This window comes from Peromyscus leucopus, chromosome 4 (assembly GCF_004664715.2).
Source record: "Peromyscus leucopus breed LL Stock chromosome 4, UCI_PerLeu_2.1, whole genome shotgun sequence".
Classification (NCBI taxonomy): Eukaryota; Metazoa; Chordata; class Mammalia; order Rodentia; family Cricetidae; genus Peromyscus; species Peromyscus leucopus.
Window position 1 is genome coordinate 26,452,069 of NC_051066.1, and position 144,179 is coordinate 26,596,247.

Below are 144,179 nucleotides of genomic sequence, written 5' to 3' on the forward strand. Positions count from 1 at the left end.
CCCCCCCACACACTACATAAGTAAATAAATAAATCTATAATTTGAAAAAATAATGGACAAATGTTTCCCATATTTGAAGAGGAATATTAATCTCTAGGAAACTCAATAAACCCAAAGTATGATGAACATATATTAATGTCAAGACAATAGCAACAGAACTGTGTAAAGCAACAAAGGAAAATGGATTCTCCTATATGATTTAAAAGGCAAAAGCATAAAACAATAAACATGGAACTCCATTAAGGGGCCTTTATATATGAAATATGATTCTTATGATTAATAATAGTACTAAAATGAGGGAGGAAAAAATAAAGATATAACAAAGTGTTTGTCCACTTTTAAAGTTAAGGTGCTATAATAAGGAACATTGTTAATTTTTTATGTTTACTTATTTTGTGTGTGTGAAAGTCAGAGGACAGCTTGCAGGAATCAGTTCTCTTTCCATCATGTGGGTCCTGAGGAAGCAACTATGGTGGTCAGGCTTGGCAGCCAGCGTTTTTACTGTTGAGTCACCTTGCCAACCCCAGAAGCACATTGCTTTAAGCAAATATGTTAGCTGCGATCTCCACTGCAACCAGTTAAATAAAATTGAAAATAACATCATACAAGAAACAATAAGGGAATTCAGATGCTATATTGGAAATAGCAAATAAAAAAGGAACTAGTAATTGATGAAAAAAGCACGACATACAGACAATGAATAGCAAAATGGCAGATATAAATCCTACCTTATCAGTTGGCATAACATGTATGTGGATTAATCACTTGAGTCAAAAGTCTGAGATTGGTAAGTGGATTAAAAAAAAAAAAAACATGATGCACTTATACAGTCTGTTAAATACACTTTATAGAGTCCCGGCTGCAGCCTGCAGAGACATTCAGGCCAGGCGGCAGAGACAAGCAGACGCAGGTAGGCCTGCGGCGGGGGCCCGTGGAGGTAGACGGGCCCAGCGGCGGCAGCCGACAGGGATATTCAGATCCGGCGGCAGCCGGCAGAGACATTCAGGCCCAGCGGTGGCCCACAGAGGTAGACAGGCCCGGCAGCGGAGACAAGCAGACGCAGGTAGGCCTGTGGCGGCCTGTGGAGGTAGTCGGGCCCAGCAGCGGCCCGCTGAGGTAAACGGGCCCGGCGGCAAAGGCCGACAGGGACATTCAGTCCCGGCTGCAGCCTGCAGAGACATTCAGGCCAGGTGGCGGCCCCCAGAGGCAGACAGACCCAGCGGCAGTTGACAGGGACATACAGGCCCGGCAGCGGACTGCAGAGGTAAACAGGCCCAGGGACGGAGACAAGCAGACGCAGCTTGGAACAGGGACGCCCCTAACTCCAACATCTGGGGAAGAAGCTATCTCGGTGGGTCAGAACCAGAACGAATCTGAACACTCCGTCTGAGGACAACCCAGGGCCCAGCTGCTGATCCTGTGAAACCCAACAACTTGGAGGTGTTGGTGAGACTACCCAGCTCAGCTGAAACCCTTCTGGGAGAGGATTCAGATGCCTACAGTTTAAAGTCTGAAGAAACAAGATCAGCTGAGGAGTTGACAAATGAACAAAACGTGACCTGGGAACACAGAAGAAGGCACTACCCAGACACCAAACCAGATCACCAGAATCATAAGTATATAATTCACCGATCGAAATCAACTGCCCCTGAAGAAATAGCCCAATAGCACCAATTTAACCAAGAACCACTACTAAACCAAGACAAAAAATTAGAGCAAGAGAGGCACTCTCAGACACAGACACCACCTGCACCTCACAGAGGAAGAGATGAGTAGACGCCAGTGCAAAAATACAGGCAACAGCATAAAGACCTATATGGCAACATCAGAACCTAGTGATTCTATACCTGCAAGACCTAAACATACCATGACAGAAGAAACAGAAGAAATCAACCCTAAAATGACATTAAGAAGATGATAGAGACCCTTAAAGAAGAAATAAAACATTCCCTCAATGAGGAAATAAAAACTTTCCTTAAAGAAGAATTGAAAAACTACCTTAAAGAGGAAATAAAAACTTCCCTTAAAGAGGAAATAAAAAACTCCCTTAAAGAGGAAATAAAAACTTCCCTTAAAGAGGAAATGAAAAACTCCATTAAAGAGGAAATAAAAAACTCCCTTAAAGAAATGGAAGAAAAAACGAACAAAAAATGGGAAGAAATCAAATCAAGCCAAGAAAAAGCAATTAAACAGATGAAAGAAACATTCCAAGATCTGAAAAATGAATTTGAGACAATAAAGAAAACACATGCTGAGGGATTGCTGGAAATAGAAATCCTGACAAAACGAACAGGAACTACAGAAACAAGCATAACCAACCGATTGCAAGAGATGGAACAGAGAATCTCTGACGCTGAAGACACGATAGAGAAAATAGATTCGTCAGTCAAAGAAAACAATAAAGACAAAAAAGTCCTAACACAAAACGTCCAGGAAATTTGGGACACCATGAAAAGACCAAACCTAAGAATAATAGGGATAGAAGAAGGAGAAGAATACCAACTCAAAGGCACAGAAAATATATTCAACAAAATCATAGAAGAAAACTTTCCTAACCTAAAGAAAGAAATACCTATGAAGATACAAGAAGCTTACAGAACACCGAATAGGCTGGATCCAAAAAAAAAAGTCCTCTCGCCACATAATAATCAAAACACTAAACACACAGAATAAAGAAAAAATATTAAGAGCTGCAAAGGAAAAGGACCAAGTAACATATAAAGGCAAACCGATCAGAATAACACCAGACTACTCAATAGAGACTATGAAAGCTAGAAGATCATGGACAAACCTCATGCAGACACTAAGAGACCACGGATGCCAACCCAGACTATTATACCCAGCAAAACTCTCAATCACCATAGGCGGAGTAAACAAAATATTCCAGGATAAAACCAGATTTAATCAATACCTGTCCACAAACCCAGCCCTACAGAAAGCACTAGAAGGGAAAATTCAACCCAAAGAAGCTAAACACATCCATGAAAAATCAAGCAATAGATAATCCTACACCAACATACACCACAGAAGGACAACACAACACAACCAAAAAAATAACAGGAATTAACAATCACTGGTCATTAATATCCATCAATATCAATGGTCTCAACTCACCTATAAAAAGACACAGGCTAACAGAATGGATAAGAAAACAGGACCCATCCATATGCTGCATACAAGAAACACACCTTAACTCCAAAGACAGACACTACCTCCGAGTAAAGGGCTGGGAAAAGGTTTTCCAAGCAAATGGACCTAAGAAACAAGCTGGTGTAGCTATCCTAATATCTAATAAAATAGACTTCAAACTAAAATCAATCAAAAGAGACCAGGATGGACATTACATATTCATCACGGGAAAAATCCACCAAGATGAAGTCTCGATTCTAAACATTTATGCTCCAAATACAAAAGCACCCACATTCATAAAAGAAACACTACTAAAGTTTAAAACGCACATCAAACCCCACACATTAGTAGTGGGAGATTTTAACACACCACTCTCACCAAAAGATAGATCTACCAGACTGAAACTTAACAAAGAAATAAAGGACCTAACAGATGTTATGACTCAAATGGACCTAATAGATATCTACAGAATATTCCATCCTAACACAAAAGAATATACCTTCTTCTCAGCACCCCTTGGAACCTTCTCAAAAATTGACCACATGCTTGGACACAAAACAAATCTCAACAGATACAAAAAAATTTGAATAACCTCCTGTATCTTATCAGACCACCATGCCTTAAAGTTAGAACTCAATAACAACAAAAATTATAGAAAACCCACAAACTCATGGAAACTGAATAATGCCCACCTGAAACATCAATGGGTCAAGGAAGAAATAAAAACAGAAATTAAAGAGTTCCTAGAATTCAATGAAAATGAAAGTACAACATACCCAAACTTATGGGACACTATGAAAGCAGTGCTAAGAGGAAAATTCATAGCTCTAAATGCACACATAAAGAAGATGGAGCAATCCCATACCAATGAATTAACAGCACAACTGAAAGCTCTAGAACAAAAAGAAACAAACTCACCCAGGAGAAATAGACGCCAGGAAATAATCAAATTGAGGGCTGAAATCAACAAAATAGAAAACAAGAGAACAATACAAAAAATCAATGAAACAAAGAGTTGGTTCTTTGAAAAAATCAACAAGATAGACAAACCACTAGCCAAATTAACCAAAAGGTAAAGAGAGAGCACCCAAATTCACAAAATCAGAAATGAAAAGGGAGACATAACAACCGACAATGAGGAAATCCAGAGAATCATCAGATCATACTTCAAAAACCTGTACTCCACAAAAATGGAAAACCAGGAAGAAATGGACAATTTTCTGTATAAATACCAAATACCAAAATTAAATCAAGACCAGATAAACCATTTAAATAGAACAATAACCCCTAAAGAAATAGAAACAGTCATCAAAAGTCTCCCAACTAAAAAAAGCCCAGGACCAGATGGTTTCAGTGCAGAATTCTACCAGACTTTCAAAGAAGAACTAATACCAATCCTCTTCAAAGTGTTCCACACAATAGAAACAGAAGGAACACTACCAAACTCTTTTTATGAGGCTACAATTACCCTGATACCCAAACCACACAAAGATGCAACAAAGAAAGAGAACTACAGACCAATCTCCCTCATGAACATTGATGCAAAAATACTCAACAAAATATTGGCAAACCGAATCCAAGAATACATCAAAACAATCATCCATCACGACCAAGTAGGATTCATCCCAGGGATGCAAGGATGGTTCAACATACGGAAATCAGTCAATGTAATACACCATATAAACAAACTGAAAGAAAAAAACCACATGATCATCTCCCTAGATGCTGAAAAAGCCTTTGACAAAATCCAACACCCCTTCATGATAAAGGTCTTAGAAAGAATAAGAATACAAGGAACATTTCTAAACATAATAAAAGCAATTTATAGCAAGCCAACAGCAAACATCAAATTAAATGGAGAGAAACTCAAAGCGATACCACTAAATTCAGGAACAAGACAAGGCTGTCCACTCTCCCCATATTTATTCAATATAGTACTAGAAGTTCTAGCTAGAGCAATAAGACAACAAAAGGAGATCAAAGGGATACAAATTGGCAAGGAAGAAGTCAAACTTTCACTATTTGCAGATGATATGATAGTATACATAAGTGACCCCAAAAACTCTACCAGGGAACTTCTACAGCTGATAAACTCCTTCAGTAAAGTGGCAGGATACAAGATCAACTCAAAAAAATCAGTAGCCCTCCTATACACAAATGATAAAAGGGCTGAGAAAGAAGTCAGAGAAACATCACCCTTTACAATAGCCACAAATAATATAAAATACCTTGGGATAACACTAACTAAACAAGTGAAAGACCTTTTTGATAAGAACTTTAAATCCCTAAAGAAAGAAATTGAAGAAGATATCAGAAAATGGAAGGATCTCCCATGCTCATGGGTAGGTAGGATTAACATAGTAAAAATGACAATCTTACCAAAAGCAATCTACAGATTCAATGCAATCCCCATCAAAATCCCAACACAATTCTTCACAGACTTGGAAAGAAAAATACTCAACTTTATATGGAAAAACAAAAGACTCAGGATAGCTAAAAGAATCCTATACGATAAAGCAACCCTTGGAGGCATCACCATCCCGGACCTCAAACTCTACTATAGAGCTATAGTAATAAAAACAGCTTGGTACTGGTATAAAAACCGACATACGGACCAATGGAATCGAATTGAAGACCCTGACATTAATCCATGCACATATGAACACCTGGTTTTTGACAAAGGAGCCAAAACTATACAATGGAACAAAGAAAGTATCTTCAACAAATGGTGCTGGCATAACTGGATGTCAATATGTAAAAGATTACAAATAGATCCATATCTGTCACCATGCACAAAACTCAAGTCCAAGTGGATCAAAGACCTAAACATAAATCCAGTTACACTAAACTTAATAGAAAAGAAAATAGGAAGCACTCTTGAACGCATTGGCACTGGAGACCATTTCCTAAATAAAACACCGACAGCACAGACCCTGAGCACAACCATTAATAAATGGGACCTCTCAAAACTGAGAAGCTTTTGCAGGGCAAAAGACACAGTCAATAAGACAAAAAGACAGCAAACAGATTGGGAAAAGATCTTCACCAACCCCACATCTGACAGAGGATTGATCTCCACAATATATAAAGAACTCAAGAAACTAGACATCAAAGCACTGAACAGTCCAATTAAAAAATGGGGTAAAGAGCTAAACAGAGAATTCACAAAACAAGAACTACAAATGGCTGAAAGACATTTAAAGAAATGCTCAACATCCTTAATCATCAGAGAAATGCAAATCAAAACGACTCTGAGATACCACCTTACACCTGTTAGAATGGCTAAGATCAAAAACACCAATGACAACCAATGTTGGAGAGGATGTGGAGCAAAGGGAACACTCCTCCACTGTTGGTGGGAATGTAAACTTGTACAACCACTGTGGAAATCAGTATGGCGGTTTCTCAGAAAATTAGGAATCGAACTACCTCAAGACCCGGCCATACCACTCTTGGGCATATACCCAAGGAATACTCAATCATACCACAAGAGCACTTGCTCAGCTATGTTCATAGCAGCACTATTTGTAATAGCCAGAACCTGGAAACAACCTAGATGCCCATCAACGGAAGAATGGATGAAAAAAATGTGGTACATATACACAATGGAGTACTACTCAGCAGAGAAAAACAATGAAAGCATGAAATTTGCAGGCAAATGGATGGAACTAGAAAAAATCATCCTGAGTGAGGTAACCCAAACCCAGAAAGACAGTTATGGTATGTACTCACTCATTGGTGGATTCTAGATATAAAATGAACAATCAGACCACAACCCATAGATCCATAAAGGCTATATATATATTGAAAAAAAATAGCCAAATGAATGGAAACACATGAACTATGAACCAAAGGCTGAGGGGCTCCCAGCTGGATCAGGCCCTCTGAATAGGTGAGACAGTTGATTGGCTTGATCAGTTTGGGAGGCATCTAGGCAGTGGGACCAAGTCCTGTGCTCATTGCATGAATTGGCTGTTTGAAACCAGGAACTTATGCAGGGACACTTGGCTTAGTCTGGGAGGAAGGGACTGGACCTCCCTGGACTGAGTCTACCAAGTTGATCACAGTCCTCGGGGGAGGACTTGTCCTGGAGGAGGTGGGAATGGAGGGTGGGCTGGGGGTATGGGGAGGGCGTGGGAGGGGGGAGAATAGGGGAACCCATGGCTGATATGTAGAACTGAATGGTATTGTAAAATAAAAAATATATATCACAAAAAAAAGAAAAAAAAAAGAATAAGTTCAAAAAAAATACACTTTATATTCAAAGAAAAAAAAGAGGCTGAAAGCAAAGGATAGGAAAATTTCCTTGGATGATATAGTCAACACCATCTGGTAAGTAAAAGAGATGAAGACTGGCTATACTAATACCAGATGAAATAGAACTGAAGTCAAAATGGCAACTAGAGACAGAAGAAAAAAGACATTTTACAGCAGTAAATGTGTGAATCTTTTGGGAAGTCCTAGACCTATAAACATATATGCACATAGGAGCAGAGCTAAGGCTGCATAGAGTAAAAGACAACAGAATTGAAGAAACAGACCACTAAAAAATAATGGTTAGGACCATCCATCCATCCATCCATCCACCCATCCATCCATCCACCCATCCATCATGTTAAGTAGTGGACAGAACAAAGATGGGGAAGATTAACAAGAAAATAGAAAGCTAGAACAGCACAGATTAACTAAATCAAGCAGACTTCTATAGAACTCTCTACCTAAAGGCACAGAATTCATGTTCTCCCTACATGTGCGCAGAACAGCACTATGTATTAGGTCTGGTTATGGCTTCACATTATTACTACATGTTATTACTTTCAACCTCTGAAGAGTCTTTATATTTAACGTGCATCTCTCCTAAGCAACAATGGTTGGATATTGTTTTTCTTGCTGACTCTGACCACTGTTTTCATTTAATCTGAGAATTAACCCAGTTAATGTTAACATGGCTGTATTTATGTGCAAATTTGCTTTTTATGTTTCCTAGTTTAAGACCTGCTCTTTGTCTGTCTCTACCTTTCCATTTGAGTAATCAAGTATTTTGATTTGTCACAACTAGTGGACATATATTTGTTGGTTATATATTTTAATTACCATATTGATTATCCTAAAATAATAGATATCAATATCATGCTCTGCTTATTGCAGTCTACCTCAAGTCACTGTATTTGTCTCTCTTGGATAATACCAGGACTTCACAACACTTGAACTACTTCTACTTACTCTTAGGGACTGAATTGAATCCCTTTATCCCCAGATTCAAACACTAGTGCTCAAACTTCCAATGTGATGGGGTTTGAAGGCAAGTCCTTGAGTAGTGGCTAGGTTTAGATACAAGGAAGAAGTGCCAAGATAAGATCAGAGACTTTATAAGAGACTAGAGCTGCCGGGCAGTGGTGGCGCACGCCTTTAATCCCAGCACTAGGGAGGCAGAGGCAGGTGGATCTCTGAGTTCGAGGCCAGCCTGGGCTACAAAGTGAATTCCAGGAAAGGCGCAAAGCTACACAGAGAAACCCTGTCTCGAAAACCCAAGAGAGAGAGAGAGAGAGAGAGAGAGAGAGAGAGAGAGAGAGAGAGAGGCTAGAGCTGTCCCATTTGTTGTCCCTGGTGTGAGGAAAAGTGAAAATTGACCATTTGCAAGCCAGTAAATAGATCAACATTAGGAACAGACTTTTCCAGCATCTTTGTCCATAGGCTCGTCAACACCTAGAACTGTGAGAATGGTGATTCAGTTTTCTTTTTAAAGTAATTTAGTATATGTTGCTTTGCTATAGAAGTCTAAACCACAATATCATTCTCTTTTTACTTTAGAAAATATTGTCTTCATATATGTTGATTCTATATCTGTTGTGAGTGTGTTTATGTGTGTGCAGATGAACCTGTGTGTGGGGTGTGTGTATACATGCATGTATATGGAGGCCAGAGATTGATCCCAGTTGTTCTTCAGGAGCCATCCAGTTTGTTTTTTTTTTCTTTATAATTAAATTTTCACTTGACATATTTTGATCATATTTGTTCCTCTCCCTCAAATCCTCCCAGATCCTTCCCACCTCCTTACTCAATTTCCCTCTCTTTCTCTCTCTCTCTCTCTCTCTCTCTCTCTCTCTCTCTCTCTCTCTCTCTCTCTCTCTGTGTCTCTCTGTCTCTCTCTGTCTCTCTCTCTCTTTCTATTGTGCGATAGTGGCACAAATGTTATAAGAGTAACCAGTTACTTTTTGATTGCGTTTAAAGCTTACTGCATAAGATGGAACACACACACTGCTAAAATAGTCAAGAACGAGAGATTAGATAGGCCATGGGCCCTATTGCATTTATTTGTTTGTTTGTTTGTTTGTTTGAGACAGAGCCTCTCACTAGAGATCTCTAATAAGGCTAGGCCAGTCAGCCAGGGAGCCCCAGGGGTCAATATGTCTCTGTCTGCCTCACTCTGGGATTATAAACATGTGCTACTGTATCCAGCTTCTTACAAGTTTCAGGGGTCAAACTCAGGTCCTCAGGTTTGTATGGCAAGCATTGCTCACTGAGCTATTCCCCCTGTCCTTACGAATCCACTTGTAAACTCCACAATATTGCTGCTATTGCTGATGCTTGGTTTTATTCATGTATGTAGCATTCCTGTGTTATTAATCTTATCCTTTAATTCCTCATTTAATCTAAATAAATAAATAAATAAAAATAAAAAATAAATAAATGAACAAAAGCTCCCTTAGATTCTAGTGTAAGTTCTCTCTGCTTTTATTTTTCTGAAAACATTATTGTTCCTTTCTGATGGATATCTTCATGAGCATGGAATTCTTCCCTGGAACTGTGTTCTCTTAGAACTTAAGATATTCCATTGTCTTCTAAATTCTACAATTTCTGCTGGAAAAAAATGACATTAAGTCTTATTTTTATTCCTTTGAAAGTAATGTGTATATTTTCTTTAATTACTTTCAGTAGTCTTACTATTGCTTTAAATATATTTAAAATAGTAATCTAGATGTAGTTTCATTAAATGTATGAACATGTGCTTCATAAAGCTTTTTAACTTTTCTTTTCATCAGTCTTGTGAACTTAGTAACCAATAGCTTTGCAAGCGTTGCTTTTGTTCAATTCATGCTCTCCCATCATTTTGGACTCTAATTAGTTTAAACCTTGGTTTAATCTTCTCTTTTACCCTTTATTATCCTCCCTTCTATATTTCCATCCTTTTTGTTCTTGATGCTGGAATTTGAATACTTTCTGCCGTTCCCTCTTTCTCTTAATTCATTATAATTTTCTCTGCTGTGCCCAACTTATTAGAAACCCATTTTTAAAATTCATTTTACTTCTTGTAATTTTAGGCTCTAGCATTTACATTTGTCCTATTTTTAAATGCCCAGCAATTGTTTAATTGAATTCTGGATGCTATGAAAAATCGCAAAGATTGCATGAAGTTCCCTTTCTCCCAAGAGGCTTTAGCTTGCTCCAGAAGTTATATATTGTATGGTATTGGTGAAACTGCTAAGGCCACTCCATGTAGTTAAAAGGGAGGTTTATTTTGTGGGGTAACTTACAAGTGAAGGGATTTGTAGTTTACAGAGTCTGGGAAAAGTGTAGCGTAGTCCGCCAGTGTTCTCTGGAGAACTCTGCTCGGTCTAGCTCCAGCGTCCAGGGTCCAGGAACCAAGAGAGCCCACGTATCCTGACATCGGATCTTCAGCGTCCTCTCTCAGCCCGGCCTTGTAGACTTGACCATTACCGAAGCCTTAATGGGGGTTGGAACTTCCAGGTCAAAGCTGGAATGGCTACCCTCTACAGTATGGACTTGTCATAGTCTTCCAATAAGAACTGGATTTCAGATTTCTATTGAATGCTCAACTTCCAGTTTGTCCTAAATCTTCAATCTTAACCTTTACTTTTTAAGAATAGCCTTCTTGGATTTTCCTCTGAAGGTCTAAGGTATTTATTTGGGCTCTCCCTCCATGGTGGTTTCCAAATTCTCATTTCTTTTCATGAATTCTTCAAAATCTCAGCTCAGTTCTTTATCAAATTATTTCCTTGCTCTGGTCCAAATCACATTGGCAGTGGCCAACTCCAACATCTATCTCCCTAACCTAGTGAAATATCCATAAGTCTACAATGTTTCTGCTCTTTCTCTCTGTTGCCTAGGTCAAGAACTTGCAAATGCCAAGGCAAAAAAAAGTGTAGGTAATTATGGACTTCAATTGTTGTATTAAAAGTACAGTGTTAACTAAGGAAAATTGGGAGTGGGAGAGGTGGTCTTCCTCGGGAAAAGTTCACCACATGGTTGTCCAGTGCCTAACAGTAAGCCCTAAAAAGGATACACACAAGTAATATTATATGAACCAAACAGTTCATATGTAGGAATATAGATGTTTGTAGATATACATATATGTATACAATGCAATGATAGGTTTTTTTCCTTAAATAAAAAAGAGGCCATGAATTTGAAAGAGAGTTGGGGGAGGTAGTTGGGAGGGTCTGGAGGGAGGAAAAGGAAAGGATAAATGTTGTAATTATACTATAAATGCAAGAGAGAGAGAGAGAGAGAGAGAGAGAGAGAGAGAGAGAGAGAGAGAGAGAGAGAGAGCAAGCAAACAAAGCAAACAAGCAGGCTGAGCAAACTATGAGGAACAATCCAGAAAAAAGAAGTACAGTGTCAAAACCGAGTAAAGAGAGGTGTGTGCTTGGGTCCACTTGAAATAAGACTGATAAAGCCAAGAAACCGAATTTTCAAGTATTAAGTAATATTTACACAAATCTTCTTGCATTGTTAGTCTAGATAACAAATGGGAAATAGATTTCTAAATGATCTAGGTATGTGGGTTCTTTAGTAAATGTGCCATTCCATGGTCCTAAATCTAAATTCGCCATTGAAAATGCAGATCAGCCTAGTGAGCTTATAAGTAGGGCAGCTCATATTACTTTGTAACATATTTCATACTACTTTTCAATTTATAAGGGCTTATTTCTAAATAACCCCCTCCCCGTCTTCCCTTTGTTACATTGGTCTTCTAGATGGGACATACTCCATTAAGAGCCTTGTTCCTGTTCTGGGGGCAATTAATATGCTTGCTACTTGGCAAACAGCATGGCTCACTGGACAAAGCCATGAGTCAGTAGTTTAGAGTAGTTGTCAAATCCGTTTCTGTTACTGATTCAGTTAAGGCCCATGGGCAAGGCACTTAACCTTTGAATTAGTCCACCTGAACAATGAGATAAAATCATCATTTCTTTGCAAGAATCTCTAATAATACATTTTTTCATACAAATAAAGGTACTGTAATATATTTTACTAGTTAAAGTGATGGTAACCACTTGTACAGTTCAGTTTCCCCTAAAACCTTAGTGCTGCTGCTCTTATAATCCTTCTGATTTAAGTTAAAATGAAGCACAATGAAGTGGAGTAAGTGGTTCTTTTTTTAATTTGCATGCTTAAACAGGTGTGGTTAAGTCTGAGAAAACAAAACAAAAAAATTTAAAGAAGAAAGCTAAATAATCCTTCTTTCTGCCCACAGGCTTTTTATAACTATAAAATGTGTTATCATTGCCGCCTGGCTGCATAGGTCAATTTTACACAAAATAATAACAATTAATCACATCTTTTTTATTCTTTTTCTTTAGAAATAGTTTAAATAATTATAACTATAATTTTTATTCCAGCACAGCTTTAAAAAATGTTCTCTCCATGTTATAAAAGGAGAAAATATTCAGATAAATTCTTTGTCTTCATGTGAACTGAAAAGAAGATTAAAATTCTTTATCTATAGAAAATTTAAAATAACTTATATTTAAGAAAGTGGCAGTGAAAAGAAGCCTTAAAAAGAATGGATTTAAATATTTAATAAGTAGGCCTTAACTTATCAAATAAATCAGTCTAATTTAAAATAGAGGATGGGGTCTAGGGAGAAAGCTGGGGAGGTAAATCAGTACTCTTCTTGCAGAATTCCATTCCCAGCACCATGTCAGGAGGCTCACAACCCCTTTAACTCCAGCAGCAGGCTTCTGAACTCCAAATTCCCCTTTGCTCACATGCACATACCCACCTACAGACATGAACACACAAATAATTAAAAAGTAACAGAAATCTTTGAAATAAAGGACAATAAATGAGAATATGTCTACTTATAACTGTTTATTATTAGATTTTTTTGACACTCAACATTTTTTCTTTTCTGTAAAACTATAGTGGATGAGTGGAGATAAACACATGATCTTTGGCCACAACTGACTACTATGGTGATATTTTATTTGTACTGAAATGAAATTTTAATTTTATGTTAATAAATAAAGTTGCCATGGGGTCAGAGCTATTAGAGCCATAGCAAGAGCGTGATGGTTAGAAGAGCTAGGTAGATTTCTGTGTGTTCAGGGATACAGCCAGTATTGGAGACATATGCCTTTAAGACCTGGAGGGCAGTACTTACAGGCAGTGATGAGGCAGTCATGTGGTTGGGTTTAGAACCAATGAGAAGGCAGAACAGAAAGACTATTTAAACACAGACAAACAGGAAGTAGCTCTCTCTCTCTCTCTCTCTCTCTCTCTCTCTCTCTCTCTCTCTCTCGGAAGTTAGGAGCACTGCAGGAGGTAAGAATTTATCTCTGAGCTCTGACCTCTCGGCTTTCTCTTTTACATTGGCTCTGTGTTTCTTATTTGATTGGTTACATCTACAGACTACTTTTTTTCCCAACCTCCAGACTATTTTTCAGCTTTCAATTATTCTTAATTCACTTTAAACAGAAGACCTTGCTGTATATTTCAGCCATGAGGCGAGTTTAGCATTGATTACCATCATTCTGTAGCATCTAGTTCTGTAGACTCTCATGCTTTTGCTTACCCTTCCTTTTTTCAATTCTGTCCTCCTTTATGAAGAGAGAGGTGGGGAGGAGGAGGAGGAAGGTGGTAATGAGGACAAGGGTGACCACAGAATGGACCAATCAGATCTCACATTCTGAAGCTCCTCCTTTGTTGCTGTAACACAGAATTTGCTTTATACTTTTTCTCTCTTCTTCCTTCTCAGTATTTCTTCCTATCGCACCATCCTATCAATTTACACATATAGCGTGTCATCTGAAAGTAAAAACAAAATAAAATCCTTTTATTGGGTGTGGGAGAATGGTTCTGTTATGCAACCCTGGCTCAACTCTCACTTATGGTCTTCCTGTTTCAAGTGCTGAGATTGTAGGTGTGCACTACCCCTACTTGGCAGCACTAAAATTCTCTTTGATTGCGCATTTTCCCTAGCCACTGCCTTAACTACTGAATTTATGTAGCCAAATGGTTTTAAAGATTTGTCATTTACAATGCTTTAAATTTTCCCGTACCATCAATGCTTCATACCCTTTAGTTAGGCTTCTCTTAAAATTAGTCAAAGACACTCCTGCCTTATAAAATGCCACCTTCCATGTCTCTCAGGTATTTGTTCTTCAATTTAGTGGATGTTTCTGTAGGATTAAAAACTGTTTGCATCTTAATTTTAAACTTTTTTTTATTTAAATTTAAATTTTATATAGGTAGTTGCTTTGCTTGCATATATGTGCACCACTTGCATGTTTGGTGCCTACAGAGGCCAGAAGAGGGCATTGAATCCAGTGGAACTGGAGTTACAGATGTTTGTGAACCATCATGTGTAGCATGAATCTTAAAAGGTCTTATTAAGAAAAACAAACCCGGAGCCAGGTATTGGGGTGAACCGCTGAAAGATCAGAGGAACAGAACAAGTCACATCCAACCTCACCTTGCCAATTCCTCAGCTGATGTTTCCTCAAACTGAAAGCCTCTGAGTCCTCATCTGAATGGATCTCAGCTGAACTGCTGCTAAAAGCTAAAAGCTTAAAAAGGCTCTAGGTTTTTTTTTGTTTTTGTTTTGTTTTGTTTTTCGAGACAGGGTTTCTCTGTGTAGCTTTGCGCCTTTCCTGGAGCTCACTTGGTAGCCCAGGCTAGCCTTGAACTCATAGAGATCTGCCTGGCTCTGCCTCCCGAGTGCTGGGATTAAAGGCGTGTGCCACCACCGCCCGGCCAAGGCTCTAGTTCTTGATCCTCACGCCTTATATACTTTTCTACTTCCTGCCATCACTTCCTGTGATTAAAGGCGTGTGTCACCATGCCTGGCTGTTTCCAATGTGGCTTTGAACTCACAGAGATCCAGGTGGATCTCTGCTTCTGGAATGCTAGTATTAAAGGCGTGTACTACTACTGCCTAAACCTATGTTTAATATAGTGGCTGTTCTGTTCTCTGACCCCCAGATAAGTTTACTGGGGTGCACAATATATCAAGCAAAACCATGTGAGTGATGGAATCTGAATACAGATCCTCTGCCAGTGCTCTTAACCATTGAACCATCTCTCTAGAACCCATCTTCCTTTTTATAAAAGATATTTTTCATGTATTCTTTGAAACTCTGTGTGTGTGTGTGTGTGTGTGTGTGTGTGTGTGTGTGTGTGTGTGTGATCTCTATCTTACTCCTCCCCTCCATCTCCCTCCCAGCTTCACGTCTTCTTTTTTTAAACTACTGAGTCCAGTTAGTGCTGCCAGTTTGTGCAGAAGGGAATGGTCATCCATTGAAAAAGGGGCAACCAATCTGGGGACACACCCCTGAAGAAAACTGACTCTCCCTTCTCTAGCAGCTTCATGAACCCTCTCCTATCTGTGCGGAAGTTTGATTGTGTGTGTGTGTGTGTGTGTGTGTGTGTGTGTGTGTGTGTGTTGTGTGTGTGTGTGTGTGTGTGTGTGTGTGTGTGTGTGTGTGTGTGTAGGTCATGTGCAGGTGACACCAACCATTGTGACCATGTGTACATCAGCCCCATCCTTTCTGGAAAACACTAAAACACTGTTTGGCTGTAGTCCGCCCTAACCCCTTTCTCTCACAATCTTTTCCTCCCCTCTTCTGATTGATTCCTGAGTTGTTGGGGTAGGGGTGTGATATAAAAGTCTCATTTGTGTTTGAGCACTCCAGGGTAACTTATTCTTTGGACTTTGACCAGCCGAGTCTCTGTATTGACTGCCATTCATTGCAAAAAGAAAAGAAAAGAAAAGAAGAGAGAGAGAGAGAGAGAGAGAGAGAGAGAGAGAGAGAGAGAGAGAGAGAGCTTCTCTGATGAGGATTAAGAGCCTCATGATGTATGGGTATGAGCAATTTGATAGTGTGTCCATTTGGCAAAATAAGCATAGCTTCTTCCTTAGGACCTATGCAGCCACAGGTTCTTGGCCCTCTTTACTGTACCGGATTTAACTTCTGACCTGTCTTAGAGCTGGGGATGGTAGAAATTTGGTGATACTTCATGCCTGTAATATTAGCACAGGAGAAGCAGGACACGGGGACCAAAGAGAGTTAAACACTGTCCATAAAGGAAGAGAGAAAGCACATGAAAAAGAATGAAGGCAGGAAATAAAGAAAGGAGACAAAGGGCGGCTGGAGAAGGAAAGGAGAGAGGGTCAGAGGGAAGTAGTGAGGGAAGGAAGGAAACGATATGTACATGGCACCCCGAAAAGCCCAAAACTATGGATCATAAATATAAAAGGGGAAACTCATTGCAAAAGAATAGAAAACAGTTTTAACACAATTATAGCATAAAATACCCCAGAATTAAGAAAAGAGATGATGCCATATATACCTTTAATCCCAGCACTTAGGAGGCAGAGGCAGCTAGATCTTTGTGAGTTCAAGTCCATTTTGGTCTACAGAGCAAGTCCCAGGACAGCCAGGGCTATTATATAAAAAGACCATGTTCCTCCCTGCCACCAAAAAAGAAAAAGAAAGAAAAGAAACAAAATGTGATGTCAATTCAGAGCATAAAAGAGATCTCAAATAAACAGAACAGACTAGAGAAGAACTTTCCCTTTTCAGCGTTGTAATTACAATACTAACTTTATAGAACAAAGAAAGTATATTCAAAACAGGAAAAGAGATACACCAAGTCACATACAAAGGCAGACCCATCAGAAGGACAGGAAATTAGCCAACTGAAATTCTGAAAGCCAGAAGGTCTTGGAATAATGTATTTCAATTTCTGAAGTCAACTGGCAATGAAGACTACATACCCAGAAAAATTTATATGTCATAATTGATGAAAAAATAAAAAAATCCATTATATAAAATATTTATGGAATCTCTGACACCCACCCCACCTCCCCACCCCCACCCCCACAAGCAGCTCTACAGAAGATACTTGAAGGAATCCTTAGACTGTAGAAAAAGCCCATCCATGTGGCTGCAAGAAAGAATAGAACACACCATAATAATAGTGAAAGGGAGAGAGAGAGAGAGAGAGAGAGAGAGAGAGAGAGAGAGAGAGAGAGAAAGAAAGAAAGAGTGCTCATTAGTTAAGAGCATTTGCTGCTCTTGTGCAGTAATAAAATAAGCATGGTACCAGGCACAAAAAACAGACATGTAGATCAATGGGATAAAACAGAGACCCAGATACAAGGCCATGTAACTACAACCATCGGATTTTTGACAAAGATGCCAAAATACACACTGAAGGGAAGATAGTATCTTAAAAAAAAAATGATCTGAGAAAAGTGGATATCTACATGTAGAAGAATGAAAATAGATCTTTATCTCTCGACCTGCACAAAACTCAACTCCAAATGGACCAAGAATCTGAAACTCGGTAACTACTAGAGGAAAAAATGTAGGGAGAACACTTCAAGATATAGAAATAGGTAAGGACTCTCTAAATAGGACTTCAGTCACGCAGAAAATAAGACTAATAATTGACAGATGGGATCCCATGGAATTACAGACTTCTGTACAGCAAGGGAAACTGCCAATCAAATGAAGAAACAGCCTACAGAATGAAAGAAAGTCTTTGTCAGCTGTACATCTGAGGATGGATCAATCTCTAGGATATATATTAAAAAAAATCCCCAAAACCAAAAAACCCAAACCAAAAGACCAAGAAACGAAATATCAAGAAAACAAAAACTGAATTAAAAAACTGGCTACAGGTCTGAATAGAACGTTCTCAAAGGAAGAAATACTAATGGCTAATAAACACTTAAAAATTCATCCAATATCATTAGCCATTAAAAAATTTAAATAAGAACTACTTTGAGATTCCATCTCTCACCAGTCAGAATGGCTATCATCAAGAAAATAAATAACAAATACTGTTGAGGATGTGCAGAAAAGAGAACCCTTACCTGCTGTTGATGAGAATAAATTAGTATAGCCACTATGTAAGTCAGTGTGGGGGTTTCTACAAAAGCTAATATAAAATTACCATATACCCCAGCTATACTACTCCTGGGCATATACCCAAAGGAGTCAATCCATATCCAGCTACAGAGATTCTCGTTCAATCTTGTTCACTGCTGTTCTATTCACAATAGCTAAATCATCCTAGATGTCCATCAACAGATGAATGGACAATGAAAATCTGGTACATACACAAGTGTTCTAGTTTCACTTTTTTTGCTGTGACAAAATACTCTGACAAAAATCAACTTAGAGGAGGAGATGTTTACTCTGCTTACAATTCCAGGTTAAGTTCATTGATGGAAGTTAAGGTGAGAATGTAAAGCAGATTATATCACACCCACAGTCAAGAGCAGACAGAAACAAATGCGTACATGCTTCTTGTTTGTGTTCCACTTGATTCCTCCATTCTTATACAGTTCAGGACTCCCTAGGGAATGGTACCACCTACAGTGATCTGCATCTTCCTACATCAGTGAATTTAAGAAAAGTGCCCCTGTCCCCAGACATGTCTACAGGCCAGCCCAATACAGACAATCCCTTACTGAAACTCTTTTCCCAGATGATGCTAGGTTAAGTTGACAATTTAAGTCAATCATCAGAACAATTGCATTGTATTGTGCTCTAAAAATGAAATTATAAAATTTATAGGAAAATGGATGAAACTGGAAACTATTACAGTAAGTGAGGGAACTAAGACCTAAAAAGACAAATGCTGTATATATTCTTTCTTTCATGTGGATCCTAGCCTCCGAATCTTAATTTGTACATTTAATTTGACTGTCTGTGTCTATAGTAATCAGGAAACCAGACATTTCCCACGGTTGGAGGAGAGGAAGAGGCCTTATATGAAGAGGGGACAGTAGAATGCATGTGATATAAAAATGTGGGCTAAAGGCTTAGGTAAGGATGGGAGTGGACAATGGGGAGATAGTTGGGGAGGAGGTAGATTAATAAAAATTCAGAATATTTGTAAAATTTTTATAGAAACCATATTTTGTAAGCTAATTAAAAATATATAACTTTTAGCTGGGTGGTGGTGGCCTACACCTTTAATCCCAGCACTTGGGAAGCAGAGGCAGGTGGATCTCTGAGTTCGAGACCAGCCTGGTTTACAGAGTGAGTTCCAGGACAGCCATGGCTACACAGAGAAACCCTACACAGAGAAACTGTCTCAAGAAACCATATATATGGTAAATATAATATATATGGTTTATATATCATATATATATATAGTATATATATATATATATATATATATATATATATATATATATAATTTGGGGTGGGTGGGTGCAGTGAACGTTATTTTTGGTGTTTAAGAAAGTAGAGTTCCCCAAGTCCCTCAACTTCTTCTGGGGATCTGGGATGGAAACTTCTGGGAATCTGGGATGATGTTCGGTGCTGGGGGCTGAGTTGGGACAGGAACCACTCAGCAGCCAAGGGCCTCTCTCTTTCTCTCATTTTTTTCCCCCTGGGGTGGATGGTCCAGGACTTCTTACTTCTTGGAGTAAGGCTGTGCGGTCCACCACCCTGCTGTTGCTGTAGCCTTATTTGTTGTCACATCAGGAAATGAGCTTTACAAAGTTGTCTTTACATTTACATGTCATTGTCATTACAAAGCAACGCCAGCCCCCAGCATCAAAGGTGGAAGAGTTGCCCTTGACCATCTGCTCCTCAGTGTAGTCCAGGATGCACTTTAGTGGGCCTTCTCATTCCCGCTTCACCACCTTCTTGATGTCATCATACTTGACAGCTTTCTCCAGGCAGCATGCCAGATTCATGATGGACACATTGGGAATAGGCACATGGAACGCCACGCCAGGGAGCTTCCTGTTCAGCTCTGGGATGACCTTGCCCACAGCCTTGGCAGCACCAACGGATACAGGAATGATGTTCTGGGCAGCCCTACAGCCATCACACCACAGCTTCTCCAAGGAGCCATCTACAGTCTTTTGGGTGACAGTGATGGCATGAACTGTGGTCATGAGTCCCTTCCACAGTCCCAAAGTTATCATGGATGACCTTGGCTGGGGGGCTAAGCAGTTGGTGGTGCAAGAAGCATTGCTGTCAATCTTGAGTGAATTGTCATAGCTCTCGTGGTTCACACCCATCACAAACATTGGAGCATCAATGGAAGGGTCAGATATGATGATTTTTTTTTTTTTTTACTCCATCCTTCAAGTGGGCCCCAGCCATCTCCAAGGTGGTGAAGACACCAGTAGACTCCATAATGTACTTGGCACCAGCATGACCTGTTAGATGTTGGCACGATCTCACTCCTGGAAGATGGAGATGGCTTTCCTATTGCTAACAAGGTTCCAGTCCTCAGCCTTGACTGTGCTGTTGCACTTGCAGTGGGTAGACTCAAATTGGAACATGCAGACAATGTATTTGAGGTCAATGAAGGCAACAATATCTACTTTGCTAGAGTGGCAGTTACCAGTGGCTGCTGAAGACAGGCTTGGGAACAAAGTGCCTAATATGGCCAAATCTATTCATTCTGCTTTCACCATTGTGTCTCGGGGATGAGGCTGGCACTGTACAAGAAGATGCAGCTCTCTTTGGAACCAGGAGATGCAGAAAGCCATTTTTTTTTTTAAAGAAGTTTGAATATCACTACCCTGTGGGGATGGACAATGCTTTCCCCAGAAGACATGGGTCATTAAATGAAAATCTCAGTGCCAGCTATGGGATATTTCCTTACATGTTATTGGTCAGGAAGGCCCTAGAGCCCCCACCCCAAAAACCATAGGCTATTGTTGTTGCTCTTACTAGATGGAAAGACCCTATTGTTGAAGACACAACAGTTTGGTTAAGGGACATAGAGGAATCAAGCTGGAGTTGATCTGAAAATCAGCCCCCAGCTAGTTTTCCCGGTGCCAGAAGCTGCTATGCAGGCTGCTGGGGGCAAAAAGTCATCAATGATGGTACCTAACAGTTTACCCTGAATGCTGTGTTACTGACCTCCTAGGCAAGATGTATAATGCAATAGTGGCATAAATATTATGGGGATGACCAGACACTTTCTGAATGCATCTGAGGTTTGTTCCACAAGAATGAATTAATGCAGTGATTCTCCACCTGTGGGTTGCAACCCCACTGGGGGTCGAATGACCCTTTCACAGGGGTTGCCTAAGATCATTGGAAAACAGATATTTACATTATAATTCCTAACAGTAGCAAAATTACAGTTATGAAGTGGCAACAAAAATAATGTTACAGTTGGAGTCACCAAGACATGAGTCAATGCATTAGGAAAGTTAAGAACCACTGAATTTAGGCCTCATACTGCAAACTAGTCAAAAGCCCATGGTTGGGGAGGACACAGGGTGTAGTGGGACAGCCTACTCCTGTTGTTTTGTTAAACAGACATGTTGTCAATCTGCCTTCTACATATTTCTTCATACCCATATATTAGTGCTGCTCTCAACCTTGGCCAGGAAAGTTTCCCTTTGCAGTTGGCAGCAGTCAATGCAGAGACTTATAATTAGTCAAAGTGCTAAAGAGTAAGCGACTGCTAGGGGCTCAGCCCTAAATAGGACATCTGTATCAACCCCCACAACGCTCAAGGAACGCCATGGAACAGGGAACAGGAGAAATGGACCAGCCGGATGATGGAGTGCTGGGAAACACTATCTTCTGGACATGCCATGGAAGTGACAGCGGCTACAGTGACCCTGGAAAGACCAAGCCAGCAATAATTCCAACCTGGATGGGGGAGGGACTCATGAGGCCTTAGCTGAGGAGCCATTGACAATTGAAGGCTTCTGGAAAGGGGCCATTTTTTCTTCAGGGATGTGGTTACTGGTAGCTTGCTCATGGCTATGTAGGCAACACTAATAGGACTCAGTAGGCTATATTTAAAAAAAAAAGATATGAATGTAGAAGAGTCATGTATTAAGGGGCCCTAGGAGAAGTGGGAGGGGAGTGTTAGGGGTGGGTGTGATCAAAACACATTGTATTTGTAGAATTTGTCAAAAATAAAAAAAAAACATTTAAAAAATAAAATACAGAGAAAAGAAGGGCAGACTTAATAGTTTCAGCTACCTCTGTCTTCAGTCTCAGTTTTGGAATTGTAGTAGGAATCAAAACCACTATCTTTTTAAGTCATTATTTCTGGATTTTTTTTTTTCTTTTAAAGCACATTTTGGGCTCAGGATGGAGTGCAACTGCTTGCTAAGTATGCATGAGGTTCTGGGTTGGATCCCCAGGACCACATAAACACAGCCTGGGAGTGTACTTCCGTAATTCCAGCCATTACAAAATGGAGGCAAGAGGATCAAAAGTACAGGGTCATTTTAGGCTGTCTAGGGAGTTCAAAGTTACCCTGAGCTACACAAGACCCTATCTCATACCTCCCCAAAGCACATTTAAGAACAGAATGCATAGCTGTTGTTACTGGATGCCAGTAATTTCCCCCATGGGTTTACTTTAACTCTTTGTTAGGAAGGAATGTGCTAGTTATGAATTTGTCTTGAAGTTCTTATTACTGTAGAAAACAATTTTGTGTTCACTCATATAGCAAATTAGGGGGCAAGATAAGGAATGTTTTCAACTACTACTTGTTATTTCACTTGTGCTGGTTTTAGCAGTCAAGACACATTAAAGCGATAAGACAACAGTAGAGCCTGATCCATCAAATCCCTGAAAGAATTGAGGGCAGTTGGTTCTAAGCAAGCACACTCTTCCATTTCAGAACTGCCAGTGGCAACTCTTAATTTTTGGCCAGCTCAAAATGTGTGCAGAACCACATGAGATTACTGAGGCATCTTGAAGACCAATTTAGGATTTTGTTGCATAATACCATCAGATTCTGAGCAGGGCTTGAGAACTGGAAATCTTGGAGAGAGTTTAAAGAGCCACAATGATTATTAACCCTGACAAGTTGTAGAAATAGGCAGATAATTATAGGATGTACTTAATAGACAGAAATATAGAGTAGTTTATAGGAAGAGAAAAAGAAAACATAAATGCAAGTGAGAAGGCTTGAGTTTGTGGAAAAAATGTGGGATTCAGTGCACACTAAAACATTAATACTTATCCTACAGGTGCTTCTTTTTTAACAGAAAATCTCCAAACACTGTATAATACACAAAGGTTATTTATTGTACTAAAAAAAAAGGTGAACGCCTAGGTATTTACCTATTTATCAAGGAAGCATTCCTGTCAGATTCTTTAGGTGCTGGGATAAAGTGGGGAAAAGGACAAGATCTCCCCCTTTATTTTACTAAATTGTGGTAAATGACAGACCTACTGACGCTCCTAGTCATTCTTTGGATGCTATAGCTAACTTCTAATATTCCCAAATAGCCGAGCTTCTGGAGGTGGGGGGGGGGAGGTGTCACAATTTAACATTATGGATTTGTTTCGGTTATTAACTGGGCACCCGGTAAACACGGCTTACGGGGTAAAAAATAGGTCTCAGAAGAGGCTAAGAATTGATAATACCCACTTCTCTGACCGTCTAATATATTGATCGTAATCTGTAGTTTTCACTTCAAGCCTATTAAGATTTTCAAAGCAATTAGGAGCAGATCTGTTTGCAACACAATGCTTTGTGTACACAAGGTATGGTGGGAAGGATTCGAAACGTACATCGTGCTTACTGGCGAGGGTGTCCTGACCTGGCGGACAGCCCTTCCTGCTTTTCTCTTTTAGCCCAAAGACAAACGCTGGGAGGCCTGGGCGGCCGGGGCGCGGCCGGTTCGCTAGCACCTAGCTCGCTCGGGCAGCAGCGGGTGCGGCTCCCGCCCACTCGGAGCAGCTCGGCGCGGCCTCGGCGTCCCCCAGAGGAAAGGCTGGGCGCCGCAGTCGGCCTCGGCATCGCCCATCCCGCTCGGGCGCCACGGTTCTCGCGCCCGGGCGGGCACAGCGCTGAGCACGCCGGGCACCTCGGTGCCTCGGTCGGGACCTGCAGGGCCCGCCTTCCCAGCAGCAGCTCGGTCCCGGGTCCCGCAGGCCTCGCAAGAGCGCGTTCCAGCTCGGGCTCCGGCTCCGGCCCCGCCCCTCCGGCTCGCCCCGCCTCCCGGGCAATCTCCTCGCGCTCGCCGCCCGGCACGCGCGCTGCGCCCTGCCGCCGCTCCCGCCGCCACCGCCGCCGAGCGTTTCTCCGCCGCGCCGCGCCTGGCTTCCAGCTTCGGGCCGGAACCGGAAGTGTAGGGGGCGGGGCCGGCGGAGGCCAGGAGACCGAAAAACGCGGCCGAGCCGGGAGCCGGGAGCCGGAGCCACAGCCTGGACCAGAACTTGGCCGCCTCCTGCGCCGCCGTCTCCCGCCGCCGCCGTCTCCCACCGCCGCCTCGCGCCGCCACCGCCGCAAGCTCGGCGACCGTGGTCCGCGGACTTTGGGTGTCCGGGTTGAAGGTCGGTCCGGACGTCGGAGCAGCTCGGCTCCCGGACCGTCCGGGCGGCTGCGGGCGCCGCCGCCGCCTCGTCGCCTCAGCCAGGCGTTTTGTTCGCAGAGACGCGAGAGGCGAGCGGAGCTGACAGTGATTTTGACAGTGATTTCAACCCGCTTTTGTTGTTGTTGGCTTTTCGTTGTTTGGTTTTGTGTTGTGCGTGTGTGTGGCGGTTTTTTCCCCCGTGGTACATTTTTTTTTTTTAAATTGTTGTGCTTTTTTTTTTTTTTTTTCCAATCCCCGTGAACGTTTTTTGATCCGATCCCCCCCCACCCCCCGCCTCGGGGCTTCCGAATATGTTTTATGACGGTTGATTTTACACCAGGAGGTTTGTCTCTGAGGAAGACCCAGGGAACTGGATATCTAGCGAGAACTTCCTACGGCTTCCCCGGCGCCTCGGGAAAATGGGAGCTGCTGCAAAGTTGGCGTTCGCCGTCTTTCTTATCTCCTGCTCTTCAGGTAGGTGGAGGAGCCGGCGCGGCAGGGCTGTGGCCGGCTGCCGTCGGCTGGGCAGCTCCGGGCGGCCGAGGCTTTCCCGCGCCCGACCCCGCAGCCCTGACAATCTGGAAACCTCCATGAATTCCTCTTGTTTTGGGTTGGTTTGGCGAACTGATAGATTGAGTGCTGTGTTGTTGTGGAAGTGAGAAAGTCATGGTTTGTGGCCATAACACTCGATGACAGCACTGGTTGGGTTGCTGTTAAGCCGCAAATACCACAAGTGAAAATTTATGTAAAGGTTGAGACCCAAAAGGAGTATTCCGAAATGTCATTTAGCCTAAGCTGTTCCAAAACAAGGACCGGTTTTGGTCGTCATCTAATTAGTGGCTCCACCGGTGAATATCGAGACATAGATCAAGTGAGTTGGTGTTTAATTTTGCCTCTGAGAAACAATGCATTCTATCAGCAATTTAATCTAGGTCTCCTCTCACGTCTTCTCCAACTTCATTGTCCAGTAGTGTTAAAAATAGTTTTAGTTGTTGGAGTATTAACCATAACCCAGTGCAGAAGAGGTATGCTGCTGTGTGTTGGTGGTGTATGCTGGCTTTCACCCACCATTTGTGTGCTCTTTTCAGGCGGAGATTCTGCTTACCTACCTATTACTTATTTTAAACGCTTTGTACCGACGCATTGTTTTCAGTTTAGAACAGGGCATGTGAAATTGTGCTCACTGTTAAATATGCTGTTCTTGTGAGATATGTTTTAGCTCAAGGTTAGGAGAATACTCTGGCCATTTTATATCTGAAAATTTGATTATGTGAGGACGTTGTATGGTTGCAACCAGTGGTTGGAAGAAGCTAGGCTTTTGTACTTGGAATTCTGGAAATGCATACATCTAGCTGAAAAGGTGTGCAGATGCAGTTAACCGGAGAGTTAGTTCCAGGGATGAAACAGTTTAAAAGTCACAATGAATGCATTCATTATAAATATTCTGTGTCTATTTACTAGGTTGTGGTAAAGAATAGGGGTGGGGGGGATAAATTGACAGGTTTCGTGGCTGTGTCGTTACCTCGTATGTCATAGGGAAATTAGAAGGTGGTAGTCTTTCTTTGTGTACCTCTCTGATGTATGTGTTGTGTGTGTCCGTCTTTCCTACCCCACCCCCCTTTTATTAGAATCTTTTGTAATGTATAGAATTTTGCTGAATGGTACATTTCCTTGTGGTTAATAAATGGATAAAGTCTAGTCTTATGTCTGTAGTGGTATTGATCAGTTCCGGGTGGGCTGAATGTGTTGTGAAATGGCGATCATTGCCAGAGATTAACCAGAAGAATCATGTCTGTTTAAATGGAAGAAGGAACATGCTTAAGACAGGCGGACAGTTCTTTTTGTGCTCGGTTTGGAGAGCAAGCTAAACAATGGTGTCGGAAATGGATGAGGGCTTCGATAATGTTCAACATCTTGCTTTTGTGAAATGACTTAAGCCTATAGTTTTTCTCTCTCATAGTACTCCGTTTCCCCCCCTGACCCTATATGTCTGGCTGGTGAACTCCTGTTCAGATCTCATTTTTTTTCTGATCTGCTCTTGAGGAGGAGGGGCATCATGGCCACTGATCAAGAGATTGTAGACATTATTCTTTCCCAAACCCACCTGAGTCTCATTAATTGACGAAGGAGGTTGTTCTTGAGCAGCCCCAAGGTATCACTCATGGAAAAGCAGGCTGACACTACAGATCTTACAGCTTCCTTTGCCTGGCTTGGGAGTAAAAAGAATTGAGCAGTAGTTCCGTTTACGATTATTTTTACTGGGCTTGCAGGTTAATAGCAAAAATTTTGAAATAGAGTAGTTTTGTTGTTACAGAACATATAGGTAATCCACTGAAATAATTTGAAAAACTATACTCCATATTGATACATGAATGGTTTTTTTTTTTTTTTGCTTAAAATGTCTGATATTTCTTTAAAAAAGAACTTTGTCAAATGCACTCTGAAAAAGTGTGTGTGTGTTTGTATGTGTTGTGTGTAGTTTTCTAATTGATTTTTCTGTGTAATGTGTAATCTGGCACTGGAAGCAGAGGGTGGCTATTTTTATTAGAATTAAGTAATTTACTAAATTACCAGTTTGTTTCTGGGTATCTGACTTAAAAAAAAATCAAATGGGAACAGTAGTAGGGAACATGTTTATTCTAGGTGTTCAGGAAAGACAGATACTCGCTGTTTTTTTAGTGTTTTGTGGTCTGGTTTTTTCAGCTTCCATCCCATGGTATGTGCTATGGAGACTGATTATGCAGACTATTCCTGTAGGATATGGCCAAGTGTATAATTTCCTCCTTGCTCTCATTCCAGGAGAAACATTTCAAGTTTTGCCCTCATCCTGGAATGCCTTCAGATTCCCTATGATTTTTTAATTTTTTTATTCCTCTTTATCCTTCTTCAGAGTCTGTTTCAAAACACAAATCTGTTTCTTACTTTTTGAAACATCATGGTTAATTTGCGTCTTTTCTTACAATTTGTTAAAATGTGAAGATGAATTTAACAATGCTCAGTATTGAGATTTATCCCCCCCAGGTTGCTAACGTTCCTGTGGTATTTTAGTGGCTCTGAACTTGAGGATTCTTTCGGGTTGTGTGTGAACTGGGAACAGTATGCTCAGCATACTCATGAAAGAAGAGCAGAAATACAGTATTGATAGCTAGGTATCACTGTGTTGGCTAGCAAGTGATAGGTAGTAAATACTTTTTTTTTTTTTAAGGAAAGATTTATTTTTACTAGTCTTAATTATGTATAGATGTGTGTCTGCATGTGGGTATGTGCACTTGAATGCATGGAGGTCAGAGGTGTCCCTCTGGAATTAGCTATGAGTTGTCTATGTGGGTGCTGGGAACTGAATTCTGGTCCTCGAGAAGAGTAGCAAGTATTAAGTGCCAAATCATCACTTAAGCCCCAGTGCTTTGTTTCTTAAAGATAGAAATCTCTTAAATGTATGTGATCAAATCCAAATATGATATGCCAAAACATACAGACCAGTTGAAAAACCAAAACAAATTCTCCTTCCCCCATTCCAATTTGAAATTTTTTCTGTTTATGATCTGAGTTAGTCGTTCTCATACTGGAGTGATTTTTGTTTTTTCTCAGGAGACATGTGGAGAAATTTTTGTTGAAACTGGGGAGGGGATGCTACTGGCACCTAGTGGGTGGGGGACAGGGATGCTGCACAGGACAGCTACCACAACAAAGAATTATCGAGCTCAAAATGTCAGCAGTGCTCAGATTGAGAAACCTTTTTTTTTTTTTTTTTTTTTAAATTCTTAAGCTTTAAAAGCATTACTATGGGGTGCTGGAGAGGTGGCCCAGTGGTTAAGAGCACTGGTTGCTCTTCCAGAGGACCTGGGTTCAATTACAAGCAATCACATGGTGAAATGGGATCTGATGCCCTCTTCTGTCGTGCAGACCTACAGAAGACAGAGCACTTATATACATAAATAAATACATCTTTTAAAAAGGCACTGATATTTTAGGGAAAGCTGTGGGCTCTCTCCCATCGAAGTCAGTTATCTAAGTTTTACTAGTGCAGGATGTTGGTGATCTCCAGGTGACTCTGTTGTAGTTTTCATTATCTTTTAAATTTAGAATATGATTGAATTAGGAAAATAAGTTCTAGTTGTATGCATTATTTTATCCAAATATACTTCATTTACAGTGTTTGCTGAACATTGTGAATAAACTCTCCTGTGACCCATTCTGACTGTTCATGAAGACTGATGTTCATGGACATGATGAATAATTGGTCACGGTGTCAAGTTGAGCCATATTTGTTTTTGATCTGGTATTCTCTTTCATAATACTCACCTCTTAGGATATTTCCTTTTATCCTTATTGAAATCCTGGAGCTGCATGGCTGTTGGCTTTGTGTGCTAAACTTGGTGCTTGAAAGTTTTGTAACATGTAGATAGAATAAATGCATTCCCTAAATAATTCCAAGATGTGAGTTCATTTTTAAAGAAAGGGTATTTCTTGTTTACCTAACTTCAACATTTTAAAAACGATTTCTTGATTGTATAATTTTCTTGAGAATAATTAGCTGGCTTTGGTTATGACTACTCATTTAGGTCATACCAAGTAATATTCTGTGATCCCTTAAAGACCTTTGTCCTTTTTAAGGTTAAATCTTGATTGTAATTAATAAATACTTACCTGGTTTTGAACTCTGGTTTAAAAAAGTTAATCTAGCCAGGCAAGATGAGAATAACAGCGAAACTCTTAAAATATGTAGCACTACACCATTCAGAAGAGAATCTAGAATGTTTGAGACTAGATACTCTTTTGTAAAAAAATATTTTATTATTTTTAATTATATGTTGATATGTGTGTCTACATGTGGGTATGTGTACATGAGTTGGAGTTACAGACAAGCCTCTGGCCGGCTGTGGGTGCTAGGAACGAAACCCTGGTCCTCTGGAGGAGCAGCCAGTGTATTAACTACTGAGCCATCTCTCCAGCTCCTTCATACTCTTTCCCCACTGTGTTTTCATTTGCTGCAGTTTGGATTATCGCACATACACAGTGTACCTCCCTGGTACAAACCAAATGGTTTGAAGTTCAGATTTCTCTTATTTCTTTTTCATGTTCAAGATTTTCCTTAACTCTTCGCTGCCTTTGAAATACCTCTTACTGTTACTTATTCATTGTCTGTTTAAGCCAAAATTTGACCAGACCTGTGAGCGGATTTATTGCCACTGATGGGCCCACATTAGACTTCCTCTGCGGTAGATTTAATTCTGTTAGGTTATAACAGTCATGTCTAGACAGAGCATTGATTTAAAATTGACTATTGAAGATGAAAGTTCCAGGAATAGAGTATAGAGGAAGAAGGCAAGAAAACTGTTGTAGATAGCAGTTGACACTCTTTTTTTTTTTTTTTTTTTTTTTACCAGATTCCTTAGTCTCTTTCATGTATATCCATGCATCTAGTAGTCAGGCTTTGTTTAGTAAAGGGACTTGAAAGAATTATGCTGTTCTCTGAGGTTGAAAATTTTGAACTCTTAGAATGGTGGGCCTAGGGAAAAATTTGAGAGATTTTTATGCTTAGTGAACAAAAATGTGGTCATGATGGTTAGATTTGGTTCTGGTGTCAGAGCACGCAAGCTCATCCGTCAGGCTTTCCTACCTAAACTGTAACAACTTGTCAGCTAAGACTAGCTAGTTATCTGGGTTTTTTTTCCTCCAAGCTACTACTTACCCGCTCCCCTCATTAAAAATGAAATTTGAGGCTGGATATGGTGGTACATGCCTGTAGTCCTAGCACAGGGTAGGCAGAAGGAGCAAGGAGATCTTAGCAAGTTCCTAGCTGGCTTGGCTTACATACTGAAAACCTGCCTTAAAAATGAGTAAATAATAAACAAATAAAATGTCATTCTTGCTTAAGATCTTTCACTGACTTAATCACCTTAGTACAGTGACATAGAGGGTCCTTCACCATTTGGTTCTTGCCTGCTTTTTCTAACCTCTTGGCATAGTGGTTAAAACTATGCATTCCATACTTAGATTTCCTCAGTTTAAATAGGCTTCACATCTTCACCTTTGACCTCATTTTTTTGTGCCCTGTTTTTCTTACCTACAAAATGGGGATATAAATGATGCCCACTTTAGAAAATGGTTTGATAATGAAGCGGCACATAAGCACTAGTAGATTTTGTTGTTTGTTTTGAGACAGGTTTCGCTGTGCATCTGTGACTGGCCTGGAGAACTCTGTGTAGACCACAGAGTGGTCTGGCCTTGAACTCATAGAGGTCCTTCCTTTGCCACCAGGCCTGGCAAGCTCTCCTCCATTGTTGCTGCTCTTTCTTCTCAGGAGTTCTGGGCTTCAGTCATCCAAACTTAGAACGCAGTTACCCTTCATTGTGTGCCGTGAGTGTCTGTAAGTGTTGTTTCTTCTTCCTAGTATCTTCAAGACTGAGAAGTGTTATCCTTAGAAATATTTCCTCTGCCACCTAACCGCAGTTGAGGTCGTAGTGTTTTGTTCAACACTTTCTAAGTGACCTTAGTTTCAGGAACTGCTGCAGATGTTCACTTGCCAATTCCATCTTTAAACTAATAGAAAGGTTTACCTTGCTTTTTCATCTTTTAGGAGTTTCCCTTTAACCACAAACCCTATGTATTGACCCTGGCACACAGTAGGTACTCCGAAAATGTTTATTTAGTGATTGAAATGGAACTTCTTTGCATATTTGGTGTATACATTTCCTTTTATGTTATTAAGAAGTGAACTCAGGCCAGGCGGCGGCGGCGGCGGCGGCGGCGGCGGCGGCGGCGGCGGCGGCGGCGGCGGTGGCGGTGGTGGTGGTGGTGGTGGTGCACGCCTTTAATCCCAGCACTCAGGAGGCAGAGGCAGGCGGATCTCTTTGAGTTCAAGGACAGCCTGGTCTACAGAGTGAGTTCCAGGAAAGGCGCACCACCACCACCACCACCACCACCACCACCACCCAGCATTTTTTTTTCTTTTTTCTTTTTTTTTTTTTGGTTGAATTACCTGCTCTTACTGTGTATAGGAAGGATACTTTTATTTATTTTTATATTCTGTTTCATTTAAAAATGATAAGCATTAGGGCTGGAGGATGTCTTAGCAGTTAAGGACACTGGCTGATCTTCCAGAGGACCTAGATTCAATTCCCAGTATCCACATGGTGGCTCATAGTCCTACAGGATCTGATGCACTCTTCTGGCCTCTGTGGGCAACAGGTACACAGACTTACATGCAGACCAAACACCCATACACAAAACAAATAAATTACATCTAAAAAATGTTGAGTATGATCCATTGAGTCAGTGACCAACTAAGAAGCTGTAGTTGTCAAAACACTGATCTAGTTCAGCAATTCCCTCATTCCCTGTGTCTGTGCTGTCTGAATGAGATGGACAAATGTACCAGAAACCCATGTGCAGGAGAATATGGCCGTAAAATTAACCTCTAATAGGGATTGTGTGCCAGCCTGTGGGTTAGAGAGTAGACTGTCCCAGGGGAGAGCTTAGACCTGGCTTTCTGAGCTCTTCTTTCCTGGGGTCCAGTTGTTTAAATTATAGTTCAATTCTCTTTTAGCACCTTCCCTAATTTGGGGGATTTCATCGTTTTTTTTTTTTTTTTTTTTTTTTTTTTTTTTTTTTTTTTACTCAGGAAATACTCCTAGCAGAAAATGCCCCCAATACTGGGAATACAAGGTCTTCAGAGGAAATTTAAAAGGATATTTATAGAATGTGAAGGAAAAGCCACAGAGCATTAGAAACACAGGTGATACTTGAGCATGAACTTGAGAATGGCTGGAAGATACGATGGGATGGAGGAATTCTGACCTAATCTGAGGAAAGGACTGGTATGCTGAAAAATGCTTATAACTTGCTTAGAGAGATACACTCTTAGCTGAGGGCATAGATCCAGATGGAAGAATAGAAACTGAGGTTAGGTTGGGCTTGATGATAGAAATCCTTGTATGTGGTGTACAGGACAGAAAAACAATGTGAAGATTAAGTTAGGTGATAGGATTACTAATTACAAGTGGTAAAGAACTAACAAGTCAGAAGGAAATAGAAACGTATTATATGGCTAAATAAGTGTCTTAGATGGCTGTGGATTTAGATGGTAAATATGAATGAAGTTACACATGTAAATTTAGACAAATAAAAGGGTACTAAAACCCATAATAAAACGTAATGATATTTTACAAGGGGAGACACTGATGGATCTATCTCCATATGTTATCTAGTAATGATTCTGAGCATTAATGGCTCCAAATGCTTGTGCTTAAATAATAGTTACCTTCTAATAGCTACAGTCTTAACTCTTATTGATGATCTAGATTATGTTCTTAATTTATGTGAGGCATTTCCTTACAGTAATACTGTTCTACACAAGTAGACTGAGGTGTGTACTGGAGTTTGTATGTGCTCTTCATTCCTGAAGCCTTCCTGTTCTACAGGCCATTCTTCTGGATGAGATAGAAACAGTTTGTCTCGAATTGTGTAGACTATTTCTGGGTATAACTTTATTTTCCAGTGTTGCTGAAACAAGTGCATACAAAGCAGGAAGACAGTCACTGGAAGGACTGACTGCACATGTGGGGACAGATTGTTTTAGAACATGTCAACTCTTTATACATTGTAATAAAATATGCCTCATCCGAAGCCTGGAGCTTTAAAAAATTGTAAGCCTTCAATGTTAGTTAGGATTACTGATTTTCAAATTTTCATTTCGTAGAAATGATACTAATCTCCCCCCCCCCAAAAAAAAAAAAACCAAAAACAAAAACCAAAGCAAAATAAACCACTTGCCTGGCAGTGGTGCACATCTTTGATTCCAGCATTCGGAGGCAGAGGCAGGAGGATCTCTATGACTTTGAGGCCAGCCTGGTTAACAGAATGAGTTCCAGGATAGCCAAGGCTATACAGAGAAACCCTCTCTCAAAAAGCAAAAAACAAACAAAAAATACTACAGGTGTAGTAGTTCACTAATGTAATTCCAGAACTTGTGAGTCTGAGACAGGAGGATTGCCATGATTTCAAGGCCAGTGTAGGCTACATAGTGAGTTGGGCTAGCCTGAGTTTCAGAGTGAGACCTGCCCTGACTCCATCATACTATTATTAGGAAAAAAAGTTTTTTGCTCACATCTTTATGAGTATAGGTGGTACATCAAACTTGTAATCGAATACATTTCAAGATGGCTGGGAATGGGTGAGTGATTAGAGCTTGGCAAATTTCTGAAACTCTGAGATTACATTTTAAAATTTATAAACCAAGTTGTATTAAATGAAATACACTATATAATGTAGTAGCTGCTCCAGAATAACATTAACATATGTTAGTAATCTCTGAGTCTAATTCAGAAGGACATAGTGTTTAAGACATTTAAAATACAGGTTCAGTTCTTGGGAGATGTTTTAAAATTTTTAGTCAAATTACTGAGCAATTATAGCAAAATAATATTCTAACAATGATACAGCCAAAGAAAGTGTAAGTATAGAGTGCCAGAGAGTTGCTAGGATTCCCTAGAACCTTCAGTTACAGCACTTTTTTGTTTTTGTTTTTTTAAACCAGGGTTTCCTGTTCTAAACAGTTCTCTTGTTCTAACATAGTCTGAGGCGAGATTGCAGTGAGTTTGAGGTCAGCCTGTGCTACATAGTAGCAGACCAACTTGAGCTGCACAGCCAAACCCTGTCTCAGAAAAACACAAATACAAACATCGAGGTAAATCTTATCTGATGGAATTTAAAACATTTTTCTTGGACAACTACATTCAAATATTAGGTATTCTTCAAGCTTTTTATGCAAAAGTAAACTTAGAAGGCTTAAGTCTGTGTTTAGGTACCAGCTACTTAAGTTTTAAAAGCATAATTGATCGATATATTTTATTTTTCTTTTAGACAAAAGTGTCATATAGCCTAAACTGTCCTCAAACTTACCGTGCATCTGAGAATGGCCTTGAACTCCTGATCCTTTTGATTCTATCTCCACAGTGCTAGGATTGTTCTACCAATTGATTTGTATATGTGTGTGCATGCATGAGAGTGTGTAGTGAATTCGCATGAGTGTGGGTGTGCACACTAGTGCATGTTCATGTAGAGGCCAGAGCAGGTCTTCGGGTTTCTTCCTGTGTTGCTGTCTTCTTTCTTGTCTTGAGATGGGTTTGTCTCTCAGTGAACCAGATGCTCAGGTGTGCACTGTTTTCTTTCACTGAGACTGGCTGGCCAGAGAGCTCTCAGGATCTGTTTGTCCTCCCCCAGCCCCCAGTGTTGGGGTTGTAGACACTTGCAGTCATGCCTGGACAAGTGCTGGGGATCAGACCCAGGCCCTGGGTTTGTAGAGCAAGCACTGGTACCCCCTGAGCTGTCTCTTCTGCCCTCCAGTTGTTTGAATTTTAAAAATAAGTATTTTGAAGGCTGGGATGTAGCTCAGTTGGTAAAATGCTTACCCACGAAGCATAGAGCCCTGGGTTCAATTCCCTAGTGCCACAAAAGAGTCATGGTACAGGCTTATAATCTCAGCACTGCAGATGGAGGTAGGAGGATCAGAAGGTCAAGGTCAATACTTGGCGTAGTAATGAGTTTGAGGCTAGCCTAATTAAGCTACGGGAGACTATCAAAACACCAGCTTTATTTATTTATTTATTTATTTATTTATTTATTTATTTATTTATTTATCAAAACACCAGTATTATTTATTTATTTATTTGTTTGTTTATTTATTTATTGTTAGCATAGGAATTCTCCATGTAACTCTGGCTATTCTAGAACTGGCTCCGTAGATCCACCTGCCTCTGCCTCCTGAGTGTCAGAATTAAAGGTGTGTACCATCACCACCCTGTAAACATCAGTATTTTAAACATAGGACTTATTTGCTACTCAGACTCCTTTTCTATTGACTATTTTTTGACCTTTAACAATATCAAGACCTCATTTTACTTATTCCTAAATTAAAGTGGATAATCCTGATAACTTGTTCATTTAACAGATAAACGTGGATACATGGTCAATTCAATGCTAAGTGGTTAGGTGCTGTAGTGAACAATGCAGACATGATGATGTCCTGTGGAGCTCCTGTGGTAAAGATACAGTGAAATGAATTAAATAATTATATATTACTGCATGTGCTATCAGAAATGAAGAGGTGCCGAGAGCCTAACACTTCATTTGCCTCTTGTCACACATTACAGTCTCTAATTATTTACTCTGTCCCTCCCCCCTCTCCTGTTTATTATTTGTACATTCCACTACTGGAGTGACAGCTCAGTATGGGAGGAGTTTTCCATTCCTTCATCACAGTACCACAGGAAATAGCACAGTTCCTGATACAAAGTGGAAATTCAGATTATTGAAATTATTGGATGCCTGAAGAAATTCAGGGAAGGAACTGATGAAGAAAGAGGTGGGGTAAGATCAGACAGGTTTCTCACAGGAGCAGGAGTTAGAATAAAATGAAGAGGACATTGGGAAGTAAAGAGGTCTAAGGGTCACTGATTTGGTTTAGATGTTAACATTTTTCCTACCTGTCTGAAAAATATGATGAAGTGCATAGGAGCAAGGAGGGAGAGCAGTAAGCAGTGTAAGCTGGAGAGTGTCCAAAGCCCCTCTGGCTTTGCACAGTATCTGGTTGTATTATAAATAAAGCTTGTCTCTAACTACCAGTACTTTTAACATCCCCGAAAACCAAACCACTCAACCAGGCTTCCCACAGAAGAGATGACCAAACCTAGGTTAGGTCATTGACACTCCTGTCCTTCGATTTTGTCTATATGCTATTTTATATTCTTATTTTTCTCTTCATACGCCCGCCCTCCCTTTTCAATTTGCTACCTCCTTACTGTGCCAAGCATATGGTATACTGTTTTTTTTTTTTTTTTTTTTTTTTTTTTTTTTTTTTTTTTTTTTTTTTTTTTTTTTGGTTTTTCGAGACAGGGTTTCTCTGTGTAGCTTTGCGCCTTTCCTGGAGCTCACTTGGTAGCCCAGGCTGGCCTCGAACTCACAGAGATCCGCCTGCCTCTGCCTCCCGAGTGCTGGGATTAAAGGCGTGCGCCACCACCGCCCAGCGGTATACTGTTTTATTGGTACGATTGAGGATTCAGAAGTAAGAATTCAAGTGCATTTTGTATCTTAATTCTTATAAATTTATCTTCTTAGAATTTATGTACTTAAAGAGTTATCTTTTCAGGTTATGAAGATCTTATTTAAAGGGTGAAAGAATAAATTGTACTTTAGGCTGATAGTTTTATTCAGGGCTACAGCCTCTAACTAGGTAGTGAGCTTAGTATTTTAGTTAGAGACATTTCTAGCCTGGACTGTTGGATGGAGGCAGGTTTGTTTGGTGCAAGGAGACCAACTCTTTCTATGGCAGAGGTCAGCATCATCATCCTTGACTGGGCAAAACTATGCTCCACAGTAGTGAAGAGTGATGAAACCAGAAGAAGCATGGCATTTTACCAGGTTTAAAAGTAAAGTGACAGCTGCCCTGACCATCCTTTTATTCTACATAATGATTACATAACAAATCTGTTGTTGGTTTTTCGTCTTTTAGGGGGCCCGCCACTCACCTCCCAAGTAAATCACACACGGTGGTTTATTCTTACTTATAAATGCCTGGCCTTAGCTTTGTTTGCTTCTAGCCACCTTTTCGTATCTTAAAATTATCCTGTCTACCTTTTGCTTCTGGGCTTTCCCTGTTCTCTTTCTTCTGTAATCTTACTCTTTCTCCGTGGCTTGCTGTGTAGCTGGGTGGCTGGCTCCTGGAGTCCTCCTCCTTCTCTGGCTGCTACTACTCTCCTCTCCCAGATTCTCCTTCTGTATATTGTCTCTGCCTGCCAGCCCCACCATCCTTTCTTCTGCCTTGCTATTGGCCGTTCAGTTCTTTATTAGATCATCAGGTGTTTTATATAGGCAAAGTATCACAGCTTCACAGGGTTAAACAAATGCAACATAAACAAAAGTAATATTCCCCAACACAAATCTTATTTGGTAATAAGCTTTTTTATTTTCTTTTATTTCTTAAAATTATATAAACCTGGCTTTGGGTATTGAATTGGGAATTATTTGCTACTTTTAATTATTAGCCAAGAGAGCTAGAAATAATAGAGGCAATTAAAATAGGAGACTTGGAGTACTGCAAGCGTCTGACAAATGGTCAAGTGGCTCCCTCCATCAGGATGGTACGACTCTGAACACCTCTGCTAGCCACAGTTTGGAAGGCTGAAGTGAAGCATAGATTAGAATTAGAGTGTAGACCAACTTCATTTCTAATCTCGGAGATAGTGCCTATCTCTTATCTACAGGCTTTCTTACTGTAGCCCAAGAATATCCACACATAAAAACTGTAGTTCTGTTTAGACTGATGACATATAGTTATCAGCCTTGACTTAAGTGATATTCTTATAGTTAACAGACTTGTATCAATGTCATGAAAGGAACTCAGATCGTTACACTAGAGAACAGAAGTTGACAACCCTTTCTTTACATTTACAGAATCTTTTATCATTGAAACATGTAAGAGCTAGTTAAGATAAATAAAAACCAATAATGTTTGCATAAGTGTTGTTTGGTAACTGTAAGAACTTCCTTTATCTTGAACTTTAGTAATTTCAAGCTAATGGTGAACTTCCCTTATCTTGAAATTTAGTAAAAGTAATTAATTATGCAGTCCTCTGATTAGTATTTTTTAAAAAAGCAAACATTTGGCAGAGAGAAAACATAGATATTGGGACTTCTCTCTACAATGATTTATAGTATGCTGTGAACTTTGAGATTTTTCTGTAACCTCAGTCCTTCCCCAGGGAAATAGAATTTGTAGTGGCCAACTCACAAGATTAATTGAGCATCTAAGACTACACACAGAAACTCATATTCACACGTAAAAGTGTACATGAAATGTAAAATTTTGAATTGGATCACCAAATATTTGTAAATAATACAGTATTGTTTTTCAAGGTATACAGAGAAATGTAAAGATTTAACTATGACAGAACTTCTAATTCAGAATTTTGTGATTTTTAATGAGTGGACAGTTGTCTGTAAGCTACCAATGAATAAAGATGTTAATTCTGTAAGCAACTTAGTATCAACTATGAAAGGAATGCTTACTTCTTGCAGTGACCCCGTCCACCCTCATCTTTTGCCATATTGTCTCTCTGATGGTTCCTACCAATTGCTTTCTATATCTCAATTTCCCCTCCCTTATCTCTCAAAATCTGTAAGAGGACCTTTATTCACTCACTGTACAGTTCCCAGTGTCTGACATATGGGGGCTTAATATTGGTGACGGAATGGGCACTGCTTTCACGTGTTTAGGACAGGGTCTGTAATGTGGGTTTTTATTTTTATTTTTTTAACAAAGGGCCAGATAGTCAATATTTTACAGCAGTCTCGTAGAGTTATTAAGCTCTACCTATTTTAAAACAGAAGTAGCCTTTAAAACAGAAGAATATTGTAAAAAAAAATTACACAAATAAACCACTGTGAATGTGTTCTAATAAGACTTAGTGTATGCTGAAACTTCAATTTCATATAATTTTCATGTGTCACAACATGTTGTTTTGATTTTTGAAACCATCTCAAGATGTAAAATTATTATTCAGAGACTGAATGAAACTGGGGTCACAAACTGGATCTGCTCTGTAGATTACCAGTTTCTTGGACACCTGTTGGTGGCCCATCTCCTTCAATTAGAAATACATTATTACTAAACAAAACTTTCTTTTGAACCTAGGACACATTTTTCTTTACTTTTCCCTGCCAGTTATTCTATTTTAAGTGTGGAAATGTTTGCTTGCATGTATGTCTTTTCACCACATGCATGGTTTGGTGCCTACAGAAGCCAGAACAGAGACCAGAGGAGGGTGTTGGATCCCCTAGAACTGGAGTTAACAGTGGATTGTGAGCTGCCATGTGCATGCTGAGCATCAAACCCACATCTGGAAGAGCAGCCAGTGCTTTTAACCACTGAGCCAGCCCTGAACTTACAAAATCATTGTCAACGTAGGTTGGCTCCCACCCCAGACCAAGCCACACTCCTATTTTACCTATTTTGTATTCTACAGTACTGTAAAACTTTACCCTTTAGAGTCTGAGAGAAGGACTTAGGATTTCTTCTTAGACCAGAAGAAATAGTATCCCTATTATCATCACAATTTCTGACTTTCTTGCTCTTTCTTCTGACCCCCAGACTTTGCATCTTCAAACCTGTTCTAGATTCTCCTGTATGGTCTGTGGTAAAGTTTTAAAAGAGCTCTGTGCATATGGCTAGGGAGAAGAGAATGGGAGAAGAAAGTTGGGGAGAGAAAAGAATGCAAGGTAGTTTTCTTTTCAAACTACAGGGCATAGCTTATTGGTGCATCTTGAAATCCATGTAGCACGGCCACATTAATATAAAGAAAGAAAATGGACAATGACCAGGAGTCACTCAATGAAGGATGTTCTGTGAAATTTCAGTTGTATTTGTGTATTAGGTTACAATGACAAGTGTATTGTCCTTGTCAGGAAGTTTAAGAGCTTGTGTTGCGAGGGTTTAGGATACTGATCTTGACATTTTTTCCCCTTCCTTTTCTGGTTAATCTGTGTGAAAGCCAAATGAACTATAAACAGGAATCCTGCTTGCTTTTCACAGTATGCAGCTTGTATGAGCTTCTTCATGAGACGAAAGCAGGATGATGTGGACAGCAAGCTTCACAATTGAGGACCAAAGAGATGCCTACCTCATCTAGGTTGTAGAAAGAAGTTTTATATATATATATATATATATATATATATATATATATATATATATATATGGCTTTTGTGTTTTAGGGGACAAAACCCATCCCAGTTGGTGGCAGCTCACCAGATTCCTGGGGTGCAGAATTAGCTTCAGTAATAGACCAACTGGTAAGGTGGTAAGAAATGAAACTCTCCAAGAGTAACATGTGAGAGAGGAGAGATTACACCTTCATTTTTTTTCTTCCCTCTACATTTTTCTCTTTATTTCATATCTTGGTTGGACGCTTAACTCATGCTAGAAAAAGCAGGGAGTTGAGGAAGAAAGCTGGTGAGGAGTCATGATTGTATTTGGCTGAAAAGTGAATTAGGAAGGAAACCAAATTAGAAGGGCCACCTGGCCATTCTGCTGTTCTCAGGTGGCAATTGACAAGTGGGTGCAGGCAGAGCAGGGCACCGACTGATTAAAGTGCTTAGAGGAAAAGTCCTCTTCGCTTTTGGTACCTTTGATGTGCTGATTGGATAGTTCTTTTTGAAAGTTGCATGAAGGAAGCAACACTGAGTTAGTTTAGAATAAAGTTGCCCATTTTAAGCTCTTAAAAATCACAGTAAGTACCTTTGAGACATTTTTTGCCTGTTATATGTTAAAGTAGCAAATACAGTGAAAATTAACCGATTCTGGTCGCTAACTTGATTTGGAATTGCCGTGAGAAGAAAAAGATTGATGGACAAGGTGTTTTCATTCACTAGAAAAGTAACAGAACTATAGCAGACACACGCATACTTAGGTAGAGTGGCAAGATGATGGAGCCTCTGCTTTCTAGGCTTTCACAACGGAGTTACCAGTCATCTGGGATGAGTCTCAGCTAGTAGTTCCCAGCTTTAATTTTGTATCTTTTAGTCCCACCACTTGTCTTTTAGCCTCCTCTCATAATGTGCTTACCTTTCCATGTATAATTGCTTGTTACTTTTATGTGTTTGTATTCATGCTTACCCTAGGTTCTTGAAGGCTCATTCACTTTAAAATAAGTGCTTAGTGCTTACTGACAACAGGAGGGCAGACGGCCTGGTTCTCATCTAGGACATGGAGATGATGGTTCTACCCACTGTATATATTGTTGCTATAATGAGCTTCGAATGATTTCTTAGATGTAGCATTGTAAGTAACTCAATAAATATTAATGGCTGATGCTGCTTGTTGTTACTAAGCAATGTCTAAACTGTTTATTGAATACACACAAGCCAAAATTGAAAATTTGAGGGCATTCTAGTATATTTATTGAGTACTTTGGCAGTTGGCCATCTTGTTTTGTTCAGAACACAATATTTGTGTTTGTTTTTTAAAATTAGTAATATTACTTTGACTCTGCTTTAATTCTATAACATTATTTGATCTTTAGAGAAAAGTGTTCACATTTTCAAGTATGTTATTTACTAGTAGTATTCACATAAAAACTGAGAGCTTTTTAGAAAATGATGGAATGGAATACTTTTTCATTCAGAAGTATATTTCCAAGTGAGAATGTATCAAAACTTTCTTTTGCAGATGAGATAAAGGGAGTGGATCTGTTAGGAGAGTAACTGAAATTTCCAAAAGTGAGTTGTATTTTAATTTTCAGGATTTGAGTACCAGTATTTGTAGGAAAATACCTTTTATCTATTTAAGTTTTTTGAATGATTTTATTTGCCTGTTTGAGTTTATTTGAGGTAAATTTTATATCTTTGTTTAATCCAGGCTTGAGATCATGTAACTTGTCTGAAATCACTAGTGTCTGAGACTCAAACTAAAGCCCTGACTCAAATTCAGAGTTCTGTATAAGGAGTACCTACGGGAATTTAGCCCACCCCCACTGTGTCCAGACTTAGTGGGGGAAAAATTGGCAATAATTGATGCAGTGGTGCTTTGTGCCACACTTTGAAGATGGTTAGGACCTGAGGAGCCAAAAATAGAAACAGAGCAAGAAGCAGCACCAAAGTGCATTCTAATTTTAGGGCAAATGTTGTTCTGCTATTGTTTGGCAAGATGGTAGCCACAAACCCATAGGTGTTAGTTGTTGCTAGAAGGAATTATGTGTAAAATCTGCCCTTGATTGCTGAAATACTTTTCTCAGTCATTTTTGTTTTTTGATAAGGAATGTTTAGAATTGTTTTTCTAATAGGTCAGTCTTATGCACATGTGCCAGATTTATTTTATTCCATTTCCTTAGTCAAAATTAGAACTTTCCAGTTATGTCACAGCTCAGCCACATTGTTAGGTTCAAAATAATAATATTGCTGATAATTTTAAACTGTCATCATTAACAACCAGCATTTGAAGTATGCTGTGGGCTAAGATTTTTAAGTTTGGGTGCTAAATGCATGAATCATCCACCATAGATATTATTCCCATTTCATAGATAAGGAAACTGAGACTCAGTGACCTACTTACGGCTCTTAGACTGAATGAGCAGGAAAGCTGGGATATTTAGGCTAAAGGACTTAAATCAGCTTTATTGAATCAAATATTCTAAAATATATATTAAAATTAAAATAAGAGTTACTGGTTCTTGAACATTGTTGCTTCCTACCAACCTCTTGTGCCAAGGTTTCTTCTTCCTGCTTCCTATCCTAAGAGCGGCTGCTGTTGCTGGCACCCCTTGAAACCTATGATGTAGTCAGAAATGCTGTTACCAGACTGAGGTGTTGATGGTCTGTTATCGTTCCTGTGACTGATAGCAGAGCTTCCTCCACTTTTGGGATGGAAGTACAGCTGTGTAAAGACTGAGAAAAAGCTGTTCTTTTCGGTTCTATGGTAAGTCAGGATTAGGACCAGGTCAGCATTTGTTTGCTCTGGTTACCACTGAAGTAATTAGTGAGTTGAGCATTGGACATGAGTACATCTTCTTAGAGTGGTGGACTTGATTTAGAGAAGTGCATTGGATTTTCGTGTGGAGGAAAAATAAGTTTGTGTTATTTTTGCCTCCTATCTGGAAAGTCATTTAATAGTTATGGTCACTAATTGCTTTCTTGGTACTGGTTACCTATGCTGGTTCTGTTATTAGCATTTGGTTTTCCCCTCATTTATATTAAAGTATATTGATAAAAAGATGTAACATGCTCTGCACAAATTCAAGGACCTTAAACTGTTAAAATATAAATTAAGCTTAAAGAAAGTAAAATAAAATAAAGAGCATCGGAGGGAAATCCTTTTGTTCCCCTATATTTTTATAGAAGTGTGTAAAAGCTGACATGTGAGTATTAGAGACAAATAATAAATCTTTGGTTAATTTTATTTGCATTTAGATGACTGAGTTTATAGAAAAGCTAATCTCTGTACTTCCATTTAGCTATAATTGACAGTAGTCAATAATTAAGAGGTACCTACTATGTACCCCTTATTTTTGCCAGGTTCTATACAGCCTATCAAAGTTAAAGAATACAGTCACTGGAATTTTAAATCTTACATTATGAACTTGAAAGTGTAGGATATAAACATTAGATACATTGATTACTAAAATTAATGATTTATGGCATCAAATAACGTATTTTGTTGTATAGTGTGTGTGTGTGTTTCTGTATGTCTTAGTTACTTTCCTATTGCTGAGATAAAACAGCATGACCAAGGCAACTTATAGAAGGAACATTTAATCGGAGCCTACAGTCCAGAGGAAAATGAGCCCATCACCATTATGGCCAGGCACATGACAGCTGGCAGCAAGTGCTCTGAGCCACTGAACCATCTTTTTTTTTTTTGGTTTTTCGAGACAGAGTTTCTCTGTGTAGCTTTGGTGCCTGTCCTGGAACTCACTTTGTAGACCAGGCTGGCCTTGAACTCAACAGAGATCCGCCTGCCTCTGTCTCCCAAGTGCTGGGATTAAAGGCATGCGCCACCACTGCCTGGTGCCACTGAACCATCTTACCTGCCCTCAATTTTCATTTATTTATTTACTTACTTATCTATATATTTAGTGCTTTGGTTACCTTTTAGTAAGACTTTCACTAGGTAAGAGTTGTATTTCAGATTCTCCTTGGTTTAGTCTTTTTAAGTTCTTTGCCATGTTTCTTCTGGAATTTATTGTTGCTAAATAAAAGCCCCTTAAGGATAAGAATTGTGGGCCTTATGTGTGTCATTGCATTCCTTGTGTTCAGGGCTCAATGAATATTTGTTGAATAAATTAATAGGAAAGAGTCTTTATCCTCTCTATGCTGTTTGTTCTTTTTTATCCTATTGTTAACTTGAAACAGTTCCCATGAAGATTAATGATATTTAGTTGGTTAATGATTCCTGATCTAAAGAGTGCTTTTCTGTGATTGGTTTTCACTTGACTTTTCTTGAGTTTGATGCTGTTGTCTGTATTCCTTCAGATTTTGTTCTGCTGTTCCCTTGGTGCCTTCCCTTCTTCTAGCTCTTGTCAGTTGCCATGCTATCATTCGTTCTCCCCATCTTTCTTGTGTTGTAGTCATTTTTTCCAGAGATCACTAGTTATACATTTTTTATTCTACTTGTCCTCTAAAATAATGTCACCTCTCATCTTTAGTTTTAATTTTAACTAAATGTGGAGGTTCAGAGTTACATATCTGACTTTGATCTTCCTTCTTAAGTTCCAGACTTATTTTTTAGTCATCTTGTAAGCCTTAAGTATATCAGGTCTGGTACTGTGAAAATAAATAAGGCACGGTCTTTTCCCTACAGGATTCACAGCCTCACTTGAGGAGAATGATTAGTAAACTAGCAGTTACAAAGCACATCATATCTCTGTGAGTGGTGTAAAAGATGGCCTCATTTCATTTGGAGGACATTGTTTTGTGCTTTCCATCAGTAATGCTTGAAGAGATTCCAAAGGATGACTAGAAATTCATCAAATGAATAAGGTGCTAGGAGTAGAGTCAGTGCTCCCTGGTGGTGAGAAAGTCAGTGTACCGAGTTCTCCAAGTCCTGGGAGCCTTAGGCAGGCAGGGAGTGAGAATTACAGGTCAGTGTCATGCCAGCAAAGTGGTGTCAAGCATTGAATCCAGAAGGAGAGTGATGACTCTGAAGACAGGAGCGTCAACAACATTTTCAATACTACTTACTTATTCAAAGCAGTGTGTATAAGGGAATGATATAGACTAAGGTTCAGAAGATGATGTGTACTAAATTTGCCCTTTTCTGATACCTGCTGCATATTACAGTTGCAGTAGTGATCACAATAGATAAAAGTATAGCTTTTCCAAGATTTTCGGCTTCATGCATATCATGGCATATATTGTGAATACACACGAATCAATTGGAGCTCCTGTTAAAACTGTTGAGTTTGATTTGGTATGTCTGGAGCATTGCTCTGTGTTCAGGGATAGTACTTGGAGCAGAAAGGAATTTAAGAAGTTAAGAGTACACAAAAGAAAGTTTATAAGAATACATGATTGCTACATATTTTAGGAAACTAGCTCAAGAAACCTATATTATATCATGAGCATATATTAGGCAGTGATTGGAGCATGAGTCTTTGAAGAGATTGAGTAGGGGTCAAATTACAAAAGGCTTGACTTGTTAGTGAGTGAATCTTTTGCTGAAGGTTGAGGAGGGACCCTTATGAATAACAGTGTTGCAGTTAGAATAATGAGATCCATTCTTATTGTGTTTGTCTAGTTGGCAGCCTGATTGGAATGCCAAATAAATAATAGGTGGAAGTCCAAGCTGAAGAGAAGTACTTTAGTGTCCAGCCATTAGATGTATTATATGAAATAAACTAAGCCAAATGAATGAAAAACCAACCACAGGCCAAAATCAGCAGAATACCAACATTAGCAAGGCATGGAGGAAGAGGAAGAGCTTGTGTAGAAGACCAAGATGGGTCCAGTAATAAAGAAAAGAATCATTTCATAAGAAATCTAGATAGAGAGGTTATTCAACAATTTGACATCAAGTAAGACAGAATCGCAGAAAAATCACTGCTACTTTGTCAATTTTTTTGGAACTTTAGATGATTTTTAGCTTTGCACATTGTTGATGGCTTCAGCAGGAGATGCTTCTATGGAATAATGAAGACAAATACTACATTCATTGTAAGAGATGATTAAAATGTAAGGATGGATTCAGCTGTGGTCTATCACTTTTCAAGATAGAAAAGAAAGCTAAATTAGAAATGTTTTCCTGGGGCAGGAGAGATGGCTCAGTGAAGAGCACTGACTGTTCTTTCGGAGGACCCAGGTTCAATTCCCAGCACCCACATGGCAGCTCACACACCTGTCTGTAGCTCTAGTTCCAGGGGGCTTCAGACACCTTCACACAGACATACACACAGGCAAAAACACCAATGCACATAAAATAAAAATAAATTAAAAAAAAAAGTTTGCTTGAGGGATGCAAGGTAAAATTAAAGTGGAGCCAGAGACTGCCATCTCAGTGTTCTTTAACTCTCCCAAATCTAAGCAATAACTAAATACTGTGGATTTGACCTTCCACTCTGATCTATACCTGTGTTTATATTCCCATCGTCAGTGTTCCAGCCTCACGTTCCTTTTCTGACCTTATTAGAACTTTTCCTTCTGTATTCAGCATAAGGTGCGCGGGGGGTGAGTGGGGTGGGGGTGGGGGGTTGGGGGGGTGTGGAGAAAGGAAATTTGGGAAAAAGGAAGAAAGCCTGTCTTCCATTTTTCTTAGGAGAAATTGTAGAGCTTATAAAACGAGGGGATCTATAAATGGACAAATCTGATTCTGACAACATTCAACTTTTTTTTGATAATTTTTGAGGTTATAATTACATGATTTCTCTCTTTCCTGTCTTCCCTCCAAATCTTCTCATATACCTAAAGCTCTTTATTGACTTCCTGTCACCAACAAATGATGCTGGTCAAGCTTTCTCATTCGACCAACTGTTGTTATTTCCCCCCAGTGACCATTCTTTCTGACTTCATTTCCTGTCAGTTACTTCTTCCTGTTTTGGTCCTTTAATACTGCAAAAACCTAATTGCGTTTCTTCTGCAATGCACTTGATATTTACCTCCATGTTCTGTCCTTTTTTGTTTCTTTAGTTCCCTTCTCCCTCAGCTCTTCCTTAGCAAGTTGTTAAGGGCTCTTTTCTATGTTGCAGTACATTTTACTCATCCATTATTCTGTGTCATTGATGTTTTTCTGTTTCTCTCTTCACATGACATATAAATCTATAGGAATTATTACTGATTTATCTCTGTACCTTTGGTACCTGGTTTAATGCCATTGGAGTTTGTGTTTGGTTCATGTTCATTGTATTTTGGAAAAAATAAAACAAAACATGGAGGTTGTAGCATTTGACTGGACCTGGGAAGAGTCATTAGATTTCTCCATAGAACATTCTATGCAAAACAGGCAGTATATATAAGAGCTTCTAGATAGTATGTGTGATAGTATAAACATTGTGCTGAATACTCCTTTTGGATAGGTGAGTAGAGCTTACAATGGGAAGATAGGGTTGGAGATGTAAAAATTAGATGGACTCTTTAGTGGGATGCTTAAAGATTTTTTTCTTACTGTTGAAATGGGCATCCATCCCTTGTGGATCATTACTCTGGGATGTAGCACTTACTTTTGAATTTTTGAGGAAAGGTTTGGTAATTTTGGGACGTATACAAGATGTAGATAATCCTGTCCTTTTGTGAAACACTTGAATATTTTCTAGTTTTGCTTTTATTTTTCTTAGTTTCCTTTCTAAAGATTATAAGATTTTTTTTGACTTCATAAGTACTTTCTGTCATTGTCTTTTCTGTCCTTAAAATAAAACGTTTCTAGGGTTTTTCTGAGATACAATTATTTGATTTGGTGTTTTTATGTTCTTTTCCTTTAATATTTGAACACACTAATATTCATATAGTTTTATCCCCCTTAGATAAATTTGTAAACTTGCTCCCCCTTTGGTTGACAATTGGATGTCCACAGTTGCTTGAGGAAATGTTTACATTTTCATGTTTTGTTAGTCCTGTGTCCCCCTCAGGATATCTGTACAAAGTGCTAAAGTTGATTTTGCATCATCACGAAGGAAGGTAACTATTCACCCTTGCCTTTGTGTAGTTTCCTAAGGCAGAATCCAATTTATGATTTGGTAAGGCCCTTCCAGTTATATGTGGTGTATTAAAGTGCAATGTTTTGAATTTGTGGGAGGAAATGCGGGGATTGAATGTATTTGGGGAGCTATGAAACAAGATTAGGGGAACGCAGGGAATGGTGTATGAAATTAAGAGCCATCCAAAAGAGATATATACTGCTGCTTGTGTTACTGTAAAGAAACCAGAAAGCCTGAGTCTGCTGTTGTCTAGTTGTAGAGAGAATCCTGTATATAAATCAACAGGAAATGTTACAATATAGTTTACATTTCAATGATGAATTGCATGAGAAGGCAGCTGAATACTAGCTGAATAAGTAGGACATCCAGGACAATGAAAAGTCAAGAGGCAAGGTAGCTTGGAAAGCTTTATAAAGAAAATAGGATATCAGTGAACCTTGAAAAATGAGTAAAAATTTAGATAGATGCGAAAGTGGTTGTGGACTTTTGAGGATATAGACAATAAGAATAGAATGCTTGTGGTATAATGATTAGACCTGCCATGGGAGATAATGATAAAGAGGGTAAATCATTGACATGTTTCTTTTGTAGGACCTCAGATGCCAGAATAATGGTCTTTGGGATATGTAAGATGATTAGTGGGTGGTACAGGAGAGGAAAGGATGTGGAGAGGTATATGGAGTTGGAAATGTGAAGGAATATGAGATAGGTGTGTAAAGTGTGCAGAGAAGGATTTGAGAGACTGAGATATTTTGACTAAAACCAACAGAATTATTAGAGAACTGTCTGTACTGTAAGAAGGCCTTCAACATTAGAACTGCCTTTTGATTCACATTCTCATGTAGTGTAGTATCAAGTTAACTGCTGGCTTATTTCTTCCTTCCTTTGATATTCTTCTTGGTCATCTTTCTTTGTTCTTTGTTTAATGAAAATGTTACTTTTAATATAACTGCGTATTTGCACCTCCTTGAATAAAGCATACCTTACCTGAAGTAGTTTAGCATACATTTCTCATTTCTTCTTATTAGAGCATTTGTGTCTTGAGACAATGTTGTTGCGTAATTCTTTGGACTGTCTAGTTCCTTTGTGGGTTCCCCAGACTGAAGTTGGCACTAAATATTGAATATTTATGCATTGTTCCTTACAAGTTCAAGCTGCAGGAGTTAGTGTACAGGGACTCTGAATCCATGAGTGTTTGTTTATTCACATAAGATCTAAGCCTATGTGCCTCTGCGTTCATATGCTAGATTTAATTATAAATGTATTTTCATAACAGATATGGTATTATTTTGAAGGAAAAAATTATTTTGCCTAACAGATAAATTTGATCAATTTGATCATGTACTAATCATTTCCTCCTCTAAATAACTGAAAACATAGTGTGACATGTGTATTCCACTACATCAAAAGCTGGCCTAATATGTGCCCCACTTACTAGTTTTGCATCTATCAAAAATAAGTTATAAAGTATCTTTTCTAAATTAAAAATAGTATTAAAGACAAATTAAAAGTCCAGACATGCCTCAATGTAAAAAGCTTCCATGCATTAATGAAAAAGTTTTCATTGAATGTTGTACATGTTGTGTAGTTAATTTAAAGCCCTGATATGATACACTGTACCAGACTTCATCTTTTCAGAGTACTTTGCATTTCTTTTTCTGTCTGATAGCAACAGACTGAAATCTTTTTCTTCAGATATTTTGGTTTATCACTGCCATTTCTACAAACCCAGACAAATTGTCATCAGTTCATTTCTTGGCTCATACAATTAAAGACATATTGATTTTAACTCTTCTCTGAAAAGAATGCTGCTAGATGTTTGAGTTGACTGCCGTGGTCCCCAGGTCATCCAGTTGAGCTGGGCCTAGGGCAGATGTTCAGTGTATTGTTTCTAAAATTATAATGATTTTTCCTTTAATCTTCTAATTCTTAGCATAAGTGTAGCACACATAGTGATGTACATTCTGCTTATCTGTCACTCCTATGGTTTTCCTTTTCCTTTGTTAACTTAGAGGTAACTATTATCTCACCTGGGGGCCCATTTTTAAGTACACGAAAAGGGAAGCAGTAACAAAGGTCAGTAGAGTACTTTCAAGAACGGGATCAGACTGCTTGTGGAGTAGGTGGAGGAGTTCATGTGCCTTTGAGTAGTGTATTTACCACCTAATTGGTTACTCTACTTTGGAGATGTTTCCAGTAGCTTCATTTATTTCCCGAAGTATTCCTTCAAAAGTTCACACTTAATTACTGTGCTGAAACAATGGTTTTGAATTTTTATTATCAGGTGATATGATGATAGGCGCTTTACTTCGGCACACCATCAGAGCTGTTTTGCTGTACGCAACTTAATTATGTTTGTAGGAGAAGAGCTCACTTTTCTATAAGTGAGATTCTAATTCTCTATAGAATAATTAGTATGATTTCCTGAAATAAATAACTGAGCATGTATGATCCATGTTTTGAGATGATTGGGCAGATAGACTGGGGAGGGTTTAAAGAAGGAAGGGCCTTCCCCCCTCCCCCCTTTTCTTCAAAACAAAATTTCTCTGCTTAACAGTCCTGGCTGTCCTAGAACTCACTTTGTAGACCAGGCTGGCCTTGAACTCAGAGATCCATCTGCCACTGCCTCCCAAGTGCTAGGATTAAAGGCTTGCACCACCAGTGCCAGGCTAAAAAAGGTTCTTATATTGTATCTGTTATAATGAGGGCATTAGGGCAATCAGACTTAGAATTTGTGAGTCTTTAGAGTCGGGATTATACAAGCAATGCAATGCAAGCTGCAATGTGAGCCACACAATGACATTTTATCTTCTGGTAGGTGTATTTTAAAAAGCTTTAAAAAGTAAAACTAATTTTAACTGTGTACCTTACTCAGCACAGTATAGACAAAATATCATTTTAGCTATGATCAATATGAAAATTATTTGTGAGTCTCTGTACTGTCTTTGAAATCAAGACTATGCTTTATATTTCAATCTACACTAGTCACATTTCTAAAGTTTAGTAACTAGATAAGGCTAGCCATACTACTGGGCAACTCAAGTGTAAGCATTTAGCAAAACTGTGGTGATGACAGAAAGTTGGTGAAGGTGTAAGAGGAACAAATGTGAATCTTTACAGGTCTGTTAATGGTATTCTTTGGGAGAGAGTATGTGAATCATTTATTTTTATTTTTTTCTTCTGCAGGGGGGATCAGCTACTCCTGTGAAAACAAGCTTTGATAGATTATGGCCAAATGATCCATAAATTAAGAGCAGCAGGGGTTTGGAAGTGAGAAACAGAAAGGGCAGAGCAAATACTCCGCAGTACCCCACAAGAAGACCAAAGCAGTTGGTTGTCATTTTAAGGAAATCATCTTTCACAACCCAAGACATTTTAGCCTAGGCTGTGTGTTGTTACATATGGAGGAGAGAGGTAGTTATTATAGTGACAGCCAAGACAAACCACTAAGATCAGATAAAATTGGTTGAAGAAGCATAATGTGGGTGGTAGGGAGGAAGGGAGGAGGATTTACTTTAATATAGGAGAGAGGAGGAGTCTGAGGTAAATGATTGATTTTTATGAAGTAAAAACTGAACAAAGTTCTTTGTGACCTAAGAACAGATGAAAGATCATGCAGAATACTGTATTAAAATTTATTGCTTAGGCAGTGAATTAGAGGCCCTAATGATAGGCACAATGGCCTTTGTATAACTGTGGTAAAAAGTTCAGCTCTCTGCCGTAGTCCTGTACTGATCACTTAACTTTGTATTCCTTTGCAAGTTACAACCACTGAAGCCTTAGGCTTTTTCACCTATAAAACTTGCAGAAATAATAGCTTCTTCACATAATTATATGGATTAAATAAAAAAAGAACATGTAGTGATGTTTACTAGTGTGAACATTTCTGGTTAATTCTTAGTTTCTGATATGGGGTGGGGAGTATGTTTCCTTGGAGTTTGTGTTCATACTACTGAGCTGTTATCTCCTTTAAAGCATTTTCAGAGTTTAACTCAGTGAAACCTCTTAAGTTGTGCTTGGTGAAAACTTCTTTACACATACTCTATCATGTGAAAAAAGAACTTCCTAAATTTCATTTATTGGAGTTGATAATGAAAAGGAGAACAGAGGTCTGGGATTGAGTCTCAGCTACTCCCTAAGATGATGCCATCTCTCTGTCTCAGTTGGGATTGTCTTTCAAACTATTATTCGAGGAACTTCCAGCATCAGAATCATCGTGGGTACTGGTTAAAAAAAATGTAGATTCTTAAGCTCCATCATAGACCTACCGAATCAGTTGATCATGATAGAGCAAAGGAAGTTTTTCTTTTACACTCAAGAATAGCTGTTAGACAGAGTGCCCATTTGGACACAGCTAGTAGACAGGATGATTATAGGATTTGATTTAATTCAAGTGTGCATCTACTCAGAAGTACTATAGGAATACTATCCCTTTCCTTATACTCTGTACAATTGTGAAGATCAAATGAGATGTTTCTTGGTTTGTAAAAATTGGATTTAGGAAACTGATATTTAAATTTTAGACACTGGTAATCTAAATGGCAGTAATTCTTGTCTATAATGATTTCTGTAGTAGATAAGTCTTGTTGGATTATAGTTTTCATCAAGTAGCTTCTGATGCCAGATTTTCTATCTACAAAATGATAAGCTTGCTTTTATCCCTCTTGACCCCATTAATTTTTAATCCTTTATTAGCATAGGAGCTAAGTGGGATTCTAGACATTCAAATCAAAGGAATATGATTGTCCTCTATACCCATGAGTTTCACGTCTCTGTGTTCAACCAACTCTGGACTGAAAAAAGACTTTATTTTTGTATATGTATACACTTTTTTTGATGTTTAAGCAACCCATTATATGACTGTTTGCATATATATTACATTATATTTACATTTATATTTTATTTACATCATATTTAATATAAGTAATCTAGAGACAAATTATAGTTGACAGGAGATATGTGTTGGTTATGTACAAATACTATATTATTTTACGTTTTTATAAGATACCTTAACATCTGTGGATTTAGAGATTTTTCACAGGAGTGTTCTGGAAGCATTCCCCCAGAGATACTGAGGATAACTGCATACAGTTTTAAAAGGAGGACTGTTATTTGTTTTAATTTTTAAATTTAGAGGTTTACAGCTTGTCAGTATGTCAATTACTCTTGTTTAGATAGTTTACTTATGGATTATCTACAATCTACTTTTGATTACCTTTTTTTTTTTTATTACTTAACTGCTTAAGCTCTCAACATATGAAAGTCTCAACTCAGAATAAGAGCCACCCTTCAATGAGTGCTCCTTCTGGGTGTGAAATATTTCCCATTTTCTTCCATTTCAGTGAGCAGGCTCTTCTTGAGCATTTATATTCTTGCTTGAAAAATATTCTTAATTGATTTCTGTGCATAGTAGTAGAATCTCCTTTTTTTTCCCTCTGCATATAAAAAGCTGCTTATTAAAATGCAGGGTTCCAGGTGGCCAACTCGCATTTAGAGAATTTGAGCTAGTGAATCTGGAGTAGGCTCAGAAATCAGCAGTTTGGTAGTTTTGGTAGAACCTGTTTTTTGAGAAATACTGACTGCTACTGTTTCCTCCAGGGACAAAGGTTATAGGCACTAGGTGTGATAAAACTCAACAGTGGTGTTGAATATCTTATTGTGTGTGTGTGTGTGTGTGTGTGTGTGCGTGTGTGCGCGCGCGCACACACACACGCGCATGTGCATGCATGCATGCATGCACATACGCGTGTGTTGGGAACTTAAGATGTTGGCTGTGAGATAGTGTCTTCTATATATGACAAGGAGTTGTACCCATGAATTATTAACAATATGGTCACCTAAACAAGACCTAAAATATGACACCACCACCAGTTGACATCCCAACATGAATGGGGGAGATGTCATAAGGCTCCATCTCTAGATGAAGAGATGCAGACAGTTAGTGGCTGCTAATCATTCTTCTCTAGGGACTCTACCTCCATAGGTTATTCAATCCCAAGTCCTCATACCTAATTATATATACATTTTAAGCAACACTAAATGGATTCAGCAGTTTGTGTGTGTGTGTGTGTGTGTGTGTGTGTGTGTGCATTTGTAACAATAATAAATATGTCTTGAGAGGGAGCAGATATGGGAGGAATTGAGGGGGAAGGTGTGGGGTGAATAATGATGGAAATAATGACCCCTTGGAGAAGGATTTCCCGCCCGCCCGCCCCCCCCCAGCCTCCCTTTTAATGGTAGTTTGAGGGTCCAGGAAATGTATGATATATTCATCAGAGAAAACGGTTAAGGTTATATAGTGAAATAAATGGAGAAGCAGAAACAGAATAGACAAGTGATATCTGGCGTTTGTGCTGAGTGAAACTGTTGTGTTTTGTGTGCTTGTCATTGTTCTTCCCGAGGAACCCTTCATCAATGTTCATGTTCATCTCTAGGCTTGCCTTTATTCCTATGGACAGTCCCTGTTTTTTGTCTTTTTTTCCTGTTTCTCATTAAACAGTCTACTGCTCCTTACTTCTGTTCCTTAGTTTATTGGTCCTGCCTTCCCCTTTTACTATACTATATAATTTGAAAATGAATTAAGTAGCTTATAAAAGAAATTTAAAATACTTAAGTACCAAAGTTAGCAAAAAACATTAATATTTGATTTTGATATTACCCCTTCTATTTGTATTAGTGCTCTTGCCTTATTTCTTAGATATTTATCCTAAAGCCTCTTCTGAGATGTTAGGTACATACTGTCATTTGTTTATTCATTTTAGAGATGCAAACATTAGAGATTGAGCTTTATACTCTGGGGCACCTAGGGGCATAGTTCTCATCAGTCTGTGTCCTTGTTCTCTGACTTAGTGAGGCTGGCAATACTTAGAGATAACAAATTCTTGGTGGGTCCAAACTTGTATTTCAGTTGTTCCCTCTTTTTATTTTGTCTTTAAAAGACAGATTTGGAGCTAGAAATGTGGCTTAGTGAGTGAAATGCTTGCCTTGCAAGCATGAAGACAGACCTGTGTTTGGATCTCCAGGAGCCACAGCACATAAAGAGCTGGGTGGTGGTGACACAAATCTGTAATCCCAGCACTGATAAAACAGACAAGAGATCCTTGGAGCTCTCAGTGTGGCCAGACTACTTAGCTGAATCTTTGAGCTCCAGGTTCAGTGAGAGATCCTGTCTCAAGACATAAAGTGGAAAATAATTGAGGGAAGACACCTGATAGGGACCTCAGACTTTCACACATGTGTGTAGACATTTACACTCATACATATGTGCATACATATACCATGCATTCACAAAGTGCAAACTGAGTGAACTAATGAGTGAATAAATACATTAAAAGGAGAACTGTTCTTCATTGGGAGTTGATGCAGATGGCTGTTTAAGTGGTAAGTGGGAAGAGGGTGTGTGAATTCCACTAGGAATTGGTTTTCAGATTTAGTAGAAAGCCAGGGGTTAGGATTGTTGCCCCCTGACTCACCCAGCAGCCAGCTGCTTAACTGAGAATGACTGATGGCTGCAGTTGTTTCTATGTCCTTTCAACTTCATTTTGTCTCCACGCCTTTTCTTCCTGGCTCCTCCCTTTCCTTCAGTGTGCAGGTCCACCAGTGAGCAGGAAAGAAGCTGGTGCTAGTAAAGCTTCTGTCCCTGATCCCAGGGTTCTGTGCTCAGGGCTAGGTCGGAACCAATTGAGCCTTACTGAGACTCTGGCATTCTCAGTCATTTTTAACTTGTAAAGGAAGCATCTTATCATTGGACCTTCTTCCAGTATTACTAACTCAGAAGTTTATCTCATGTTTGAATGTTTCATAAGTTCTGTAATTATTGATTCTAGTTCCTTGAGTCTTTGTTTCACTAACTGCAAAGGTTTGTATGGGAGACTGTAGGATGGTATTTAAGATATGCTAGCAAAGTCCCAGTGTTTTTTTTTTTTTTTAATTAAGAAATTTTTTTATTCATTCCACACACCAACCACAGATCCCTCCCTCATCCTTCCTTCCTCTCCTCATGAGCCTTCCCTCCACATCCCACCTTCAACCCCCTCCTCTGAACAGGTATGGCCTCCCATGGGGAGTCGTCAAAGCCCAGTACATTCAGCTGAGACAGGTCCAAGCCCCTCCCCCTGCATCAAGGCTGTGCAAGGTGGTCTCACCATAGGCAATGGGCTCCAAAAAGCCAGTTCATGTACCAGGTATAGATCGTATTCCCACTGTCAGGGACCCCTCAAACAGACCAAGCTACTCTACAACTGTCTCGCCCGTGCAAGGGGCCCAGTCCAGTCCCATGCAGGCTCCACAGCTGTCGGTCCAAAGTTCATGAGTTCCTACTAGCTTGGTTCGGTTGTATCTGTAAGTTTCACCATCATGGTCTTGATACCCTTTGCTTAGAGAATCCCTTTTTCCTCTCATCAGCTGGACTTCCAGAGCTTAGCCTGTTGCTTGGCTGTGGCTGTCTGCATCTGTTTCTATCATTTACTGGATGAAGACTCTATGATCAGAGAGCATTCACCAACCTGATTACTGGGGTAAGCCAGCTCAGGCACCCCCTCCACCAATGCTAGTAGTCTAAGCTGGTGTCATCCCTGTGGATTCCTGTGTGTGTGTGTGTTTATAAGACATTTTATTTAAAACACAGGAAATGTTTTTATTTAGACAGCACCTGTATTAATATTGGAAAGGTACAGAAAAGATTAGCCTGGCCCCCAAGAAGCAGTGGCAGTCATGCAGATTTGTGAGGAATCTAAACAAGGAGGTATTATTTTATTAATCTCGCTTTATCAGATTTAAAAGTGAGTACTTTATCTACTTTTCCTCAGTTCTGTGACTCTGCATTACCATGCTTCTGGATTTAGAATGCTCTGATCCTGTCAGCTTAGTAAACATGTTTTTTTCTGGCTTCTACTTTATATAGATGAGAACTTATTAGAAAGTAGTTTGTTCACCTAGACAGTACAGCTTATCAGTTATTGATTACAATTAAAGTAAACTTGACATTTCATATGTAAATTCAGGACATTTTGTGAACTGGTAATATTCAACTTTGTCTTGAACTGGGTTTTTTTGTTTTGTTTTGTTTGATTTTTTTTTTTTTTTTTTTTTTTTTGTTTTTGTGCTGAAAAATATTTGAACCTGGGTAAGGACAGATACTTATTTTTCTTTCATAGTTATGGAGTCTGGTATGTCCAAGATCAGGTAGCATCTAGTGTGGTTCTTCCTACTACATGTTTATGTGGCACAGAGCAAGAGGAAGAGAGCATGCTCTCAAGGGCCCCTGTTTATGATAGTGGAAATCTGTGGCCTACACAACTCAAATTTGGCCCCACCTCCCAGTACCTTCCAACAGAACTTTTGGAAGGGACACACTCAAGCCATGGCCTGCAAACCTTTCCAGGCTTTTTTTTTTTTTTTTTTTTTTTTTTTTAAGCTTCTCATTCAAATAGCATTAAGGATAAGGAGAGTGGGAAGCGTGCATGCATCATGGCTCAAGAGAACTGATGTTTAAAGAAAGTTTGCTTGTCTGGTGTGAACTGATGCAGACCAGTCAGATGATGAAAGGTCTTCTCAGATTTGTTAGAGATCAGAGATCTTGATTGCAAGATCTACAATGGTGGGAAGCTACTGAATAGCTCAGAGTCAGAGGAGTGACTTCATTTTGTTTGCCTTAGTATAGCTTTGTTTGGTTTCTAGATGAAGAGTTGATTGATTGGGTGAAGTGGAAGCTGAAGAAGGGTGTATATATCTTACATTCTAAGAATAGACAAGAGGTTCAGATTCACGTAACACTTCCTTAATAACAACAACAACAAGAAACTTGCTTTCATTCTTCTAATTACATTGCTTATGACTTAAATTACAAGTGACCTGATTTTATTCTTTTTGAGGGAGAAGAGAGCTTCAGTTACAAATTCTTACTTGACAGCCTTAGGTAATATGTTTTATTGACTGAGTACTAGGATGAACAGGTGGTTTTATGGTGAGTAGGAGTGAGTATTTAGTGTCTCTATGGAGGCTTACTTTCTGTGGTATCTTTGTTCCTGTAATACTAACAGGGAGTCATTGTGGCTACTGGCTCAGCGTACAGTAATGACAAGTCACTGTGTTATATGTGCTAGGATGGGAAATGTCCCTTACCTTTTACATTGCTTAGTGCTTTTCTGAGTAGTGTTGAAGATAAAATCCTACTTTTCTGCACACATCCTACATGACATTTTTTAAGAACAATGTATTAATAAAGATGCATGCAGGCTTTTTGATTTCCTGCTCATTATTCCTGCTTTTTTAGTCACCTTCCATGAAAAAGTAGACTTCAGTGGATCTTCAGAAGAATCAAATAGTTTTGAGTTACTTATTTGTTTATGTTAGTGTGTATGTGTGCCTGTGTGTGGAGGCCAGAGGTTGACATTGGATGTCTACCTCAATTGTTCTCCAACTTAATTTTGAGACAGGGTCTCTCACTGAACCCGGGAACTTGCTGATTGTCTAGACTGGCTGGCCAGTGAATCCTCGCAATCGGCTCCTTAGGCTTGTGTGACAAATACTGTGGACTGAGTCATCTCTCCAATTTTGCTTTGTGAGTTTAATTCTGCTTTCTGTGCCCTGTTTTGAAAACTAAGCTTCCCATTATTTCTTTCCTCCCAGGTTTGAGGTTGTTTTGAAATTACTTTCTTTTTCAGTATTTCTGTTTAATGCCAAATATCAAAGTGCCTGGCACATACTAATCAATTCTGTATTCAGGTTGATGACAGACAGTGCTTTGTGTGAAAGATACAGTGTCCTTTAAAATTTCGAGTAGTGTGCCCTCAAAATAGATTTATTTGGATGTTTTTTTGGCAATGATGGAAAGCCTAAATGTGGAGGTAAAACACTGAAAAACTTAATACCAACTTGAGACATGTTTGTGAACAACTGGATGGAAGTCATTCCTTAAATGTGAAAAGATGAAAGCTAAATAATGATGCTTTCAAAATTTCCCTGATGATTGTATATCAATAATTTTAAAAATCGTTTTCTTTGAAGTCTTCTTGGAGAAATCATTATAATGGATTTCTTAATATTAAGTAGCTTAGAATTTGAACTCAGGTCAGTTAGCATCTCCTATCTTGGTTATTTTTTTTTTTTTTTTTTTTTTTTGGTTTTTCGAGACAGGGTTTCTCTGTGTAGCTTTGCGCCTTTCCTGGAACTCACTTGGTAGCCCAGGCTGGCCTCGAACTCACGGAGATCCGCCTGCCTCTGCCTCCCGAGTGCTGGGATTAAAGGCGTGCGCCACCACCGCCCGGCCGGTTATTTTTTTAAATTAGTGTATATTATACAAATAAGTAGGCTCTGTTACAAAATCTTTGCATATGGTGCTTTACTAGTCTTTAACATCCCTTTCGTCCTTTTAGCACCTTTTCTTGAGCAGACCTGTGTAGAGTAGTCTGGAGAAAAGGTTTAATGATGAGCTCCTGTACAAGTTTTGACAATACAAAACCCATACTTCTTTGTATTATCTCTTTTTATACTTAAGTGAATTAAGAAATAAGCAAGTTGTAAAGATGTCTGACAAAAGGCTATCTGTTTCAAGCTCTACAACTTTGTGTTATAACACTTTAAGAGAATTAGTACATTTTCAAATCTTGGACTTTGTCAAAGACAAATTATTTGGTGTTGTCTGTGTGGGAAGAAACAGTCATTTATCTATAATGGAATATATTTAAGTTGCCCTGCTTTGTGTTTATCATGTGTTATCCACATTGGACCCAACTGGCCTTTCTTCTGCCTCAGCCAACTGGAGATCTTGGTTTTACTTTTGGTAATGTCAGGAATTTATATAAAGAACTATTAAATAATTTGCAATTAGATATGGACTTCTAAGTGCTTATGTTCTTCATAATGTGCATGTTTGTGTATAGCATCTAGTGCCACAGCATACAGTGTTTATATGTTAAACATATTCTGTATTGTTTTAAGTTTAATATATATACACATTACTTTCAAGATCTTGTAATATTTTGTTAAAATGATAGTAAGTGCTAAGTATGGAAACTATACACACGGCAAACAAAACAAACAAAAACACAAAAAGTTCTGGGAAGCATGCCAGAAAATGTTTGTGTTTTCCTTTAGAAGTGATTTTTTGGTGGTGGAAAGGTGCTTAGTTAAAAAAAGAAAACAAAACAATGAGAAGAGCCTTCAAATGTTGCATTACAGTGTGCAGGGATAATATTTGAGAAGTGATCTCCTCATATATCTAAATATCTATCAGAAGTCTTTGGGGATAAAAATTTTGGGCATTGGTTGGTCCTCTAAAGAAGTTGCAAATAAGCATGCATAAAAATTAATCAGACCCAAAGGCTATACATCTCACTGAACTTCTATCTATTGAGAACAGCCTTTAAAACAGTGAATTAAAAAGAGCTGTGAGCAGCCAAGTATGGAAAATGATTCTTGATGTGCATTAGCATAGAAAACAGGATACTAAAAGATCTATAATATATTTATAGTTATATGAAAGCAAGTCTGGGAAAGAAGCTTCCTAATTGGACATAAGGCCGGCTCAACTGGAGGGAAATCATGCCTGGTAATAGACACATAAACATAAACTAGGCCAGTGAAGTCCTGATCCTAGAGGAGAGTCTATAACCTCTACTTTGATCAAGTGCCAAAGAGAGCCCGGAACAAAAATGTAAACAAAACCTTTAGATTCCTTCCCCTCACCTCTTCCTTTGTCCTTACCCTTCTCAACTTTCTCTTTTCCTCCCCCCCCTTTGCCTGGTTCTGTCCCTCTGTTCCTCCACAACACCCCTCTTCTCCCCACTTTCCCATCTCATCCTTCTTTCAAATAAAGTCTCACTATGAAACCCATGCGTGCCTTGAAGTTTGAGATCCCCCAGCCTCAGCCTCTTTAGTACTGGGGTTAACAAGTTTGTAATATTTTCATTTATTCAGTTTTTTGATTCTCTCTCTCTGTCTCTCTGTGTCTGTCTCTCTGTCTCTCTCTCTCTCTCTCTCTCTCTCTCTCTCTCTCTCTCTCACACACACACACACACACACACACACACACAGAGTGTATAGATATTTTGCCCATGTGTGTATCTGTGAACCACCACATGTGCCTTGTTCTCTGTCTGTCTGTCTGTCTGTCTGTCTCTCTCTCTCTCTCTCTCTCTCTCTCTCTCTCTCTCTCTCTCTCTCACACACACACACACACACACAGAGTGTATAGATATTTTGCCCATGTGTGTATCTGTGAACCACCACATGTGCCTTGTTCTCTGTCTCTCTCTCTCTCTCTCTCTCTCTCTCTCTCTCTCTCTCTGTCTCTGTCTCTCTCTCTCTCTCTCTCTCTCTCTCTCTCACACACACACACACACACACACACACAGAGTGTATAGATATTTTGCCCATGTGTGTATCTGTGAACCACCACATGTGCCTTGTTCTCAAAGAAGCCTGAAGAGGATGTTAGATCTCCTGGAGCTGGAGTTTCAGATGGTTGAGTCACCATTTGGGTGCTGGAAATGGACCCCAGGTCCTCTGCTAGAGCACTAAGTGCTCTTAAGTGCTGAGCCATCAGCCTCTCAATTGCAGTTTTGAACCGATGGGTACTACTTTGAGGAAAGTGTGCATTCATTCATTCCTTTTGTGTTCCCTCCCTACTTTGGTCCTTAGGGTGGTGCTGTGCTGCATGGTACCTTCACAGGTACAGAAGTGAGTCCTCTCAAGATCACACGCATCACACTCGCCTCTCCTCCCACCTTCATTTTCCTCCTCATTCTCACTGTCACTGTCACTCACTGCTGCTCTTACCCTCAGTCTGTCACTGTCACTATAGTTCATCCCCAGTGTCACTGTAGCCTCCTGTTGCTCCCTCTGTCACCGTCATTGTCACTCTCGCCTTCTCACTGTCTGTCATGCTCACCTTCATCCCCACTCATTCTCACTCACTTTTTTACCCAGCTCTGATGAGTTTAATGAAAAGAAGCTCTGCATCTTCCAAGGAAATAAAGCATCAAAAAGACTGTTATGATTCTGAGAATTTATACTTTTGTCTCTTTCATGCAGTTTTCATTATTGTGCATTTTAAAAATAGCTTGTCAATTTTAATCTCAGTATTATATGTAGAGCACAAGTTCATTCCCCAAAGATGAACATCTAACATCAGAAATCTCCTTTTAAAGACTTGATAGAACTTGATTAGCTAGCACTTTGGTATAAGTCATTCTTTGAAAGATGGCCAGAGAACCGTAGAATCTCGTGACTTGACTTAGGCCTTTGTAGATAGAATCCCCCAGGATTTGTGTCTGTAGGCTAAAACACTTTCCTGTTGAGTCTTGTCTTTGAAGCTATAACTTACACTGGACAGTGAGACTAAACCATGAAGGGTTAACAGAAAAAAGCAGGGGAGTTTGGAAGCAAGCATTGCCATCTGAGAAGTACAAGACAAACATTGAGAAGTGGCCAGCTACCTAACCCAATAACTGAGGAAAGCGGAGGCTTGGCCGCTCTGTCTCTGTCAGTCCTTTCAGTGCCTCTGACTATTTTGTCAGTGTGGATTTAAGAGACCACTAGTTTTTATGGGGTTAGTTTACTGTGGCTCTTGGAGGTTCCCCCCACCTCTATCCCAACACAGCTTAGTCATTTTTTTTTTTTTTTGGATGAATCTTTAAAATACCACTCTTTTAAAAAGATAGAATCAGGTTGGTACTGAACTTCCAATCTTCTTGTTTCAGCCTCTCAAGTGTTGGTATTACAGAAACGTACTACTTACTGATTGTGCCCGGCCTTACACCTGTGTTTTCTCTATGACAGAAGCTCTCAGATGTGGACTGTTCATTTGTGATGCTACATCTGGACTTTGGAGCACTTTGGATTCAGACCTGTACTTATGGAGATCACAGTGTTCATAGAACAGTTAAGCTCTTAGCGTTATTTAGATAGATAGATTCTTTCATTGAAAGAACTTTTTAGTAATAGTGTTCAATGGGATTTTTTTTTTTTTTTTTTTTTTTTTTTTTCTTTTCCGAGACAGGGTTTCTCTGTGTAGCTTTGCGCCTTTCCTGGGACTCACTTGGTAGCCCAGGCTGGCCTCGAACTCACAGAGATCCTCCTGGCTCTGCCTCCCGAGTGCTGGGATTAAAGGCGTGCGCCACCACCGCTCGGCTTTGGTTTTCTAATATGTTGAACATCTTAAAATCATTCCTTTGTGTAGTGTTGTGCAGAATATTTTGATGCTATTTGATTTTTTAATTTGTACAATAAGATGGTTTGAATGAAAAGTCTTCAGTGTCTTTGATCTGTTTTCCTTAGCTAATTCTCTGGACTTCTAGTCTGTCCCTAGAGTGGCAGGAACAGTGAAAGGGAACTAAGAAGTGCTTCTGACGTTATTATATTGTAAACATCATTGACTTTTTCTGGTAGATTAAGTTGCCCATGGGAGACACAACATGTCTTGAAGTATGTGCACATTGTGAAATGGCTAAGACACATTAATTTATATGTATATTCCTACACAGACTTAAATTCTAACCCACAGTGCCATATATAACTGATTAAAATCAGTCGCTGTCAGTGAGTACGGTAGGCATGTAGCTCAGTAGCATAGATATCCAACTCTGGCATATGTGTTTATTCGGTATTCTCAAGGACTTGTTCATAGCTTCAGGAAGTATTATTTGTCTAGGAATGAACCTCAGATCTTTAAGTTGCCAAACACTTTTTTTTTTTCTTAAAGTTGTTTCATACATAGGAGAATTGTGAGAGGATGAGGTTGGTCACAGTGCTCTAAAAATGTTCTTTTAATTTAGAGAAAAAACATGCAATTTGTAATCACAGATGATATTTTATTTCCAACCTTTAGTATTTGATAGATTTTCTTTAGTTGTTGCATTATATTTTGCTTTTTATCATTCAATAAGTACTATGTATGTTGGAGGGTAGGTAAGATGGTAGTCTTATACCAAGCATATTATTAAAAAGTACATTTGTATTATTTTTGCTCAAAACTATTGGCCACACAACTCTTAAATGGTTTTTAAATATCTTTTTTTTCATATTGAGATTAACACATTGTAACTAATACTTCACAAAAGCCAAAAGCTTACCAAATAGAAACTATTGAAAATAAAATTAAAGAAACATGAAACAGTTAAATAATTACTCGATTTCATATTAAGTAATATCTAGATATTATGTAGGCATCTACATATCTTTGTGCATTAATTTGCCAGTTGTTGACTTTCATGTATTAATGCTAGAAAGGAGTTTTCAGTCATGAATAAAAATAAATGTTTGCCAGCAAAAAACCTGTCCGTTTGATAGAAGATAGGGCCATCAGTCATCACCATTTATTTATTGCCTATCTAAAGAACATACGCCATTTCAGCCCATTTTTAACAGGCTAGCTTTCCTAGTCATTAAAATGATTGTTCATGCCTTTTTTATAAATTTTATTTTTCTTTGGAAAAAGTTGTGTAAATTTAGCATGTACAGCATGTTTTGAAATAATGTATACATTATAGAATGGGTAAGTCATGTTAATTTACATGCATTACTTCATAGATTTAAAATCTAACATTAAGTGACATTCTAAAATGGGAAAAGGATACATGCACACATGCATGCATGCCCACATGCCCACATGCACACACAGACTGACTAGAATCAGTAAATATGGCTAGGAAAACAGCTCAGTTTCATGTGTTAGGTCTTAGGTTTGTTCGTCAGAGCTGCAAGAACACATGAATCATAACAATAAAGTAAATCAGTGTGTGATGTTTTTATTTGAAAGTTTTTATAGTAGAGGTTGTTAAAATTATAAAAATAAACCAGTAGATATAAATTACTTTACATTGGATCAGTGAGCACTTTTGAGAGAAGGCAGGAGTACTGATGGTCACACTTTTAGGGTTTTGCTATGTGTACCAGAAGAAAATTTGAAAATAGATACAGATATGAGATTGAGACTGCAAAGATTCCTGAAAGAGCTGGCCTTTTAGGAACTGCTGGAATAACAATAGCGAAAGAAGGGATTCAAAAGTATAGTTGCTTAAATAGAGTATAACCCCTTCAGCAATTATTATTGTAAAAGCTACCTTTCCTCATTTCATTGCTTTCTTCATTTACTAAAAGTGGTCTGATTGGTGTGGATCCATTTCTGGCTTTTTGTCTGTATCACACATGTCAGGAATCTCCTTGTACTATCTGTCACACTGTCCTGATGTTTTGTGGACATGTCGTAAACCATAACATTGGAAAAGTAGGGGTGACTTCTCCAGCTTTATTCCTTAAAAACTATTTTCTAATAACCTTGTTTATGTCTACAAATAGGTTTATCGAGATTTTGATTGAATTTAAATAAAGCTGTACATGAATTTAGGGAGAACTGTCATCTTCGTTATTCTGAACTTTCCATACATGAAAATTGGATGCTTCTGCAAGTGTTTGGATCTTTTATTCCATTAGCATTTTACAATTTCACCACATTTGTGTTTTGTTAGATTATGTTAATTTCTAACTATTTCCTTTAGATAAAGTGTATCTGGTTTTGAATTTTTTATACTTCAGTTTCATTTTGCTCATTGTTACTATAGAGAAGAGGAACTGATTTTGTTGTTATCTTGTCACTTTTTAATTCTAGCAGGTTTTCTTTTATTTAGATTCTTTGGAAATTTTTAGAAAAGTAATAATGTCATCTGCAAATACAGTTTTATTTTTCTTTTCTCAGCATTATACCCATAATTTCTGTCCCTTGCTTTGTAGCAGTAATCAGAACATTCAGTCTGTCTTAAATAAATGGATAAGAGGAGTGTGGGTGATGTGGGTGATGTGGCTTTGTCTATGATCCTAGCTTGAAGTCTTCCTCATTGTGTATGGCCATTAACTATGATGTCCCTGGGGGACTTTTTGGTAGATCCTCTTTATGATGTTTAGGAAGCTCTTTTCTTTTCCTGGTATGCAGTTTGTTTTTGTTATAAATGGGTGTTGAATTTTGTCTGATGCTTATTCTATGTTGGTTTATGGGGTCATACTATTTTTCACTTTTATTTTCTTGATTTGATAGGCTGCACTGAGTAAGTTTGAACACTGAATTCACCTTGCATAGCTGAAGTAAACCTGTTTGTGGTGTCTTAGTTCTCTTTTTCTTTTTTAAAAAATATGTTATTAGATTAAATTTATCCAAATTTTGTTAATTTTTATACCCAAGTTAGTGAAAAATACTGGTCTGTTTTTCCTTGTGTGCTGTTACTTTATATCAGTATAATGCAATTTCAAAATTGTATTGAAATTAATTAATTGATTAAAATTAATTTTGACTTTGAAATGAATGAAGAAGCACTGGATCTTTTTGTATCTGGAAGAGATTTTGTATAAAATTAGTATTGGTATATTATTTTAATATTTGGTATAAAAACCCTCAAATCCTATTCATATGCAGTCTTTTAGTTGAAATTTTTTTTCTCATGGAAAAGAACTCTTGATTTCATTGTCTTGGGTGTTTTATGGCCCAGTAAGTAGTTAGGTCCTGTGTATAGCTTGTTTTATTATTTTTTTTCCTTAGCTGTAAGAAAATGAAGCATTTAGCACTAGTCATCAATACAGGTACTCTATACAGAAATATTACATAATTTACTCAGATACTTGATTGTAACTAGAGTTCCTGATTTACTCTAATTAGACTAAATTTTGGATCTGGAGAAAAATTTGGTCATTGAGCCTGCTTCATTTTATGCATGTAGAAAGAGGTAGCAAAGAATTTGTTTACCTGTTCAAGGTCACAGAAGAGCTTGTAGGTTCAGGTCAGAGTCCTTAAAATAGGGGTTGTTAACTAGGGAGGATCATTAGGTCTTCCCTGAGTTTTTGCAGGATAAAAAGAAAAGCACATACGTGGATGGAAGCATAAATATATAGTATGTGTATGGATGCATATATGTGTGTTTATGTATAGATCCCCTAAATACACTGTTAAGCTACCTCTTTTCCAGGACATAGAAAATGACACTGAGTTACAAGAATGCATGACACAGGATTCAAGAATGTGCCTTAATTTTATGCCTGCTTTTTTTTTTTTAAATGGCAGTCTTAACTATTTGAAATTATTTTAGTAGAATAAACTTAGGCACAGAGGTTTAACATTTAAGAAAGCTTTAGACTGAATAGACTATCTGAACAATAGCATCTTTTTTAGAACCGCATTTTGAAGTCACAATATGAACATTAAAGTGTAAGAACAAGTTAGATACATTTAGTATATTTTCATAAGTATGTTATTTTATTTATTGTTTAGTTATGGGATGTATGAGACAGGGGCTAATTACAAACCAGCTTTAGGAGGAGTGAGGAAGATTGTCACAGGTTTCCTCATAAGCAATTTTCTGTACCTATTAAAAAAATAAGTGATACTCTAGATCTAGAAAATTACCCAGAAAATGTATTTAACTTTCAAAGATAAATCTCAGAAGTACTTTTACAGTGATTAAAGTGAGCATTAGTTTGTGTTTTGTCTACACTAGGAGGAACAAATATTTCCCCTCCCTTGTTATCCCTTTTGTGTGACAAAATTCTCTTCAGAAAAATCTTGAGACTCTCTCAGTAGAACACTTCAGGAACAACTATTCATTGACTGGAAATCAAAGGTGCATCCCATTTGGTACTTAGAATACCAGCAATGTTTGTTTGTTTTGGTCATATTACATTTAAGATATTCCTGTGCAGTGCTCCATCCATCCATCCATCCATCCATCCATCCATCCATCCATCCATCCATCCATCTATATATCTATCGGTCCATCATTTTTAGCATGAGTTAAATGGACACAGAACATGTATCTCTAGCAAATCAAAGGCAGATGAGCCAGCCTGCTGGAATTAGTAATGGCAATGCTTTAAGAGGGAGTTGCTGATCACACACAACCTGTCAGCCAGATGCATCCGAGAATGAATTTCTACATTTAAGTGTTTGGAGAAAATATCAAAGATAATATTTTGTGAGATGCAAAAATTACAAAAAGTTTAATTTTTAATTTGTATAAATAAAATTTTATTGAAACACACACTATATTCATTCATTTACTGTGTATGGATACTTGTGTACTTCACAAGCAGAGTAGTTGCAACAGACCATATGGCCTGCAAAGCCTAAAATACACACTGTCTGGACCTTTACAAAAAAGTTTGCCATCCCTGTTTTAAGATAAGAGTATGGGCAGTACATGCTTTTAGGATTTTTGGTACAAGAGAAACTTGGTTTGCTCATGTTTTGATGAAGTTTCAGAAAAGAAATAACTTAAACAATGGCTGCTAATGTGTACAGATAAGTAGTAGTAGCAGACCTTTAGAATATAGATGACATCAGTATAGTTTACAGTAAGTCGTTTTATGACAGCATTTCTGCACATCGATACTACAAATTCATAAGTACATTTTTCTTAGTACATTGTAGAACAGCTGTTCTCAAGACTTAGGCTCTTAAAATTAAGAAACTTACATTAGTTTATTGTTGCTAGGACAACATACCAACCATGAATGACTTAAAAGATATAAATGTTGGATCCCAGTTTCATTGTCTCAGTCATTTGTTGGTTGGTTTCATTGCTATGGACCTGAGTACAGATGTGAACATGGTAACTGGGAACATGTGCAGTCAGGCCACTCACCTCAGGGTAGACAGGAAGCAGAGCGAGAACTGGGAGAAGGAATATTGTGCTGCAAGTGACCTACTTCCTGCAACTAGACCCCTGGGGAGCTTCTAAAAATACCATACTATAGGGCTTCATCATGGGATTAACTCATTGATTAGGTCAGAAACCTCAATATCTAGTCACCTCTCAATAATGCCACTGGTTGGGGACCAAAACTTCAACATATGAGCCTTTGGGGCTGATATTTCCTGTCCATAACACAAATACCCCAGAGTATTTTTTGTTTTTAAATGTAGATTGTATGATTTCTATGTTAGAAATGAGGGCATTTTAAAATTGCAATTTGTTTAAAAATAGCTCATGTTCATTCTTTGTAAATAAAAGAAGAAATCTTTATGAAAAATGTTTTCTAAAGCAAAAAGAAATGTGACATTTTTTGTCACTTTCATGATTGTTTTAGTAGAAAGCAGTGGGATTCTTTTTTTCTTTATTCAGCTGCTGTTGTATGTTACTTTGTTGTATTATTTTGATCTAGCCATACACAGTTATGTAGTTAGAAAAGAGGAATACTATTGTAATAATTTATTTAGATGTTTTTGTATTTTTCTTTGATATAATACCACAATTCAAGAAGTAGTCTCTTATTTTGGTGATCTGTCTCACTCCGAATGGGTTTTTACAGGAGTGCTTTTGTAACATCACATTAATTCTTTCAGAAACTGTTGATTCTCTGCATTATGTGGGTCTTCTGGATGTTGACTCACTTCATTATTTAGAATTCAAAGGCCACATTTGTTAATATTACCACTGACCTCACTATGGCATTGTTATCTGAATGCTAGTAGGTACAGGTCTTCCACAATGCCTGTTTTTACCAACTGCTTGTACCAGTGGTGACGCATATTAATGTGAATTGCTTTACTTGAGTTAACAGACTCACTTTTGAGAGCTTGTCTGCCAGATTCCAAAGTCTCCATGGCCCTGCTTTGTTTAGTCTACAGAGTTGAGGAAACTACAGCTTCCCTATACAGGAGAATTATGTTTGCTTAGATTGTATTTTGTCACACAAAATATTTAAAAAGGGTCTGTTGGAAAGGTTGAAATTAATAAAATTAACAATTTTTGCTGTTCTTTTTGTCCTTAAATGAAGCTGACATTGTCAAGAGAAATCTTGTGATATGCATGGCTAGTGCAGATTATTGTGGTTATTTTTATATGTAAAGTATAGGGATTAACCTAGCCACATAAATGCAGAGTTACGACACTGGGGGACAAGAAACTATTGACACTGCAAGAGTGCATGAAGTGGCTGCCTTCAGAGCATAGGTGTTAAGAGTTGTATGGCTACATTAAGTTGTTCTGTTATTTTACAGGTGCTATACTTGGTCGATCAGAAACTCAGGAGTGTCTTTTCTTTAATGCTAATTGGGAAAGAGACAGAACCAATCAAACTGGTGTGGAGCCTTGTTACGGTGACAAAGATAAACGGCGACATTGTTTTGCTACCTGGAAGAATATCTCTGGTTCCATCGAAATAGTGAAACAAGGTTGTTGGCTGGATGACATCAACTGCTATGACAGGTAAGGATGTCCTTACATTTTATGATGGGGTTCAGTGACTTTCCTTCTGCCTGTCCTGCCTTGAAAACATAAAGATCAGTGCATGCATTTTCACTTAAGTGTTTCTTGCTGTTTTAAAGATGAAATTATGAAGACCACATGAACCAATGGCAAGAACTTTCTTTCAGATTAATAAACATGCCTTGTTTATGTTTTATGCTTGATATATCTTGAATAATCTACAGGTAATGAGAACCCTTATATGAATAATTTTTCACCCTCATATTAGCATTATAAGCCTAAAGCCAAATTTAAAAATTACTTTAAAAGAAGGTATATGTGTTGAAAAGTCTATCCTCAAAGAAGAATAATGCTTGATTGCAGTATTTAATTCCCATTCTTTATATCTCTGGAAGAAATTGATCTTCTCTCCCTCACCCCTTTTTGTCTCGCAAAGTAGGTAGATCTTTGTTTTTTTTTTAACCCAGGAGACATTTAACTTAACATTCAGAACTGTATCAGAACTAAAAACTCATACAAAGCTATATTGTCTTTAATAGATCTTGTTTAAATTGTTTTATACTGAAAATAAGATAAATGTAATTGAGTACTTCAGATCTTTCTATAAGACGGGACATTGATATTGGACTGATGACCGTTTTTCTGCCTGAGCCACAGCTTTTCCAATAGGGGTGGTCAGTGTAGAGTGGTAGAGGCCTGCAGAGCCCTAGGTAACTAGCTATCTTGGACCCAAAAAGTTGTGCTGTATCTGCTGACCACTATATCTGTTCCCAAGAGCCTCAATCACCTGGAATTGATGATTACTTAGCCATATGTGACCCTAGGCATTCATTGACTAAATTATGAAAATTAAATTAGCTCCACTTAATGAGATATCGAAGTATTATCATTTAGATATATATTTGATATTTGGGTTATGCTTCTAAGTCTAAGTTTTCCAAGAATTATTTATATATATATGTATGTGTGTGTGTATGTATATGTATATATATACACATACTTTCATTCTTTACCTGCATTTTGCTGACTATTATTGTTTCTACTAATAGAAGTGCAAAACCAAGTGATAATTTGCTATTATAAAAAGGGATGGGAAGACATTAGAGAAAAATGTAGGCTTATCTTTAACTGATCTTTTATTATTTCATACCAGGAAGTTGTGTATTTGTGTGTACATGGGTACATATGCATATACACATGTGTGTGTAGTGAAAACTATTGTACTTCTAACCTGTAAACCTAGCATTTTACTTACGTGAGAACCAGGCAGTGCTGAAATGCTTAGTGAACCATTCATTGGAGCCTCACAGAGTGCATCACCCAGTGTTAAGTGCTTGTTATGAATGATTAGTACACCAGTTTTGATTCTGAGGATCAAATGATAATACAGAAACTTATGAATACTGTTTTTATGCTCTGAAGTTGATTGAAAAAACAAAAAGGACAGTTAAGAACAGAGAAAGGAAATTTTCTTGAATTAGGCTAAGTGTATTTCTTTTCAATTTTTAGAGGCATGACTAAATATTAATTTTTAAATTACACATTACTTATAAATTATGAAAACAGCTTTCACTTACCTTTTAATTTCTTCTAAGTAGACATTAATAGATTCTATTTAGAGTTTGATGCTGGTAAAACCACCAGCTCTTTAACTTTTATCTGGAGTTGTCTCAGCCATATTGTTGGTGAATGCTGCCCAAAGCTTCAGTGCGGTTGTGTGCTGCATCTTTAGGTTCAGTGATGTTTAGCAGCAATATTTAAAGTTGAATTTCAAAGGACCAATGGCTATAGCTGTTTCTCAGTAGTTGAATGGAGCTTGTTTCTCAAGGCTAACTCCATGTCTTTCCAGTGACTTAGTTCGTGTGTGGAAGGCTGCTGCTTTGTATTTTAATTTAGTCAGCCTGAGTCTGATCAGTTTGAGTTATGAAGTCCTACAGTGTTTGTTGTTCATATTCTCTCCATTTTTGTTTTTAAGATCACAACCTTGATATCTGTTCAGGAATTGTAAATCTACTACTATGAGAAAAATGGCACTTCCAAAGCTAGTTTGATTCTCTGATGCTGAAATATGTTCTGTTCATGAGATACAAGCTCACATTACTTAGTGTATGTGTGTATTTATTTAGCTTTATATCTAGTTTTTAGTTTTTAATATTCACAAAATGGGGAAGTTGCATTTCCCATGAGCAAATGCAACTCCTAGACTAAATTGCCTCACTGGCTTTATGTTCTTCTTCAAGCTTCTCTAATAATTAAGAAAACAAAGGAGATAGTTACCTTAGATTGCTCATTACAAACCACATTAAAGCAGTAGTCTCAGGAAGTCAGTGTGATCATAATATACTCAGATGTTTGTTTACTTTTTTTTTCTCTGCTGAGGTCTAGAACAGTTTTACTTTTAAGAGTGGATCATTGAATACTCATAAACACCTCCAATTTGTATGTAATGACTCCTGTCTCTGAAGAAACACATCTGTTGTAGGGTCAATATAATGATATTGGTGTTAATTATTATTATTTTTTTTTAATAGGACTGATTGTATAGAAAAAAAAGACAGCCCTGAAGTGTACTTTTGTTGCTGTGAGGGCAATATGTGTAATGAAAAGTTCTCTTATTTTCCGGAGATGGAAGTCACACAGCGTAAGTGTATATTGAAAAGTACATGCTTGTTCTGCTGGCACATTGAAAAGAAAATATATTTGTGTTGCTGGAGTAATTTACTACTACTTTCTTCTATTTTATCCCCCACCCCCAAATCTGACTCTATGCTAACTGCTTATGATAGGATTGTAGACCAAATCTGAACCATTCCTCTTCCCTCTTCCACAGCCACTTCAAATCCTGTCACACCGAAGCCACCCTATTACAACATCTTGCTGTACTCCTTGGTACCACTTATGTTAATTGCAGGGATTGTCATTTGTGCATTTTGGGTGTATAGACATCACAAGATGGCCTATCCTCCAGTACTTGTTCCTACTCAAGTAAGTTATTGTCCTGTATTTTCTGTTGTACATTTTATATTTTAAAGAAGTATTAACTGAGGTATAACTTAGTAACAGGTTAGCCAGTTATTTCCTTCGGAGTTCATTTTGGAGTGTTTATTGTCATGGGAACTATAGTAATTTTGTATGTCATAAACTTGTCAAAGGTTGAGGAAGAGGAGGGTCTTGAAATCCCTAGTCTCCTCTGTGGAGTCCACTGTTCTTCCAGTGCTTTAAGGATGTTGTCCTCTGTTTGCATCTTGGCATAATTAATGATGAGGAAGTGGTCTCAGAACCTCCTTGGTCTTTTCCATACTGGTCTCTATTCATAGGTGATGTCTTTTTACAGACCCTTTGTGCAAACACCCTCTGAGTTAGAATTGATTCAGAAGGTTAGCCAAGAATGTATGGGAAAGGGAGGCTTTGTAAAGGCTTAGGGATATATAGCTGGAAAGATGGTTTAGGTAGAAGTTGCAGAGAGACATTGTTTATCACGTGTCACTGATAATTTAGGTATGTTGATTGTTTCCAGCATGGCAAATGTGTATTGAACACTAAAAACTTTAAAAAATGTCTTGGATTTTCACTCACTTCAATAATATTTCTGAACACAGGTGCACTAGGTAATCAGATTAAACTCCCTGAATTTTTTCTATTGTCTATTATGTATGGTGCTGTCGCTGGTCTAGTGCTACATAGGACTTCTCGTGAAAGTAGCTAATATTCTACATGCTCAGGGAAGCTGGTAACTCTTGCTTATACATCCTTGAGCCATCTCTAAATTCTAATTTTTTTTATTTTAACTCTTTAGAATACCTTGGGCCTTTTGGGTCTCTTGGTTGAACTCTTTTTTTAATATTAGTATACTAAATGGTAAAACTTGATTAAAGAAAATAGTAAAATCTGGTATTTAAATGTCCAAGCATTATTTAGATAACACACCCAACATCTGTTGAATCAGCTCATTGATTTTTATAATGAAAGATATATGTGGAAAAATAAACACAGTGATAAATAACTTTTCAATATTTCTGTCAGTGTGACTTTAAAATTTAAAAAACTTAATTTAAATTTTAAAATTTAATTAAAAAAATTTTTAGTATCTAAATTTAGAAGAGAAAGTACTCAGTGCTCTAATAATTCTCTGAAATTACCTTAGGTTCATAAATGTGATAGAAACAGCCTAAAAAACACATGTAAGGGAAATTTATATATAATTTATGGAATTTTTGTTAAAGGAAGTTTTGAACAGTAATATAATGTTAGAGATAGAACATTGAAGTATATCCAATGCTGTTATGAGAGTGTGGTTTAAGATGTTTTTAAGTGTGCTTGTGTACATGTGTTCGTGTGTGTGTGTATGTGTATTATGTTAGCCCATATATTAGATGACTTTTATAGGAAGTGCAAATTAATTGAAGGGTTTAACTTTTTTTTTTTTTTTTAAGAAGAAAGACACTGTTACTATTCATTAATAGTGAATTATTACCCCAGATCTGGTAATAAGTATCCCCTCTGGGTTTTAGATGTTTGTTGCCGTTGATACTCTTGTACGTGTTTAGGAAGGCTGAAAAATAAGGAATCAGTTTTGTGGTTGAGTAACTTGGCATAGACAAGTTTTTACAAAAAAATACAACACAGAACTAACTTTAAACTTTCCTTGGATTTTAAATTGTGTGCAAAATGGCATTGTCTTTTATGTGGAGTCTTAACTCTGGTCATCTCAGACTTTTGATGAAAAGGTATAGCTGTATGCTTCAAGTCTCCTTTTGGTGAGAGGTTTATGCAAATTTTGTAATCCAATTTCAAAAGGCTCTTTTTAAATTTAAAAATAATTGGAGGTAATTACATCAAGTATTTGCTGAACATTGAAATGTTTGTTCTAGGGTACTGTTATGAATAATTACGTGTGTGTGTGTGTGTGTGTGTATGTTTGTGTGTGTGTGTGTGTGTGTGTGTGTGTGTGTATGTGTATACACACACATATATATGGCTTTTTCAATGACTCCTAAATTGTGATACTGGTATGTAAGGATAATTTTTGGGATTTCTTAAAGCATTTACATTCCTGGACCATACTCCTGAACGTGTAGAATGGGGCTGTTGATAAAGTGTATTTAATAAGCACTGACTTAATTAATTTTATCTCACAGGACTTAGTATGTAGTATTAGATTATAGATAAACTGTGACGTATAAAAACTCACAAGTGTCAGAGCTGGAATTTAAACCAAGATGTTCTTCAAGCTTTGCTCCTTTTGCTTTTCTGTTTTGCTCCTCTTTTCAGAAAGCAGCTACTTCTGAATAGAATTTAGGTAACTCAGAAATATCTGTGACATCTCTTTATCATATTATTGTCGATTTCCCTTTCCGCTTTAGATGTTTAGTAGTTTGTGTACCTACTCAGGTGAGCACTCCCCCATCTCCTGTTAGTCTCTTAAGACGACGAAAGGACATATACCACAGCTGGACAGAAAACTCGTACTCATGTGCTTTCCTTTGAAAGGTGAAAATGTAGAAGACATTTTTGAACATGTGATTGGATCCTAGACAGAAATTCCTGGCTAGTGGTTTGATGCTGCCAGTGTGCACTCATTGTTTAAGATGTTTTGAAGTAGAAATGAGTGGGTAGATGAGATATACTGTACATAGAAAGTCTTGAGGACATACCTGCATTTTACCAGCTAGGTGCCCACCTTCCCAGCTAAAAGACCTGCTAGGAAAAGATCTTACAGTGCTGCTAAGGGTATCTGGAACATATTCTTTGTACCTTGTTTAAGTGCTCTAGGGAAATGACATAATATGTTTTACTACTTAGAGAAAGTTTCAAATCTTTAGCTAATGGCTGGTTTATGAATAAACTGGTATCTTGTAAGGAATTGGCCTTGTCAAGATCAATAAGCTGGTTCTGTCAGTTAAGTAATGGGAGTCATCATGGTAAAGACACCATTTATTTAGAATATTTTTCATCTTTATTAGTATTACTTTAAATAATATTAGGACATACTTTAAAATCTGGTTCTTTTTAATTATGGTTCTTTATAATGAACAAAAAACATCTAACTTTTTGTATTCTTAATCATGCAAAATAATGTTGCATGATCAAGGATACAAAAAAAGGCAGATGTCTGTTTGCCTAAGAATTGAAGCTGCTGATGTTTCTTTATAATTCATAGCTGCAGTGTTTCTCATGTTGTTTCGTGGTATCACTGCTATCACAGTCATTTGGGATGAACATATTGGAGAAACTACTGTTTTTAGCCCTGCCATTTCCCAGGCCCATTCATCACCTTTTTATCCTGATGGGATTGTATTCAGAATGTTACTGCCCCGAGGCTGTTGTCTCTATAATCTTACAGCTGTTCTTGCTTTCATGTTCTCCTTTTGCCTCTGCTATTGCTAGAACAATATTTTATATGTTGGATTCTGTTGCTTCAGCGATTAGAAAACTCAAGGGCTCTTACTGCTTTGTACTCCATGACATGTGGTCCACTCTATAACATCTTAGGAGTCTCCGTAGTATAACCAAACCATCCAGCATATGCATCTAGAATTGTATTTATGTGCTACATGAGATGACTGATAAATGGCATTCAATTTACTTTCTCTCCTCTGTGATTCAACAGGTAATCCCAGGAGAGAAAAGCTCATAGTATTCTGTATACATACTGTATCATAGTTCATTATTCCACTAGGTTGTAAGCCTCTTGAAGACTTACAAAGTATCTAACAACTGTGTTTCTAGTGTTTGTGAGGAATGATAGCTTCTAAGCACTGAATACTAAGTTGAGTTTGTTTTGTTTAGAGTCACATTGAGATGATAACATTATTCCAGGGAATTCCTTTAATAAACAGTCAGATACTTTTAGGGCTTTGCCTTGAGAAAAATCTGGAGGCTGTATTTTTGGAGGATGTACAATAAGTTGAAGTATTCCTAGCTTTTATAAGACAGTGACATGATCAGACTCAAGAAGAGCCTCTCATTTTGTATTATGTAGGTCACGTTTCTATTGTTTATGCTAAACTCTTTCCACACATAGGAAGCTCACACACTGAGTAAATTGAATGCAAACTGGTTTTTCTGGTGATAGTGAGTCATGAATATGAGAGACTTGATGGACTCTTATTAAGCCTTATTGTGGTAAAGAGTTAGTGTGGTTTCAGTAAAACTGGATGTAAGCTTAGGTTTCCTATTTAAGATCTATGTTCATGCTGATAAAACCCACCACTTGATCAAATGAATATTAGAGCCCAGAAATAACTTAACTTAAATGATCTATGAAGTTAGCTTTTTGCTCATTTTAAAAGGCTATATAAATAGCACTTTAGTATTGTACCATTGTTCTTAAGGGGACATTAGCTTCTTTAGTCCACATGCCATGACATTTTGTCTAGTTGTTGGTTTGAGGTGGAGTAAGGGCTTTCACATGTTGGGGATCTCCAAGTTGAGCATGCAAAGTAATCCCATTGACCTTAATATTAAAGTAATAATAGGTTGTCATTTCATGCTGTGCCAAATTACTACCCACTGAGAAAGCAAGTCATCTGTGAAGATGCTTTGCAGGGTTTTCCTCTTGATCATGAGCCTATATATACATCCATTGAAATGTAGTGAGAAACCAAATTATGGGATACCATATTCCAGTCAGTTTAGGAAAGTGTGCTCCTTTCTTTCTCAAGTGAAGATGTAGGGCAAACTTACTAAGTTTTATTGATAATGTTTAGCATGCTAATATTAAATTATACTTGCAAAATGAGTTTAATATTTATAGAAGCATACTTTTTAAAATACACTTTTAGTCAAAATATAAATTTACTTATAATTTGACATCATTACTTTTCCCTTTCCCCTCCTTGCTGCAGTCCCCCACCAATTTCCCTTCCTCCAGCTCCTTCCATATCTCCCCACCTTACTCTCACATTAATAGCTTCCTTTAACTATTTTTGTTACATACCTGTATGCATAAATGTAAAGATACAATCTGCTAAGTCTAATTTTGTTGTTTGTGTTAGGTTTCAGGGCTTATCCCTTCGCAGTAGATAACCAGGTAGGGGATTTATCCCTGGGAAAGGCAAATTTTTCTCTTTCTGCACCTATTCATTGCCTGTGGTTCTTTATCTAGGGGTGGAATCCTGTGAGATTTCCCTTTCTTGGTGATACTACTATTGGTCCTGTTTATATAGCCATTTCCTGGTTCTCTGGCTCTTAGAATTTTTCCACCCCATCTTCTGTACTATTCCCTGAGCCATAGATACAGGAGCTGTGATGTAGATGTATATATTAGGGCTGGGCTCCCACAGTCTGTTGATTCTGCATTGTGTCCAGTTGTGGTTTTTGTGATGGTCTTCATTTGCTATAAAGATGAGGCTTCTTTGATGACAGTTGGTAGCTAGATTGATCTATGTGTATAAGGGTACGATTTAGAATATAGTAAGGAATTATGCTGATCTAGCAAAATAGTGGTAGTAGTTTCTTTTCTAAGGCTCATGGCCTCATTAGCCTTGGGAATCTGGCTATATTTTCAAGCATTATTTCCTTCCTATGAGGGGGCCGTAAGTCCAATCAGATAGCTGTTGGTTACCCCTGACATGTGAGTGCCACTTATTACATCTTTATGGATATTTCATTATGCTGGTCATTGTTGTGGTTTATAGGTATCACAGCTGGGTGGGATTATTAACTGCTTTCCTCCGTTGTTGACTTGCATAGGATTTTTATGGTACCATGGAAGCTGGACCACAGGAAGGAGGTTTTTAGGTCTGATCCAGTTTGAATTAGTGCTGTATGACAAAACCTTTCCTGGGGAGATGCAACACACATGTCTACTCACCCCAGACAGGAAGACTGTGGCAGACCAAAGTACCAGACACCACCAAAGTCCAGCTTGATGAACCATGAGTTTTATTGGGGTTACTTACAATAATATGGTGAACCATGAATTTTATTGGGGTTGCTTACTGTATGGGTGACGTGTTACCTAAAAGGAGCAAAAATGACTCAACGACAGCTGCCCACCAAAGCCCACCCCAGTATGGGTGACACCTCACGAAAGCTGGGAACCTGGAGTGCACTGCAAACTTGCAGGCAGTTGGAGAGTGTCCTTCCAAGAGGCTCATTTCTAAACCTCTTCCAGGCAGCTCCACGGATTCCTGCTTCCTCTAGGCAGCTGGTGTGGCCTGTGTTTTCTTGGCAGCTTTGGCACTTCTGAGTCTTTGTTACAGCTTGGCTTGTTAGTTCTTTGAGGGATTCTCAGCTTTTATTGCTTACTCTGGCAGAGAGGGGCCTAGTGAATCCAGTCAGTTTTAGGGACTTCCTGAAACTGTTCCCAGTTGTTTACCTTCCTGTTTAAGGAGTTTCCCTGCAGCTTCAATCTCAGAGGAAGCTGTTATACAACAACTGGGTTGATTGATTAATTAGTTTTTTTTTTTTTTTCTCTCTTCTGCTTGAAATAAGACTATGTTTGCTGTATGGACACAATTTATTTACAAAGCGTTCTATCAAAAGAGGAAAAATCATTCGCATTTATCACTTGCTGTAAATAATTTTAAGATTGGTATGCATCCTTGGATACTTTCTCTAGCTTCATCTGTTTGGCTGTTGCATTTTCTCTCCATTAAACTATCAAATACTATTTTTCTTTTATAGACTATAAAGTATTCTTCTACAAGTAGCTTCTTTCAGGTCAACAGTATAGAAAAATAGCTCTCCAGCTTGATTGCCATTTATTTCAATCCATTAAGTGATGTATTTTTAAGTGTAACTTAGTAGAGTGTTACTGTATGCTCAGGAAATACTACAATTTAATGTGTTGGTACAAATTGTGTACATTTAGGGTATATGGTGTGATATTTTATCAGTTTAGAAAAGTTTGTATGAGATTTCTGATAGGAGAAATCTACATTTTATAAGTATTTCAACCATATTTTAACATGCTTAAAATATGCTATAACGCCATTTTATACTTGTATATCTTTGTATATCTATTCTTAAGAATGGTTCAGGGTTGTTCTAGATGTTTTTCCTTTTGTGTCCCACTGGAGTATATAATTGTTTTTGTACAGCAACTAAAATTGTAACTTCATTTAAAATATACTTCTAAGCAAATTTTTAGAAATTATTGATAGGTATATAGCTTGAAAAATTACTCTCACCAAACACACAAAGGTTTTTCTATTTACAATGCTTATTATTTACAATTTCTGTATACAATGCCTAAATATAGTCAGGTGGAGATTGTCTAATAATTCTGTATCCAAAAGCAAAGAGGTGAGAGGAAGACAAAAACCATGGAGCTTAACCTCCTTAGAGTAGAACTGCACACTACACTTACTTGTGAAAGCCAGTTCTTTGAGTGCTTTGACACAACACACACACACACACACACACACACACACACACACACACACACACACACACACACCCCTACCTGCAGGTGATCATCATTCCATTCTTAGCATCTGGGGTGCAGTTTCCTTTGACCAACCTGGAGGTGGACTCATGAGTGTAGATCAGAGTACATGCTTACCCTTTTTCTGGAGAGTAGGTAGTAGCCAGGAGGAGGCAAACTTTTTCTGCATCAATCTCATTTCCCGGACTTTATCCTAGATGTCTTCCTTTATTCCTAGCTACATCATTGCTCTAAAACCCCTTTCCATTAATTCAAAATAGTAGAAGTAGAAAAGTTCATTTGTTAATAAAATAAATACTGTGGGCTGTCTTTCTGTTTTTGGTGAACCTCTCTTTTGGTGCTTACGTACCTGCTGTGAGCCCTGCACTATGCATGCTACCTAGTACAGGTGCAGGATGGTCCCTGCTTGCCCTCTTGGGGCTCACAGTTACATGAAGGTAAGATGGAAACAGGCTGTTTATTTAACTTTGCCACTTGGAAATGAAGGTGAAGAAATTATGAAAGGAATGGCCAGTGGAAGAAAGATGATTGACATTCTGTAGTGCTGAGAGAACTGTATTTGAGGTGTTGGCCAGTGTTAAAATGCTCAGTAACTGTCTGCTGTCATTGTCCTCTCTGTCACAGCTTTGACTCAAAAGGAATAATTTTCATTGAAACTATTACTGATATAATACTCTGAAATATATGCTACACCAAGTTCATTATACTGATGAAAAAATCGGAGCACTCAGGTGAAACAACCTGACTTACAATCTTGTCCTGATTGGCAATGCCTGGGCTTTTATTCAGGGATTATTGTCCACTGACTGAATTGAATGGCTTATTTCAATAATTACATGGAGTCCATAGAAAGCTAAATTAGGGAAAATAATTAGAGTTCACTATTTCATATGAATATAGTTTTATTTATGTCTAGGCAGCTTAGTAGTTAAATATTTTCTCACATCCGTTTTCTTTCTTTCATCTTAAGTTAAAGGTTATAAATGTTAAATAAAAGAAAGTTTTCTTTATAGCTAGTCACAAGCCTTATGCTTTTGCACAGCAGCTAAGAGGGGAACGGGCTTTGCCTACATCTCTTAGGAAACTGCCTACCCTGGTGCTGGCTGCCCTGTGCTGCTAAAGGCTTGGGGAGTCTGTTCAGAGTCTTTATTATCTACATTGCTTTCTGTTTGCTTTCAGGAAAAGTTCGATGAGAGAAACTATAAGGAATCTTGGGATCTAATTAATAGAGCCAGGGCTGAGCATTTGACAGTATCTGATTTATTCATCTGTTAATATATGCCTGCCCTTTTCTAGCTTGTTGATAGTCTAAAAAATGAAGAATTGTGGCATTTCTAAGAATATATGATAATTAACTGACTAAGAGGAGACACATTCAGAATTTGTCAGTTTTCACATAATATAGACATTTGATGGTTGTAAGAAAAGGTTGTTGTGTGGTGTGCAAAAATAAATATATATGGAAACTACTTATCTGCCTAAGTAGATACACTTAAGATTGTCTGTGTGTGTGTGTGTGTGTGTGTGTGTGTGTGTGTGTATGTATTAAACAGTAAAGAAAATTGTAGTACATGTTGTATGTGTATTTATGAATAGTATATAAAAGTTTCTATTTCTGGAATGATATCTTTGAATTTTAGATTTGCATAGCTAACTGCTTACCAAATAGCTCCACTTGGATGTCTCTTAGCACTTCCCATTCAGGGATCATGATTGTCTTTTCCAAACCTATGTTTCAATAAACGCAGCACTTGTCCATGTGGCTGTATAACCTAAAATCTAGGATGTGTCCTAACAATGCTTTTCACTCCCATCAGTCCCCTCTACTGCGACATTTTTTTTTCAGGGTGCTCTCCTAAGGGAAAAACTGGGCAGTGTAAGTCAGCTATCTTACAGATGCTCAAGCTAGTGACTTCCTTTCTACTGATTTTAGTTTTTAATTATGCCTTTGTTAGTGCAAATCATCAATTAGTCCATCTGCTGTAAAGTTCATGAGAGCCTGAGTAGATAGTACTTGACACAAACAGTGCGGTCAGTAAACTTTTTTGAGTGAATAAATGAATGAGTGGGTAAAGTCCTATGTTCTTTTCTGATGTTTGGTAGTAAGTTCATTCCTTCTTGATAAGCAGTAGGTCTGTTTCTAATCTGGAACTCTTCTTACTTGGCATTAAGGAGTTGATTTGATTTTTAGTTACTTACACTTACAGTGCAGAGTACTCAAAGCCACCTTTCCATTTTGTGAATCCAGGCCGTTTTGTTTGGTGAGTTTTTTCTGTTTATATGTTTAGTGATCTCTTTTGCTTGTTTGACTGCATATACTGCAACAGTTTTTTTTTTTTTAAGAAGCTTGTTGTTGGTGCCTCTTGTTTACCTTGTATCTTTTGTCCATTCTAATGTTCATTTATGGAGAAGTATATCTAAAAAGATATACTTAAAGTCTGTTTATGTATTTTAGTTAATTAATTAACTTATTTATTTAATTTTTTGGTTTTTGTCTTTCCCATTCTTATTACATTAAAGCTTGTTTTTAGCCTTCATTTTTTTATTTGTGTATTTTATAGCTTATTCTAACGTTCATTAAAAAGTTTACTGAGTAGGCCTAATACTTTCTAAGATTAAAAGTACCATTTACTTGTGCTGATGTCTTTATCTCTGCAAGTTCTTGAGTTTAAACAAGATCTCTTGTGTCTTTGCATTCCCTGGGAGAGAGGTATTGTATTCAGGAATGCTGAGGTTCTCTAATGGTGTGGTAGGATTAAGCTAGCTTTTTGATGACTCGTGAATAGTCCTGGATGATTATCACAGGATGAAAATCCAGCAAACAACTGGTATAGATAACTGGATTGTCATTTCTTTTTGCCAGTGGCACTGTTCTCTGTAGAAATAGTCGAATCTGGGGAATGTGGTCATCTGTTGGGAGTTTTCAAGCTCCCTAGCAGTAGCTAACATGTATTTCATTGAACTTAACATTAAAGCAGTTATCTTTTTAGGGTTGACTTGTTCTCTAGTACTATCTGACTGTTCTCAGGTTGTAAGAACTGTGTCTGGGTACTCATTTCCAGGGTACTACTACTTACTCAGTTGTTACATACTTCCTAGGTTTAAAGTTACTATAATACTGAAATAGTATTTTGAACTGCTAACAAATGCTTAATTCGAAGTATGAACTAAGTCATCTAAATCCTGTTCTGGTAGGATCTATTTTGATTTATTCTTGTTGCTACAGCTGGGCAGGGAGTTTTATAACAGGCCTAGTTTGTCACCAGGTTTTGTTTAATTCTGGCCATCTTTCTTCCTTATGTGTTTTCTTCCCAGTTTGTCTTTTCTGAGCACACACATAGCCACCAAAAGCATTATTTTGTGTTTTACTATAAGGTCCTACTGCCTTCCAGAAAGGTGAGTTCACTCACTGGAAGGAAATTTCGGAGGTTCTTATAAAAGCTGTAAAAAAAAAAAAACTAGAGCTGAGAGACATTACCACTCACAAAGGGCTTCTTTACAAGCATGAGCACATAAGTTTGATCCTTAGAGCCCACATGAAAGAAAGAAAGAGGAAAAGGAAAAGGGGAGGAGGAAGGCAGGCGGGGTGGGTGTGATGCTTGTAATCCCAGCACTGGAGAAATTGAGGCAGGTGGGTTTCTTGGGCTTGCTGGCCAGCCTAGGGAGTTCCAGACAGTGGGAAATGACACCTTTGGAATGACTCCCGAGGTTGTCCCCTAACCTCCATGCACATGTCCCTATACATGTATGCACACACCCATGAAAACTATTAGATTTCTGAGAGAATTGGGTTTCTTCAGGCTGCTTGGTGATTTTGTTAAAGGCAATACTGCCCTCTGCTGGTCAGAACCAATTCCAGCTCCTGTCTTCCCCAGTTCAATTGCCTACTCTTGCATTTAGACTTTAAAACCTTTTCAAGTACTAAGTAGTGTCTAAAATTTATTTTACTTGCTGGCTTGAAGCCCATTGGATCAGGTAATTTGGAGTTATTTTACATCAAAATTTATTTATTACCACCCTGATAGGTGATATCCAAGGCTTTTTCCTTTACGTTTTTTATACTACTTTCCTCTGGCTATAAGGAAAGTGTTCTTAATCTTTATCTTAAAAATATAGTCCATTGAATCACTGTCTACTTTAAAAAAGCTAATTCATTCCTTCTTTCACCTTTGTAACTGATGTGTCATTTTTCATTTCATTCTGAATATGAATCGTAATTTCTTTTGCCTGTGTTTTTTCTTCACAAGCACGCCTTTCATATAATGATAGAGGTAAGATGCATTGATGTTTGCTTATGGTTGTGAAAGCTTTTGTGGATGCACACAAAACATTTGTCCTTAGAGTTTTGTTGTTATTGTTGCTTTACTTTGTATCCTTTATAGTTTATCTACATTTTTGTTATAAAAGCCCCCCCCTTTCGTATCCAAATGTGATTCATTTGACATAATAAAAGCATTTGATTTTGATGGATCATTAACAGTATTTATATTTATCTAAGATAGAATGTAGAAAGAACTATTTCACCTGAACAAGATAAAACCTAATGAGGCCATTAGCCCTAGAAACCCAGTATTTATAATTTTTTATAGTAGTTCATATATTTAAACGTCAGCCTTCACCCATTTAAATAAGAGGTGTCTTTCTGGTCTAGCTCATTATCTCTTAGCTTAAAATCTGCATTTTCCAATGGTATCTCTAGCAAATGAATTAGCCGCAGAAATAGCACCTTTGATAAGTCTGTTGCTGCCTGGAAGGTTGAGGCTGTTTGGATTACAATGTATACTTAATTGAGAAATAAGCAAACTTGATCACTGATGGCTTTGCTGCTCCTCTTGACTAGTGTCCCAGCATTGGGTACAGTTAGTCACTGGGGAGGTTGTCTGGGCAGTGGGGCTTTCCCAGTAACTGCAATTTCCACATACTTTTTGATGTCTTAAGAAGGAATACATAATCAGAGCCACTTCTGCTGGGCCTCATCTTAGTTGTATGCATTAAATGGTTGTTGAAAGAGCACCGAGAGCTCAAGGGGAGGGTCTCAGAAATTCTGTAGTCCTGAGAGTTGCTGCCCCCCCCCAAGTGTTTCTGTACAGCAAGGCAAAGCCATGTTTTCTGGATGCCATCATTTGTGATGTGTTAAGTTCCCATTTGTCCCCTCAGGGGTTCATATGTTTAATGATACAAGTCCTTATTTCTAGAAACAAATACTGAGTTTTTCTGAATAAATTGCTATAATGATGCTAATAAACAGAGAATCATTTCTAATATTTTATACAATAAGTAAAACTTAAATTTCAGAGGTGCATTTAAAACTTCTTCCTAGTAACTTCTTAAGAAAGGAAAAAGTTGTATCAATGGTATTATGTATTGTGTAGTTATTTTATTATGAAGTTGCTTTTTAGCCCAATCTTTAAATATTTGTGAATCTTAAAGTATACTTAAGACTACATCTCAAAAGGTTTTGATGTTGATGAGAATGAACCTTTAGAGATCATTTTCTTCCCTTTTGAAAATTGGCCAGTGCTTGTTTTTTTAATTTAATTTTTTATACTGTTAGGAAATTTTGTCAGTTGTATGTTTTGTAGCAATTAATGGTAAAATTGTAATATTAAATGTTGATTCAAGATATCTCTATGAAATAAAAGTACGTTAATAAATTTACTAAGGAAAGCCTTGTAAGCCTATAGGAACTTTGAAGTTTATCTTTGCATCTAGAAATCATTTTACATACTTTGAGCCACTGTTATATTATTAATTTGAGATGTTGAAGAAATCATCTCAATTCTGTGCCATTGACTGGACTCATGTCTATGGTTGGCGCCCCTTTGAACACAGAACAGCTCTGTGCAAGTTATCTCTAGAGACACTGTTGGTCAGTGTGTAGAAGGGTGTCAGATCAGAATGTTAGAGTTGAGTTGCCCTCTTCTTTTCTCTTTTTTCAGTGATTACCTAAAGATTTTAGTATTGCTGCTTTGAAAAACTCATCCTTGTCTTTTCTATTTAGTTATTTCTCTATAAACTTGTACACGTATTCTTGGACCTTGCCGACTGGATAGTTTTCTTTGCCTCTGGAAGAGTAGTATTCACCTTTTCCTTCTCTAGTTGCCTCAGTCAGCCTGGTCCTGTCAGTAGACTCTTATTACAGGCAGAAGACAGTCAGTTCAAGAATAGGAAGGGAGGATATGATTCTCACAGCAACTTTCCAGAAAAGACAAAGGTGCCCCTTTCTGCGAATCACTGTGAGCCTGGCCTTCCTGTAGGATTTGTCAACAGCCTTTTTGGTCCATCACTCTGCTAAACAGAAGCACTTTGGTTTTATTAATTCTTCATATTTTTAGATGGGACAGCAATGTTTGTAGTCATTTGAAAACAGACATGACTTCAGAATCAGTCACAGGAAGTCTTCTGACTTTTTTTTTTTTTTTTTTTTTTTTGGTTTTTCGAGACAGGGTTTCTCTGTGTAGCTTTGCGCCTTTCCTGGAACTCACTTGGTAGCCCAGGCTGGCCTCGAACTCACAGAGATCCTCCTGGCTCTGCCTCCCGAGTGCTGGGATTAAAGGCGTGCGCCACCACCTCCCGGCCTGACTTATTTTTTAAAATAGGAGCTTTTCAAGCCTTTAAATAAGGTTTGCCTAGAGGTTGTGTTCTTTTTCCATGTAATACTTTGCACTGTTTCTTTGCTGGGTCATTCTAATGCTTGATAGAAATTTTTGAGACTCAGAAACAGACTAGTGGATGAAGGATGCCTACAGGGAGCATTAACAGTCATGAACATTATGAAGATGTAAAAAGGGAGAAGAAAGTTAGGGTGAGATGCAGTGATCTAGGTTAAAATGCCATTTTCAAGTATCTGAAGTACCAACAGGAGGTTGTTCTTGCCACAAACATTTTAGTACCTTTTCACAGAACTTTTGGCCCTTGGAACATTTCTGTTGCTTTATCTGTTGGCTTCCAGAGTCTTCTTACATCTTGCTTTAGTTGAGTTGGTAAACTGATAGAACACTTTCAGCAAAAGTTACCATTCTTTTGGTCTAGGGATTTTCTTTTTGCAATTGCCCATTTTAATGTATTATACAGGCCTTATTTTAAAAATGCATCATAGTATCACTCTTGTCTTTTATTCACCATTCCATGTTTCCAGCTATGACTACCACATTCCTAGATTTTTATTTGTACTTTGTTTTATTTTTCTCTTCAGTTATCCTCAAGACATGATTTTTATTTCTATTCAGTTTTGGGAAGTAGTTAAAGGAATGAACTATTAGTATCTTGAAAAATAAGAATGAACAAACAAAAAGTTTGTCTATAGAAACATTTCTTGTAAGTGCTTTTTGTATTTTATATACTTGCTTAAAGTGACTGAGCATTACAGAATTAATGAAGAAAAAATTAGTATTAAACAGCTACAAGAGAAAGTAGTAGATTTTGAGAATTCTTTGAGAAACGGTTCTACTTTGCTGTTTTGGTACTTTTCAAATCCATATCTTTTAAGAGAATGTGAGCTGGGTGGAGCCAATGGGATACTATTAAGAGTGTTCTGAAGTTCACAGTGCTTAGACTGGCTGCTTGGTGGTTTTCACCTGCTGTTCCTAAGTAGTAGCAGTGCTAGTGTTAGACATTGCTTGCTTAGTGGTTCCTGCTAACGCCCCAGAAGCTCAGTTCTTGCAGGCTGAAAGTTAAGGTCACATTGACTTACAGTCACTTGAGTGTTAACAGTTCCTGTCAGTGAATTCTTCAATATACTTAGCTTTTTTTCTCATTTCAGAATTGATGTCTTATGTTCTGCTTATTCATTATTATTATTTTTTTTGTAGGACCCAGGACCACCCCCACCTTCTCCATTGCTAGGTTTGAAGCCATTGCAGCTGTTAGAAGTGAAAGCAAGGGGAAGATTTGGTTGTGTCTGGAAAGCCCAGTTGCTCAATGAATATGTGGCTGTCAAAATATTTCCAATACAGGTATGTTTATTAAAGTTCTCTGATCTGTCTACCGGTATCTTTTTAAAGCTGTAACTGGCTAGAACATTGTAGCTCATACACACAGACTGTATATTCTAAGGTGACAGTGGTAGTGGGGAAGCAGTCTGGCCTTTCTATGCTGCAGTCACGTCTAAGAACGGAATGGTTTAGTACAGCACTTGGGGTTGTCGGCAGTGGAGGAATCACAATAAAGGAACATAGAGTCAGTCTTTGGTTAATAAAAACTAAAGACGAGTATTCCAATCACAAAAATCCCCTCACTGAGTAGTTGTCGTACTATCCCCTGACAAGAAAGAACAACAGATTGTGTGCTTTGTTTTAGAATTGCTGTTCGGAGCTACATGACCAGACTTTGATTTCTTTTCATTGTACTTTGAGTGTTTCTATGTAATTATTTTAGTTTGTGTTGGTAACTTCTCAGAGGCAGTGATTCAGGTTTCCATAGGATTGATTTACTTTGTTTTCCTTGAAACGCACCTGAACTTCTTATGAACCCTGACCTAAGGCAGGCTGCACTGCCGCTTTGCTGTCTTGCTGGTTTCTTTGGTAATACATCCCCGTGGCTGGTGGCACCCTTGGTATTGAAGTCTTGGATACACATACTCAACCTCCATCACTCCAAAGTTACTAGAGAAACAGTTTCCTTAACGTACCTTCTCACCTCATCTAAAGCCTAGCCCCTAGAGTCTTTCTTTATCTTGGCAGTGGTGTGGCTCTAGAGAGAGAAGCATAGTAAGCTGTGGGAAGCTACTTAATGTGTAAGGAATCTTAACAGTTAGAAAATAATATGGATATTAAGAGTAGAAACGACAGTAGCAGCCATTTTATTAAATGCTTTTATTGACAAAGTATTGATTTATGTATTTTGTGTTCATATATCATACATGAATATACATGCAGTAAGTACTTTAGTGACCAAGAGCACAGTTATTCCTTTACTTCACTGGAAAAGTGATTTTATAAAAATCAGAGGAAAACCTGGAATTTAAATTAACCTTGGATCCAGAGATTTCCTTACCATTACATTATAGTGTAACTCACTTTCATTGCCCTCTCATAGTAAAAAGAAAGTAATCTTTTGTAAGTATACAGTAGACATAGATAACCCGCAGGAATGAGTAATAGATAGTCTAAAAGAAACAGTAGGTATTGTTAGCTTGGGGTGGGGGTGAGGGTGGGGCAGACTGAAGAGAGACTGTCACCTATTTAAGGTGGTCACTCTACTGAAATTGATCTTTCAGGGAGATGGTTGTGAGTAGTAGCATGCATACTACTATCTTATACTAGTTTCGCACCATACAGTGATTGTAGTAACTTTGAAGTAGGACGTGTTTCTTTTTAAGTTCCAGAAATGCAGTGGCTTTTGATGAATACCTGTGTTTGTAAACTTAGCAACACAGAAAAGGAGATTTTGAAGGAATGGGGTGGGATTCTCTAAATAACAAAGATTTATTATGGATTATTGTTATTACCTCTTACAGATTTCTTTTATAAAAAAAAATCAAAAGGTCACTTGTACTTAGCTTATTTTGTTGATACATCAATTAGACTTAGCTTATTTTGTTATTGTTTTAGAACTTATTCCAGTAATCTCAACATGATTTATTTTCTTGTACTTTCTGAGTTCTTACCACACTTTCATCATCATCATTATTATTATTTCCTGTAGGACAAACAATCCTGGCAGAATGAATATGAAGTCTATAGTTTACCTGGAATGAAGCATGAGAATATACTACAGTTCATTGGTGCAGAAAAACGAGGCACCAGCGTTGATGTGGACTTATGGCTAATCACAGCATTTCATGAAAAGGTAAAGAACGACTTAATACTTAAGTTTTGTAAAGCTGGACTTGGCCTTCCAACCTAATGTTAATTGTTGTATTTCAAGAGAACAGTATATTATCACAGTTGATTAATATTTGATCCATATATACATTACTCGTGAATGAAAGTATCACAAAACTAAGGAAAGAACTTTGTAACTAACCCACTAATCATAGAGCAGCCCTAAGCCTTGATTTCCTGTGCTGCAATTGCTTCTCTTAGGGGGACTTTAGAGTAGACAGCGTTTGTTGTTTTCCATGTATTACTTAGGATACAGTTTGACTCCATGAGCCCTTCTTTTTTTTCTCTTCATTTTTTTGCCTGATAATTCTTTAATGATGAACCCAGAGTCACTAGCTTGGAATTAGTGACACAGCACATGTACTTTCCCCTCATTTTTCATTAAAAAAAATTTTTTTTTTTAAAAGAAAATTCTTCTATGTAGCACAGGCTGGCCTCATCTTTTTGCCTCAGCAGCCTCCCAAGTTCTGGGATTATGGGCTTGCATTACTATGGTCAGCTAAGATACTTGGTTTGTATAATGAGTGTCATTCTTGTTAAGTGTAACTGGCTTTATATTTCACTTAGTATTTGACCATAAGGATCATAATAGCTTTAGAGAAGATTTTGATTTTGTAGTCTGTTTTTTTTTTTTAAACTTTCTAAAGTTAGGGAAATTAACTTATTTTGGTAATAAGCTTTTAAAAATCAGTCTTTTAGGGTTGAATGTTCAATAATGTGAATTGGAAGGAAATTTGAATAACTCTATAGTGCTTGATTGATTATGTACTGAAAGGAATGCATTGCCTCCATATCCAAAGAAAAGTTTCCATCTGTGTAAAACTTGCATCAAGAACTTATGGGTGTCTCGCTCTTTTCTTTAGGGTTCACTGTCAGACTTCCTCAAGGCTAATGTGGTCTCTTGGAATGAACTCTGTCATATCGCAGAAACCATGGCTAGAGGATTGGCATATTTACATGAGGATATACCTGGCTTAAAAGACGGTCACAAACCTGCAATATCTCACAGGTACAACCAAAGTTGTCCTGTCTTTCTGTTCAACTCACATGCTTATTATTTAAGCCTAATTCTGGGTGAAATTTATTTTTGCCTTGATTATTTAATCATATTTGAAAATGTAAAGATTTTCATTTTTTAAAATTAGGTTTGAGATTTGACTAGGATGTATTTTGGGTAATGTACATATTAATCTCATTAGTAAAGTTTAATGATGTCATGTTTTAATTTGTCTAATTTCTGAAACCATGTTTGAGAATAAAGGTATATTTTCTCTATGTCAAAGGAAAAATGATTTTAACTCAAAAATTTGATTTAAAGGCAATTTTTTAATAGATACTCGATGATGAAATTAAGGATAGACTACGTATATTTTTTGTGTTTTGAATGAGTGTGGATTCATTCTTGAGCTAAAGTAGAAGGAAAGGTCATTGTGAGGAGAGAGCTGTCCAGTGGAGAAATATTACATGTCCAGTGAAGACTCCGTTACCAAATCTTGAAAATGAAAAGTGCTTGTTCCTGGAAGATAGATTTAGTTTGCCATTATTGGAAGAACATAGGATTGAGTTGTCACCTTCTATTCTGTTTTAAAAATAGCCATTATCAGAGTGATTTAGTAGAGGTATAGTTGAATGTCGCCAGATTCTGATTTTACGAACCATAAATGACTTCTTCAGAAAGGGATCTGCTTTTTTTCATTTTCCTTCTTGAATTTGCCTTCTATTAATATATTCAAACTAATCCTTCAGACCTCCCCAAAGTTGTTATAGGGACCCTGAAAATGTTTTGATACTGAAACAAGTTGATTTCTGGAGCATTTTACTCTACCTCCGTCCTCTTGTGGGTCAGTATTATGACTTCTGAATGTAACTGTTGGTCACAGCATAGAGACATGCTTGCTGAGTTGTCTTTAAGATGAACCAGATGAGTCAGATGTGTAGAAAGAATATTTTCCTTCATTACAGCTGATAGACTTTCAAAGGACTGGGCCATGCTCTATGGTAAAAGGCTTCTTTGTGTTTGTATTCCAAGAGGTGCTTCCCTACAATAGTGGCCATGCAGTGCAAGGAGGGTGGCAGTGAGGGACTGTTCTGAAGTAGAAATCTTCACCAAAGGCTATTTTGACTATTTTCTTGTTGTTCTGAAAAACAAGTTTCTATGGGAGTTTGTAACTGTGAGATCTGAAATGTTCCCATTCCCTTAAAGAAATAATAATTTTATGATTATGTGGGAGTGACATAGATGATAATGTATTTCTGGAATGGCTGTTGTAAAACTACTTTATGGAGAGGATTCCTTCTTGCTCCTGTTAAAATGGGCTTGTTACTACATTCATGTGCTTTAGACTAGATTGGGACTCTGCCTAAGCATCTTATCCCTTTTTTTGCCTTTCATAGTTTTAAGCAACTTCATTTTTATAGCATATTCTCCTCATGTTCAATAGAAATTTTAAAAATAACTTACTTAAAATACTTTTTTTCTATTTGAAGGGACATCAAAAGTAAGAATGTATTGTTGAAAAACAATCTGACAGCTTGCATCGCTGACTTTGGGTTGGCGTTAAAGTTTGAGGCTGGCAAATCTGCAGGTGACACCCATGGACAGGTAAGAACAACCAGTATAAGATGTGAGTAGGAAATAATAAGCACATCTCTTACTTTAGATCAATATCGACTTGATCTGAAGTTGCTGGGGTTGGTTGAGTCATCTAATGAAGAGTGACATATTTTGAGAGGGCAGCATTTTTACATGGCTGTCCCCTTAGGATTAGGCAAGCATAGAACAACATTTAGCTGGGACAGGATTGTTTTCTAAAATAATTAGTCACAGAAGAATCCAGTTCTTAATAATTTCATCTTTAGGGAGTTCTTAATTTTAACTCAATTTTAATTGGTTAATTCGTCACACTAAGAGTGGAGGATAATGGATCACTTCTCACCACAGTGTACTAGGTTTTCCTTCCCATTTTCTACATAATAATTTTCTTGCTTCTTCCTCTTTATTGATTCATTAACTCTTTAATGAATTTAATGTTTTATCTTTCAATTTTTTTTCTAGAGTTCAGATCTCCTGGAAAGGCTGAAATGAGGTGTCTAACTTCAGTTATTGTTTGTACAAATAGATATATCATCCTTTAAGAAGGCCAAGGAGAGGAGAATACCCATGCATTTTATTCTCACAAAAATATGAGGCTAGGAAAGCTGCTACACTTGTATCACTTGTATAGAATCACCTTTTTTTTTTTTTTTAAACAAGAACAGTTAGTTTAGGGGCAGGAGATGGCCCAGGAATTAAGAGTGCTTCCTGTCTTTGCAGAGGACCAAGTTCATTTCCTGTCTCAGGCTGCTCAGAAATGCCAGTAAGTCCAGTCTGAGGGGACTCAACACCCTTTTCTGGACTCTGTGGGCACCCACAATCACATGTGCACAAAACATCTCCCTGTAGGTGGATTTTTCTTTGGGCCACCAATTTGCAAAAACTGATATGGAGACTTACTATTAATTATTAAAGCATGGCCTTAGCTTAGTCTTATTCCTAATCTTCTTAGTTCTAATCCTTAGTCTTCTTTCACCTTAAATTAACCCGTATCTTTTAATCTGCATTCTTTTACATGGCTTGGTTACCCTTACCTCTGTACAGTCCATCCTGCTTCCTCTCCATTTGGCTGGCGACCCTCCTTTCTTCTTTCCAGAGCTCTGTTCCCAGAAGTTCCGCCTAACCTCTTCCTGCCTAGTTAATGACCATTCAGCTCTTCATTAAGCCAATCATAGCCTAGTGACACATCTTCACACAGTGTAAAAGGAATATTTCACAACACTTCTCTGACTGTTAAAAATAAAATAAATATTTGCTTAAAATGTGACATTTCCTATAAAGCCAAAGGATTCTTTCCAGGCTTGCCCTTATTGGTTCTCTGTCTTTCAAGTCATTCAAGTTACTTGGTTATTTCTGAGTTTTCATTCTCCTTCCATATCTTGATCCCCAGGAACATAGCTGTGTGCAGTCATGGCACACTACATTCTGTCAATGTTAATTAACAGTTTCAGATTTGGTTCAAGGTTGTGTCAGCAGTTGCAGAACATTAGAAAAGCTGACATGATTGAGAATAGAGGCTGTTTTAGGAAGAATATTACTAAAAATGGAGTAAGAAGCCTAGAGACAAATTTCTGTGCTTATTGTATGATTGATAGTCATAGGACAGTATGTGTGGGATAGTTTCATCTTTTGGTATCAGAGCAAACTTCATAACTTTTGTGTTTTGTAATCTATATTTTATGTATGAGTGCTCTGCATCTATACTTGCAAGCCAGAAGAGGGCATCAAATCCTATTATAGATGGTTGTGGGCCACCATGTGGCTGCTGGGAATTAAACTCAGGACGTCTGGAAGAGCACCCAGTGCTTTTAACCACTAAGCCATCTCTCCAGCTGCCTACTTTTTTTTTTTTTTTTTTAAACCTCATTCATGTCATCTTTTAATGCTCTTACAATTGGATTACAAGATTAGGCAAAATAAGTTATTACCTACATGAGTAAATAGTTTCTCCACTATCGTACCACCTTTCATTCATAAAAGAGGATATCTTAGACTAAAATTAGATAAGCTATAATCCCATAATACAAGAAATAACTTTGGGTGGTCTAAATTAAGTGAAAAAGTAGGCTTTGAGAGATATTCGGAATACAGTGTAATGTTTAGAACAGCGAGAGCCAGAGAGCTACCTTATGTTCTGATAAAATCAGTTAAAAATGGAACTTCAAAGTTTCACTGATCTGTCCTTACTTTTTAAAAGCTATTGATAAATGTACATATAACTACCAAAGTCTTGACCAAAGGTTACTTGCCATCCCTTACCTAAGGATGAAAACACCAATGTCTAAGCTGCTTTTTAGATCTGTGTTAAGTGTATTTTAGTCTACCTAAATAGCTCCTAAAATCTCTTAAGCTTTCACATAAAAATGCATTCAAGACCAACTAGCACTAGCTGCCCGAGCGTAGTAGCCACAGTTACAGTACTACACAATACCAAACTTTTGGGGGCAAATGTAAATAAAGGAGAATTCATGAATAAGTAAGATTTTTTACAAGTAGAATTTAAAAAATGTATCTCTGCTAATTATTTTTACATCATCTTAAATGTTTATTAGTGAAGCCCTAAAAAAAAAAAAAAAGTGTTTTCTAAAGGTGTACCTCAAACAATATGCAAAGTGCTCTTTCCTCCATTCTGTCCTTCTCCCAGCACACCATTATTCAGGTCTTTGTGATTCGATCCAGAAGGGAGGACAAGCTCTGTAAGCCTGTCTGGTGAGAGTATCCAGAAGCCATCTTACTTTACCCTGGCTAAATAGACCATATTTGTTTTTTTTTTTTTTTTCTACAAAACCATAAACAAAAACATTAGTTCATAAAGTCAATGAGTACTGATTGCTTTCAAATTCTTTTTCAGGTTGGTACTCGGAGGTATATGGCTCCAGAGGTTTTAGAGGGCGCTATAAACTTCCAAAGGGATGCATTTTTGAGGATAGATATGTACGCCATGGGATTAGTCCTGTGGGAACTGGCTTCTCGATGTACTGCTGCAGATGGTAAGGGAAAACAGCATTTCTTTTTAAAAAAGTATATATGCCATATTTATGAAAGGGATTACACAAAAAGGTAATAAATAAGTACATTTTCTTCTATGGACTCCAAAAGGTGGCCGAAGATATAGGAGGCAAGGTGAATTTTGGGGGCTGGGCATGAAAAGAAATGGCTTTGACACTTTGGAGGCAGAAGTAGGTCAGACAGCACATACTACAAGAAAATACGTTGCTTAAGAACTTCAGTGTGAGTCTTTCATATCAAACTATGACTGGGTGTCCTGGGGATGCAGGCCCTATTGTTAAGTAATACACAGTTAAAGGTGATCAAATACCTTCTGCAGAGAGGACTCCAGAGTGAGATAAGTGTGAATGATCTGTTCCAGGACCTGGTATGTAAGGCTTTCAGTAACTGTACTGGGGTGAAGTCATACCTGAAAAATGTCAGGTGGTGTTATAGGAATTAAGGAGAGTTACTTGGTGGGGCTTGGGGTTATTTATTGGGGCATTTTTATGGCAAAAGAAAGGTTAGATGTTGATTTTTCTTAAATGCCTTGTATATGCTCTAAAATACTTAAAAGCAGACTATGTTCACTTTCCCTTTGGCCCTGATTTGCCATGATTTAAAATGATAAAGTGAGTGCTTTAAAATTTGTGTCTAGTTAGTTAAAAATCCAGCATTTCTCAAACTTTAGTGTGCATAGCAAACTCTAGGAATCTAGTTAAAAATAAGCCTCTGGAGGATGGGAAGATGGCTCTGTTATTAAGAGCACTGGTTGCTCTTCCTTCATGGACATCGGTCATGGCTGTGGTGCACACGTGCAGGCAAAACAACCATCCACATTAAAAAAGAAATACATTAGCCTGGGCTACGTCCTAAGAAGTCTGTGTGTTGATGCCAGTATTGACCTGTGAACCTTGAAATTTAAGATGTCAGTACTAAGTACTAGAAGTGCTAACATAGTCCTTCATCTATCACAAGGTTCCCACAGCGCTGGGGAAATGGTTTAGTGGGCAACGCTCATGACCTCATTTTGATCCTGGGTCTTATATGGTGAGAGCCTAGCCCACCCTTCCTTGCAAGCTGTCCTCTGAACTCTCTATGCATGTTGTGGAATATACACACACGTGTACACACACACACACACACACACACACACTAAGTGTAGTAATAATAAAAGATGCTTCCTAAAGCACGTGTACAAGGCTGAGTCAGTGCCTCTTTCAGTTCATGGTATTATGTTTGAAGTATTTGGTGTGTGTGTGTGTGTATTTTTTATTTCATTCATTTATTTATTTATTTTTGGCTTTTCGAGACAAGGTTTCTCCATGTAGTTTTGGTGCCTGTCCTGGATCTCGCTCTGTAGACCAGGCTGGCCTTGAACTCACAGAGATCCACCTGGCTCTGCCTCCCGAGTACTGGGATTAAAGGCGTGTGCCACCACTGCCTGGTGAATTTGGTACATTTGAATACTTTGCACAAGGCTCATCTATGTACATCGACTTCTCTCTGGTGAATGACACTGCCAAGTGACCTGTTGTGTTGAGGGGAAAGATATAGATAAAAAGATTTCAGATAAGATTCAGATTTCAACTCTACTATAGAATAGTCAGATACCTCTGTGCAAAATCTCATTAACTTTCTGAGCTATCTTATTTACAAAATAGAGCAAATGCCACCTTCACTTGGAGATAAAATAATAGTAAAAATGTAGGTGTGTCTACTCTGAATAAGAATCTATTGAACATCAGTTATTAACTCCTAAATGCACATTCCTGTCTGAGATCCAAGAACAAGTGTTTATGTTACTGAATAAATTTTGTCATGAGGGTACATTTTGACGTGATAAGAATTCTGGTTGAAGTATGCTTGTGATTTAAATATAAAAATAAACAGCATTATTTATAAGTATTATAAATATGCTTGTAAGAGAAGACAGAAAATCGCAAAGTGCATTAATTCCTCATGGAAGGTATTTGAACATGCCACAGAGAAGTATACTAGGTGAAGCACTGAGTCTCCAGAGGTGCTGACACTATGAATGGTAACGTTCTGATAGGAATTGCTGGAAATGAGTCTTCCAAAGAGGATTATAGCTTTGATTTCTAAATATTGACAATCCTTGTCATATATAAACATGGACATTCAGCATATGTGTTCCAAAACAGCCTGTTGAGGCTGATTATGAAGATCAAGAATTTGGAGCCAGCCAAAACTATTTAGCTTGACCCTGTCCAAAACAAGCAGCCATCTGAAAACAGACCTTTCGATTTCTCACAATTAGATTCTGGTTCCCTTGTGATACAAGTTTGGGGGGGGGGGGTTCATCTCTTTCCTCATAGAGTGCAGAATTGGAGGAGCTTGTACTAGTCAGGAGGAATTAAAATGGTTTTCCTCTTCTTACATTTCAGGACCTGTAGATGAATACATGTTACCATTTGAGGAGGAAATTGGCCAGCATCCGTCTCTTGAAGATATGCAGGAAGTTGTTGTGCATAAAAAAAAGAGGCCTGTTTTAAGAGATTATTGGCAGAAACATGCAGTAAGTTTATGCAATTTTCTATTTGAAATTTCAAGAAAACATTTTTTTTCCAGATACTAGTGTATCTGTTATGTGCACATTTCTCTTCTGGGACAGTGATCTTCACACAGCTGTTTTGTACTGGAGTTCAGAGGCAGAATTAGGGCTTTGTCTAAAGTCACAGCCTTGCAGAGAAGGCTCTTCCCTCAGCGGTCTAGTTAAGTTCAAGCAAGTATCTCCTGGTTTGAAAGTTCCATGAGGAAACAAATGCCTGGTCCATGGGAAGCTGGATAGTCTTGCTGATCATTACCTTCTAATGGATGCCATCTTAACACTTATTAAGCACTCAGTTTTCTCTACTCTATGAAGTCTTATTCATTTCATTCAGGCTTTCAAGACTTGACTTTACAGTTAGAGCAGGCAGAACAGCATAGAATTTTGTTGATAATTTGGTGTTAATATAACTAGAAACCCAAATGGCAATAAGTAACTATACCCTGAAACCAGAGATTGATTCTTCAAGGGTGACCTTTTAATTTTAACTGCAAGGGAGAAATGCCACTATCAACTAAGAAAATGATTAAATAAATAAATAAAATTGGTACCCACATTAGACTTAGTTGCAAGTCTACTTGAAAAGGTCAAGCATTGAAATGATCGAATTTATGAGTACAAGATTTTTGGAACTTAAAAACATATTCATATTGTGGATCCCTAATGCTTGGAAAAGTAATTTATTTTGCTGGTATGCAAAATGACTTTCAATAAAAGTGAGTTTTGATCCAGCCATGGTATCTCATGTGCTTGAGGCAGAAGGATCAAGAGTTTGAGGCCAACCATAATGAGTCCATTAAAAAGAGCCAGAGTGGGCTGGAGAGATGGCTCAGTGGTTAAGAGCACTGTCTGCTCTTCCAGAGGTCCTGAGTTCAATTCCCAGGAACTACATGGTGGCTCACAACCATCTATAATGAGATCTGATGCCCTCTTCTGGTGTATAGCAGACTTGCAGAAAGAACACTGTTTACATATAAATAAAAATAAATCATTTAAAAAAAAAAAAAGAGCCAGAGTGAGTGCTGATCAAACTTGGCTGATCTTGAAGTTATGACCCATAAAAATCACTATTTCTTTATGACAGTGTTAGCCTGTTTCCTATCAGGAAACAATAGCTGTTATGTTTGACTGTTCTTCTCCTTTTAGGGAATGGCAATGCTCTGTGAAACAATAGAAGAATGTTGGGATCACGATGCAGAAGCCAGGTTATCAGCTGGATGTGTAGGTGAAAGAATTACCCAGATGCAAAGACTAACAAATATCATTACTACAGAGGACATTGTAACAGTGGTCACAATGGTGACAAACGTTGACTTTCCTCCCAAAGAATCTAGTCTATGATGGTGGCACCATCTGTACACACTGAGAATTGGGACTCTGAACTGGAGCTGCTAAGCTAAGGAAACTGCTTAGTGTATTTTCTGTGTGAAATGAGTAGGATGCCTCCCGGACATGTACACAAGCAGCCCCTTGTGGAACGCATGGCTCTGGGAGATTTACTGCATCGTCTGCAGCACAGATACGAAGGGGAGTCTAAGGAAAAAGCTGCAAACTGTAAAGAACTTCTGAAAAATGTACATGAAGAATGTGGCCCTCTCCAAATCAAGGATCTTTTGGACCTGGCTAATCAAGTATTTGAAAACTGACATAAGATTTCTTAATGTCTGTCAGAAGACACTAATTCCTTAAATGAACTACTGCTATTTTTTTTAAATCAAAAACTTTTCATTTCAGATTTTAAAAGGGTAACTTTTTATTGCATTTGCTGTTGTTTCTATAAATGACTATTGTAATGCCAACATGACACAGCTTGTGAATGTGTAGTGTGCTGCTGTTCTGTGTACATAAAGTCATCAAAGTGGGGTACAGTAAAGAGGCTTCCAAGCATTACTTTAACCTCCCTCAACAAGGTATACCTCAGTTCCACGGTTGCTAAATTATAAAATTGAAAACACTAACAAAATTTGAATAAATCAATCCATGTTTTATAACAAGGTATTAACAAATTCACTGTGTTATTTAAGAAAAAATGGTAAGCTATGCTTAGTGCCAATAGTAAGTGGCTATTTGTAAAGCAGTGTTTTAGCTTTTCTTGTACTGGCTTGTAATTTAGGGAAAACAAAGTACTGTTTTTGAAATAGAAAAAAAAAAAAGGTGTCATTTCCCTTCCTTCCCTTCATCTTATATCCAGGTCCCAAAGTATTGCATACTTAAGTAGTACTTTTTTCTTTAAGGTGTGCTGTGTTTGGGAAATATTTGAAAACATAAAGCATGATTTACAAAATTTTAAGTGAGCTGTGACACTGGAAAGCTCTTCATTTTATCTTTTAAAAATAGATTTTTTTTTCCTATTTATATATGTAAAATTGTGGTGTATTTCTTCTTTTACCAAACAGTGTGTGGGATATTCTTATCACTGTTTTAGGATCACCTCAGGAAGTGTCATTACTCAGAATTCCTCACTCTGCTTTGAGACATGTAACTATCACTATACTGTGTGGTGCCATCTTGTCAAGTGTAATATTTGATGTCTGTGATGTGAAGAGAATTGTCTTTGGATAGAGATACTGACCTTTAAGCACAGATTTCAGATATTACTGCTTTAAATCAAATCAGGGATAACAAGTTGAACTTATAACTTAAAATATGCAATGACATTTAGAGGTAACCAGTGGTGGTATAAAGAACACAGCCTAGCCTCCCCCAAGTTACTTTACAGCTAACTCTAGATAGTTCATGCCTTATCCTTGCTAAAAGAAAATGGAATTGATGGCAGGTAGGTACCAGAGTGCTTTTCAAACAATGTAACAGAATATAATTGGCTTCTTCCTCAAACTTATACAAGCCCAAGTGAAAGATTAATTCCCTGAATTTTAAGATTACCAACAAATAGCCAGTATTATGTTATATACATTTTTGTCGAGTCACTTTAACATCCATACATTAATTTTATAAACTTTTTACATGTTACTATCAGGAGCTCACTGTGAATGCATTATCTTCAGATGGTTAAGACATCATACACTACATTTTATATAAAATGTGCACTAATCTCTGGGAAGACTGAATTAATTATAAACAATACATAGGTCAACATACTCTAAGCAGGGAGGGGAGAGTAATAGCATTCGTTGTGTCTGTATGCCACACCCCATAGAGAATTGTGCTTTGTCTTTGTACCCAAGGTCTCACTGTATTCCTAAGATTGCCTAATTCAGTGTTCACTGTTCTGATTTCTACATATTTGGCCTCTTAAATTCTTGATTTAGGTTTGCTTCCACTTGTAAACTAATCAAGGATAACCATAAGAGAATGTGCATACAAGGAAATTGTTAATCTCCATAAACAGATTTCTGCTGATTGTAAACATTCAACCTCTTTTTAAAAGTGATAAATGAGGGATATTGTGGCTGTCTGGCTTAGGAGAGCACTACAGATAAAATGTTACCAAGACTGGTTCATGATAGAAAATGCTTTGTCTTCATGCTAGGGAAACTTTTTTTTTTTTTTTTTTTTAGGAATCTTGGGTATTGTAATTAAATCTAGCTTATCAATTTTAAAACTGTATTCTCTTGAGAACTACATTAACAGAAAGCCTTTTTTATAAGCAGTAAAGTAAGAATGTTCCAGTGACTACCTGTTCTTATACCTAGTCTTGTTAAAACTTTCTTTTGCAGGGCATTTTAGTGTTTGGTTTACAGTAAGTGCAGAGTGGGCAGATAAAAAGTTTGAGATAGGGACACTGAAAAAGGAAGATCAAAGAATGAAAACTTTTTTTTTTTTTTTAGGGAGATGGCAAACTTAGACCCCTGTAACTTTGTGTATGGTGCTCCTCATGATGTCTTGTACTTTGCCTTTCTGATACCCACCAGAACTGCTGCTCTTACTTACTCTACCTTGCCCAGATCTCCTGTGAGAAATGCTTTATGATCAACTGCCATAGGACTGATGGATTAACCAGTGTTTGAATTTATTTGAAGTCTATCTATGCCCTGCACAGATCTTGTATGTATTTTAGATGCTAGGAGTTATAGCATGTGATTTGTGATTCTTGTTTGGACGTTTTATTACAGGTACCTTGTGAATTCCAGAACAGAGACTGTGCCTCAATGATTGGTCCCATGAACTTGCACTATCTTTCGTGGTGATATTCTGAAAATATAACCAGGAAAAAGAAAAAACAAAATCCAACACCTTTGAATTTAAAACTAGAATCATGTGTCACAAAATTATGAAAACATTGCTTATATCCCCTTTTCTTATCCTTAGGTAATAGTCACGTTTAAGTAAAATTCAAATGGTCGGGAACAAACCCTCACCAGATGGATGGTAGTTTAGTGGAATAGACTGATTACTGTTTTTTAAAAAAATGCTTCATCAGCTATTTTCCAGTTTCTCTTTTTTACTTTTTTGAAAAATTACTTTTTAGGAACATTTGGTATAATGTGCATAAAATTATTTACAATTTATGGACAAAGATACAAGTAGCATCTTGATTAAACATCATTTACCTCAGATATTCAACCAGCAGTACGTTTTTTATGCAGTCTCAACCCGTATCTCCCTATTTGTTACCTCTCAAAATATTGGTAAACAATTATTTTAGCTTTACTCTGTATTTCTTGTCAGTGTTTTGGGCACAGGTTGTTGTACTACTGTCATATTGTACTTGCTATCTTTTTTTTCTGCAAGTATTTAACAGAAAGATAAAAACGAAAAAAATCCCCATAAAATCCCACCTTGAATAAGTGATTGTTAAATATTGTACAAATAAAATGTATGCTATCCCCATTCCATCCCCATGTTAAATAAAAAATGAATATGGTATTTGCACATGCAGTTTTTCTTTAGCTATGTACATTCCTAAAGAGGGTAATAGTTTTCCAATTTATAGTGAAGATTCTGCCTTGAGACTTTCAAGGGTAGAGTCATAAAAGCAGGGAGGTTTGTGAATTAGGGCATTTTTCCTTCCATTGTTGTCTAATCAGACTATTTCTACCCAAGTGTCTGTTGGTCCTTACTGCCCATGGAAAGAGTCCAGAGGCTTATTGGTAAAGTGAGTGCATTTCATCGGATTCTGTGCTCACAGGACAAAGGTGAAGGCAACTTAGATTACTGCTTTGAAAGAACCCCCAGTCATCTTAAGTCAAATCAAAAGGCAATGGTGGAATATGCACGACCACTACAGAAACTCCGTTTTCCACTGCACCTTCTTCAATGTCTAATTCTTTAGATCAGTAGGTAACATGTCCTTCCCATATAAGACATTACCATATGAAGTTTGAAAAACACATTTTAATTTCTCAGAGACATGTGTCTGCATATAAATCAGAGATGCCTTTTAAACAAGATCCAAGTTTCAGTAGGGCACATGGAAGAAGCCTAAATTTTTCCATCTGTTGACCAAAAGGAGTCATGAGTTCTTGATTTTCAGTATTTTTCATTGCATAGAATTTTCAAGTCGTACTTTCTGTTCACATTCATTCTTTTTGTTTTAGATAACTCAGGCTAGTTTGGAACTAGTTCCTGAAAGTAGCTACTGATCTTGCTTCCACCTCTGAAGCTGTGGAATTGTACGTTACAGTTGTACACTTCCATGCCATACATTATTCTTCAAGTTTTTAGAAACTCACTTTTTTAAAATTAGATTTAATAATGTAGCTTAAACAATGTATGAAGTGAATCTAGCTAAAAAGCTTGCAATATATGCCTATACTTGTGTGACCTTCATAGTTATTACTGCTTCATTTTTTTCACAATGATTAAAAATAAAAATTTACCTTGCCTGATTTTAAAGTTGAATACATTGTTCAACTAGATCTTCTCTAGGTGTTACCCAGCCAGGAAAGCAGAGGACTCAGCTTTTAAGCAGTATCTAAATAAGTTTGAAATTCTCATGTTATTTTATTAGGTTACTTAAAGAGGAACTTTTCTTTCTTGAGAAAAGCTCTCGATATGTAGCCCAGGCTGGCCACAAATGCTTGATTCTCTTTTAACAAGTCTCCTACATGGTACGACTATAGACACTTTGTCCTGCTGCTACAATTTTTTTAATAGGAAAATTTTGCTTTTATTCAGTAGCAATACTACCATGTTAAATATTTTGGAAAAATTAATCACCTCAGAAAATGTGTGGACTATGTCATTAAACTGCTATGCAAGCCTTAGATTTAATGAGATATGGCTGGAAAAAAATGTCTAAAGACAGAATGCTAAACATATTTTACTGTAGGAAAGGAAAGGCTATGGGTTTTTATGAAGTGGTATTTGAATGCATAGAAATCTTGCATTTGAGATTTCTTAAGAGCCAAATTACTAAAATATCCTCTAAAATCAGCAAAGAATGTGTTGCTGAGTTTTAGTTTTTAATAACATGAGCTTTAGTGTTAGTCAAACCAAGCTTCATTCTAGGTCACACCAGACATTTTTCCATACTGTAATCCTGGACACTACCACTAGTGTAGTTTTCTAATCTGTAAATACAATTAGTTCTGCAGTTAAATACTTTATAAATTGCACACAGATGGGTTATATATTTTATAAAACCTTAGTATGACCAAATATGCAATCAAATATTCTTGAACAAACGAAGCCAGGGATGATTAAGTTCCATCTTAAACCTCAAGCTCTTTTACTTTTTTTTTGATGTGAACCTTTGACTGACATTCTATGTTCTTAGGGAATTCCTTTTTGAAGCCAATAGCTAACACTGCAAACACATCTCATTATTTGTAGAAGCAGTTTCCCAGGAATCCTTCAAGGTACATGTTAGATGGCAAATTCTGATCCCTTCTGAACTAAAGTAGATCCAGAATGTATGCTTAAAAAATCCCTACAAGAGATTCTGATAAGGTATTCGGAGAAGAAAATGCTGAGTTGTTTGGACCCCTTCCAAACTCTCCTCAGCACAAGTGGGCCAGTCTACTGAACCAGAACACTTGTAATCTGGATAGGACTCAAAATTCCAATGTACACAGCAAAACCAAACCCAACTCCAATCTCTACAGGCTCCTCCTGTAGCTGAAATAATCCTCATGTAATTTCTGGTTCTTGTTGTCTCCTGACTGCTTAGGATTACATCTGGTAAACGGAGTGCTTAGTTGAAATAGCCTTTTCCAATGGACCACATACACTCTACAAGAGTATCAAATCATCATATGGACTATCCCTAAAATAGTCACATTTTATTCGTTTGAATTGCTACTCATGTAGTGCAATTTAAATCAATGGAATTGTGAATATGTGCAGTCATGATTCAACGCGTAGCCAAGATAATAAGTGCAAGTTTCTCATAAATAATATTTATAGGCCGGGCGTTGGTGGCGCACGCCTTTAATCCCAGCACTCGGGAGGCAGAGCCAGGTGGATCGCTGTGAGTTCGAGGCCAGCCTGGGCTACCAAGTGAGCTCCAGGAAAGGCACAAAGCTACACAGAGAAACCCTGTCTCGAAAAACCAAAAAAAAAAAAAAAAAAAAAAATATATATTTATAAACAAGGAATGTAATAACATATCTTGTTAAAGGGCAGTAGCTTTTAGTTCTTTACAGAAATGTACTTAAAATGTTCAAAGCCAGCTGAGTGAGGATGTTGCCCACTGTCTGACATCTGTAGGGCAGTTGGAGTACTTCTGTAGAGCATTCATAATTTGAGTATTATCCAAAAGTAGTTTCACTAGCTGGTATTCTCTCTGTGAATTCACTGAAGTTCTTTCCATGGGTTTTATTAATTCCAACTGTTGTAAATGCTCAAATGCCTGAAAGATAAAAGACAGAGCTTAGACTAAAGGAGAAAAATGTTAAATCCACGGTAGTTACTGGTTTCAGCAAGCTGGGAAACAGTGACAGGTTTTAAAAAAAGGAAGAAAAATCGGCACATTTGAAATATCTTTTCCCCAAGTGCATCCTTCCATACTTGAATTTATATTAAAATCTTTCTTATTTTATTTTTACATTTTTTTTTTTCAAGACAGGGTTTCCCTGTGTAGCTCCAGCTGTCCTTAAACTCAGAGATCTTCCTGCCTCTGCATGTGCTGGGATTAAAGGTGTGTGCCACCATACCTGGGTTATAAAATCTTCTTAGTGAACTCCAACTTTGTTCATGACAGACAGGGGAGGAAGAAAGAAAGAAAAAAAGAAAGAGAACAGGAAAGATACAAATATAGTTAAAATAACTTTTAGGGATGGGAATTTACCTCAGCAGTATAAAGGGCTGGCCGCCTACCACTACTAAACAAAACGGTAGTTGCCCAAACCCCAAGTTTAATCAAATCCATAAAAACTACATTGTTAATTTTACCTGAGTCTTAACAATGATAATGTTTTGTTTCTAGGCTGGTTCTTATCATAGGTTCTTCTTTTCTAGTAAGTGCTGGATACTGTACCTAAACCTGCACCTCCCACATTCTAATTCTGAGCTATGTAGCTCCAGTCCTTTGCCTACTACTTTGATATTAAAAACCTAAGAATCTGAGAAGACTAGCTAAATAGGTTCCTAAAATTTGCAGTTTGTTTCAGTCTCAACAAAGCCTTACTGTACATTAAAGTTAAACAGCTGTACAGCAATAGATCAGTGTCAACTTAGCCATGGTCAGAGAAGCTTTCTCCTGCAGTAGATGGGAACTAATAGAGACCCACATCTGGACAAAGTGCAGAGAGAAGACCTTGGGACACTGTCTGAAATAGGACTTTTTTTAAATCAACCTCCTCACCTTAGGGCTCAAGGAAACTGAAAAGGAGGCAAAAGATTTTAAGAGACAGGGAATGGGTACCAAGGAAACAGTGTCTTCCAGAAACAACAGAACTCTGAAAGGCTGTGACAGCCAGCACACAACATGCACAGGTCCAAGCCAGACGGGGTCCAAGTGGTAAGATGGGGAAGTAGACATGATCTCTCATCCCCAACCATGAAGCTATCCCCAATTAACCACCTCTCACAAAGGAAAAATGAGCTTTTCTAAGGGAGTCTCAGTATACCAACCACACTTAAGGGCAGGGACCATGGCCAGTAGCAAGATGGCCAACACAAAATGAACTCAAACGTATTTGGAGATTTTTTTTTTTTTTAGTCCCAACAACTGGTCTTTTGCTTGTATTCATGGTTTCCAATTTTGTTTGTATGGGTTCTGTTCCTGTCTCTGCCTAGATGTGTGCTTTCCCCTGCTATTTCATTGTTTGTCAGTTTGTTCATTTTGTTTTATCCTTGCTTGTCTATTTGCTTGACTGTTTTTTTGAGGGAGAAGGAGACAAAGAAGGCATGGAGTTGGGGAGAGACGGGGGAAAGAGGGGAGGGGAGGGAGAGAGACAGAGACAGAGAGACAGAGAAAGGCGTGGTGTTGGAAGGGTGATGAGGTGGGAAGAATCTGAGGTAGGGGAATCCATGATTGGAATACATTGTATGAAAATAAATACTTTCAATAAAGCATAAATAAAAATTAAAGAATAAAACAGTTTACCAATTGTAACACAGGGAGAGATATAAAAGGCACAGAACACTATAAAGCCTACTGTAAGCAAAAGACCCTGTAAAGTGTGGTCCAGACCCGGGGGTGGAATGTTCATTTTATCCCTAGTCAATAAAGTTCCTGTCCATGTTCCTCTTAGTCACTTTAACAGAGCTCTTAATTGTTTGCTTCCTCTTACTCTGTAACTCATATATTACTTTTAGAACCCTGATAACTCTAGGTTTGTTATTAAGGAAAGAAAAAACTACACCGATGACATACTAAAACAGTGACACACTCAAGTAGATTCTTGAGCATTTGATTCTTACAGTTCACTGTGAAAAGTATCACTAGAATACATTGTTTATCATAAAAGTTCTAATTTAAGAAAAAAAGCTCAAATGCCATTCATTTTGAAAAATGAGAAAGTATTAGATTCTTCAGGGGTAGCTGAACAAAACTGAAAAAATATTTCCAAGTTGGGGAATAGACCCTATTTTAAAAGGTACAAAAAAGCAGCTATAAATTATTCCTAAACATGCCCAAGTGCTCTTTTCACAACTACAGGAGACAACCAGTCAGGAGGTTAGGGGAAAAATCCATCCTACGACTGGTGCTGCTCGAAGAACTGGTAAGAGTGTGCTCACTTGTAAAAATGGCTACAGAAAAAGAAATTTGGATTATGCTCTATAAGTAAGCCAAAGGATCAGGCTTCCACTGCTTAAAAAATAAAGATTTTTATTTCCATATGCACCCCCCTACACCACTGTGCCAACAATGGACAATCAAGCCCTTAAAATATGTGGGTCTGTATTTTTATTTTATTTAGTTTTCATTAACTATAAACTTAAAAACTCTGAGACTGAATTATTTAGAAAAATGAGTATATTTGGTATGATTTTAATGTAAATCTACTTTTTAAGCTATGTATTTAATAAATTTAAAGGAACAAATGTCTAATGCATATTTATTAAATTGGGACCTATTTTGTAATTTTGTATAAATATGCCAAATTTAAAAAATATAAAAGAAAATATTTCATGAAATATTTAATCATAGATTTGAAAATATTTTTAATAGACTGAGTTATATTGTTACAAGTTATCTGATCTTTCATTTCCTATGTCTACTAGAAAACCTAAGACTATATAATGTGATTCCGATTTTCTTTGGAGTGGAGGAGTATACTGTAGGATATCATTGTCAAATTGTAAACTGATAACTTACCACAAATAAAACTCAACATTTGTAATTACAGTTGTAATATAAGGCAACATAGTTCTTTTCAGTATGCAAGTGCTAAGAACAGACAGTAGAGGGCAATGTATCTTCAAAAACTCCAAAACAGGCTGCCTACAGAATTAAGAATTTCTCTAATGAAATACCCAAACATTCAAAAAGTTATGAAATATATAAAAAAATGAAGTTGGATCTGATGAAAACTATAAGCAAGTCAAACCATACCTTCATGACCACAGGTTTCTCAAAGTTATAAACAGAATGAGCCTTTCTTTGAATAAATTTCTGAAACTCTGCAAAGAAAGCAACGAGAATATTAGTACTCTCCAACAAGAAGCAGGGAAGAAATCTGGAAGAAATGGCGAACTTTTCATCTCACCATTATAGACCATTTGAAAATTAAAGGGCTCTTCTTCATAGATGTCATTTAAATGTTTCATTGCTATTATAAGACAGATTTCCAAGACCGATAGACCTGTAATAAAGGAGATAAACTCTTGAGCAGTATGGCACTGAAATGATTATGCTCCAGAAAATAATTACTATAATATATGGTCAAGGCTTTGAAGGGTAGAGGAGGTTGGGATTCCCCTTATTTAAAAGTATTCCAAACACTATTATCTATAAAAACACAAGTAAGTCTTTTAACTTCCCTGAACATAGTTATTGGCTTTTTTTTTTTTTGGGGGGGGCGGTTGCGGTGGGGGAAGGATCTGCAAAATAAAATATTTTTCTAAACTTAAAGGGATGTGTTATAAGTATGAAAAATTTGATACTATATGGCCCCCAACAAACAGCAGAAATTGTGATTATCATGCAATTTCAAATAACATGCCTTTCAGAGGCATTTATGCAGAGAAGTTTTAGAAATTATATCTAAAACTGTGTGCATATCCTCTACCTCCCCACCCCCATCCACTGGAGAGAAAAATTGTTCCATTTTCAAAAGGGAGAGTGAACCTCAAATGACAAAATACCAACAAATACAGTAGCACTTAGGGTAAGCAAGGAGAACATTTTCAGTAGCCCTACCTGGAATTGCCATTGGCATGGGAGGTAGAACATAGCTTCTTTCACTTTAAGTAACTGATAATACACTGCACAGTACTAAAAAGCTGTAGGAATATGAAGTACTCTCTACACAATGCACCATGCTCAATACTAATTATAATTTTGGAAAATATCAAAATCCAAACTTTTAAAATCCAAACGTTAAAAGAAAGACTAACAAAGCAGTTTCTCACCATGTACAATGCTTGCTTTAGAATCCAAGCTACACAAATGCTGTGCCTCCATCAGATCTGCTGAAGTCATAAATGGATGTGATACTGTTACTCGATTTAAAGCAAGCATCTAAAAAGAGATGTATTAAAAATTACTTATTTACTTGAATATTTTGGAGATATTATAGAGCAATTAAAAAAATTATTCTTATAAGAAACTAGAGAAAGTTAACCTCAAACTTTGCTCCATGAAAATGATGCTGCCGTCTCTATGACTTTGCACTTGAATGGTATTTACTTATTGTCCAAAAGAAAAGCATTAAAAGAAATGTTCAACAAGAAGAAACTGAAAATAATACTATTTAAAACTCAGACAGCCACCTATACCTATGTGTTATACAAATTTCTACAAATAATGTGTAAAGGTAAGTAAGTAATAGCAGTTTAAAAGTAAGCAATTTTAAAAACAATTTTAACACTGGACACAACTATCTTCTTCATTTAGTTTTCCACAAGCAAATAATCAGCTTCTGGGACTAAGTTTTCACCTCAATTAACAATTTCACTGTATTTAATTTGTGTGTTGAATATAAGTATTTAGTGTTTGTAGATGTAGCAGATATAAACACACAGCATTAGGTTAAATGTGCACTTCAGATACTTCACAGTTAAGTTAAAAACAAGAGATGAGATTTCATTGTACAAGTTGAGACTCTGACCATTTGTGGCTCTTTTTCTATTTTTTTTCTGCTTATTACATTTAAAAAAGAAACAGAATAATCTATCTATATAATATACCATACTATTATTTTATAAAATATAACTTTTATAGAGTTGAAGACACTGTGTTCCTGATTGTACTGTACCCTTTGCCTCAAAATAGCCAAGAATATATTAATGTACTCATATAAACTTTGCAATTCTCTACTCTGAAGGTATAACTAGATAACACAATTTAACTTTCAAGCTTTTTATAAAAAATGCAATTCAGTTTCAGAACTCATCTTCTCATGAAAATCTATTAAGAGAATTTATCTGCATTGTGATTTCAATTCTAGTTCATTCATTTTCTTTCTTTTTTTTTTGGTTTTTTCGAGACAGGGTTTCTCTATGTAGCTTTGCGCCTTTCCTGGAACTCACTCGGCAGCCCAGGCTGGCCTCGAACTCACAGAGATCCGCCTGCCTCTGCCTCCCAAGTGCTGGGATTAAAGGTGTGCGCCACCACCGCCTGGCCTCATTCATTTTCTATTGAGCTCCTTTGTATATACCCACAATTACTCATTTCCTGTTGATAAACATCTGCCATTTTCATTTTTCGTAATGATAAACAAGGTTGCAGTAAGAAAAGAAATCTCATACATGTTGTCTTATACATCTTTATGTATGTGTGGATGGATGGTGTCTTAGGGTTTTTAATGCTGTGAAGAGACACCACGACCATGGCAACTCTTATAAAGGAAAACATTTAATTGTGTGGCTTGCTTACAGTTCAGAGGTTTAGTCCATTATCATCATGGTAGGAAGAAAGGCAGCATTCAGGCAGATAATGGTGTTAGAGAAAGAGCTGAGAGTTCTTATATCTTGACTCACAAGCAACAAGAAGTGGTCTGAGCCACAAGGTGTGGCTTGAGTATATACGAGACCTCAAAGCCCACCTCCACAGTGACACACTTCCTCCAACAAGGTCACACCTACTCCAACAAAGCCACACACCCTAACAGTAGCAATACCAATCAGCTTATGGGAGCAATTACATTCAAACTACCGGAAGAATTCATAGATCTTTAATGTAAGATTTCTAATCCATTTTATTATAGCCAGTTGTTAGAGGGATTTAAACTAATGAGATGGGAAACTTATTTGGAGAAAGACAACATTCTTCAGTAAAGACAGGAAAAGGGAAGAAGAATCAGTAAATACAATGTGGTAGAAACACATGAAGCATGCCATAAGTATTCAGCTGGAAGCTCTGCTTTGGCCTCACTCCCCACCCCACCCCTATTCCCAACTTTGCCATTCTCCGAAAGCCCACCAAGTGGTGGCTCCTCCTCAGGGCCTACTCAAGACTGCACCTCCAGGGTATTTAAGCTCCAGTCCCCAGACCTGCCATGTGATTTCTCCTCCTCTCTCCCCTGCCTCACTTCTGTGGAGCTTGAGAGTCCACCCCAAAGCACATGGCTCATTAAATGTGGACTTTTATTTTGGTTTGATCTGGCTTACTTAAACTTATAGCCAAGCACCCTAGAGCTGAGCCAGCCATCTACTAACTGTTTAAGAATTTTTAACTCGGTGTTCCAATTTTTTCAAGGGGAAGAAGAAACACATAAGGATAAAGGGAAATGATTATTGTGAAAAGGTAAGGTATTATATAGAAAACTAACTGGTTACCGGGCAGATGTGCTATTTAATAAATGGTCACTATTACTCATTCCTGTTATTGAAAATAAACAGAAACAAAAAGACAAAGAAATACTTTCAGGGAAGGCATGTGTCATACTTTTCTAAAATATCAGACTAATTTCAAATTTATTAATGCATGAAGTTCATTAATTTTAAAAAAAATTTAGTATTTGATTGGCTTCGACATTATGTATACGCATTGGCATGAGCCTCTCCCACCAGAAGATTAATAAAAGAAAAAAAAGAGACAAGAAAACACCTTAAAGGAAAAATCAATGTAATATCTAACATGATATTCATGAAAGAAAAACATGATCATATCCAGTGATTTAGCATTTGACAAAAATCTAAGACATTTATAATAAACTCAACAAGTTAGGCATGAAAAAGAAGTTAACAATGAACATGTACAAGAAACCTTACAACTAAAATTTATGTCGTACTAAAATACTGAATGCCTTCCGCTTAAAATGGCAACAAAGAAAGATGCCCACTCTCACCACTCTGAGCCACCAAGTCATGGCAATAGATAAAAGAAAAAGAGAAGACTAGAAAGGGAACAAGAAAATGCACCTATTTGTGGATAATCTGAGTATGTCCACATAGAAAATCCCAAAAATAGAAGTCTGAGAGTTCAGCAAGATTGAATGTGCTAAAATGTACAAATAGCATTTACAACTGTTTCAAAGAAAGTGAGACACTAAAGTATTATACACTTAAAATATGTACTGGATCTGTAAAGTATCAATGAAACCAATCAAACAGTAACTAAAACTGTGTATTATATCCAAATATCAGCATAGTCAATGTAATAAATATGCCATTTTGCCCTAAATGCATCTGTAAGTTTAAAAATTTGATATCAAGATGTAAGCAGTACTCTTGACTTACATACCATTGGTAGGAATGTAGGAATAGTATAGCTATTATTGAAAACAGTTTGAGGGCACTTCACAGTGTTAAAAATACAGATTATACACGTATGGATGTATAAGACATAAGACATTCCATTAATAGGTATAGTTTTTGGTTTTCAGATCAGGCAAAAAGAAACAAATTTAAAAAAATACAAACCAATAGCATATGTAATGACCGTAAGTTTTTGTTGACATTGAAATGTTTCTGTAGAACTTCACAAACAGTTGAGTCTTCTGAGAGACACTAAAACAAAACAAAACAATAAAATAAATCAAAATTGGGGATAATTTCCTGTGTCTTGGCCTGCCAGTGGTCTGGACAAATTTCTCCCACTCGTGTCCCCCAATTAAATACACAGAGGCTTATATTAATTATAACTGAATGGCCATGGCCCAAGCTTTTAGCTAGCTAGTTCTGTATCTTAAATTGGATCACAACTATAAATCTATGTATCACCATATGTTCCATGGCTTCACCTGCGTCCCATTACATGTTGCTCCTTGGGTGGCTCGCTGGTGCCCTTCCCTTTCTTCCTGTCTCTCCCTTTGAATTTTCCGCCTGCCTCTAAGCTGCCTTGCCATAAGCCAAACGGCTTTATTTATTAACCAATCAGAGAAACACATATTCATAGTGAACAGAAAAATACTCCCCTTCATAATCTCAAATTTCCAATCTAATAAAGGGAAATGATATAGTCAACTAGTGGGATGGTCAAACAGAATGTAGCACAAAGCAGAGAATGAGAGTTATTATACTTGAAAAAAAGGGGAAGTATTAAAAGAATGTAATGGGAAATTATGAAGTGCTATAAGAACATGGGCAGAGGTAAAATCATGGCACAGTGACAAAAAAGGGAGTCATCATATTCTTTAAGTACAGTTATTTGCAAAGGGGTAGTATAGAGAGAAAAAAAGAAAGCCTAACTCGAGCCAATTCCAACTGTGGGGAAGATGGAGACATTTACAGAAGACTTGTGTGATGAAGCCTTCATTGATAATGGAAAAAAAAGATTTAACAAGAAGATGATAAAGATGAGCTATTGGAGTAGAGGGTGCGCAGAGTGCCTGAGAAGAGTAAGATGTAGTCAAGAAGTGAGTATTCCGTTATAAATATTAAAGCAGTAGATGGAAAAGGAACAGTGAAAAAAGAGGCACTAAGGTCTGAATGTACAAGAGACCACAGCAATCTAGAAAACAAGGTGCATTTGTTATTTCTCTTCTAGCTGAGAAGAAATACCTAACTATAAAGCAGCTTAGAGGAAGGCTTCTTTTGAATGGTACAACCCCAATGGAGTAGAAGACATGGTGGGAGGAGCTTGAGGCAACACATGCCTGTAGCGGAAAGACTTCCTGTGTCCCTCCCAGCCAGCAGTCCGGACAAATCTGTCCCACCCACACCCTGCAACTGCTTGGTCCCAAGTAAACACACAGAGGCTTAATATTATTTACAAACTGTATGGCCTATGGCAGACTTCTTGCTAGCTGGCTCCTATAACTTAACCCATTTCTATTAATCTATAAGTTGCCACATGGCCATGGCATTACCAGTCTGCTGGCATCTTGATGCTTCTTTGGTGGCAACTGGCATCTCCCCTTCCTCTCCTTTCTTCTCTCTGTATCTGCTTGGATTTCCCGCGTGCTCTAAGCTGCTTTACCATAGATCAATGCTACTTTATTTATCAACCAATCAGAGCAACACATATTCATAGCATACAGAAAGACATCCCACAGCACATGCCAGTGTATAAGCATTGTAGCCAGAAGTAGGTGATGAATGCTACTTCTTAGCTCATGTTCCCCTTTCTTTCTCCTTTCTTTTCCATATGGGACTCTAGCACATGGAATGGTGGCACCCACATTCACAATGGGTCTTCCCTTTGTAGTTAAAATTTCTCTGGGAACACCCTCATAGATACACGCAGAATATGTTTCCATAGTGATCTAAACCTGAAGTGTATTTCCATGGTGTCATAGAGATTAACTATCACACAAGGGAAGAGACTTCAAGAGGGAAGTAATAATCAACAATTCAATACAAACTACCTTGCAAAACTAGACTGAGGTACATTAAGAAGACACCAATGGATAAAGAATTATAGAGGCCAATAGGGCTCTTTGCTCCAAGCAAGACATGAAACAGTCAATTCTAGAGAATTGGGACTCAAAGGAAGGTAAAGAAACAAAACATTAGATGAAGAGTGAACTGAAAAGTGACAGAGCATGGAAAGATACAGCAACACTTGCATAATTTTTCATAAGTAATCTGGCTGGTACAAAGTTTCCTTTTCCTTATACAAGTCAAAACAAAAACAGTAACAAAATACTGACCAGCATGCAAGCTATGGACATGGGAGTCTTAGTGGCACAAATATCATGGACTAGATTTAAGACCCACTCTATAGAAGGCACATACCTAATATGGTAAATACAATCAAGAACCTATGGTTGGGGAACTCCCAGGAGTGAACCTATTTCTACTATTCCACTATATGGACACTGCGTCAAACTACCCCCTAAATTCCTCTCTCGTAATTAATATAGCACTGAGACCTCATCAAAAAGTTTCTTTGTGTAGCAGATGGTGGTTAATGGAGAAACTCACAACTGGCCCAAGTGCCAATGGCAAGTGAGTGGTTGGTGTTCATATCATAATTCCTCCCTGAAGTTCAGAAACCATCTCAGAAGAAGGCATGGAATGATTCTTAAGAGCCAGAGGGCAAGGGAGGACCAGAGGAGAACTCCTATATTCATCAACTCATGGCAGCTGAGGTTATCAGGTCAAGATCAAGCCAGTTAGCATTCTAACACAAGCAGAAAGGGGTTCATGAGCCCCAGCTCTGGCTGAGAAGCAAGGACAGTTGACAGATTCTAGGAGAGGTAGAGTAATTTGTTCCTAGTAGGTTGGCCAGTCTCCAGCAGATGGCCCCACAATCAAGAGTACATCAACAGCACAAATATGACAGAGTGGGTTATAAAAACAAGAACATACTACCAAAAGACACTGTACGATACTGTCAAAAAATTACTGAAGATCTCTAAAAAAAATCCTAACAAATATAAAGATGAACTAAAACTCCCCAAACAATAACAAAAACCACAGAAAACTAAGTATTTCTACTTCTAGTAGAGATGTTTTGCTTCTTTCAACTCAAAAATGTCTAAATTTCAGGAATAAGCTATAGACTGTCTCTTGAAATTTCATGCTCTCAGTAAACATATTTTTCTAGTTAAATCTCCACTTTCTATTGCTTTTAAAAGGCTTGTCAAAACTATAGGTGTATCTTAAACAAACAATTTGCTGCAATTGTCAGCACTGAAGTAGTGGCTAGCTCTGCAAACCACCTTTACCACATACCCACCCAAAAAGGGACTCTGGCCATGGTGCTGACAGACTTTCTGAGTCTGTACATTTTATTAAAACCAGGGAGGCAGCACAACATGACTGTCCTAAGAAATGAAACTAAGAGCTGCAAGCCCTAACAGTGGTAGCTCTCCTTCAAACACTAAAGCTGTAAGCCTGTCACAAGAAAAGAGATCATCACTTACGATGTGCCACTTAAGTTTGGTTGGGGGCTATAAAGTCTGAAAACAGAGCAAAACAAAACAAACGAGAAAGCAGGGAGTATGGGGTCATGTAGTCACACCTGAGGGTAACAAGGAAAACTACAGTTGTACCTAATATCTTGGTATGCAGCTTGGATACAGTTAGGCATGAAGGAACCAAGAAAACGGAAGTGTCTTGTAAGTGTTTCCCAATGGACAAATGACTCTTTGTGGCTAAACATTCTTGAAGCTGACGTTAGTTCTTCCCACCATATCAGAAACTAAGGTGCCAGGAGACTTTCACATACTAATTAAGGGTCTGCATCCTCAAAAGAGCCTGGTGTCTGGATGTTTCAAAAGGATCATAGGAAATAATCAACCTAAGAGGGAGATTTGGTTCACCATGATTTGCCAGGAGGAAGATACTAACTACCTCATGATCACGCCATCCACAAATATTCACAAAACATGAAGGATTCAATGAGTTGCTACCTCAGTCTTTTGTTTGAGGCACCCAGTCTCTCTCTGAATAAATGTCTACCTAATTGTATGTGACTAAGCTGAATTCTTTACTTTGAGGCTATAAGACCAATCAGACACCTTTACCTCATAACAAAACTAGAGCTGAGCCATCCTATCATCAAATTGTATCCACTTTTTTTTTTGTTTTTTTCAAGACAGGGTTTCTCTGTGTAGTTTCGCACCTTTCCTTGATCTCACCCTGTAGACCAGGCTGGCCTCGAACTCACAGAGATCCGCCTGCCTCTGCCTCTCTAGTGATGGGATTAAAGGCGTGCGCCACCACTGCCTGGCGTAAATTGTATCCACTTTTTAAATAATCTAGACTAGTGTTTCACCAGAAACTCATATCATTCTCTAATTATATTACTGTGTCTACAGGAGACTGAGTCAAGGAACTACCTCAGACAAAGAAAATATGGAGAAATACTATCCTGATATGAAAAGGTACAGTATTTTGTACCACCAATGCACATTTCTGTGTATCTCTGAATTACTTATACTGCACCACCTAACACAATGTAAATGATATGTAAACAGATTTTTGTGTTAGTTTTTGCCAACTAGACACAAACTAGAGTCACCTAGAAAGATAGGCTTTCAACTGAGGAACTACCTCAATCAAATTGTTCTATCAGCATGTTTGTAGGGGCGTTTTCTTGATTAATGATTGAAGTGGGAGAGCCTAGCTGAGCCAGGTCTGGGCAGGTAGACCTGGGATGTATAAGAAAGCAAAATGAACAAGCTAGTAAGCAACATTCGTTCATGGTCTCTGCTTCACTTCCTGCCTTCCAGTTCGTGTCTTAGCTTCCTAATATGGATTCTAACCTTTAAGCCACATAAATCCTTTTTGCATCAAGTTGCTTTTGGTCAGAGTATTTTATTACAGCAACAGAACTAGGTAACTATCATACTGCATTATTAAGGGAATAACAAATACAAGCCTATTTATGCTCAATATAAATGCCACTGTTTTATTTTGTTTAATTTTCATCTGTGGTTGCATCCCAAGATGTAGAACCTATGAATTTAAAACTATTTACAGTTATAGACACTCACAATGCAACATAGTTAGGTGAGTGATAGCCTGGGCTGTAAAGTCACCTTAGGAAAACAGTAAATAGGCACAGAAATAATAAAACCAATGAAAATGAAGACATTTAAATATGAAAAACTGCTGGGGATGTCTTTCTGTATGCTGTGAATATGTTGCTCTGATTGATTGATAAATAAAACGCTGACTGGTCAGTAGCCAGGCAGGAAGTACAGTAGAGGCGGGATAAGCAGAGAGGAGAATGCTGGGAGGAGGAAGGCTGAGTCCGGAGACACTGCCAGCCGCTGCCACTATGAGAAACAAGATGTAAAGTACCAGTAAGCCACAAGCCATGTGGCAACTTATAGACTAACAGAAATGGGTTAATTTAAGATATAAGAACTGGATAGCAAGAAGCCTGCCACAGCCATACAGTTTATAAGTAATATAAGCCACTGAGAGTTTACTCGAGACTGGAACCGTGGCAGCCGGGTGGGACCAGGAAAACTTCAGCTAAAAACTGCATTCAAATCTCTCAAAAACATCATGGAATAAGACTACTAGCTCAAGAGCTATATAAAAGGAATGTCTGTGAGGCACTGAGAAGTAAACCAAGTGGCCAGATGTTAAAATCCAGAACAGAGTGGGAAAAGGAATAATATAGATTACAAATGACAAAGAACATCCTCCCATACATAGAGATTTAAATCAGACAACAGTATCAGAGAAAACTTGCCTAGTTAACAATTTCCTGAGTCCCATGCAAGATTCCTCTAGTGGAAGGGAAGATCCAGAACTAAGTATTTGTAAAATTAAGATTTATACTCCTTAATGAAAAGTCTGTTGTTGTATTACATATAAGAGTTGTGATGGTCAATATTGACTGTCACCATGTTAATGGAGATTACCTAGATTAGGTTAGCTTTGGAGCAGGACTGTAAAGGGTTATCTATATTAGTTTATTGAAGTGGTACACCTGTGATGGTAGTCTCACATATTTGATTGCTTGTCACCAAGGAGTGGAACTGTTTGAAATATTAAAAGGATTAGGAGCCAAGGCCTTATGTAAGGAAGTGTATTACTTTAAGGTTTCAAAAGCCCATGCCAGGTCCAGTCTCTTTCTCTGTCTCTCTGCTTGTGGATCAGGATGTATCTCTCTCAGTTACTTTTCCAGCACCACATCTGCCTGCCATCACACTACCTGCAATAATGATAATGGGTTAAGCCTCTGAGACAGTAAGCCAGCCCCCAATTAAATGCTTTCTTTTATAAGAATTGTCTTAGTCATGGAATCTCTTCACATCAATAGAACAGTGACGAAGACAACACCCATCTCAATTCATCACCCTACTGGCCTGGGGGCCTGGGTAGAGGTAAAAAGGTAGAGAAGGTAGAGAGAGAGAGAGGGAGGGCAAAAGAGGGGAGGGGGAAGAAGGAGGGGGAGAGGGAGAGAGAAAGTGCATCGAATAGGAATATTCATCACTCTGTTTCCTGATTGCAGGTGCTGTTGAACAGCTACCGAAAGCTCTGGCCTCCAGGTGTTTTCCATCACTATATCCTCAAACTCAATTACATACTCTCAACCCTTCCTACCTTAAATGGATTTTGTTACATCAATAATTACTGTTAGTGAGGAAGTATGAATCAGAACAAAGTTAAGATAAAAAAAATCTTATGTAAGCACTGAATTCTTGATATAAAACAAAATTTAGTTTGCAAGTAAGGACTTAAATGTTATAAACAAATAAGTAGGGCTAGAATACATTATAGTGGTAGTCTGGTTGACTAGTATACATGAGAGGTGGCACAGCTCGACAGTCTCTTAATTAATGAAACAAAGCTGAAATCATTTATGAGAACTGGAAATAAAAACATATGCATAGGATAAGTGTGAACTGTAGTGATATATTGCATACCCTAATAAACTTGCCAGGGGATCTGAGGACAGAGTCAGCCATTAGATTAGACATAGACACACCCTTAATCCTATCACTGAAGAGGCACAGATCCATCTGGATCTCTGTGAGTTCAAGGCCACACTGGAAACAGAGCCAAGCACTGGTGGCATACACCTTTAATCCCAGGAAGTGATGGCTGGGCAGAGAAAAGTACATAAGGAGTAAGGAAACAGGAACTCACTCTCTTTAGACTGAGGATTTTGTACAGATAAGAACTACTGGCTAGCTGCTCTGCTTCTGATCTTTCAGTTTTCACACCTGACTCTGGGTTTTTTTTATTAAAAGACCATCTAAGATTCGAACGACAGTGAACTGTTAATACCGTTTTGTGTCAAATCAGCAAAATATAGAAAATAAAATTTAAATCATGTAAATTCACTAAAAAAATAACCTAAAATGTAAACCAGATAAAAATAAAAACTTCAACTACTGATAAGAGTGCTAAAGCTTAACCTTAAGTTCTTCTGAAAAGAGATAATTTAGGAAACAAGGTATGTCTATTGCCCTTAAAAAAGAAAACAGTTTATAATTGCACTCCTCTAGCAACATGAAAAGATACATATTTCTTTGCCATTATTGCCTTCAACTTACTTGAGTATTCTCATTCCACCTCTCAGCAAAAGCTTTATCTGGGAATTCTTCAGGTAGAGATAATTGTTCTTTAAATATTTTCATATATTGTGGAAAACCAAATGAATTCATTAAATGTATCTGCCGGTGAGAAAACCGTGACTTCACTCTTTTTTCTAAGAGTTCCAAAATATCCTTGAAAACAAAAGAGAAATCCGTATAAGAAAGCATGTTGAAAAATATGCTGTTAGAGAATCAGCAAATTATAGCTTGTAGTAAGCAATATTTATTTATAATCTATAAGTAAGCATTTTATTTTGAGGGAAACTAAACTTTCCTAATGATGCAACCTTTTAATACATTTCCTCATGTGGTGACCCCCAACCATGAAATTATTTTTGTTGCTACTTCATAACTGTAATTTTGCTGTTATGAATTGTAATGTAAATATCTGATACCCAGGATGGTCTTAGGCAACCCCTGTGGTCATTCGACCACAAGGGGGACACAACCCACAAGTTGACAACTGCTGAACTAAATAATTCCTTTCTAGGCACCAGTAGCTTGGTATCCTGTCCTGATATCAAGTACTAACATTCCTAGATCTACTAAGGACACTCAAACAGTGACTATTCCCAAACCCAGACTGACAGGAACACCAAGCACATCAGTGTGGTATTCTGCAGTCTTAAAAAAAGTTGACATAAAAATCTGAGCTAACAAAAATTCAGAGATATTCACAATTTTAAGAATCTCAAGAGACAAGATATGTAACAGAGCCAAGTTCTATTTGCTGAACTACTAGAATTCAGCTGCTATGATCGGTGGAAAGAACCAGTGTTTGTACCTGAACTCCTGTTCTTTCCAATAGCAGCAAATTCTCTAAATGGCTGAACCATTTCTCCATCCAATTATTTTTAGGGTGTAATTACAAGAAGGAAATGAAGTTTGAAAAGTTCTCATCTTCTTCTTCTTCTTCTTTTTTTTTTGGTTTTTCGAGACAGGGTTTCTCTGTGTAGCTTTGCGCCTTTCCTGGAACTTGCTTTGGAGACCAGGCTGGCCTCGAACTCACAGAGATCCGCCTGCCTCTGCCTCCCAAGTGCTGGGACTAAAGGCGTGCGCCACCACTGCCCGGCTAAAAGTTCTCATCTTCTTAAAATTAACTAAATAATTAACTGTGAGATGACATTATTTTTTGCCCAATATTTTACAGAGAAAGAAGACAGATAAGTATAGATTAAACTATCTAGTGATAATTACTAAAATTACATAATAAAAGCATAAATACAGGAGAGTCAGGACTATTATCTCCAACGAGTATTGGTATTTTCTACAATCAATTTTTTTTAAAAGAGGATGGCAGCTCCAGAAAAATGTGTATTTTTTTACTGAATGATCTTTGTGATAGAAAATAAGCAAAAAGGTTACTAAGCCATGCTACACAGGAAAAACTTTAAATAATCATGGGTCATTTAGGAAGCAAACAGCAAAGACTAATAGCTGTATGGGTTTGAGAGGGGAAAAGCAAATACCTGTAAAGTTCTTAGTAGTTTATAGTGACAACAGCTGAATTAATGCATGTAATATTCAAAGATACAAATATACTCATATTTGTTTTTAAGATTAAGAAATTGTACTCGCTGGGCAGTGGTGGCGCACGCCTTTAATCCCAACACTCACGAGGCAGAGCCAGGCGGACCTGTGAGTTTGAGGCCAGCTTGGTTTACAGAGCGAGACAGAGGTTCCATAGAGGGTAAGCAGATCTCCAGCAGAGTTTTCTGAGTGCCAGGAGTAGCGAGTAGCAGAGATGGAGAATGACGTTGAAAGCACAGGAGTTAGTTGTTACCAGTACAATGAGTTAGGGAGCTGGACGGAACTGCAGTTATGGAGACAGGATTTCATCCCAGAGAAATATAGAGCTTGGTATATCTAGAGTTGTTCCTGCCTTGAATGCCTGGTGGAGCTATAGCTGAATTGATAGAATTTTGTCTTAGAGGAATAAAGTTAACAGACATAAGAACATAATGTACGTAGATTTTTTTTTTCCCTGATGTCCCACGCTGGACATAGCAAAGCCCCATTGGACCCTGGGGAACCCATGGTCATGAATTTTTTTATGTGGAGGGTGTGTATGGAGGCCAGAGGTTAATAATGAGTGTCTTCTTCAACTGTTCTCTACTTTAGTTTTTAAGACAGGGTTCCTCAGGGACAGTGGTCTGGCTCAGTGGCTAAAAGAAATCACCACCAAGTGTATAAACCAGAGTTTGATCCCCAAGACTCATATGGTAGGAGAAAATGGACTCCTGAAAGTTATCTTCTGACCCCCAGATGCATGTCCATACATATTAACTTATCATATACACATACACAAAATTAATCTTTAAAAAAAAAAAGACAAAAAAGGCTTGCCTATTTAGTTAGATTGGCTGGTTACTAAGGCACAGGGATTCTCCTGTCTCCACCTCCCCAGGGATGGTTTACAATGGCCCACCATCACATCTGGCTTTTTATATGGGTACCAGAGATTGAACTTATTAAATCTTCATGCTTATGGAGAAAGCCATTCCTTTCACCCAAAAGAATTTTTCTTTTCGTATGTGTACGTGGTGTGCTTTGCATACATATGCCTATGCATGTATGTGTGGAGGCCTGACTTGAATGTCAAGAGTATTCATTATGGATTTCCATGTTTCTTGTTCATTGAGGCAGAGTTTTTCAACTGAAAAGTCCACCAATATGGCTAGTCTGGTCAGGTAGTTTGCTACAAAGAAACTTTCTAGGCCTTTAGTTCTGCAATTGCAGGTGGGCTGCCATACCCTGCTCATCAGGGGTCTGGGGGTTTGAACTTTGTTCCTCACACTTACCTAGCAGGTCTACAACTACTAAGCCCTCTGCCCAGCCCTACTTCCCTACTCTTGCTTTAAAGCAAGGTGGTTCTTTAGACTGGTGGTAGTTTCTGGTTTGGGGGGTGGTATGGGGAGGGAGGAGAAGTAGAGTATCAAGGATAGAGAGAAACTATTAGCCAGATCTTCTATGTTGGAAGAATGATCTGAAAGCACACAAAGTACACTAAGTATGAGGATGTCAAATTTCAGAGAAGAGCAATAGAAGCAGAAAATTAGGAGGACTGTTGAAAGATGAATTAATTGGAAAAAAATAAGTTTTATAAAAAGGAAAGAGCTGTAGGAAAGAAAAATAAATAAATGAGCCAGCCTGACATAAGCTTATAAAGAAAGGATGGGAGGCAGGGAGCATGAAGAAATCTGCAGAAAGATGACAGTTACAGTAAGTTAGAGAAAGGTGATTCTCACCCAGTTTTACATGTATATAAGAGCACCCACCACAGACATAGATGGCCCTGGGAGTATAATACTATAATTTGTGCCACTTAGGATCATAAATAAGTTCTAGGTCTGCCCGAGTTGTGAGTTCAAGGACAGTCTGAGAAACTCACAAGTAAGATTTTCTTTCAAAACAGTGAATACAGTTCAGTGATAAGAGTGTTTGCCTACTATGTGTAAGATCTTAGTGTTCACTTCTTAGGATTGGATAAAAAAAAAAAAAAAAAAAAGATTAAGCACAAAAAGACCCATGTAGCTGTCTAAAATCTTCAATACTTAGAATCCAGGTGAGATCATTCTAAAATCCACCACAAACAAATCTATTCTACTGTTGTTAAAGATTGATAGAATTTCTGGAGATATATTCTTACCAAGTTATTTTAAATTATGAAAATAATCTTGTATGACAAAGTAAAAAATACCAATCTCTATAAAATATTTCTGGTATTACTTAATTGTGTTTTTGCTCGTTACAGTAGAAATCTTACTAGTACTAGTGAGTCTTATTCCATGATTTCATTGGAAGGACTGAAGCACAACTTGTAGTATATGTAGCAATTCTTTTCTTTGTTTCCTCAAGTGAAAAGCAGGATCAAGGTATAAAGAGTTGAAGAAAGATAATTTTCAGAATACTCTAAAACTTACTTTCAGTCAAATGGATTATGCCACTATTAAGTTTCTATTTTCTAAATCAAAATAATAGACCTTTTTTTGTTAAATGAAAAGACATACCAATCTACATGTAAGACCAATAACCGCTACTGGCGTCTGTGCAGATTGAGAAATGTCAAAAAGATTATAAAGGAGTGTCTGGTTTTTCTGATGAGCAAAAAGATCAAATTCATCCAGTATGAAGATCACTGGGCAACTGCTAGCCCGGTCACCTAAGGAAAAAAAGAGTTTCAGATTAACAAAAACAAAAACACATCAACTTTTCTTGTATTCCCTAAATGCTATACTTCAGTTTAAAATTCAACTCAACACAGACTAGTAAGTTCCTTTGGGCAGGGCCCTTACAAATGCAGGCTCACTCATACATGAAAATTTATCCACAGGACAAAGATAGCTGTTTTTGTTCCAAAGTAATTTACCATCTGGTTACAGGAGTCTAGCAGTTTGATGAAAAAAATTGAGAAAATCATTTGCAAGACAGCTTTATAATTATGTGAGGTTCCTTAGTAATTTTACAAAGATGACTTTTCAATACCATCAAAACACTTCTGGAATATAGAAGTAGTCAATAATGAATAAAAACTACTGTTTCAAAAGAGATATATTTAGCTAGTAGAGAAATGCACAACGCACCTTCCTATTTAAAGTTTTCTCTACAAACACCCAATTAGAATATGAAGTGAAAAAAAAAACCATTAAAATTCCTTTAACTACAAGTTTTAATATTTCAATCAGGTAATGTTCAGTAGCACTCAGTACACTTTCTCTCTACATGAATGGAAATTACTTAAGTAGAAAAATCATTAAAACTTAAGGAATAATATACATTTACGTAAAACTTTTAAGGCAAAGATTAAGAGAAGATTTATTTATTTATCCAGATAATAGAAACAAAATAACCTGGCTTAAATGGTTTAATTTTGGTAAAGAAATAAAAAAACTAAACCACTAAAACTAAACAGATTTAGAAAATAGTATAGAAAAAGTATTTATAAAATATGGCCAGTATTTTAATAGGGAAAAGTTTATTCAAAGTCAATTCATTGCACATAAAAATAAATCTGTAGCCTTGTTGGCATACACAAGTACTCCTAGCAATCTGGAAGGTAGACACCGGATGACAAGGAGTTTAAGAGTCAGCCTCAGCTATAAAGTGCACTCAAGGACAGCTGGGCTACATGAGATACCATCTCAAGAAAAAAATTCAACCAAATTATCAATTAGAAATATGTGTACTAAAAGGAAATATTGGTGAACGATTTTATAATTTGAAGAAGAGAAAAATAGCTTCTAGATAAAAGTAGTTATGTAGAAATTTAAAACTTCCATTCAGTTAGCAAGTAAAACAAGTACAAATTTAAGGCAACAAAGCTTACAGGAAGTTCCATAAACAGGTATGAGACAAGTATCACTAAAATAGGGTGAGGCATCAACAGGAAATAACAATCGTCAGCCAAAACATCAAAGGAAACAAAAAACAAATCAAACAAAAGCAAAATTATACAAATGAAACGGACACTGGCTTCTTTTCTACAAGCTAGCTAAAGATGAAAATTAGTAACTTATTTTTGAACTATGGGAAGAAAAAGTATTCTCAAACATGTTTCAAAGACAGTTAAGCAATATTCTTTTCAACATGGTACCCTTTAATCCAAATTTCTACCCATTATAACCTAACCACACAAACACATGAATAATCATTTAAATATTTATAGTATTTTTAACAGCAGAATGTAAGACAACCATACCTACCAAATAACAGGCAAATTGATATTATTCTTGTGTGTCTGAGACTTGGTCTCATTCATCCTGTCCTTGAGTTTATTGTCCTTCCTATTTTGATCTCCCAAGTGCTGTGATTACAGGTAAGTAATTTTAGTCTTTTAAATTTTATTATTAGTGTGTCAGAATGCTATCTGTGCATGCAGGCTCTTGAGTATTAGGGTGAATGTGTGGAAGTCAGAGGACAACTTTCAGAAGCCATCTTTCTCCTTAAATCTTTGGTTCCAGGAGCAAACTCAGGTTGTCAAGCTTGTGTGGGAAGCACTATTACTTGTTAAGCCATCTCACTGGTACTGGTTTTATTCTTATAAAAAGCTGCACTTGTACCTACCCAATGCTATGTGGTAGCTGAAAAAAGCAAATACTGAAAATCACTACACTGGTGATTTTCTACACTACACTACACTACACTACACTACAGAGGCCATTAGCTTATTAGTTTAATTCCTATATCCTTTTTATTGGGGGGGTTTAAAAACTTTTAATATTTACATCATCAGAAGACTTAAGTTCAAAATAAGTATCTTTTGATATTTTTGAATTTCAGTTTTTTACAAATATCTTAAACATGTACCTTTTTTTAAGGCTTCCAGAAGAAATGAAAGGTTTTCAGCAAAGCTTCCCTGAATAACAAAAAATAGAAAGACTGGAGTTTAATAAAATGAAGAAGGCCGAATCTTAAGATATTTACAAAAAACAATGCATTGCGTTTTACTAGGAAATTAGCCATTGAATAGAATCTCAGTTGAGCTCTCTGCATTAATTGTACAAAAGTAGAGAAGATAAACCTCTGAAAAATGATAGGACTACCTCACAGGTGAAATTTCCTGTTTTCTGGGCAATACTAGTAGAAATGTTAGTAAATAATATAGTTTCTGGAGGGCTGCTAGGTTCTAAATATAACTGGGGACCAGAAATGTATTCCCTTTTGTATCTTTAAACACAACACGTCCCTCCTACTATCAAACTTGTACCACCAAAAACTTACTATGAATTAAAATTAGATCCAAAGACAAAATTGCTTAAAATATTAAACATAGTTTTTCTACTCAAGAATACTTATTACAAATTTGTGATTATATCACATTTATCTCTTCATTTGGAATACATCTAAAATATTCTTGGACATAATTTAAACATTCTAGAAGAAATCAAGAGTAATGAATAAATTACCTAAATGTTCCAGAATTGGGATAGAAACTCCCATAAAATATTTTTTATTAAAGTTATTAGTTTGTATTTTATTTAGATTATTTCAAATCTTTTTGTAAGATTTATTTTTAATTAATGGTAGGTGTGTGTCTGTCTGTATATGTGCACATAAGGTATGGCACAAAGGCCAGAGTGCTGGTTTCCTGATCTCAGACAGTTGTGAGACATCTAATACAGAAACTGGAAACCAAACTCAAGCCCTCCAGAAGAGCAGCAAGTGCTTGTTGTAATCATTAAGCCATCTCCCCAGCTCCTCATTCACATTTTTTTTTTAATGTTTTTTTGAGACAGGGTTTCTCTGTGTAGCTTTGGTGCCTGTCCTGGATCTCACTATGTAGACCAGGCTGGCCTTGGACTCACAGAGATATGCCTGGCTCTGCCTCCAGAGTGCTGGGAGTAAAAGGGTGCGCCACCACTGCCCAGTTCATTCACATATTTTAAGGAAAAAGTCAACTTGAAATTTGAGGTGCTATAAAAAGAGAAAGGAAACTTCGGGTTTGTTCTCCACTGAAAGAATCTGATAAAGCATAAACACTTGTGACTTTTTTACATTTACTTATTTTGTGTGTTTGTGCAGCACATTTGGAGGTCAGAGAGCAACTTGAAGAAGTTAACTTTATTCCACCTTTAAGTACATCCTGAAAAACTGAACTCAGTTTGTCAAGCTGGTAGCAAGCACCTCTACCCACAGAGCCATCTCACTAGCCCAGCATAAATGACTTATAAGAATACCCATAAACAGTAATGATCACAGGCTGTTTTGCCAATACTACTACCAAGAGGTAGTATACACAATTTACCGTAACACAACACTGGCTCAAAGAGATAATCTGTTCAGAAATCAGTGTTCAGTGACTCAAAGACATTTTGTCTTCTGGTTTGTTATAGACCATTGCATCTGATCATTAAGTATACATACACACTTATTCAAATATAAATATATATAATAAAGTATATGTATGTATAATACATACATATATATGTGTACGGCTGTATTATGTACTTATATGTACACTGACTGAAAGATTACGAACGCAGTGAAGTTCTGGCTTGGCTGATTTTTGTTCTTTATATCCAGACTTCACAAACTTAGAAGCATAGGCATATTAATTAGTTTCTGCAACTTAGATGCCTAATCTACATAACAGAGGAGAACATAAGCTAATAATTAACTAACTGTAACAGCCATTTCTTGTTATTGTGGAGGATTGGATGTTGGACCCCTTCTCACACCCACAGACACCAAATTATATAGCTTCCCAATACCTTTACATAAAATGGCATAGTATTTACAAATTAACTGCATACCATTGTCTATTACATCTAGATTACTCTCAATACCTAATGCAATGCAATAGTATCTGTCATATTTAGTTTTTACCAATTTGACCAAAAGCTGAACAGACCCAAGAAGAGAAAAATCTCAATAGAAGAACTGGTTCCATCAGACTGGCCTGTGAGCACATTTGTGAGGCATTTTCTGGACTGCTAATTGATATAGCTAAGCCCAGCTTATGGTGAACAGTTCCAGTCCTGGGCAGAAGGGCCTGGACAGTTTAAGAAAGGTAGTTGAGCAAGATAGGGAAACAAGTCAGTAAGCAGAATTCCTCCATGGTTCTAGCCTCTGCTCCTCCTTCCTGTTATCTGGAAGCATTATTAACTCTTTTGCCACCAGATTAACTATAGTTACTGTGTTTACCACAGCAACAGAAAGCAAAGTAGAACATTATCTAGACATGTTTATTAGGTCCTGTAATGCACTGTTTAGAAAATAACAACAAAGTGCAAAGTCTGGACAGGTTCAGTATGAACACATTTTTTTTTCGATTGAAATCCTCAGTTTGCAGTTGGTTGCAGATGCAGACCTAAAGAACATTTGAACAAAGGACTGACTGTCATGGTGACAATAATAGCAATGATTAGGATGGTGAAATGCTGGGGGATGGTCTGTATGTCAAATTGCTCTGATTGGTCAATAAGTAAAACACTGATTGGCCAGTGGCCAGGCAGGAAGTATAGGTGGGACTAACAGAGAGGAGAACAGAGGAAACAGGAAGGCGGAGGGAATCACTGCCAGCCACCGCCATGACAAGCAGCATGTGAAGATGCTGGTAAGCCACGAGACACGTGGCAAGGTATAGATTTATGGAAATGGATTAATTTAAGCTATACGAACTAGATAGCTAGAAGCCTGAGCCATTAGGCCAAACAGTTTAAATAATATAAGCGTCTGTGTGTTTATTTTATAAATGGGCTCTGGGACTGGCGGGGCTTGGCGGGAGCTGCAGAGAAATTCTCCAGCTACAGAAAGAACTGTCTTTTCCATTACTTCACACAAATATAGTACCAACATGTCCATTTAGGAACATTAGAAATAATTTTTCAGATCATTTGGAAATCAAAAGCTAAACTGAGTCTAATAGGAACTATTCTTGATGAAATAGTGAGCTACTAGCTTAGAATTATAGTCTGAATAGAAGGTAGAGCATAGCACTTATAAAAGGGACACTCTGACTTTACTCTTCCACAGCTTGCAAAGCAGGGAAGGAGAGCATATGGCTGGCTCAACTTTCCACTGGTAACTTAGAGAATGCAATTTCTAGATATGAAGAAGTGTGCATGGCTATGCACACATCACCAGAGCACAGAGCCAACAGTGACAAGGTAAGAGTGACAGTACTCCAAGGACAGCAGTGAGCAGAAAATGGACTTGGAATATATGTATCTCAGCTGCATATGCAGTCTCAAGACGGTAGATTAGGACACAGATTACTCTTGTTTTCCTTAGGTCATGTAAGTTAGTCAAACAGTTTAATGAGAAATCTGAACACTATACATACATACATACATACATACATACATACACACACATATATGTATATATACATATATACGTATATATACATATATGTATATACACACATATATAAAATAACTTTCTGATATGTTTCTCCTAACTTTCCAGAAATAAAATATGTAAAAAGATACTTACAAAAACTTTATCTCCAACTACATTTTCTAGATTTAATTGCCTTGTGATCTCTTTCAAAGCAATTTTGTCATTTATCTGCAGCAGTCCTGAAATACAGCCCAATTAAAAGTGTCCAATTAAAATGATGCAAATATCTGACATGGATTGTTTTTCCAGGTAAATGTTTTCTAATGCTTTTTAAATTTAATTAGAAAGAAAATAATCAGCCTGCTAGTTCACATTACTTATTCTAATAATATGATAACAGAACCATTCCCTTGAGACAGTACTGTTTTAAGAAAAAACTTTTAAAAAAAGTTCTAATACACTTTCCTTTATTTCATTTCTAAAGGCTCTTAAACTTGCAATCAGACTGAAACACAAATGAATTTATTTTTATAATATGCAAACCTATGTAGTTTGCATCATTTCTTAATAGGAAAATAATGATATACTCACCATTTAGGTGAACTTGTAACACATTTTCACTCACTTCTCTTATTTTCATGAGTTCTTTCAAAGCATGATTTATTAACTAAATATGAAAATATGCAAAATGTTTAATATTGAAAAATGAAATGAAGCCATTGTCCCTTTTTAAACCATGAATACTAAGAATCAAATATAAACAAATAAATCACTTTATAGCTAAAAGGTTTACATATATAGAACCTATTATGTCTAAGTCTTAAGATAACCGAGCTTAAGATATACTATACTACCTAAACTTGTAATAAACTTTAGAAACAACCTGAAAGGTTTCTATACATTACAGATTAAACTATTGTCCTATGTGATCTTTATGTCTCAGTACTTTTTACTATTCTAATTACATTTACTATTTACATTTGCTCTAGTCGGTATCACTGAAAGCACTTAAAAGTAATGGAAAAAAATAAATACTAACAGTTGCAAAAAGTTTGTCCTCCAATGTCAATTCTATGGAATACTGTTAAATACTCTGCACACTGTCATGAAATAAGGAAGAGCAATTAGTTAAACAGAAAAAAAGAAAGTATTTGCTCATGGCTAAATAAGGAGGAAAAAAACATAGTTTGCTGGATGTGGTGGCACAAGCCTGTAATCCCAGCACTCAGGAGGTGGAGGCAGGAAACTAAGAAACTGAAGGGCCAATGTGAGCTATGTGAGATTGTTTCACAACCAACCAACAAATAAATCCAAACAAACAAAAACTGCTACCACAAAACAATAGGAAAGTAAAAGGAAAAAGCTGCAACTAAAAGATTACTACTAATAATTACTATGAAAATATACTCAGAAGGTATTACAATGTCTCAAAATGTTTCATTACAGGCTTTAACAATGGCTCTATGTCACATAATTCTATTTTTCTAACATTTGAGGTATCTTACATACCATATACAACTGTTGTGATTATCACTGCATACCTATTAAATTTGTAAATGAGAAAATTAAGGAAAACTTCAAATGAGGAATAAGGACTATTCCTTCTATTCAAAATATAAATGCTCCAGGAAGACATACATAAGTAAATTAGAGTAGCTAGACAAGTTAAGCAAAGACAAAAACAAACAAACAAAAAAAAAAACAAAAAAACACACCACTTTAATAAAACAGATTTATATTTGCAATATGCTAAAGCTATCTGTCACCACAACAACATTGTGCAAAAGGACTAACAAAATTTTTATACACATTTTAAGTTGCTGGTTTTCACAAAAAGATAGTAAACAGAAACTATTTTAGGTATAGCTGTGTGGATTTTAAAAAACAGGGAATTATCCTTTAAATCCCAGGTACCCTAGATCTAGATCTCTTCAAAACCAACCTCTCCAGGTACAAATGTCCAACTACTTTAGTAGCTGAGCTGAGAAGTAACATTGAAAGAACCCATCGGGGCAAGATGGTGCTTTCCTGTCTTTGGATCAGCCCCAAACTGTATGACAACATCCATATATCATATAAACTTTTTCCCTTAAAACACCATTTTCGACATATTTTTAAAAAGTATTGCATTGTGTGCTGCCTCCTAACTCTTATATATCACTGACATAAACATTTTATTTGGTTACCATTTTCTGCTTCAATTAATGAATCACACTATTAGAAAACATTTCAAATCCTTTAAAGAACAGACATTAATAAAACTTTCATTTCACACAGACTTGCTTCCTTGCATTTGTTCATTACTGGTGTACTATTCACAATAAGCACAAAGGAAAAGCAAATGTGTCCTAGTAAGCCATGGACATCTGAGATTTCTGATTTGATAACTTAGCCACTTATACAACCAAAAATTGCAGAAAATGTTGTCCCAGGATTTTCCCCAGGAAACAAAAACTGAGCAAAATCCATGCAATTCCAAGGGAAGCAAGAAAATAAAAAACCAAAAATTCTTGAGCAAAAATATTATCCCCAGGCATTTAGTAAGTTATGTAAAACAATTAAAACCACAAACATATTTTACATAGTCCTCTTGTTGAAAAAAAAGTAAAACCAAAAACAAAACACCAAAATTCCAGTAAGTCAAATGCAAAAGAAAACTACAACTGAGCACAAGGACCAAAGCAAGTTAGAGACAAAACACTTACAAAAATGTGAAAAGTCTGAAACAGTAAAAAAGTTGTTAAAAACCAATATTGTGCTTTATACAATGGAAACATTAGCAAAAATAAAAATCTAATTTCCTCATCTTTAGAATCAACAGGCACTGTTTTAAAAAATAGACATAATTTTAATTTACTATTTTAAAAGTGTATTAACCAGAAACTAAAATCCATTCAACACGTTATTAATTTGGTACTAAAAAATACTAGAAAAATACAATTTATACAACTCAGCACCTTAAAACTAAACATTAATACACTCAAATATTGATGTATATAATGTTTCTTATATTGTACAAAAGGAACAAATGTGTGTGGGGGGGTGCATTTTTTTTTCTGAGGTTAACAAACCAAATATAGAGAGAAAGTATGACATAAATATTGAGGGCATAAACAGATACTAAAGATCTAAAAGTTAATAATAAAGTGTAAAAGGTAAAAAATGCAGGTGGGGAGCATAATGGCCTAATACATATAAAAGAGATTAAACCAAACTTTGAGGTTTGAAGTAAAGAATACCCAAAAAGGTCACAGGTTTGGGTATAGATGGCATGGAGGGTAAAGTGCCTACTGCAAAGTGTGTGGTCCTGAGTTGGGATCCAAAGAACCCATGTGTGTGGCAGCAGGCAGTTATATTCTCGGTGCCAGATAGGAGGAGACAGGAGAATACCTGAAAGATTATAGGCCAATATCCTGAGCAGAGAACATGAAAGAGGACCCCCAGTCTCAAAATAGGTGGAACATGAGGACCACGGATCAACACCAAAGTTACCCACTGACCTCTACACACACCATGGCTTATATGTGCACACATGCACACCATGGACCATGGACAGACAGACAGACAGACACACACACACACACTCGGGAATGGGTACAATGTATGGGCAGTTCAAAGCCAGAACGGCTTGTTTCTTTGTCAACTGGCAGTCTCAAATATAATATGAGGGACATAAGACAACGACAGAACCAATATTGAGAAAAAACTTGTCACCGTGAGGAATGATTCAGTTAAAAAAGGTGAGAGCAACTTCAATACTACATCCTAAATTTGTGCGTGTCTATTGCGATTTAAAGGGAATAGAAAACAGAATACTGAAGTATAATGAAATGAAAAACATTTTCAGTGTCATCTGATGTAAGAAACCTCAAATGGTTATTAAAGCAATGATACACGAGAAAATCTTTTACCATGGTCTTTCCTGATCCTCGTGGCCCAACAATGAGTACAGAGTTACTTTCTCCATTGATAACAGTTCTTTTGAGGAGGTCAATTAAATACCTAAAATGATATGAAAAGGTGAAAAATTTAAAAATTAAGGTACAAAAATTTACTGGGTCATACCTTTAAAAAGCTAAATTTCAAGGCACACATTACTTTTCTCCTTTGGGTTCTTTAGGTTGTGAAGATCTAAATTTTCCTGTATAGAAGAATACTGAGAAAAAAAAAACATAGTCCATTTGAGACTTTCTAGAGACCTGAAGAGGAAACCCAGGAAGGTTTGAATTTATTGGGTTTCATAGTAGTAGAGAATAAGGGACAATCATGCTAATTTTTAGGTCCCTTGGGCTTACAATAACTATTTTTGCTGGCACTTTGCTCATCATTACCTGAGCTGGCTGCCACATGTTAATGACAAGAATGTCAGAAATATCAGATAATAGACAGAAAAGAGTGTTAAGGGACCTTTTCATTATATACGTACTTGTCTGTGTTCTTGTTTCACAATAGTCAGCATTTCTATATATAAAACATAACTTCAACCTCATTATTTAAGATAAAATCTGTGTATGACTAGAATTTACAAAACTTGGAGAACAGATGGAAATATATTAATAGAGGAGCTGACAGCTAGACTTACTTGTATTGTAGATTCACTCCAAATAGGTTACTATGTGGATTCTGATGACAAAATCTTTCACGTAAAATTCTTTGTACCTGATAAACATAAGATGCACAAAATTTAAATATTATATATGCAATAAAAGTAAAGTTTATTTCTAGCAGTCAGGAACTGAATAAATACTAACAACTCTGGCATTTTTGTGAGTTATAAAACTAGATTCTTCATTTACCTAGTCTCAGATAAATAATGAGAATTTGGGAATGAACATGTCAATGAATTGGAGAATTATTTCAATGTATAATCAACTTGAAGGTTGATCTAATGTAAGGAATGAATTACGTTCTTTAGTTTGTGTAGAATGTCATCCAAAGAACAAAGACAAGAAGAAACCTAGCAATGCAATCCAATCCAATAATTAATGCCAGTACAACTCCATAGCTAATAGTCTCTCTAGATATTAACATACCTAAAATGGCTTAGCTTAGTCACTATCAATCTGTACCTGCTTTAATTTCAGGATTCTACAGAAAACTAAACTTAAAGGTTCATGTAGTTTTAAGTACCCATTAGATTTTGGGCACAGAAGTACTACGAGGATATGATTCAAAAAAGACCCTGCAAAAAAGGCAGAACAAAATGACAAATTCAAGTAACAAACTACAAATCAGTAAGTACTAGATCAACCTACAAGCCAGTATTTAATTATGTGAAAGAAATGACATTTAACTAGTCTGTAAGTAAGTAATAAGACCTACCCCTGGTGCATGAGCTGGCTTTTTGAAGCCTATTACCTATGGTGGGACACCTTGCACAGTCTTGATGCAGGGTGAGGGGCTTGGACTTGTGTCAACTGAATGGACCAGGCTTTGCTGACTTTTCATGGGAGGCCTTACCTTTTCAGAGGGAATGGGAGGTGAGTTGTGGGAGGGAGGCTGGGGGTGCAGTGGGAGGAGGGAAGAGAGGGGGATCTGTGGTTGGTATGTAAAATGAATAAAAAATTTCTTAATAAAGGAAAAAAAAAAAAGGTAAGTAATAAGGCCTATGGATGTAGTTCCAGGATAAACCTACTGCTTAGTATAGGTTCATATGTCTAGGCCCTCGTTTCTACCATCATAACTGCAAAAATAAATAAAATACCTAAATAAGTGAAAATAAATTTAAAAAAAAAGGAAAAGAAAAAGAAAAGTAAGACATCACTGGAGCGAACTAAAAAAAGAATTTGTTAAAAGTAGTTGATTTCAAATTGGTCTTAGAATTATTGTCTTAGACTTAGCTGGGAAAAAAAAAGTCAAAATAATCAAGTCGCCTTTTAAAAAGCAAGCCAGTGTAAAGTGTTTCCTTTTCTGGATCTGGGGCTAATACAGTAGTCACTCAGGGACAGGGTATGGTGGAAGACTGACTCTTCTTTCTCCCTTTGCCACCAGGAGCATGTGGCTCAGGACAGCACTTGTCTTGCATGCTCAAAGCTCTGGGCATATCCCCAGCACTGCCCTTGCCCCTCCCTGCCAAGGAAGCACATTCAAACTGAAAAGGAAAAAATAAAACTTCTCCCACTTAAAGATGACACACAATGTTGAACATTAAAAAACTCCAAAATAAAGTAAAAAAAAACAGTAATATTTAATGACTTTTACAATATATTAGTATTAATTGTATTTCTACAAACTATGACCAAAACAAAGATGAAATTAAGTTTCATATATAACAGAAACTAAAAAGAACAAAAATACTTCAGAATATATTTAATAGAAAAGTGCAAACCATGTATCTGAATATTTAACTAAATTTAAACTAGACTATTTTAGAAAGACATAGTAAAAGTTAGGATTCAACTGTCCAAATACAAAGGGTAAAGTTACACAGCACCTTCAGACATCAAATTTCATGGGACAGATGCCTTTAAGAACTTCAACAATAATAACATGGTGTATCATTTCATACACAAGTGTCCAATTTGGAGAACTTTATTTTTACCCATTGTTTTCAGGAACTTATAAAGATATCTCCCCTGAGAATGTAAAGCAGCCTATGAAGTGCTAAGGGAAAGCAGACAAACAAACAAACCAGGTCAAAAAGATGGTTAGCTTTCTGTTCATCTTTAGCAAGGACCTGATATTAAAGGAGCATACTCACCTCTGATAGACACTCTGCATGTATTATACTGTTGTTCTTTGTTTTACGATTGCTCATTTCGACCAACTCAAATCCTAAAAAAAAAAAAAATAAGAATAGGATGAATAAACACTATCTGCTTTAATTATTTAAAAATTACATGTACAGAATCAGATACAAATTCTTAAATGTAAAACATGCTTAAAAATTTCAAACAAAAAACCTACAACCGTTTCTATTTGTTCATGTACAGGCTTATTTGGCACTCTCATAATTGACATGGTTCTCCTGATTATTCCTCCCTTTCTCTTAAAGTTCAAATATATTTCTTTCATACAGAATGTTTTTCTTACCCAACCATGCAATGGAATCATTCGTACAGAACACCTTCCATTTCTTGTTCTACTCAAGAATACTACACAATTGACAAACCAAGGTTTAACGTCTTAGTCCAAGAAAACACAACACATGGCTGAATTAAATGACAAAGACAACTCAGTTTTAAAAACTGAATTCAGAAATGAGTAATACATATGGGAGAGCACAAGCTTAAATTAAGACGGAACTGAAAACCTTAATAGCCCAAATAGAAAACTGAGAGAAAATCTTTTTAGTAGAACGGATCAAGAAAAACACAGACTATTAGAACTTGAAGTAGAAGACTTGGACTAGGAAGCGAAGAAAACGGGGTTGGGGCCGACAACATAAAAGAACAGTGGAACAAACACCATGAAAAGATCAAATCTTAAATTATAGACATAGATGAAGACAAGAATTCAAAGTCAGTGGAATAAACCAGATCTTCAAAAACAATTATAGAAGAAAAGTTCACCAAATTAAGGAAAGATATACATATAAAGATGTGTCTTCCTTAAGGTTTCTATTGCTGTGATGAAAGATAAATGACCAAAAAGGAAGTTGGGGAGGAAAGAGTCTATTAGGCTTACACTTCAGCATTGCTGTTCATTACTGAAGGAAGTCAGGGCAGGAACTCCAACAGGATCCCAGAGGATCCTGGAGGCAGGAGCTGATGAAGAAGCCATGGAGGGCAGCTGCCTACTGGCTGCTCCCCATGGCTTGCTTAGCCCACTTTCTTATAGAACCCAGGACCAGCAGCCCACAGATGGCACCAACCACCATGGTCTAGGCCCTCCCTCATTGATCACTAAATGAGAAAATGCCTTACAGCTGGATCTCAAGAAGGTATTTCCTTAACTGAGGCTCTTTCCTTTGATGACTCTAGCTTGTGTCAAATTGACACAAAAAAACCAGACATTACAGGATACAAGAAGCATACAGAACACCAAGTAGGACTAGAAAAAAAGGCCCTTATGGCACATTATAGTTCAAACATTAAATAAAAAACAAGGAGAGGGTACTGAAAGGAAGGAGAAAGAAGAGGAGGAAGAGGGGGGAGAGGAGGGAGAGAAGGAGAAGGAATAAGAAAGGAGAAGGAGAAGGAAGGAAAGAGAAGAAGGGAGGGGGAGACAAAGATGAAGATGAAGAAAAATCAACCACAAGTTATCTATGAAGGAAACATACCACAATAATAGCTGATTTCTCAATGGAAACTTTTAAAGCCAAGAGGCTTGGAGAAGTTGTAAAAGATTACAGATGCCAACCTAGACTACTGTATGCAGCAAAACTACCTGTAATAGTTGAATTAGAAAAAAAATGTTCTGTGAATGAAACAAGTTAAAATAATTCATATCCTAAGTCCAACTAGGTAGCTGTAGGTTACTGCCAAGATATAAGTTCTACTGGACTTTTAAGGATAGTATAGGCTTGGTCTTAGTACCTGTGCTGGTATTATTGGTAACTGTGCTCAGAAAATCTTTCCCTGTGCTAAGTTCAAGCCTATTCTCACTTTCTCTTCTATCAGATTCAGGGTTGTCTGGTCCTATGCTGGGGTCTTTGATCCATCTGCATTTTTCTATATTCAGCCATCAAATTTGCCCAGCACCATTTGTTGAAGATGCTGTCTTTTCTCCAATGTTGTGTTTTTAGCTTCTTTGTCAAAAATAATGTGTCCATAGTTGTGTGTATGTATTTGTCTGGGTCTTAAATTTGACTCCATTAATCAAAGTGTCTGTTTTCATGCCGATACCACACTGTATTACCTGAAATCTGGGATGGTGATACCTTCAACATTTTTAAAAAATTACTATTCAGGGTTGTTTTGCCTATCCTTTTTTTGTGTGTATGTATTTCAATATGAGCCCGAAATCTCTTTTTTCATTTCTGTGATGAATTGTGTTGGAATTTTAATGAGGATTGAGTTGAATTTGTAATTTCTTTTGGTAGAATGGCAATTTTCACAATTATACTTTCACCCATCCATGAGCATAGGAGACCCTTTGATCTGCTGTCTTCTTCAATTTCTTTCTTCAGTGTCTTAAAGTTTTAATTACAGGAGTCTTTCACTGGCTTGGTTAGTTTCTTATCTGGGCTGACAGTACTCCCAAGAGCCAAAGACAAAAACTCTAATAGCAGACATAGGAAGCCCTCTTTTGAACTGTTGGCCAAGGCTATCTACTAGTTCTAAAACATATAGCCTACTGCTGTTGTCCTTGTCCACCCCCAAAGTGGAATCCCCATTGCTGAAGATAGCATGCACTTCAGAAACAGGGCCCAAAGACCTCTGAGCTTGAACTGACCTGAATGCCTTCTCCCTGAGAACTAGTATTCATGAAACCAGAAGGTGCCACATAAGCTTCAAAAGGAGGGAAGCAACCAATAGTCATACCCAGTTATGAAACCTATGAATCAGCATGGTGCCACACATATTTGTGTGGTCACCATCTGTTCTCTAACTGGACTGAAGACTCACTCAAAAAAGGGATACTAGCCTGGTACTAGAAAGCTAGTAACTACTCAGAACTGGTGAAATCATGGATATTTGGGGAGAATCTACAACCACCAATCTACTAAAGCAGCATAATCCCTAACGACAATCTATAAACACTTGTTTTTATAACCAAAGATCGGTGTAGTCCTCACACTTCATTAAGGAAACTTTTCTTTTTGAAAAAGATGGACATCACTACAGAAAACCACAACCAATCAAAATGTGGAGTTGTGGAGCCTAGTTCCAATGGCTATATATACAAAATATTCCAAGCACCTAAGACTCAGCGAACATTGTGTAACGGGGAAAGATTTTAAGAGCCAAAATATCAGGGAGTTTGCTGTAGGACTATGTCTCCTAGAAAAATTAGAAGCTATACCCCTAAGGTCTCACTAGCATGCCCGCCCAAATGTAACCTGGAACAAGGATGACACCAATGGACATTCCAAACTGGACTGGGAGAGGCCTACAAGGCCTCAACACAACACAAAGAACTATAGGCAACTTAGTAAAGTAGGGAGTGGGAGAGGTGGTTGTGGTGGTTTGAATAAGAATGGCCCCATAGGCTCATACTTGTGGCCTTGGAGTAGGTATTGCCTTGTTGAAAGAAGTGTCATTGGGAGTAAACTTTGAGGTTTCAAAAGCCTGTGCAAGGCCCAATCTCTCTCTTACTCTCTTGGCCATAGGATCAATATGCATGGCTCTTAGCCACTGCTCCAGAGCAATGTATGCCTGCATTGCTCCCCACGATTGCTGGGGATGTCTTTCTGTATGCTGTGAATGTGTTGCTCTGATTGATTGATAAATAAAACGCTGACTGGTCAGTAGCCAGGCAGGAAGTACAGTAGAGGCGGGATAAGCAGAGAGGAGAATGCTGGGAGGAGGAAGGCTGAGTCAGGAGACTCTGCCAGCCACTGCCGCCATGAGAAACAAGATGTAAAGTACCGGTAAGTCACAGGCCACGTAGCAACTTATAGATTAATAGAAATGGGTTAATTTAAGATACAAGAACTAGATAACAAAATGCCTGCCACAGCCATACAGTTTACAAGTACTATGTCTCTGTGTGTTTACTTGGGTCTGAGCGGCTGCAGCTGGAGCGGGACTGGAGAAAACTCCAACTACAGATGATAATGGACTAAATCCCTGAAACTGTAAGCAAGCTCCCAACTAAATGCCTTCTTTTGTAAGACTAGCCTTTGTCATGGTGTTTCATTACAGTAATAGTAACCCTAACTAAGATAGTGGTCTTCCCCAGGTAGGTCGTCATCAACTGGTCATCCAGTGCCAAATGGTCAAATGTGAAATCAAATTTGCTTCTATGGTACAAGAAGCAAGATATTAAAACTATTAAATATTTTTAAGCAATTTGTTTCCTGTTTCAGGTAGTAATTTCAAAGGTAAAAATCACTACGTCTTGTGGCAGCCAAAGCTGTAATTCTGTATTTTAGAATCCGAGTCAAGAGAAGCATGGTAAATTCAACGCCAGCCTAGGTAACACAAAGCCTGGGGCTGCATAGGAAAATCTTGTCTCAAAAGAAACAAAGAAGCAAAATAGACAAAAGATGATGTATTTCTACATGGTTTATACTTAAACCTGCCTCACAACTCTTTGTTAAAGGGAAACTAAAATATTTTGGTCTTTACTTGGCACTTTGCTTGGTCTAGAAAGGTTACGAGGATGGGGTGTCACAGCCTGTATTTCCTGTCTCAGAACATTTTTCAGTTATTTTGGCAAATTCTTCTGGTATTAAACTATACAGCTTTAAATAATACTGTTTTTCAATTTTAGGAATTACTATTAAGGCTGATGTAGATTTATCATCTTAATACAAGTATCCCAAACATGTAAATGTCTTCACTATATGAGATATGAGACATTAGTATATGGTAATGGAAATATATGACTTACAGTTTAATGTACCAAGAAGTTGAATTTCAGCAACATGAGAAAAAAGGTGATATACAATAATATACAATCTGTTTACATATACTAAAAAAAGGCTACCTATACATTCTTATTGACATAGGTGATTAAGAATGCTAAAAGGAAAACTGAAGACCAGTGAACATACTCTCACTGATATTTTATTTTTGGATGGCTGTTCAGTGTTTCTGTAATTTCTAAGTATCACTTTTTTTCCAGTGATATTTGTCAATGTATCCTTCCAACATATTCAGAAGAATCAAGAACTTCTATCACTTACACTATACACAACAAAGAGTATATATGAGGTTTAAAGTTATGGTAAAGGTAAACTAGACAGATCATCTTGCAGGGGCCAAAACATGCACAGATGCACACACTTGACAATAAAAGAAATAAAGCAATCTGAAATTATAAGCCCCAATCTAAAAAGAGGTAAATCAGAAATAAGTCCCATATTTAGTTACTTCTATGCTGATGACATATACAAAATATATGGCCAATAAAAAGGCTTACTCACTTAAGGCTTTGCTGGATTATTAAAACACCAGAGCTCAATGCCCACCAAAGGTGGGTACTCAGACAATCACCCACTTAAGAAATTAAGGGCACCAAATCAGGGTAAGGGAAAATGGCAAGATTTCAACAAAATTTTAAGTCCTGCTAAATGTTATCTATATATCAGGAAATTCCAAGATTTGGATATGAATAAAGTCATTTATAACTGATAACCCTAGGAATCTTTCCTAGAATAGTGTGATGTCTCAAAAATACCATTATTTTGTACCTTACATATTCCTGTAGTAGTACCTTTTCATCAGGACTGCCAGCCTGTAAATAACAACCCAGAGATTTAGTAATAATTATGAAAGTTTGGTCTTTAGCTTAGGCTTGTCCCCAACTAACTCTTATAACTCAAAATTAACCTGCTTCTATTAATCTACATTCTGCTCAACTGTGGCTCAGTTACCTCTGCTCTGTACCCTTATGCCAGACTTCCTCAGAGTCTCACGGCATCTCAGCACCCTAGATTATCTCCTTGTCCTCTCTCTCCCCAGAAATCCCACCTATCTGCCTAGCTATTGGCCACTCAGCTCTTTATTAAACCAATC

At 37.5% G+C, this 144,179-nt stretch overlaps 2 protein-coding genes and 1 pseudogene across 8 annotated transcripts in view; 1 reads left to right on the plus strand and 2 right to left on the minus strand.

The window, feature by feature from the left end:
* Nucleotides 1–19,771: 19,771 nt before the first annotated feature.
* LOC114702971 lies at nt 19,772–22,701 on the minus strand (annotated as a pseudogene).
* A 1,733-nt stretch (nt 22,702–24,434) lies between these two features.
* Nucleotides 24,435–103,759, plus strand: Acvr2a (activin A receptor type 2A). Of its 2 annotated transcripts, XM_028880093.2 has the most exons (12): nt 24,435–25,168; nt 70,349–70,556; nt 73,088–73,197; nt 73,387–73,541; nt 85,197–85,220; nt 88,761–88,904; nt 90,595–90,738; nt 91,637–91,782; nt 93,261–93,375; nt 96,218–96,356; nt 98,763–98,893; nt 100,073–103,759. In XM_028880093.2, exons 1-12 carry the CDS (start codon nt 25,114–25,116, stop codon nt 100,265–100,267), a joined length of 1,566 nt encoding a protein of 521 aa, XP_028735926.1. In that variant the 5' UTR covers nt 24,435–25,113; the 3' UTR covers nt 100,268–103,759. The 2 variants fall into 2 exon arrangements, with proteins under 2 accessions (XP_028735926.1, XP_028735999.1); XM_028880166.2 differs by lacking the exon at nt 85,197–85,220 and having other exon boundaries at nt 24,438–25,168.
* Nucleotides 103,760–106,410: 2,651 nt separating this feature from the next.
* Nucleotides 106,411–144,179, minus strand: part of Orc4 (origin recognition complex subunit 4) — a 42,889-nt gene continuing 5,120 nt past the window's right edge. For 3 of the 6 annotated variants that reach the window (XM_028880332.2, XM_028880575.2, XM_028880268.2), the window contains exons 2-14: nt 138,314–138,387; nt 136,196–136,272; nt 135,525–135,615; nt 132,205–132,280; nt 131,767–131,852; nt 128,137–128,185; nt 125,841–125,992; nt 121,789–121,962; nt 114,302–114,388; nt 110,849–110,957; nt 109,984–110,079; nt 109,830–109,897; nt 106,411–106,679 (exon numbers count right to left, since the gene is read on the minus strand). In XM_028880332.2, the coding sequence (XP_028736165.1) occupies nt 106,491–106,679; nt 109,830–109,897; nt 109,984–110,079; nt 110,849–110,957; nt 114,302–114,388; nt 121,789–121,962; nt 125,841–125,992; nt 128,137–128,185; nt 131,767–131,852; nt 132,205–132,280; nt 135,525–135,615; nt 136,196–136,272; nt 138,314–138,370 (1,311 nt within the window). In that variant the 5' untranslated portion in view covers nt 138,371–138,387 and the 3' untranslated portion in view covers nt 106,411–106,490. Of the gene's footprint in view, nt 106,680–109,829; nt 109,898–109,983; nt 110,080–110,848; nt 110,958–114,301; nt 114,389–121,788; nt 121,963–125,840; nt 125,993–128,136; nt 128,186–131,766; nt 131,853–132,204; nt 132,281–132,652; nt 132,714–135,524; nt 135,616–136,195; nt 136,273–138,313; nt 138,388–144,179 lie in introns of those variants that run through there. The other 3 variants (XM_028880402.2, XM_028880494.2, XM_037204753.1) reach the window with 3 other exon arrangements.

Bases quoted from the DNA above. Each gene is read 5' to 3' on its own strand.
- Acvr2a (XM_028880093.2), top strand. From the start codon at position 25,114: ATGGGAGCTGCTGCAAAGTTGGCGTTCGCCGTCTTTCTTATCTCCTGC. The intron at 88,905-90,594 runs GTATGTTTATTA...TATTTCCTGTAG, and splicing joins TCAAAATATTTCCAATACAG to GACAAACAATCCTGGCAGAA. The intron at 91,783-93,260 runs GTACAACCAAAG...TTCTATTTGAAG, and splicing joins AAACCTGCAATATCTCACAG to GGACATCAAAAGTAAGAATG.